The following is a 144,179-nucleotide window of genomic DNA, read 5'->3' on the forward strand; positions in this document are numbered from 1 at the left end:
GCGGCCAATTTTCTCCTTTATGGAAAAAAAAAATCCTCTTTTAGAATAGCAGGCGTTGTGACATAAATTTTGCCTTCTTTGACTGGTGTAAGTTGTACTTTCCTTGGAGAACAGCTCCTTTGAAATCGGTGGATGGGGCCACGAGCTCCAAGGAAGTGGAGGCAGCAATCACTCACCACAAACCAGGGGAGTTTCGCAGATGAAGAAGGTTTATTAATGAAATGTAGGTTATTGTTTTCATTGAAGCTTATATACAAATAACTTACAAAAAGTTATTAATGGGTGCTTGGGCGCTTAATAGATTGCGTTAGTGACAGCAATCAATTTTTAAGGAATCTAGAGGGCAATGAGTTTCCTCTAGCCATCAATTATTTCAGAGTTACTTGAAATCCACCGTGACACACATTAGGCATGAAACATTTAAAATCTTGGATTAACCTATAATAAACCTTTTCTAGCAGAATTTTCATGCAAGTTATGACTGGAGCAGTTCTGCAGTGCATGGTGCCCTTCCTGTCTGGATAGATATTTAAAGTGTCCTGCAGAACGGACCTACACCCCTAGGATGGCATAGGGTAAGATGACCTGTCTTTCCTATAATCTTCTCCAGGATAGCACCTCAGGTTTGGGAAACTGAAAAGTTATTTTGATAGGGCTGTGCTGATTTATAGGAATTGTGGTTGTAGCCTGTAGCAGTTTCTCATTAAAAGTAATGGGATTTATTACTGAACCTGCTAATGATTTCCTACAGTTTTAATTTCAAGGCATGTGTCTGTAAGGAGTGACTTGGTATGGGATCATTCTGATTTTTTCCATTCTTTAGAGTCACTTTGGGAACAATTTTTCATCTTTGCAAATGGTTGTACTACTGCAATGTGATAAAATTCCCATACTAGTTCTTCACTCAGAAAATTTATTTTTGACTAAAGAGCCTCTGTGAGCCAAAAATTCCTCCCAGTAAAGTTTTGTGGAAAGCAGTTGCCAGCTCAAAAAGTTTCAATTCATTAACCAGACTGCTGATAGCAAGTGGGCTGGGACTAGTCTTCAACAAATTGTACAAAGTAAACCCCAAACTTTCTGTATTATTTGAAGTGTCCCTGCGTGCACACAGACACCCTTCTTCTGCCTGGGACAGCAGGAGTGACTTGATGCCTGCAACAGGGACAAGCCGGGACTCCTCGCCCAGGTCACATTTACCTGCTCCTTCAGTCCCACTAAAACCAGTACCACCAGCTGCCACAGACAACCAGGTCAAATGTGTCAAACAAATGGGAAGATGTTTATATTACCATTTGCACAGCTATTTCTTCTTCCTTCTGCTGCTGCTTCTTTGTTAATGGCATACAGCTACAGAAGAGGAAACATTATGAAATAGAAAAGGGAGAAATTCTGATGTGCATGAACAAAATGAAAAGATCACTGTGAAAAAAAGGCGGGGGGTGGGGGGAATGGCCAGGAAATGCTCTTCCATCATATATCTTCTCAAACTCATGTTAACTGCTCTTAGAGTCCTGACTTTGTTTTTTTTTCCAGCAAGATTATTTCAAGTTGTGGAATTCAGAGAGCATCAGAAAACATCTTGCCTGATTCATATATTAACTGATCCAGTAGACAGTTTTATAATCGAATCAGTGTCCTTGGAGGAGTAACTGTGTATTAGTCCAAAAGTATTTTAAAGGGCTTAGGGACAGATTGAAACAGAACTTCATATGAGACACTCCACACCACCAAGTATGCAGCTTGTGAGTTTAGCACGCCATTTCTCTGACAGCAGATTTCTTCCCTTGCTTTAACATGCAAGGATAAGCAGACCTGAGCCTCCCAGATATTTCTTTCTGTAGGGCGAGCTCATTTAGAGAAAAAAAAAAAAATACATATAATCTTGCTATGATCATTACCCATATAACTCCAAACTCCAAACTTTTATTTCTTCCTGCTGGAGCAAATCCTCAAAATATATCCCTTGACCCTAACCCAACATGTCTAAATTTGCCGTAAAATTTTTGGTAGTGCCCAGGTGCTCTCTGTATAGTTAGGACTTTATGGTGCTAGGTGCTACAGAAGCATGCAGGAAAGTGGGTGTTTTGCCCCACATCTATGACAACATGCAACAGATGGGGGAAACAAGAGGGCAGGGAGAGGGAGGAGAGAGCAAGATAGCAAGATAAGCACATTTTCATGTAGACAAGTGCAGCTAACTTTTGAGAGCTGCCATCAGAAGTCAACCATCTGCAGATGTGTTTCTTCCTAGATTGTGCAAACTGCTTTTGCCCTTCTCCCAGCACTTTGACACAAAGAGATGCTGAGACTGGATGTTCCCAAGGAATTATGCTTGGGACATCCAGAGCTACAGTTGAGAGCTGAGCTACACTGAGAGGCGAGCTCAAAATGGACGGAGGTGTACCTTAAGTGGAAGTTCTGAAAGACAGGAATGTTTGATATTGTTTCATCTTCAGGTCCTGCTCTTGCAGATGGTGTGACCCAGAAATGGAAGAAATTTGCTAAAGGAAAGAAACCCTGAAAAGTATTAATCAAAGTAGGAAACAGGGAGCAGAACTGACTGGCAGAGCATCACTGAGTCAGGAAGCACTTGGGAGATGAGGAGCATTGTCAAAGAGAGATGAGGAGAAGGTGAGGTGGAGAGGGAAGGGCCCTGTTATGTGGCAACAGAGCTGAAGCAATCAGCATCTCCAGCTGGTGGAAAATGAGAATTCTTCTCTGCTTTTAAGGAGAACACTTTGCATCTGCAATGGTTGAGATACCTTTTAGCTGCCTTATGCTTTTTCCAGGCAGTTAGACTTTTCCAGATCACCTCTAGACTTTTATGGGAGAAAAGGTCACTTAATAACACCCCTTCTTGCAAGAATCCATCCCACAAGAATTTCCAATAATCCCTTGGCCGTCACATTACTGAAATATGGATTTTCCAGCTGCAGGAAGAGACTTGTTAAGGCGAGCAGCCCCAAATCCTGGGACAGCTTTTTACTGCACAGCTCACATGCTTGTGCTGCTTTGCAGTTTCCTCAGAAGCACATGTTTTGACTCACTTTAAGATAATTTAGAAGATAGACTGCTTGATTAATCTGCCTGTTCTGGACACAGAGCTAAGACATGCAGTGTTAATGCATTTCCAGATTCCCATTTCACCACAGGGAGTCAACAGCTGTGGATGATGAGATTCTCCCAAGGTCTGCAGTCATTACCATCCTGGGGGGCTGGCATCCAGGCACATGGTTTGTAAAGTGCTCTGGGCCCCTCTGGGGTGCAAGGACTTCTCAGTGGAAGACAGTGACATTTTCTCCTTGCTGCACTGATGTTTCTTTTTCTCTCTGAGGTGCTTCAGGACAGATGCCTGCCTGCCTCTCCCTCTCTTTGGTCTGCCGGTAGCTCAGGTTTCAGCTGGGATTACAAGCATGTCCTGACCACTGGTGTTTGGGTTGTGTCAGCATAGGAGTTAAAAGCTATTTCCATCCCATAGTAGCCAATGAATGGTACTTTCAAAAAAGAAAAAGAAGAAAAGAAGTCTTTGTACTGGTTTTGCTGTTTTCCTCTCCTGTAGTGGAAACTGGCATTGCTTCTAGGGGAACACGGCTGACACGCGGTTTCCATGCTTTTGCATGTCAGTCTGTGTGTTTATGGCTTGCAGAAAGGGGTGGACCTTTGGCCTGACACCCTTAAGCCCTCTTGTTCCTCCTGCATGACGCAGACCTGTAATGGCCACAGCCTCCTGGCAAGGCCTTGCCACAGACCCTGTCACAGCAGAGCTGGAGCAAGGCAAGAGTGGCCACTGTGCTCCCAAGGTCCCGTCCTTGGGCAGAGGGATCAGCCCCTGAGGACACAGCATCCAACCAACTGTACCGCATCTCCAGTGCTTCCATACATAGGGGCATCAGGAGACCCATGAACAGTGGCTCACATGCTGCCTCCAGTGACTCATACACACTGGTGTATGAGCTTCCAGCTCTCCAAGTGCTGCTGGTTTTAACTGACTTTTAGCCACTAAAAGCTCTTTTTTTTGAGCTAAATCTTGGAAGTGGCATTCTGAAAGGGATTGCTGTGCCATAAAACATTAAAAAATACAGTGAATGAGACAAAACTCCCAATTATTCATGAGAATTCAAACTGATGCTACAATCACTATTGGCTGCCTCTTTTTTTCTTCCTTTTATCAGCTTTTTTTTTCTTTTCTTTAGCCTTTGCAAAATAATGTGCTGCTTGGGTGATCTCCTCTAGGCAATGATCATAGAATCAAAGAATAGTTCTAGTTGGAAAGACCATTAAAGACCATCTAGTCCATCTAGTCCAATCCGCCTGAAAAAAAGCAGGGACATCTTCAACGAGATGAGGTTGCTCAGAGCCCCGTCCAGCCTGACCAGCAATAAGGCGTCTACCACCTCTCCAGGCAACCTGTTCTAATGTTCCAGCACCCTCACTGTGAAAAAGTTTCTTCCTTATGTCCAGTCTAAACCTACTCTTCCAGTTTAAAGCCATTACCCCTTGTCCTGTCACTACAGGCCCTTGTCAAAAGTCCCTCTCCAGTTTTCTCGTAGGCCCCCTTTAGGTACTGGAAGGTGCTATCAGGACTCCCTGGAGCCTTCTCTTCTCCAGGCTGAACAGCCCCAACTCTCTCAGCCTGTCCTCATAGTAGAGGTGTTCCAGCCCTCTGATCATCTATGTGGCCCTCCTCTGGACTCGCTCCAACAGATCCGTGTCCTTCTTATGTTGGGAACTCCAGAGCTGGACGCAGTACTCCAGGTGGGGTCTCCTGAGAGCAGAATCACCTCCTTCAACCTGCTGGCCACACTTCTTTTGATGCAGCCCAGGCTGCAGTTGGCTTTCTGGGCTGCAAGCACACATTGCTGGCTCATGTTGAGCTTCTTGTCCACCAACACCCCCAAGTCCTTCTCCTCAGGGCTTCTCACAGTCCATTCTCCACTCAGCCTGTATTTATGCTTAGGATTGCCCCAACTCATGTGCAGGAGCTTGCACTTGGCCTTGTTAAGCTTCATGAGGTTCTCATGGGTCCACTTCTCAAGCCTGCCAAGGTCCCTCTGGATGGCATCCTGTTCCTCGGGTGTGTTGACGCACTGCACAGCTTGGTGATGCTGACGAACTTGCTGAGAGTGCACTCTATCCCACTGTCCATGTTGCTGAGAAAGATGTTAAACAGCGCTGGTCCCAATAATGACCCCTGAGGAACACCACTCATCACCGGTCTCCAGGTAGACATTAAGCTGTTGACTACAACTCTTTGAGTGCAGCCATCTAGCAAATTCCTTATCCACTAAGTGGTCAATCTGTCAAATCCATGTCTCTCCAGTTTAGAGACAACAGCGCCAAATGCTTTGCACAAGTCTAGGCAGATTATGTCTGTTGCTCTTCCCTTGTCCACCAATGCTGTAAGGCTGTCATAGAAGGCCACCAAATTTATTAGGCACTATTTGCCCTTAGTGAAGCCGTGTTGGCTGTCACCAATCACCTCCTTATTTACCATGTGCCTTAGTATAGTTTCCAGGAGGATCTGCTCCACAACCTTGCCAGGCACAAAGGTGATACTGACTGGCCTGTAGTCTCCCGGGTTTTCCTTTTTTCTCTTTTTAAAAATGAAAGTTATGTTTCCCCATTTCCAGTAGGTGGGAACTTCACCAGACTGCCATGACTTCTCAAATATGATGTACAGTGGCTTGGCAATTTCATCTACCAGTTCCCTCAGGACCCAATGATGCATCTCATCAGGTCCCATGGACTTGTCCACCTTTATGTTCCTTAGATGGCCATGATCCCATAATACTTTTCAGATTGGCTAGGTGTAGGGGTTTATTAACAGTGTTACACACTGAAACATAATAACACTTTAAGGTGAGTTATCATATCAGTTGAGGTTACCAACAGGATGTTTGTCTCAACATTGTTTGAGCTCAAGGAGCTCTGTCAAAACTTTATACATTGCCAAAGGATCAGCACTGACAAACAGCTGGCAGCATAGGATTTGCTTAAAGATCACCAAGATATAGGAGTGATGAATACAACGTAGAATTGCACAAGAGACATGTGCATGAAGCAGGAAGACGAATTATGGTTTTTGGCAAACTGTGGAGTTATTAATCTTTGACACTGGTTGGTCCCCTGTCGTAGTTCAGCCCCGATCGGGACCAGACTACGCAGTCTCTCTCTCACTTCCCCCACCCTCCGAGAGAATAGGAGGAGATGATATAAGAAAAACGGCTCGAGGTTTGAGACACCCCTGTCGCTCCAGCCAGCAAGTCGGCTTTGTTGGGGGCCCAGCTGAAGTGTCTCTATACCAATGCACGCAGCATGGGGAATAAACAGGAAGAGCTGGAGATGCTTGCACACGAGCAGGGCTACGACCTCATTGGCATCACGGAGACATGGTGGGATGACACATATGACTGGAGCGTTAACATGGAGGGGTATAGGCTTTTTAGAAAAGACAGGAAGGGGAGACGAGGAGGGGGTGTCGCTCTCTAAGTCAGCAACCGGCTGGAGTGTGTGGAGCTCCACCTGGGGATGGAGGAGGAGCTGACAGAGAGCTTATGGGTCAAGATTAGAGGACGGGGACGGACAGGGGACGTTACGGTAGGGGTCTGTTACAGGCCGCCTGGCCAGGAGGACAGAGCAGATGAAGTGCTCTATAGGCAGATAGGAGCAGCCTCACGGTCACAGGCCCTGGTCCTCATGGGGGACTTCAACCACCCTGACATCTGTTGGAGAGACAACACGGCAGGGCACAGGCAGTCCAGGAGGTTCCTGGAATGCGTGGATGACAACTTCCTCCTGCAGGTGATAGAGGAGCCGACAAGGAGGGGTGCCATGCTCGACCTTGTGCTCACCAACAGGGAGGGACTGGTGGGGGATGTGAAACTAAAGGACAGCCTTGGCTGCAGCGACCATGACATGGTGGAGTTCAAGATCCACGGGGCAGCAAGGAAACTACATGGCAAGCTCTCTGCCCTAGACTTCAGGAAGGCGGACTTCGGCCTCTTCAGGGACCTGATGGGCCAAGTGCCATGGGAGGCGGCCCTGGAGGGAAGAGGGGCCCAGGAAAGTTGGTCCATATTCAAGGAGCACCTCCTCCAAGCTCAGCAGAGGTGCATCCTGATGAAAACCAAGTCGGGCAAAAAGGCCAGGAGGCCGGTGTGGATGAGCAAGGAGCTCCTGGACCAACTGAAAGTGAAAAAGGAAGCCTATAGAGGGTGGAAGTGGGGACAGGTAGCCTGGGAGGACTACAAAGAGGCTGCGCGAGTGGCCAGGGATAAGGTAAGGAAGGCCAAAGCCCTGGCAGAACTGAATCTGGCCAGGGATATAAAATGTAACAGGAAGAGCTTTTATAGGTACATAGGGGACAAAAGAAAGTCCAGGGAAAATGTAGGCCCCCTCCAGAAGGGAACTGGTGTCCTGGTTACCCAGGACATGGAGAAGGCTGAGGTTCTCAATGACTTTTTTGCCTCAGTCTTCACCGACAAGAGTTCCTGTCCCACCACCCAAGCTGTAGAAGGTGCAAGCAGGGACTGCGAGAATGAAGAACCGCCCATTGTACTCGAAGAGCAGGTTCGGGATCATCTGAGGAACCTGAAGGTGCACAAGTCCATGGGGGTCCTGATGAGATCCATCCACGGGTCCTGAGGGAACTAGCGGATGAAGTTGCCAAGCCACTGGCTATCGTATTTCATAAGTCGTGGCAGTCTGGTGAGGTCCCCGATGACTGGAAGAGAGGGAACATAACCCCAATTTTTAAAAAGGGGAATAAGGAAGACCCAGGTAACTACAGGCCGGTCAGCCTCACCTCTGTGCCTGGCAAGGTCATGGAGCAGATTCTCCTGGAAACCATGCTAAGGCACATGGAGAGCAAGGAGGTGGTTGGTGACAGCCAACATGGCTTCACCAAGGGCAGATCGTGCCTGACCAATTTGGTGGCCTTCTATGACGGGGTGACGGCATCGGTGGACAAGGGACGAGCAACTGACATCATCTACCTGGACTTGTGCAAAGCTTTTGACACTGTCCCGCACGACATCCTTCTCTCTAAACTAGAGAGACATGGGTTTGATGGACGGACCACTCGGTGGATAAGGAGTTGGCTGGATGGCCGCACTCAGAGAGTGGTGGTCAACGGCTCAATGTCCATGTGGAGACCGGTCACGAGTGGCGTCCCTCAGGGGTCTGTGCTGGGCCCAGCCCTGTTCAACATCTTTGTCGGCGACATGGACAGTGGGATAGAGTGCACCCTCAGCAAGTTCACCGACGACACCAAGTTGTGTGGTGCCGTCGACACGCTGGAAGGGAGGGATGCCATCCAGAGGGACCTTGACAGGCTGGAGAGGTGGGCCCGTGCCAACCTCATGAAGTTCAACCAGGCCAAGTGCAAGGTCCTGCACCTGGGTCATGGCAATCCCAGGCACAAATAGAGGCTGGGCGGGGAATGGATTGAGAGCAGCCCTGAGGAGAAGGACTTGGGAGTGCTGGTGGATGAGAAGCTTAACATGAGCAGGCAATGCGCCCTTGCGGCCCAGAAGGCCAACCGCATCCTGGGCTGCATCAAGAGAAGCGTGGCCAGCAGGTCGAGGGAGGTGATTCTCCCCCTCTACTCTGCCCTGGTGAGACCCCACCTGGAGTACTGTGTCCAGTTCTGGAGCCCCCAACACAAGAAGGACATGGACCAGTTGGAGAAGGTCCAGAGGAGGGCCACGAAGATGATAAAAGGGCTGGAGCACCTCTCTTATGAGGACAGGCTGAGAGAGTTGGGGCTGTTCAGCCTGGAGAAGTGGAGGCTCCGGGGAGACCTGATAGCGGTCTTCCAATACCTCAAGGGGGCCTACAAGAAAGATGGGGAAAGGCTGTTTAGTAGGGCCTGTTGCAATAGGACGAGAGGTAATGGTTTTAAAATAGAGGGGGGTAGATTTAGATTAGAAATTAGGAAAAAATTTTTTACGATGCGAGTTATAGAACACTGGAACAGGTTGCCCAGAAAGGTGGTGGAGGCCCCATCCCTGGAAACGTTCAAGGCCAGGCTGGATGAGGCTCTGAGCAACCTGATCTAGTTGGGGATGTCCCTGCTCCTTGCAGGGGGGTTGGACTAGATGACCTTTGAAGGTCCCTTCCAACCCTAACCATTCTATGATTCTATGATTCTATAAGGTCGGTGAGAAATCCTTAAAGTTACCGTTACGGGCAAAACAGACTCGACTTGGGGAAAACTATTCATTAATTTCTAAAATTAGCAGGAGAATGAGACAGGGAACAAGATAACCTCCCCCCACCCCTCCCTCTTCCCGGGCTTAACATTATCTCTACCACCTCCCCTCCCGAGCGGCAGGGGGGGGGGAAGGGAATGGGGATCGCGGTCAGTTCATCACGCGTTGTTTTACGCCGCTGTGTCATCATCGGGGGAAGAACTCCTCGCATTCCTCCTCTGCTCCAGCGTGGGGTCCCTCCCACGGGCCACAGTCCTTCGTGAAACTGCTCCGGCGTGGGTCATCTCTTCCACAGGGTGCAGTCCCTCTAGAACAGCTGTCCCAGCGGGCCCTCCGACGGGCCACAGCCTCCTTCAGGCCTCCACCTGCTCTGGCGTGGGGTCCTCCACGGGCTGCAGGTGGATCTCTGCCCCTCCGTGGACCTCCATGGGGCTGCAGGGGGACAACCCGCTCCACCATAGTCTTCACCACGAGTTGCAGAAGAATCTTGGCCAGGAGCCACTTTACTCCTCCCCCTCCTTCTGAACTGACCTTGGCGTCTGCAGCTGTTCCTTACAACAGGCTGGCAGACGCCTCTCAGGATCCTTTTTACATCTTATTCACTTCTCATCTCCTCTCCACTTCTTGCAGCCAGGCGGGGCCGAGTTGGGCCCAGTCGGCTGCCCGGCGGGAGGCCAGAGGGTGAGGCCTGCAAGGCCCACAAGGCTCGCGCCTCCCCCTCTCTGCCCCCCGCTTAGCTGCTTCACATCTCTCCCTCTCTTTTTTTTTTTTTTTTTCTGTTTTCCCCTACTTAAATATGTTATCGCAGAGGCGCTATCACGGGACATTCTGCTACCAATCGGCTCGGCCTTGGCCAGCAGCAGGTCTGCCCTAGGCCCGGCCGAGTCCTCTGAACAAAGGGGAGCAACTTCTAGCAGGTTCCTACAGAAGCTACCACCTTAGGCCCCCCCTCACTAACAAAACCAGAACATCCCCTCATGCTGAAGCTTCTTGTACTTATCTGCTCACCTTCCACTGAAAGACTGGCTCTAAGTAGGATTTTGAGGGGACTTCAGCTCCTCTTTGGCAAATCAAAAGGAAATAGACCAGCAACAGTATTTTTGCTGCTGTTTGGGATTACATTAGTGAAATCCTGGGTCTTGGGACTACCACTGAAGTCTACAGAGCCATAGCATCTCACTGGCTATAGCTAATCAGATCATGGAGGATGGGAGTCTGAGAACTGTCCCGCGTCGGGCTAACTCTTCTCTTTCTGAAGCTACCGTGAATTTTAGGAAAAAGACACCTCTGGAATCATGAGAAAGTTGTTTTAAACAACTGCATGAGAGAGACATTTACCTGGGTGCAAACAGTGTGTGCACTGGGTTGGAATATCCAAGGCAATAGTTCTCAAACCACTTTGCAGTGACACCACTCCCTGGATCAGACAGACAGAAAGCTTTCTGTCTATGCAGGCTCTGCTTTCAGTTTCCAGTTCCTCTTTCACCCCCCACACTTCCTTTTTCCAACAATTTCTCCCTTCCTTCTGTTAACATCTCTCCACACTGTGAATGTCGTCATACCATCCCTGGTTCACTGTTCAGCTCATTCCTAGTCTTCCCACACCAGCTAATAATGCTCATTCAGGCTCCTAATGCCGTTGTGCTAATGTGTCATGGATCATTTCTGGAAAGATCTCCAGCAGCCCATCTCCATTCAACTACATTATTTCTTTTCACTCTGTCGGAGTTTGCTGTTTCTTGCTTCAGAGTTTGCTAACGGCAAGCAGTCACGGAGCTGCTCTGGCTCCTCCACCCTCCTGCTGCAGCTGGAGATGGGAGAGGCACTTTCTGGGATTCATAAGGGCTGGTGATATATTGGGCCCTGCCTTGCAACTCCCAGAAATGGGAGGTCAAAAATGCTAGGTATTTTCTAAAGGATGGCCCCATCTTCATGCCTGAAGCTGTGAGCATTCCCTAGCTATTTATCATCCCGTTTGGCCAATAAAGCATATGCCAAAAGCATTCTTCAGCCTGTCTCCTATACATTCCCAAAGCTTTCCACTCTTTGCACCATCCCATGACCTCTGTTTATTATAAACATCACAACACAGTGAGGATTTTTGCACGAGGGAGCAAGTTGCCCCTCAGCAGATGTGCAAACTTTGCAATCCCCTCCTGAGAACAACCCATCACAGAGACAAATTGGAGGCTTTTTTTGAACAGGCGATGAAGGGAGTTGTGGGCCAAACACTGCACCTGTATTTCTGGTTGTCCTCCTTTTTACTTTTCTTTTGGATCTCAGCTTATTTGCTGAAAAAGAAATATCCTACAGAAAATCACTTTGTCTACCACTATAAAATTTATTGTAGCTGGATACCCAGCTAGGTAGCAGGTAAAACCAGTGACTATTGAACCAAATGGTAATTAGTTTTATCGTCAGGTCCTTTTATTTTTTGATTCCGAGAAGAACAATAGATACTGAAACACCTCTGAAAATTTGAAAGGTAAATGCTTTTCAGCAGTTAGCTTCCAGGAACATGAGTTTTCAAATGTCCACAATGTTTAAAAGGAGCTGCAAAAAAAGCATATTGCTGTGCTTACTCTGAAACTTACCTTTGACAATAATTCTAACAACTGGAAGATTTTCTTCCTTCTGACTCTGAAGTCTCCGAAACATATATGACACGAACGGCCCACAAATTGTAGTGGCAGATTTTTAGAAGATGATGAAGTTGGTTCTTCTGAAACCCACTTGCAGTGCCAGTTTAAGATTCTCACTGGTTGTGAATAAGATTTAATTTTACCCCATCATTAGCACTAATTCTACACAAGTTGTTACAAAATAATGTAGAAAGCTTTTCTTTGGAAAGCTCAGCCATTGCTTCAGTATGATTTCAAGGTACCAACTTCATTTTAACCTTAAAAAAAGCAAAAGCAGAAGTATTATGAGAATAATGATAAGGACAGTAAAAGATCCAGGTTCAAAGCCAGTCTTCACCCAAATACCAGTGTCCCACAGTCACACTTGTAGCTTTCCACGCCCTGAGCACTTGCTGTCATGGAGACAGCTCAGAGACTTCATTCCAGTCCTTGCCAAGGGAAGATTTGCCCCTGACCTGAATATTAATATGGCCTTTAGCCTTTGTTTCTATTTTTGTGAGTTTTCAGGGATTACATGTTGTCAAAGGCAGGTTTAGCCCCATTGGAAAAAAAGAGTAGAAGCAGTGCCCCGGTTTTGATCCTGGTTTCACAGACATACGTCTGATTGCAATAGGATCATCTGGCATTTAGAGAGAAATGAGACCAGATCATGATTGTATGGATGACAGTAACACCACTTTCTATATTTCCTCTCCTGTGGTTCTGAAAATAACTTAAAGGATCTATTTTATTGAGAACTTAAAACTGTTAACCTGCAACAACTGATTTTTCTGGGGTATGACACCTGCATATCTATGTAAACGAGTTAATGATCTTATTGCAGAAGTAGTTCCCACCAGTGTATTGAACACCGCCGCAAACCTGATGGAGACTTCATGAAAGAGGAATGCGTTTCCTTCCTAAGAATGGCCACCAGCCTGTCTGAAGAGAATTTGTTTGCTCTAACAGACAAATGCGTTTATGAAATGGACACAAATGGTTGGCATTGTGCACTCCAGCTAAACCCCCGGTGTGGCACCTTCTTTTCTGCCCCCAAGGAGATGTCCAAGGACTGAGCAGGTATTGGCATCCTGAGCATCCTGAACATGCAACCCTGTGGTATGCTGCTGGGCAGTGTGTGAAGCTCTGTGCTGGCTTCAGTCCCTGGCACTGTCAGTGAGACTCACGCTTCCCTCCATGGCAGGGATGTTCCCACCCAAACCTCTCTGAAGTCAGTAGGACTTCCTTTCCATCACCTTTAGCAGCCTGGGAGGAGGCAGCAGACCCCTGAACTCAAGGATTTTTCAAAACAACTTGCATGAGAAGGCTAGCATGTGTCCTGAGACCATTAGTACTCTGTAACTTCAGTTACTCTAGAGGCAAATCCCTTCCAGTGGCACCAACATTCTACTCTCAGATGTCATATTCCCATTCAGTTATGTTTGCACTTGCAGGGGAAAATCAATGCTGCCTTTTGCTCTGTTTCTACACACAGACATGAGCACTCTGCCTTGAGGCTGATTTCAAGCTACTGTACTACCATCCTTCAGCTTGGCTGAACTCAGTTGTTACCACAAAATTCAGCAAGAGTGTGTCAGGCTGACTCTTTCAGCAAAACATGGCTATGGCCATGGCCTTGGCTCTGGTGAGGGAAACCAGGAGCACAATTCCAGCTGTCACAAATGGGAGGAAAGAAATAAACCCAACTAAACTCAACACAACAGGAATCAGAGGGGCAGGCAGCTGGACGGCTTGGGCTCCATCCTGCGCAAAGTCCGGTAGAAACCAATCCCAGGAAGCAGGCAGCTGGCCTGCAGAGGGTCAGTTGAACATGGTCACCAGAGCCTTTCCCCTCCCTGGGTTAGACATTTCACCTCAGTATTTATGAATGAAATCTCTTAGTTGCCCCTAGGGAATTACTATGCATGAAAGGACCATAGACTCAGGAGAGAAAACCAGGGAAAATGGCCAGGGAAAAGCCAGGTCATGTTTTTTCATAGAGTGTTGTGGATTTGTGCTCCCATCCAACAACCATCTCACCCGCTAGTGAGTTTGATGCTGTAGGTTCCAGCCAAGATCCTCCATAATGGACCTCTTGTTGTGAAGTCAGCCTGCCCTAACAAATGCTGCTCTGTGCTGTAGCTGTATTTTGGAGCTCAATGGCTCTGCTCCTTGCTTTTCAGGCAGAGCCCATTCCCTCCCCTCTCCTCCCAAGCACCACAGGCTCACCTTTAACAACACTCGACAAGTCCACATGGTCCCACTGATTTTTCCATAACCCTCCTCAGTAGCTGTAAGGGTCTGGATTTGCTTAAATGATAAACCTGCTGACTAACTCAAGCCTTCCAGGCTTTCAGGAAATACAGCCATTTCCTGCTGGACACTACTTCAGCATCCTACTTTTCAGCAGGTCCTTTGATGGCTTCCTCGTCTCCAGTCCTGCAGAAAATCAAGCCTTGCAGTCCCACTAGTTCCTGGCTGTGCTCCAGCAAAGCTTAACCGCAATAAGTTTTTCAACCTTACATTTAATCCATTACATTTACCTTTTTTTTCTTCATTTCTCCTCTTAGTTTATCATTTCTGAACATATATTCTGCTTTCTTCCTTCATTACTAGTTTTTTTTTTGTGTCCAACTTCACTCTGATGTAATTCTCTCTTTCTGCTTTCCTGTCCAAACTTTTCTCCAAGAATGAGGTAAGTACATTACTAACCAGCTCACGCCTGAGTTGACAGTGAGTCAGCTGGATGACTGAGTTGGTCAACTGAGGGACTCTTGAGTCCTGCACCAGAAATGGCCTCATTTCCTAGTGGAAATGCTCTCCTATGGAGATGTTAATTTATTGCTCCAGGTTCTGCAAAAACACATTACAAAGAGGCATTCCCCGTACTGTAGAATTCATGGTGGAAAGGGAGCAGAGAGAATAAACCTATTGCCCTTTACTGAAATGGAAAACTAGATACTGAGGGGTAATTGCCTAGTCATATACAGCCTGTGGCAAAGCCAGGCATCATGTCTATCTCTGGAGTCTTGGCACAGTATTTTACTCATTTGGCTGTATTTCCTCTTTCTTTTGATTATTCCTTGCACTTGTTGACTGTGCCTTGAGTCTCTGGGTTAGAGGCAGGACCCGAAGGGAAGGCGTGGGATGCTACAGTGACTGGACCGCTGCATTGTATCATGCTATGGCCTCGTGCAACGGCACTGAGCCCCAGCAGAGGGGTACCCACTGGGACCACAGCCACAGCCCCTTTCAGCACAGCGCTCCGCTGCCAGCTGCAGGGGCAAATCCTACTGCAAATGGGCTGGGAATGGTTAGGGAAAAAGGAGGAGGTGGAATCCCACCCAGTCTGGTAGTGTGAGCACAAAGCCTCATGCAGCTTTATTGATGAACAATTCCTTGATGAATTATTCTATATATCTGCTTTGTTTTTCATTGTCTGCTGGACTTGTACACAGTGTTAACTTATGAAATCATGGCTTTCCTTATTAAAATCACACGTATGTCACTGTTAGTTCATAGCAAAAAAACATGGCTTCATAGTAAATTTATACACTGTATAATTTTTTTCCACTCTTAATAGAAAACACACTGTTTTGTCTGGATCACCTCCAGACTGTTCAGTTTTGGAGTTACTCACCGAAGGTGGAAGCATGTGGGAGGTTGCTTTGAGCAACATTACTAGCAAAGCCACTTACTCTGAATATTGGCTGCTCTTTTACTTTATTTGGATGAAGAGTAATATTTTCAAAAGTGTCTGAGCTACTTAGGAGTCCATAGCCTACACCAGAAAAATTTCACTGGTGCACGTTGGACTGGATATGATGTTTTTCCTTCAGTGGTTGCACCTTCACGCAGTAATACAAGACACTGGAACAAAGGTGCCTTTTACTAATGCAGTTTCTTTTGGTTCCTGAACCACAATAACCTGGACTGGCACAAGCAATGGTAGACTAGTACAGATATATTGATGCAAGTGGAGTTGTGTCTCCTCCGTTGTAGTCAGCAAAATGAATGCAGCCACATACGTGAGTGACTTAGGGCACTAGGGAAGGAAAGTCCTTTTGATTTTCAGCCAAAGTATTCTACCAAAATTTTATGCTTCTTCAGCTATGCAAATGCTTTTGGGAAATGCTAGGCTTGTAAGTAAAGGAACACAGCACTAACAAAAAAAAATAAATGTCTGTGCCACAAAGGCTTTCTTTTATACCACTGTGCACAGGAAAATGGGTAGAAAAAGCAGGAACTTTAATTTTGCATAGATGACTTACATGTTTTTTCTTACACCACTGCCTGCTGTCTGCTCACTAATAAAATGTCTGGCTTGGCTACAGCTGTGCTGCAGAAAACTTCCAAAATGCTATTCAAATACTGAAGAGGAAAAAAATCCCAAACCCTGAGGCAATGGCGGGGATGTATGCATCCTGCTAGCAGTATCTGCTGCAGGGCAGATTCTGCTGCCACAGCTCAACCTCCTGCCAGGCAATCCAAGCCAGAAGAAATGCCCACTGGCCAGAGCCACTGGAGAGGCAGAGGGACCATCAGGCTGTCAGTTTTTCCCTGCTCCTGGAGGACCCCTGTAGATCGACAAAGCCATATATGTTCTTTGACACGTCCTCCTTGGCTGAGTTACCGCCACGGAGCATCAGTTAAAGCCAGTGCTGAGGAGCCCATCCCCAGTTCACTGTGGATCACTGCAGTTAACATCTGACACAACCCTTAAAGCCTCAGCCCAGACAAAATTTATATCCTTGCTCTCTGGGCCAGGTCTGCAATCGTTATAATCCACATTATGGGTTCATTATAACCATATCATTCTTTCCATCCCTATCTAGTGGTGCTGTGCTATATCCCTGCTATATAGAGCAGTCTGGCTCCATTTCATATCACTACCTGCAAACATTTTTTGCCACGTCCCTCTTCCAACATGGCCATGTGTCTCACCTGCAGCTGCTGCTCCTGGCCAGGCTCCCCTGCCATGGGCTGATTCCTCCCTGCAGAGAGACATGAAGGTCCCCCCTCCCCTCCACAGCCCCTTTAATCCCTGCCTCCCTCTCCACCGCTGCAGCTGTGGCAGGACAGAAAATGAGGAGGGTTTTTAGGAAAAAAAAAAAGCAATACTGCCCGGTGTGTCTTAGAAAAAAAGTTAAAGTAACACTGCCCAGTGTCTGCCAGTTTTCTGCACTGAAAAATAAAATAAAAATAAAAAAAAATACACTCTTTTAAGTGAGAGTCTTCTAATCCTGCAAGTTTTCATTGAGTTTGTCTAAGCCAAATTGTTGCCTGTGTCGCAATTGTGTTTTATTCATGCACTTAGAATAAGTCGTTAAACATGCCTGATGTTCCCGGACCAAAATAGACATCACAGCACAGACAATAAGCATGCATCCAGCTGACGAGAAAAGCGGTCTGACAGTCAAGGGCCCCAGTTCCCGCTTCAATTTCCTGTGCGCTTGCTCTGGTAGATCAGACATGGACGGCTTGTGCTTTTAACCATGTGAAACCATTTTTTAATAGAAAATATACAGGTTTTTTTTTTCCTTTTTTTTTTTTTTCCTTTACTCCCGAGCTATGTTTTTGAGGAATGATAATCAGCAAGTAAGACTGGTGCTTCTGAACCGCCGACACTTGTCATTTCCAGTGCGCTGCCCTGCTGTCATGGGTCTGCATGAGCTTGATGTGGTCATGCCCAGATGCCCCAGCCTGGCCGCCCCTTCCCCAGCACAAGGCTGCTTTCCCTTGGAGGTGTGAGCTGAATAGCTGCCAGCCCACCTGCACTGCCCTCCCTGCCCTGAGCTCCTGCACCTGGGGTCTCAGAACAGCCTTTCCTACCCCAAAAGGTGGAAGTCATCTCTCTTTCCTGGTCCAGGAGGGAAAAGGGCACAGGGATGCCAAGTTGCTGTTTCCCAGACTGACATCATCACCATCCCTTCTTGTAAGCACATGACCCTTTGGCCAGCAACCCCAAAAATCTCAGTTTGCTGTTGGCCCCCTATGTGCTGGGTACTTTATACCCCCAAAGGGATCTCCCCACCTGGACATATGTGGTAAAATAAGTGACATGGGAAGGGGAAAAGAGCCACGAGTAAAAGTAATGCCGAGAACCAGACTTCTGCAGATGCCCACAGGAGCATGATTTCACCCTTCACTTCCTCACGCATGGGCTGGGAACCTTCCGCCTCCTCCTCATTCTCCTCATCTTCTTCTTCCTCCTCCTCCTCCTCCCCAATATGTTGGCCACCTCCAAAATGAGCGGTTGGCACTGCCAAGCTTGGGGTCCAGGAGCCCACAGAGCATCACTGACACCAGTGGGTCAGTGCAAGCCTGTGCTGGCCAGATCTGGACTGTTCCTGAGCCCTCTGACAGACCCTCTCCTCCTTCTGCCCCGTGCCTGTCCCAGGTCGAGCACTCCTTGTCCCACCGCTGTTCCCACTGGCGCTGCTGGGAGAGCAGGGCCATGGACAGGAGTGTGCGTATCTCTGAACAGATGATCTGAACACTAAACAACAGCTCACCTCTAAGCATGCTCATGTAAAGATGTAGGAATGCTGTTTCAAAAATAAAAGAAAGGTCATCTTTTTCAAACCCTTAACCCAGTCCGGCTTAGGAAAGCCTGTTTTCCTGATGTGCCTCTTCAAGAAATGCCATGGGGGCAGCCAGCTTGCACGCAGCATGTTGCATAGGGCATATGTATGATACTGGCATCTCCCCTGACACGAGAATTTCTAAACAAAATAATTGTCACTTGCTACCCTCTAGTTGTGGCTCAAAATCAGACCTCACTGTGAGCAAACAGAAGAGGGGTCTGGAAGGCAATGGCAGCTGGACTAGCTCAAACCAAGCACATAGCTGAGTAACTCCCTTGAACTAAGGAGTGTTTACATATTTTGAAAAAGCAGGATTGCAAAGAGACACTTGAGGACAAGAAGAATGTACAAACTTCAGAATCTGTGGCAGAATAAGCATTAAAATATCCAGATATCATAAACCTTGGAAAAACAGAAAAGTGAAAAAAAAATGACCTATGTCAGTCCTTGAAGAATCCTTCAATCTTTTAGTGGTAAAACACCATTTATATAAAAACTGTTTAATTTTGTGTTAAGTGTGGGTGGGAAATAGGAAGGCTTCTCGTTTCAGTTGGCCTTTTGAGCTCTTAATAAATGAAACACACCTAAAACAACAAAGTCTTCCATCAGACAAAAAAAAAAAAAAAAAAAGTAATGCCATGGAAAGGGGATTATTCTTTCCAAGAGGAAAAAAAAAAAAAAGCCAACCCACAATGCAAAAGCCTTTCCTGGACTTGCCAGAAAGTCTTGGAAGGGATCATAAACAAAATCCTGCACAGAAGGTAGACTCATGTTGTCCCTCTCTCTGCAGTTTTTCACTTCTCTGTTCTCTATATTGTATTTATCTCCCACTTCATGCCCCAGGGAACTACACGGAAATCGTATCTGTGGTAGAAAGTGCCCAGTGTTCACCTTGCGGCTTGATTCAGAGACCATTTAGGCTACCTGGAGGAGGTGCAAAGAAAAGCAACACAAAGGTGAAACTGGAAGGGCTCTTTGGAGGGGCAACAAGAAAGTCCAGCAAGAGGTGGAGCATGCAATGACTAGAGGAGGCAGCAGTAGATCCATCAGCACGTAAAGGCTAAGCAGTTAGGAAGATGAAAGCTTCAGACAAAAGTGGAAGAGGCTGATTCACATCAGCTCCTGCTGGAACCAGCTGATCCACAGCGGTCCTGTCCTCCCAGCCACACCTGGCCTTGAAGGGACAGACCCCAAAAGGCACAAAGCAGGATGGGGAGTGGAAGGCCCATGTGATGCTGGGGAGTCCATGGCAGGCTCTGGGCCTCGTCATCCCAAATGTGCTGGCTCTCTGAGCTCCTGCTCTGCCTGCTGCCTACTGGTGTCGCTGCACTGAGGCTGCCTCCTGCGTCGCTGCACGTGTTGTGTGTTTAATGTTAACAGATCGCCATATAAACACTCTGACTTTGCCAGCAAATGGTGATCCAGGGCTTAAAACAAAAAATCCCAGAGGCATTGCAATGAGTTTTCATGAGGCGTGATTTATTTAGCAATTGTGTATTTTGGCTTTCTGCTCGTTATGTCCAGCAATCAAGCTCCATGAGGCTGCTTTACATTACACGTGCCATGTCATGGAGAGCCCCGCATCAGGGCATTAGTCATGAAATACCAGGGTTTGCAGAGAGGAAAAAATCAAACTCTTCCCTTTTTATATTTTTGTACTTAATGCCCCAAGGGATTAGTACTGCATTTTTACCTTAGGAGCGCCAGCTTTATTTTTTGTTATTTTGCTGAAGCAGACACTAGGTTTCTCTCAGTAAATGAGTGATTAGCCTGTCTAACAAAAGGCAGGGGGTTCATCAACCCTTTACCCAAGACCTCTTTTCTTCAAAAAGGGAAATAGGAATTAGCATAAAAATAGAGTCTTAAACCAGCTATGCGTAAACAGCATTGAAATAATACTTTTTTTTTTTTTCCCAGTTCTTCCTGCTTTCTATGGCTTTGCAAATCTGTATGTGGATGCATTCATTTCTACACATACGCCAACTCGCTTTGGTGTAGTCAATGTATGACCTTCTTCTATGGTTAAATCAAAACTGGGGACACATTCTAGCACAAACATGACCATGCGCAGCTAAAAAGAAAAGGGGAAGGGAAAAGGGAAAAAGGAGAAGGGAAAGGGAGACAGGAAAGAAGACAGAGAGGCAAAAGAAGCAGCAGATTTGTTTTCTCTGTGCAGGAAAACTTTTCTATGTAGCAACAAGAGGAGGCCTGAGGTTAAAAGGTGCAAATGTGGACTTCAAAGGAAGGAAGGTGGGCAGGTATGAACCAGGAACAGAACTGATTATTAAGTGATTTACTTAAATAACTCGCCCTTTCATTGTCCCTGTTTTTCAGCCTGTGCTGGAACAGACCAGCCTGTGGCCTCACAGAGACATGCTTTTTGAGTAATTCCCCTCCACATCCCAAAATCCAGCTCTCCCGATGAAGGGTATTTCCTGCACACTATATTACACATGCTAAATACTTTATTGTACTAGATACAACCTCTAAACATTTACAGTAAGTGCACTTAATAGCAAAATTGTTTGCCAAACCTCATTGGCTGTCTCCATACTTGTGAGTTATAAACATGGTTTTATTTAAACAGGAAAACAAATGAACAGATTCCTGAGTCTCCCACATACACTTCTGGTTATCAGAATTTTATCACAGGCAAATGGGAACATTTAATGGAGGCTTTTGTTAAAAACCTGGCAGCTTATCAGTGGGTTAGATTTCCATATACCACAGAAGGCAGCAGCATACTTTAATATCCTTGTTTGTTTGTTTGTTTGTTTTTCTTTTTATATCAACCTCTTTTTTTTTTTCTCAGTGATATTCACCCACCGTGATTCCGGTGGGTGAATAACTTCTTGGAAAATCCTCTTAGAGAAGAAAATGGGAGGAGAGAAAAGGGCGCTTTTTCTTGAGGAGGCATGGCTGGACGGGTGTGAGATTTAACACTCTTTAAACTTTCTATTGGAAGTGACCTTTTGAATCAAACAGTAAAGCCTGGGCAACTGAACTGAACAAATGAGACTGCAGTTGCAAACCCCCTCCATACAGACATCAGCATATAGCACAGACTGATTGTTAATGGCAAGAACTGATTGGAAAGGACACGACAGGTAGACTTGCAATTGCAAAATGCTCAACAGGAAAGCCTTTAAGAGGACCAGAAAGGAAAACCCTGTATTTGGGTTATACTACTTCTGCAGCAGGTGAAAAAGCGCCAGTCCGCTAAGGCTGACCTCTGCCAGCTCCATCGCATCTCATGGTCAGAAGGGACCCAAAGGAACGACAGGTGCACCGGGGACGGGGTCATGCCTTGATGCGGGATGGGGATGATGCCCTAGAGAAATGACTGCCAGCTTTGCATTGCATCACCTTGATTCACAGTGATTGAAAGACAGACCATGGGTGTTTGCATCAAAACCTCTCCATGTGGTGGTGACCCCTTTAATCTCACCTGGGGAGAAGAATCTGCTGGGTAGGCTTTTATTTCCTTCGTGGAAAAAGCAGTGTCGTTTCAGTCAATGGACACCTACTGCAGTAAGAACAGACAGAGCTGGTGGTGGCCACATTGCAGAGGGGAACCCCAGCTGGCCTTACAGTACTTAAGCCTGGTATCTGGTAGTGTACTTCTTGGGCAACGCAGAGGTCAGAAGAAGCTACAAAACCTGCTTCAGAAGCAGAGCCCACTTGAGTCCCATGACACATTGTTCCTGGGACCCAGACTGGCCATGGTCAACCTCCAGTGACCACCACAGAGGTGCAGTCCAAAAGACATACAGCTTGGAGTGAACTGAAAAATTTCATCTCAGTGCAATGCCACACTGGGAGAAATTTGTGCTGATGCTGAAAAGTTACTTTGAAGGGGAAGCAGAACTAAGACACTGGACAGAAAAACATGTCCATTCCTCTTTGACACCCAAGTTACTCAGGCATGAACACAGCATGCCTGACCTTTCTTTTTCACCAAGTGACCTACGCCAAGCCTTTGCTGTGAGCTTGTTTAAGCAGTCTCACAGCTGTGACTAGTTGGGAAAGACAGGGTTAAAAAAACAACAGTGGGTCTTGGGGAAACTGTTTAAAAAACGCTGTTACTGGTACACTGTGGTCAGACAGGTGTGTTTTGTTTTAGGAATCACTGAAGAAGCTCTTAATTGGTCTGCTCTTTCTCCTTGTGTCAGCTATCTGCTCAGCTTCCAGCATCCCTGTTAGCAGCCAGCACGAAGCTACCAAGAGATTTCAGAGAACACAGAGGAAATTAGAGGTTGACAAGAAATGCAATGCATGTCAAACACAAAATATATTTTCAACTTGTTATGTAAATGCTGCGATTAACAGCTCTATGGACAAATGGATCACTCAGCTTCTCTAAATGTGATAGCAACAGGCAGTTATTTTACCTAATAATCCTTCACTGAAAGGCAACATTTTCAATTAATTTTCAGACTTGTGCTGCCACTGAAAAAATGGAGGGGGAAAAACACATTTTCTTTCACCTGCAAATGATTTCATCAGCCATGTTCCTTTTAATACACAACTCCCCACCACTACAATTGCTGAGACAAACATGCATTACATTTGAACTTCAAGAGGATTTACTTGGACCAGAGGCAGCCAGCAACAGAAGAATTTTAATGACTGTGGGAGGATCGCTGGTATTTTAAGAAGTCTTCTAAAACCTTTTGAGTGATTTGAGATAAGTAAAAATAAGTGGAGCAATTTTTTTTTCCCCTAAGTACTTTACACCATGTTTTCACATAGCAGACCTGAATTCTACAACTGCACAATGAAGCTGGAAAATCTGAACAGAGGAGCAAAAGTTAAAAAAAAATCTGAGATGAAACCAAGTGGCATGGGAAAGACTCTAAAGAAGAGAGCAAATGAATCCTTCTATTCCAAGCTCTGGTTTTTATTCTCTTTGCTCACAGCAGCTTTAATTTCATTAGCTTGCAAAGAAACATTCAATTCACAGATCAGATTTCTCAAGGATATAGGGAGATCATGTCAACAAAACAAGGCACTAATTAAACTTTTAAACAGAAGCCACATGCTTGGTGAGTTCCTCTAGTGGAATTGCACAAGCAATGTTTGCATCCTGTTGCCTTTGATCTAAAGCATTGCACTTCACCTTTTAGAAGAAAAAGCCACCTGCTGCCAGAAGTGCTCCTGGATTAATCTGCCCCACAACTGAAATTTAACTGCTGTTAAGAGTTCAAAAGGTCCAGCTTCTTGATTTGTCGAGTGCCTCCTTGGAGAAGGGCTGACTGATGTACCTGGGCAGCAACTGCCACCTACTGCAATTACAACAGGAGAAGAAAAGCCTTCTTGGGCATCTGTCTTCACAAGGGGCCTCTGGACCCATGTGCGTGTCATGAACGGTCACATCCCTGGTTTAAAATTATTCACTCACAGGTTTTCCAAAACCACCACACTTTCAGCACAGTAAACTATGGTGAACGATCTGCTGCTATTTCTGAATACCATCATCCCCCTCTATCCAGGAGAGATTCAATAAAGAGCATGCAAAGAGCAGTAAAAAGGACACATGGAAAGGGTAACTCCCTCCCAAAATAAAGTGTCTATCAGGCTCTTCTTTGTGGGGAAGATGGGGACACAAAAAAGTGCTCTCCCTGGATTCAAGGAAGAAAGCAACTCCGAGAACTCTTGAGAAAAGGAAATTGTTTTCCAGTTAGATGTCTTCAGACTTCGGAGGCACTCTTGCCCTCTCGTTTCTTCTGCTTACCTGCACTAGCTCAAATATCATGCAGCACTTAGAAAAATTTATGAGTGGCTTAGCAAGTATATGCTTTTAAATGAAGAAGTTCATACAGCCTGTTCTTCTCTGTCTCAGTACAGTTTCATGGATAAAAAACAATCAACCTTTACATTCACTTGCTCTCAAACACAGTCAGAAAAAAGAGCTGTTCTGTCCCAAGCAAGTGCGACGTTCAGTACCTTAGTCAACTGGCAGGTAATGCTGCGTTTATCACTGCTGCCCACTCCATCTTCCACAGTGTCCATACAAATTTGGCTTGACAGTACAGGTGAATTTCAGTTTTACTGAAAGCAGTGGCAAAACTCTCACTTTATTCAGTGGAGATGGGTTTTGTTCACTTGCTGCTCTTCCCTCCCTCAGTAAGGAACTGCCTTTTCCAAGCAATTTTATGCTTGGAAGCACAAAATGCAAGCGTATCTTCCAAGCAAGAGTGGCTAAAAACTCTGCTTTTGGCTGGGCTGACCCTCTCCCCTCCATTTCTTCCCTGCCCAAATGGAAGAATATTGTCCCTTATGTTACATTCCACAGTATTACACTGATAGGCACACCTCTGATTTTTTTTTGGGGGGTTGTTGGGTTTTTTTTTGTTTTTTGGTTTTTTTTGGGTTTTTTTTGTTATTCAGGCAAATTATAAAGAGGAAAATGGCCCCAGGAATTTACTGTTGATATATTTTACATTGTTAGGAGAACACATAGTTTTCCAGAGAAAGGTCCCAAGTTTTTTATCAGCAAGATCTCATCTTTGCACACATCTACCCCTGTCAAGGAGTTTTGATTAATGCCATTGATTCTCAGTAACTGAGATTCACATGAGTGGCATTTCTCTTCAAAACAGCCATATATTTTTTAAAAAATCAATCTATTAGCTTAACTATTTATAACACTGTGCATGTGTGGCTATGTAGCACAGTCCAGTCATTCGCAGTAGACTGCTACATATGTTGTCTTGACTTTACAAAATAAAATTGTACTTTGGCTTTTATTAGCCCATTGCTTTTGAAGTGAATGGTACATAATTTAAAAGAAACTCTACAAATACTTCTCAGTGCAAAAATGCAGAAGGTGTTTTGTTTTCAATTACAAGAAAGGTTCCATAAAAATGCATACTTTTTTCACATTAAAATCCCTTTGCTTTCTGCCATGAACAAGAAAAGCATTTCAACGCCATTTTTTTTTTTTTTTTTAAATCTACCAACCTGACTGTAGCCCTTTAAGAGCCTTAAGGATGTGTCCTACTTTAAGAACTTGTCCATGAAAAACTTGGGACCCCTCACATGTTACACATTTCATACCGCACTTCAAAGAAGAACATTAAATACCTTGTGACTAGAGTACTGTTTATTTCATAATCTAAACAAACACTGGAATACAGTCTATGCTCTTCTACTTTCCTGCAGACTTTACAACGAGCTTTTTATTTTTTTCCCCCATGATTAAAACAATCTGCATACACACAGAACATGCATGCTCTCTAACACCAGTAATGAAGGTAAGAAGAGTCAGTTTCCATCATCTTTCTCTTGCCTGTATTAGAAAAAAACACTTTTGTTTTTACTGTAGTTACGGCAGTGTGGCTAAGAATATGAAGACTAGAGCCCAGTTTTACTCCCTGCACAGAAAATGTTCATCAAAAGCATGCTGATGGTGATAAATATTACAGGTCTATTAAATGATAGGCATACTTTTATCCCCTTTACTCCCTTTTTAAAAAGACTAAGTGGCTACATGTAAATGCGGTGAAGCAGGTATAAGCTTAATTAATCAGAGTTGATTCAGACTGGCACCAAGACGTAGCAAAGTTCAACGAAGTCTCAGCGAGGCTTTCCGTGGGCTACCAACAGCCTTTGGCACAAGGCATCTGCCTTCTCCTTTTTGAAAGTAGAAACCAAAAGCCTTGCAGCACGGCCAGTCCTGTGGATGGGGCAGACTGTGCTAGTGTGTCTGGCTCCCTGGAAAAGAAGCACTTGTAGTCCATTAGTGTTTGAGAAAATCTTGTGAGAGGGTTACCTTCCCCGGGACCGCGCACCCACCCCGCGCCGCGTTGTAGCCTGCTGCTCTTCGTCGGCCACGTGGCTGTCTGCGGTTTTACACTACCGAGTGGTCGTTGCTGTGGACACCAGCCAAGATGGTGTGGTTCAGTGAGGACGCTGACCGGTCCGAGCCTTCAGTGGGGCCGTTGGTGCTCTCACTGCGCTGGCAGCAGAGGATCTGCTTGAAAGTCGCGCTCATCTCCTTGTCCCGGTAGGAGTAGATGATGGGGTTCATGGCGGAGTTGAACTCTGCCAGGAGCAGGAAGAATTTTTCATAGGCCAGGACGTTGCACTGGGGACAGCAAACATCGAGGAGCAGCAAGACTAATCCTGGGGTCCAGCAGATTATGAAAGCACCTAGGAAGAGAAAGAGGAGGCAAAACACAACAAAACCCACAAATATACTAATGCACTATTACTCGTCAAAACACTACAGAGCCATCCAACTGGAAGCAGCAATGGTTAATTTTCTCTTTCAAGAGTATCTTTCCCACACTATTTCTTTGCTGACCTGATGAGAGGGCTGCCTTTCAAAGATCTGTGAATGGTTATGGGCAGCACATCAAAAGAGCAAGGCATTCCCCCCCCCCCCCCCCCCCCGCCCCCCAACACTCACCATCTGAAATGTTCTCTGCTTGGCAAATACATTTGCATTTAAAGTTGATAATGAGCAACTTTTTTTCCCTTCAGCTAGAGACCTCTGACTAATCAATCTCTTGATCAGGAGAAACAATGCTGCAATTTACTTCTCAAACTAATAACAACAAAGAAAACCTTTCTGTGAGTGCTGTGACTGAAGCATCAGTAATAGAAAAAGGGTGGTGGAGGCAGTAATTCTCAAGAAAAAGAAAGCCTGGGTCTTGTTAATCCATTTCAGCCCCATTATGTAATGGAAAGTCCTAAAGATACATCCTTCTTGCACTGAAATGTCCTTCTTCAACAGATCTGCTTCTTTCTTAGAGCTCTATTCAACAGAAATTCAGAGGCTCCTCAGGCTTCAATAGTGTAAATGCCAAAGAGCCTTACCCTGATTAAAAATGCTTCCCCCTCCTTTCTCTGCTTTGCAAAGCTCAGAGAAGGATAAAGCCCAGAACAAAATTCAGAATTCAATGAAGAAATGAAATTAAATGCCTTGCACTTTATTGGGACTACAGAGTTAAACGAAGATGCTAACTCCTTGCACATTTAAAGACGTTTTAAATATAAGCACCGCTAGGAAAGCCCTTACACACCAATCATGTCAGAACGAAGATGGTGCTCCTGAGATTTTCCAGACTGACATGCTTGGCTGAGGTGGAAACCACGGTCTTATCATCAGCGGGCTGGGTTAGTGCAGACAGCAGCAATAAGGGCTTCCCAGCACTACTCAGTGAGCGTTGTTTTCAAACAGGTTCTCCTGTCATTGTGGAATTTATTTGTTAACATACTGCCTTGTGTCTTTTTCTGCAGTGATTCTCTCTGCAGGACTAGCAGGTCAGTCTCTGCAGCATGCAGACCTTTTGCCATGCCTGCCAGGAAGGTGTCAGCTATTTCCAGCTTGGACAGTGGCGGCTGTAAGCTGTGCAGACACCTTTCCGTTTGGATACCAAACCCACCTTGATCAAACAGAGGAACACCTTCTGAAAGGCTTTGCAAACACGCAGCATGTGCCAGGCTACAGACACTGGTTGCCAACCAGGCAACCACACAGAGGCTTTCTATGTACCAAAAAGCATCCCTAAACCAAGCTTGCTTGCAACTGATGGTGCCACAGTGCAACTCAATGCCTATCACTTTGCCAACCAACAAAGCTCACAAAAGGAAAGAAGCTGGGAGGCGAGCTGCCAGCTGCCAGTAAAAAGCACCGATGTCTTTGGCCAAATGACTTTGTTAGGGGCTGGCAGCAATTTTACAGCACAGGGATGAAACTCTCCCACGCTGAGGTAGCATCAAACACATGAATCCACTTCATAGCTTTTGTCTGCAGCTCTTTTGGATTCCAGCAGTCCTAGAAAAGAGTACTTGAAACCTATGCAAAGGACTATGGTCTTTTGTCCCTTCCTTGTGCCTGTTCCCACTAGAGAAGAAAACTGCATCTTTTTATTTGCAGGATTGTCTGGGTTGATAGAGAGGCTGCCCTCTGCATGGAGCACCTCTGCTGAGCCGGTTTCTGCGGAAACCAAGGCAATCTTTCAAATTCAACAACTCACTGCTGAAACTGTGCATATTGTGTTCAATGTCCTAGCTAGTGAGGCAGTGGTGGACTTTGTTCCAGCTTTGGCATGTATTTTCTTCATTACAGGCTGCCTCGGGAGAACAACATCAGAGACGGGAACTCTGCAAGTCATGGGATCTACAGTCAGGACAAAAGACGATGACAGCATTCTCATCAGGCTTGCAGCAGAAAAGTCCAACGTGGGAACAATTGAGTTGACAGGAAAGCTCTCCTAGCATTGTTCAAAGTTGCAACTGAAAGCTTCCAATTTTCCAACAATTTTTTTTTGTTGTTGCTGTTTTTTATTTCAAATCTGTTGTTGAGAAACTAAATAGGCCAAATAGAACATTCTGCTGCTATAATTTTTGGGTATGCTTGTAAAAGCAGCAACAAGAAGCAGTATGGCGAAGCAGGTAGGCATTTGCCCCTAGAAAGCTCTAAAGTCTTTGGCAAAAGTCCATGTGCAGCCTGCTGCACTGAACACTCATCTTAGGTGAGGCTTCTGAGCCTCTCTGGGCTCCCCAGTCCCTCAGATAGGTCCAATAACCCATATGCTGAGGCTTGATACAGTTACACTCAAGACAAAGTGGGCTGTGGTTGAGTAATCAACTGAATGTTCTGTGCAGCTCATGCAACACTGAAAAAAGATAAAAACAAAGAGTCACCTTCCCACCCAACTCTGGAGGAGAATGGAAGTAATTATTCTGCAAGTTGTCACCCTGCTGCTCATGCCAGGCCCAGAGCTGGGTCAATGGTGTGCTGGCAGCCAGGGTGTTGAGAGGAGAAACCGACGCGGCCCAGCTCCACACGCGTGTAGGTAAGATGGCTTTCCACTGCCCCGGCTGCAGACCAGGCTGACTTTCCAACCTGCTTCCTCCAAGCAGCAGCAGAGGAGCCGATGGCATCCAGGACCGCACCTTTGTGCAAACAGGGCAAGCTTCAAGCTGCTGAACAGACGGCACATTTGTTATTGGGAAGTAAAAGCCATGGAAGCCAGCCTCATTCAGTCCAGTGGGTTTTGTCTCACTTTAGCCTCTGGGATTTTCCTAGCAAAACTTCCCACCATGCTAATGGCTCCTGTGGCTTATTAAGTTAAGTGCTTGCAAATGGTGACACAAACAATGCCTCCGGTTTTCTCACTTGTTATTTAACTGTCAGTACTCTGGAAAATACTGGAAAGTATAACTGACAGTAAGGGCATGTTTGAGTTAGGTACAACGCAAGGAACATAAAAATGTCAGCCTCTTATTACTTTAGATTTAGGAAACATCATCTGTTAAACACAGAATTATTTCCCTGGAATGAATAAAAAGCTTGACATTTATTTTTTCTACTTCTTACTTGGAATATTTGCCAGAGCAAAGTGATATTAAGCTAAAAGTGAGGTTAAATTCTTGCCCTTCCAGAAATCTGTTCTGCATTGATTTAACTGCGAATGAAGATCTAAAAATATCACACCTAATAAAACAATGAGATCCAAAAGCTTCCTGCTGCCATACCCTGAAAAACCTTAAGCATACACCAAAATATTGATGTATTTTTCTGCTCAGGATCAGAACTGACAGCAACCCAAAGTACAATGTGAGTAATTTCCAGATGCATCTTAACATTTTACAAACACGGTCAAACCCATGTTACAATGACAAACAAAGCAGATGTATGGCATTCAGTGAATCAAATCTGCTCATCTTCATGGATGTGTCATTGTCATGCCATGGCAGGAGAAGGGCCCAACACGCATGAATAAACTTGCAGACGGTACGTCCTTGGGTGGCTGAAGAGCACTGTTGCCTGAACAGGTAGCACCTTCGGGTGCACCTCCAACCCTGGCAGTCCTTAGGGGAGCTGGCACTGCATGAAGCTGACCAAGCCATTCAATTGCAGCAGGAGGAACACCCCTATGGTGCACAGGCAAGGTCTGCCCTGTGAATCTCGCAAGAGAGGGCCGGGCAAGGAAGAAACACCTATCAGGTCGAGCGGCGAATGGCTAGCTGTGAGTCAGGAAAGCCTGAGGGAACCAGAGAAATGGCACTGCAGCTTTTCAAAAGATTCAGAGAAACAAGAGGAGAAGGGTCACTATAGACTGAGAAGCATGTTTTACAGCAGGAAATCTGAGTTACAACAACGCAGTCATGACGCTAATCTCATCTTCCGTTGTTGTCTGATACCTCTCACCCAGGGCTGAGACGCCAGCTCCTCATGCATCATCTGCCTTGCTGTGCCGTGGCAGAAGTCCACTGAGGGCTTTCCAATGACCATGACATGACTGTATCACAATTGTCAAACTCTCATCCGGTGCACCAGTGCAAACTATATTTCCACAGTAGTTGCATGCTTGGAAACTCTTCGGTAAGTGTGGCACGGCCTCACAGTCAGATTTGATTGCAAGAGAGAGAAAACTGTTCTGGGCAGCAGGCATATGAAACCAACCATGATAAATCACACAAAAATAAGCGACTAGAAAAACAAAAGAGAAAACAACTCCAAAATCAGCAGCAGTAAAGAAACAAGCTACAAGAGAATAAACACTGATGAACTAGTCACATTACTAGGCCCTTGGTAGTCTCAGGAATGTTTGCAAAATCAACACAACAAACTGCAGACAGTACAGCAAGATAATTAGGAAAAAAGGATACAATAAGAACAGCCTCTTAAAACACAGAAATATTAATTTAAGGCTGTACTTGAATGACAAATCACCTCTATGCTACTGCAGTTAAGCATGTCTGCTGGTTTAGTTCATCACTAAGCACTGACCATTCAGGATGATTTTTTTCCTTACCAGTGGAGACGTTCTTAAGTGCCTGTATTTACAAAAACTTAGTAAGAATCAAAGCAAGTAAGAGCTCTCCTTCTGAGAAGCAGACATACCTAGAGAATCTGACGTAGTGGAAAGGAGGGGGGAAAAACATTGTCAGTCTGCCTTTCAGAGCTTTCTTTTTTTTTCAAAAGCAGACACTGCACAGATCCAAATCCGGACTCAGAGAAGTGACTTCCAAGCAACTGTCCCTCCACATGCATGGGAAAAGCATTTGGTCCAGCTTTGTCCTAGGGCTGTAGATTAAACAGTTTTATTGCTGCTGCAGACAGAAAGAGTGTCTTGTTGTAGTGGGACACCAATCAACTGCAGTGTATTTTTGTGTCAGGCTTTGCTCTGGGGAGCAGGTAAGAGGTTCACAAACAACATACTGGAGGCACATTGGCACCCAGCCCCCGAGGACTGCTCAGGGCCAGCCTTGGCAGGGGGATGGCACGGAGCAGCACCCCAACTTGCCTGCCGTCCCCCTTCTGGCAGCTCCCCAGGGCCACCATGTCCCTGTGCCACTCCGGGGGCAGGCAGTGGGTCAAGGATGCAACTCAGCCTCAACACCCAGCCCGGACGCCAAGGAGCTGCACGTGGCCACCTCCCAGTGACCAGGCTGGACAGCTACTCATGAAACTTCTCAGGCTAGCAGGCGAAGCATTTCCCAAGCAGCAGTTTTCTGGTGTGGGTTTTTTGGGGTTTTTTTTTTTTTTTTTTTTTTTTCCTTTTGCCTTGGACAGCATAAGTCTGCTTGTATTCCATGAATTTTTATTTTCCTCTAGCTCATAACAGCCAAATAAATGAAGTGTTTCTGCTCCTGTCGAGCCACGCACCACTGTCCCTTGGGAGGTCTGGTGGGATGCGGCTCTTGTCAATGCACATCTATTCTGAAATACCCTTTTTCTCCCTTTTGTGTGCCCTCTTCCACCTATCTTGGGTGTTGACCCTGACTTTAGTGTTTTCTGGCATAGCCTCACACTCACCCTGCAAATTCCTCATACAGAGAAGTCTGTATGGAGAGGAAAAATACGGAAAGGGCCTCTTTTAGAGAGTGAAAGGAGAGAAGGGGGAAAAAAGATCTCGGTTGTGTTTGCAGTGTTGTTAAAATTACATGAACAGAATAAGGCACGACCATGTCAAAGACAGAAAAACCTGCTCCAGCTGAACTGCAGGGACACGGTTCTGCCACTGTTGCCCACCTCCCCTTGTTCACCCACTGTCCTCTCCAAGTCTCCTCTTGTTCTCAGAGCGGAACTTGTGATGGGTGGCTACACCACCTCCTTAATTAGGACAATGATGACCAAGAGAGGAAAGGACACTGAGCATCACTGCCAGTTACCAACAGGGAGAAGGGTCTCAGCTGCAATTTCTGCAGGCTGAAAGCAATGCTATGGGGAGACAATTCATTTCATTTTAAAAAATCAGAGCCAAAACCAGCTACAGAAATGCCTGGCATTTTCCACGTCCTGCTACAATCCCACCCTCAGCAGGGAAAGCTACTTTCTATGCTAGCAGAGGAGCAAGCTCATCAGCTGCAACACAACTGCACTTCTTCATGCCCAAGCCATCTCCAAGCTGCATCAATAACCTTCCTTATCACACTGCGTATTATCTTGTGCATAGCATGAATAGAGATAAGTACTGTATGAAATGGTGCTATGTAATACAGCTATGTATTGTTTTCCCTGGATACAAATATTAGAGAATGAGATCTAAAAAGAATGCTGAATTATTATATATGCAAAAGATCCATTAAGATCATTTATCAGGCTGTAAACATACAGAGTGTAGGAGTCATTCTTCTAATTGTAGTCTAACATAATTTTCCCCAAGTTTTCCACAACAGTAATACAATATAGCTTATAGTTCTTGGTGGATGAAAACACAGTTATTGCTGGTTTTTGTAGTTTCTCAGGGAAATAGTCAGCATTGGGGTAAGGTTTGATTCCACCCATGGAATTTTTATGTGAATAAATAAAATTTGACTACCACATATGGACCAGATTAACAAACGTAAAATAATCCTATGCTAAATTTGGCAAATTCTGCAGAACTTCAGATATGAAAGGCTTGCCTATCCATCCACAGACTCCAAAAGGCTCGAGGAGGATGACAGTGAAAGATAGTTCTTGAAAAATACCCCAGGCAGGGGAGAGCAGCATGCAGTGTGCCAGTAAGAACAGTCTTGTTGAAAAGGGTGCTATCAAAACCCCTTCCTTTATTTCAGGTGTATGAATTTTCAGTGAGTGAGAGATTCATAGCACACTCCTTCTACAGTTTTTGATTGAGTGCAAAACACTGCTTTTTCTGACATATGTCTGGGAGACTGATGCAATGACCCCTTTGGGTTTCAACCCAAAGATTTCTCTGGTGAGACTGTGTGTGAAAAGAAGGGGAGATATCTCCAGCAGTGTAAAATAGGAAATGAGAAACAAAGCAAAGCTAAATAAAATCTACCTTCATATTCATACAACAGTATCTTACATGTACTTTTCATAAAATGATTTGGAGCAAGAGGACCCAAGTAAATAAGAGAAAATACACAACTAGGAGGCACACAGGAGGAGCTTAGTGGTATGAGCTATCAGCTTCTCTTTCACAACACTATAGACACCCTGTCCCTGGGGACCCCCATTTTAGTCACCCATAAGCTGAACAGCTCTAAATGTACACGTTATAGATAAAATCCTGACCTCAGCTTTTCCAAGTATCTGAACTACACACAAAAAGTTGACAAGTTTGACAGATTTTTTTTTAGTCTGCTGCACCCATGGTTTGCAAAGGGATTTTAAAATAAACTGTTTCTGTTAGTGCTGCATCCATTCCCTGACTTCCTACCTTCTCCACAGCTATATGCATATGCACACTCCAACCTCTTCCTGAATCTTGTTCTGGCATTTTGAGCTGTTGAGTTTGGTCAGACCTTACATGAAGCAATGGCTGAATACAGAAATCATGTCTTGCTTCATCATGTATTTCCCCTTCCCAGCAGGAATACAGTATGTGTCTGCTTCAAACATCTGTCTTCACCTTTGAACTCCTGTGCACAGAATTTATTCAGTGTTTAATGCACGGCTATCTTTGTCAACAAATCACCCCCTCTCTGAGGAACCTGGCTGCTTCCCTCTTGAAGCATTTATCTGGTTTAAAAAATGCTAATGACGTAACATGAAAGCTTTCTTGGGGCTCTGCCTGGGCTCTAGCCAGGCTGGGAGGAGCAGCAAGCCTTGCCCACTGTCCTGGTTTTATTTAGTGAGGGGGAGCTACAGTGGCAGCTTCTGTAAGAAGCTGGTAGAAGTCGCTCCCCTTTGTCCAGTGGACTTGGCCAGGCCTAGGGCAGACCTGCTGCTGGCCAAGGCCGAGCCAATTCGTAGCAGAATGTTCCGTGATAACATCTCTGCCATAACATATTTAAGAAGGGGAAAAACAGGAAAAAAAATATAATAAGATGTGAAGAAGCTGGAGTGGGGACAGGGAAGGGGAGGCACGAGCCCTGTGGGCCTTGCAGGCCTCACCCTCTGGCCTCCCGCTGGGCGGCTGACTGGGCCCAACTCGGCCCGGCCCAGCTGCAAGAAGTGGAGAGGAGATGTGAAGAGATCCTGAGAGGCGTCTGTCTGAGCCGGTTGTGAAGAATTTCTTGTGAGAGGAATGGCTGCAGACACCAAGGTCGGTGAAGAAGGAGGGGGAGCAGTGATGCTGCTCCCGGCAGAGATTCCCCTGCAGCCCGTGGTGCAGCCCATGGAGGCCCACGGAGGAGCAGAGATCCACCTGCAGCCCGGGGAGGACCCCATGCCAGGGCAGGCGGATGCCTGAAGGAGGCTGTGGCCCGTGGAGGGCCCGTGCTGGGGCAGCTGTTCTGGAGGGACTGCACCCCATGGAAAAATGACCCACGCTGGAGCAGTTTGTGAAGGACTGCAACCCGTGGGAGGGACCCCACGCTGGAGCAGGGGAGGAATGTGAGGAGTTCTTCCCCCTAGGAGGACGCAGTGGTGTAAAATGACAAGTGATGAACTGACCATAACCTCCATTTCCTCTTCCCCCCTGTGCTGCTCGGAGCAGGGAAGGAAGTAGAGATAATGTTAAGGCTGGGAAAAGGGAGGGGTGGGGGGAAGTTACCTTGTTCTCTTTTTCATTATCCTGCTTTGGTTTTAATAATAAACTAATAGTGTTCCGCAAGTCGAGTCTGTTTTGCCTGTAACAGTAACTTTAAGGATCTCTCCCTGTCCTTGCCTCGAACCTCAGGCCTTTTTTTCTTATATTATCTCTCCCGGTTCCCTTGGAGGGTGGGGGAAGTGAGAGAGAGACTGCGTAGTCTGTTCTGCAGTGTGGCTAAACTACAACACCCACAGAGTGAAGTTCCAGTGCATGTTAGCATCACCTCATTCTGGGCCTTGATATTTAGTACTTCACCTGTGTCTGTTCATCTCTTTAATCCTCATCACCTTGATTTTTTTTCAGAAAATAGAAAGTAAAAAAACTCTTCCTCAACGGACATACAGTCTTGACCACAGCTGATGCACCTACTGGCATATACACTCCTTTGTTAAAGGCTGGCCTCTGCTCTCCCTGTTCTCTTCCCATGCTAACATCACCACATTGTTCCTGACAAGCTATCATGTGAACACTCACTCTTACAAATTCCTTGGTGAAATCTTTAGGTCAAGGCCCTCCTTTGAAACCAGACACACTTCTGCACCTACACATGCTGCACAAAGGGCCAACTGAAGACACACCTGACCCACTATGGCGTTTCACAAGGTGCTTACAACAACCGTTAGCCAACCAGCCCATCGACACCACAAGCCACACGACTGCTGTCTCGGAGAATGGAGGTGCTTGGCCAGAAAATGCCTGTCGTCAGCAGGGCTACATCTACAGCCATCACGCCTTCTTGTTTCTTGAAGTGGCCGACACCTTCGGTCTTCTCTTCCTGCTTCAGTTTGCAAGCCCAGGTAGTGAAGAGCAGGTTTCCCTCAGAAGGACTTGTAAATGGCAGCGGTGGGAGTCCTCATGAGCCCCCAAGTACTTGCTGCCAAGTGCTAGAGCCAGGGTATGCTGACACTTGGCTTTCCTGCTTTCCTTCTGGAAGTCCTATCTGCTGGGCATCTTCCCACCTGGACTACGGATGGCCCTTCCACAGAGCCCGGCACCAGATGCAGGTGTTTCAGATACCGCGTGGGTCTCCAAATCCCTTGCATATCTCTGTTGTATCTGAAGCTTTTGAAGTCTGAGACACGAACAGACAGAAAATCCGGGGGAGGACCAGTAACAAACCAAAACAAACTGAAAAGAAACTGAGATGCAAGCACAAGCAAGCTGTCAGAACTGATCTGTTTATTTTATGCATGCTTGTTAAACTCTAGCCCAGGTTAACTCTTGCTTGGTGCCATTCTCTGCCTGCTGCTCGCAGTCCTGCGAAATGAGTTCGCTTGGTCTCTGGCCCCCTGATCCAGTTGCCTTCAAGTATTCCTTGGCTGACCTCTGAAGGAGAAATCAAGTGCTAATGCAAATGGAGGAGATCAGGACTGTTTTTCAGCTGACACCTGCAGCCAAAGGTGTTTTAATACCTCCTCATTTCACACGCACGCTTGTTGTGGTTTTAAAAAAACGTTTTGCAAAGACGGCATGTGCAAACTGCTTTCCCAAATGAAAAGCAGAAGCTCAAGCCCATGGCAATTTATCTGCATCCATCTGAATCCCTCAAATTAAAAGGTTGTTAAGGCAAAAAGGAATTCGCCACTGATCTAGAGACTGCAAGAAAGAGACCGTGCTACCCCCACCGACCCCTGCAAAAGAAGAAAGTAAGCCTTTTATCTATAAAAAGCATTTTAGACAAAAACAGGAAGTCATTAAATGCCAATGGTCAGGACTCCAACTGATTTCTAAATTCATAAAGATACGTGAAGCTAATCTGTGAATAAAAGCCTGGCTGTTGCCAAAGCAGTCTGAGTATTTATCTCTGTGTAAAGACAAACAGTAGTCTCCGCGGAGTTTCGCTGTTGCCAAAAACCTGACACACAGAGGAAATTTTGGTGTCTTTTTCAACTTTCAGGCTTTCTAGATGAGTCTTTATGCTCTGTTATGGACACAAATGCTCCTACAGTCCCAAACCAGTGGCAGTAGCTTGGCTGGAAAAGGAGCACAAAAGCCCAGCTGATAAGAGCCTCCTGAAGCTCAGGGTACTGGTCTCCCTCGGTCACAGTGGCACAGGACAAAGAAAAGCAGGCAACAGATGTCTGGGGAAAATCAGAAGCAATAAACTGCCTTTCAGTCCATACCTGGCAACCTACTTGCATCGCCTCATCCAAACTCAGCCAGGATCCTTTTCACGGTCACCAATTGCTTGTGGGCATGACTTGGGGTGCCAGGTGGGGGACAGACCCATCCCCGAGTGGCAAGAGGACCCTGTCTTAGGGGTCTGGATGAGACTTTCAGGTCCAGATGTGGGGCAGCTGGAGGTGACCAGGTCTGGTGGCAACCTGGACGTGCCTACGCAAAGAGGATGGCTCACCACAAGAAGTCATCCAAGGCAGGACTGGGGTAGCTCGCATCCTGCATGCCGGGCTCGCAAACCAGACTCTGTCCTGCCTGCAACTGAACTCTGTCCTGTCTGCATGGCGCATTTAGCGTGCTTGGGTCTTGGGTGTTTCACCACTTACCCAACACCTGTAGTCTTCAATCACAGAAAAATAATTCATGGCCATGTTGAAAAAACCCTATTTTGCACACTTTTCCTTTGGAAATCTGTATACCCCCTGCAGTACTCTGGTACTTTCCCAGAGACGGTCACAATGCTACACTCAAACAATACCGTTTGTTTAGCAGATTTCAAACAACTTTGGTACAAGAGATTGTTTAATTGTATTTTCTTTTGTTGTTAAGGACACTAAGTGTTACTGGTATTATGTTTGGATAAACTCCAGTTGCAACACAAGTTTCCAAATGAAGGATGCAATTTAATATGTAAAGGACTGCTTTGATTCTTACACAAGATGAAACTAATAATATTAGAAGAAAAATACTAGCCTCTATCTGCTTCCTTAATAGGAATAAATTTGTTTCTCCAGTGCTAGTACCAGACTGTAAAAGGAGAAAGTGTTACAAAAAAGGTACAGATACTTAAAATGACTGTATTATCGTAGAATCATAGAATAGTTTGGGTTGGAAGGGACCTTTAAAGGTCATCTAGTCCAGCCCCCCTGCAAGGAGCAGGGACACCTTCAACCAGATCAGGTTGCTCAGAGCCTCATCTGACCTGGCCTTGAATGTTTCCAGGGATGGGGCATCCACCACCTCTCTGGGCAACCTGTGCCAGTGCTTCACTACTCTCACAGTAAAATTTTTTTTTCCCTATATCTAGTCTAAGTCTATCCTCTTTTAGTTTAAAACCATTACCTCTCATCCTATTGTTACAGGCCCTGTTAAAAAAGTCTGTCTCCATCTTTCTTACAGGCACCCTAAATATTTATAATGATATACCAGTTTGTCACAGTTTAACCTCAGCTGGTAGCTAAGGTTAGCAGCAGCCACTCTCTCACCCTCTCCTCCTCCCAGGTGGAATAGGGGAGAGAATCGGAAAGAAAGGAACTCAAGGGATGAGATAAAGACAATTTACTAGAACAGTAAAGGAAAATATAATAATATATATATAAATATAATAATAATAACAACAATAATAATAGGGATAATAACATATATGAAATAAATGATACACAATTTCTCATCACTTGACAACCCAATGACCAATACAGCCCATCCCAAGCAGCCATCACAGAACGGAATCAGGAGCAGTCTCTGAACAACTGCAAGAGAGAGGGGAAGAGACAGCTGCCCAGCGGCCAACCCCCACTTATACACTGAGCATGTCTATGGTACGGAATATTTCCTTTGGCCAGTTTGAATCAACCATACTGGCTATATCCCTCCCAGCTTCTTGCACCTGCACATTAGCAAAACCTGGGAAGCTGGAAAAGTCCTTGGTCTCTTAGCAACAACTCATAACATCGGTGTATTAACAACTTCTTCACATACCAAATCCCATACTAAGTCCAAAACACAGCAGCTACTGGGAAAAAAAAATAGCTCCATCCCAGCCAAAACCAGGACACAGTTCTACCTCAACAGCAAGAAAACTGTGTGCCCTTTTATTTTTATATAGCCGTAATTTTTCTGGTTATATCTAGCTGGTTAAGCTGTGGTAGACACTGCTCGAGGGAATTGCATTAAGATCAGTTACACAAAACAGTTTTAAGAGGCACAATCCATTGTGACAGCTTTGCTTCTCTGGGAAAATGAAGAGCACAAGCTCTGGAGTGAAGTGGACAACAGGGGAAAAGCCCTCTTGGTTAAGAGGATGTCACCCCAGAATAAATCTTCCTAGAAAATCAGTGTGTCTTTTGGATATGTCAGGATAGCCTCCTCCCCAAAAAGAACTTCTAATTCTTATCTGAATGTTAACATATAAAAATACTGCCTTAGTGCAGAAGCAGCCTTGGACAGACTGTACACGAACAATGGTGTAAGGAACAAAGGTGACAATAAGTCACCTGTAAACCTCACCACTCAAGCAGTGTCAAGGCCATATGGATGTTGCTCGGGCTATCAGACTACCAGTGAAGGGTCTACAAACAGCAGTGATAAAACAGAGGGATAACAGACAGACACTGCACTTCACAAGAAAAGCACTGAGTGAAGAACCACCCAAATCTTGCTTGTGCTAAGTATACACTGAGAGCTTATCAGAACGGTAAATTCCAAGTTTTAGAACTTAATTCTGCATGTACTCATTTAAACTTGCCTAGATGAGGCTGACAACTTGGGCAGAAAATACAGCTTTTGGTCTGTATCTCTATACTGAAGATGAGACATGGTTTAAAGGGATGCAGCTACCTCTTGGTTCTCACAGATGCCTCTGAATTGCCTTGGAATATCTAATTTTTCCCTGTCTGGACAAGATGCCAGTATACTGTAACTTATGTCTTAGGTGTCAAGAAGAATGAAAGATTAGTATTTTATCAACTTCTATGAACCTAGTCACCAGATTAATTAAAAATAATATAATGCAGAAAGCAGCACTGCACCAGTCTACAATAGGTATCTTTTTTCCTCTTCAGAAGGGTGTTTGCTGTCCTGCAGCATATAATTGTACTGTGGGAAAGACAGTATTTCCGGTACTTAAAATGGGAAATACAGTGAACAAGTCTGGAAATGTTTCATGGCTGATGGTAAACAACTGAATGCCAGCGGCAACTTCTCTGTGATTTCCTTCGTATTTACCATTACAGAATCTGTATTGATTTAAAACCTTCAGGTGCACACAGAAGAGAGCACTGATAAGATTTAGCCTTTATTTCAACTCATAGCTTCAAGAATCACATTGCCAAACCATGAATTACACTGGAGAAAAAAAAGGTGTGTCTTCCAGCAGCACTTTCTCTCACCAGTACACAGCTGTGGAAAACCCTGGAAATGCAGCAACTGGGGGAGAGATGCTTTGCACAGTTCTGTTTTCTGTCATTAGGTCATGACAAACAGGCAAAAACCAAAGCAAAGAAAAAATTCAGAATGCATTAGACACTCTCATCACTACAAATGAGGGAACCCTGGTCTCATCCACTTAAAGGGTGAGCTATTAAAACTGCTTCTGGCTTAGACGAATTATGCATCCTGTCACTATGACCGAGTTTCCCCACATTTAATGCATTTATCAGAGATGCGAGTTTGGTTTGGCATACTGAACTGATCCTGGTGTTTCAGTTGGTTTTTGGGAACAGCGCTCTACCTTTGGCAGTCTGCTCTCCTGTTCTAAATTTAACCCCTGCTAAGAAAAGTATGGCACCTTAAAGTGTCCAAGAATAGCGCTTGCCTTTCAGCTACTGTGTTAGCACCACATCCTGCGTCACTGTGGCTTAAAGATTTCTATATAAATAGCATCTGAAACCACAAAAAAGAGCACTATCATACTATTTTGAAGGTTGCTCAATCTGCATTTTTCTGAGGATTTGGCTCCTTTGACACCTGGCACACAGTTTGCTCCAATGTCCCCACAAAATATTGTACATTTTGGCTATGATAAAAAGGAACAATAATAATGACTGGGGGAAAAAAAAAAGCAACAAGTCTTCTCTTTCAGTTCACTTACTCCCACCTACTCATGAAAGAACAATTGTATTGCAACAGAGTACTGAAATACTTGCAACACCAGAACTGGGCTCATTCCCGGTCACCTTCATCTCTTCCAGGGGTGCTCATGAGAAGTGCCAGATAAAGGTCATTTAAATCTAGCCCCTATTTACAAAGCAAGGAAGGAAGAGGTGTTAACAGCGCTGCTTTCTCTGTAGGATGCCTTGACTGCAGCTCGGCTTTGTCCTGGGCCTTCTGCTGCTGGGCATGAAAGAACCGCCTCTGCCCCCACTGAACTCCTGGCCTCTCTAACGAGACTGCAGAGGATGACTGTCATTATTTTTGACTGTCACCTGTCTTCAGACTAAGGGCAAAGCTCACACATCTCTCAGAGAGGAGGAGGGAAGACGGAGCGAAGCCAAGCTGCTGCCAGGGCAGAGCTTGTGGCTTTGCTCATGTAATCACTCCCCACAAACCTGCCAGGGAGCATGTTACTTCTGTGGGGCAAGAACTTGAAAATTCTTCCCTTTTAGCACTCTCTGCTTGCCAGAGACTTCCGTCCTCAAGGGATAAGGGATTTACAGGCGATTCAATGTAAAAAATCTTTGGCAGTTGAAAATGAAACCATCTAAAAGTTTTTAAAACACAAAAGACATTTTAAACAATTCTCTGAGAGGTGGATGGAGCCAATCTGGCAATAATTTGGATCACCATTGTGGATGGCAGGGCAGTACTTTACTTTTTAAAATAACCACTAATAACAGTTCGATCAGATGTGGCCATCACCTATGTCCAGTACAGGCCACACCAATGGCTGCCAGAGGCAGAAGATACCGTGAAAGCATTTGCTTCGCACTTGGAAACCCTGAGTCTGCATGCAGAGAATGACAAAGCAGTGGCATCTGAAAAGCAAGCCTAATCTGTTCTGCATGCTCTGGATGGCCCTTACATCAGTCTAATCCTCTCCAGCTGATCCCGTGTGCTATGCCCATCAGCCACATCTGCACCACATGCTGCTTCAACCACTCCACGGGAACAGGTTCTAGATGGAGGGCTGAGCTGTCTGCTCAGAGAAAGGGAACAGCATATAAGCAGGGAGCTAGCATTCAAAGAAATTGTAATTCCACTGACTTCCAAAAGCAGTTGTAAAGCCAGTCACAAATGGTACAGCTGCACTGAAAGCAGGCCTCTGAAAGAAAAATAAAAGGCTCCTCCACACTCTGTCAGTGGAAAACCACAAGAGGTTTCTGCAAGGTTATCAGTCCGCAAAAGAAGGTCTTGGTATGTGGAGGCCTTCTACTGTACTGCATCCTTCCGCTTTAAACAACACAGGGCTGCAATCATGGATACAGGCTGCAAAACAGAAAACTTAACTAACATAACACCAGCTGTTTTTCCCTGATGAAAGAGGAACTGAAGGAGCAAGACTGCTACCAAACCATAAAGGCCATTTCCAGATGGATTTCCTCCAGCAGCTGCACAGGTCTGCAGCTCACCTTTGGGGCTGAGGAAGCAGCAAATCCATGGACTAGCAAAAGGGGTGAAACCAGGCCATGATGACTGAAAAAGACAGCTCCTCAAAGTCCTGCTGCCAGCTTCTGAATTGCTCCATGTTAGAAAAAAACCCTACAGCACCAAGCAGACAGGCTGTGCCCACCGGCATTGCTCTGTGTTACGAGCATGCGTCCAGGAGCTGGAACCTGGGGATGCAGGAAATACATTTTACTGAGTACCCCTCCTCCACCACACATCCAAACAGTGCCTGCAGGATCATTCAGATATTTTGATTCAGCACTGCTCACAGTTTAAGTCAGACTATTTTGGGACAGACAGAGTGATATATGAATTTGCAAGATTTCTGCAGTTGTTTTTTAGCAGATATTTGTGGGCTTGCACCTAAAGCAAACGGGAAGCTGTATGAGATAAATGGCAGAAGGCCCTCCAATAAGGAATTTCTGAGTTAAAAAAAAACCACAGAAAAAGCAATTAGTACATTGTAAGCAAATCACTTGCAAAATCCTACTACTCAGCAAAGTAATTGCTTCCAAGAAGTACTTCTGCTGCCCTAAATGAACTACACAGCTTTTTTTTTTTCTTCTTTAGAAAAGAATAAAAACCCCTAACTATTCAGAAACACAATGAAATAAGCAAATCAGAGCTAACCTCACCTTCTTTTAAAATGTTTTAACAATGAAAAGAATATTGAGGCAACATTGAGGTAAATTCTAACGCAGTGTGTAAGCGAGGTGCATAAAAGAGGAGCCCTGATGCAAACTCAGATCAGCCTTTGCAGGACTTCACTTAAAACTCCTGGTAATGTTTTCTGGCTTCTAACCATTTTTCTGCAGAGCTCAGGGCAGTGGCCACGACAAGGCCAGGCTAGCAAAATTAGGGATGAATGCAGCAAGGCAGACAGTGCTGTAGAAGAAGCTGATGTCTCTAGCTGCTTGTCTTTAGTAGGCAGGCTTTGTAGCCTGGGGATTGATCATAGCTGTGTCTCAAGTAATAAAAAGTCAAACTAACCAGCACAACAAGCTTCGTATCTTCTGGGTTCCTACTAGCAGTTCTGCAAAATATGAGGGGAGGAGAAGAGCACAGATTTTCTGTCTCTGGTACTTTCTCGGAGAAGGAAGCAGTAAGGGATCAGTCCACTTGTTCCTCCTCCAAAATTAGACAGTATTCAGCTTCATTAGTCCCCTGATGACACGACAAACATTTTTACTGCCACCAGTGCTCCCTCTGCCATCCTGCCACCTGAACTCTGACATTGTAACTGTGTTCACTGATGCTCTATCTATGTGCATGGGAGTACAGGCTGGGAACAGGGTAACGACCAGGCAGGTTTTCCAGACTGACCTACTGCAAGTTTGATAGTTTAATGGTATTTTCAAAATATAATTTTTCTGAAAACACTTCCTGTTTATATTTATCATTGACTACACTCCTGTCTTAAACAGCAGTTATCAGAGAAGGCACATGCAAGTTTCACCAGCTCTAATGCTTTTAAGGATGCAGCACTGGCGTACGCAACGAGGCTGAATATGGTGACCGGTGCAGGGCAGGTAACATGGTCTGGGTGGCACAGTCTTCACTCCCTGCTAATTTCATCACCCTTTGCTGATCTTATGTCTGAAGCCAGCTGGGTGCTTTGCAAAGCCCGCGGCACTGGGATCCCATCTGAGCCGCTTGGGTTGGCAGATTCCATGTTCTGGTGCACAAGACATTGTTCCTATTTGTGATTCAGCTGCTCTTCTCACTTGTGGACATGGCTTACGTGCGGAGTTTGCTCTCTTCCCACCTGACCCATAGCCAGAGAAGCCCATATCAGTGCCTGAATCATGAGGGTTTTGCAAAATCCGAGCTGTGCGTGCCTGGGGAAGGGAATGAGGGAGAACGGGAGGTGCAGGAGCTTCCCCTCTTACTCTCCCAAAACCAGGAGAGTTTTCTCCCAGCAGGTCATAAACAGCATCAGTGTCTCTCAGAAATTGCTAGCTCTTGGGTTTTTTTTTTCAAATTGGCCAGGGAAGCTCCCTTAAGATTAAAGCCTGCTACTGTTGCCCGTCATTGTGACTGTCCACTGGCGTCGATGCTCTGTACTTTACTGCAACCAGCTATACCTTATGTTCATAAAACAAAAAAAAAAAAAGAAGAAAAAAAAGGTGCCTGTAACTGATCCACAGCCTGGATGTTCCTCGTCTCCTCCTCCTTATTCCGCATCACAGAATAATACCTGTATTGATCAAAATCACTTTGGGCAGGAATTCAGGGTTGATGGGAGAGGGTTGAATGCAAAGATCTCCCAGGGTTCAGTTATGGCTGTAAAACACTGCTGATAGCAGCAGGTCTGAGCCTGAATGTTGCTGCAATGTAAGCACGCTGAGTGGAAAATTCAGTCATTCACAGTAGATGGTGCAGGGTGCAGGCAAGAGCAAACATATCAAAAAGCAAGGAAATGAGTTTGTCCACAAAATGTAGTACACACTGTCAGGAGGCTTTGAGATAAGCAGCGAGATGACCATGTACATTACAGTGAGCACAGGGAAAGGGAAAGACAGAGGAAAGTACACCAATGCCTGTAAGAGCTTTGTACATCACTGCAAGAGATGTATGTAAACATTTACAAATACAATTTAAAACTTAATCTTTTCCCTAGAAATGTTCTATCGAAACATGTGTAAAACAAATGAAAAGAAGCAACCCCAAAAGCTGTTTACAGCAGAGGAGGATCATACGTGACCGCCGCCTCTCCATCCTTCTCCCTAGCTGCAGTTTCTGAATTTCATGACACTATGTTAAGTTGTCCCATTAAGCCAGCATCATAAGAGCATGAGCTGTCTCCTTCCTGTGTGGAATAACCAGCAGCACAAACTTGCTGACAAAACCCTTCCTTGCCACAATTCTTAGGTAATTTTTCTGGGAACATTCATACTTACAGCAATCTGCAACACGCTAAGCAGGGAGAAGGAAAGGAGTGTGAATTAAGGAACAGTACTGCTGTCTCTCTCTGTCTCATTTAGCACTGTGTGGCTTTTCAAAAGCATATTGCTAACACAGGGCTAGAAATCATTTAATGCCACTGTGGCATTGTGTTCATGTTGTGTTGGCTTACAGGATTTCTAATGGCTTTGGGGTTTTCTTTGTTTTGAGGAGTCGTGAAAGTGAAAACAGCCACAAGCCTCCATGCCAAAGGAAGTGACGGCATTCTCTGGGAGTCCTTACTAGAAGATGCCCTGGAGTGACCAGGAGAACCAGCTAGAGCAGCCACCACTTGTGGCTTCCTCAGAGAAAAGGGCCAAACAGTTCACAGTGGTCCCCCAAGGAGAGTCATGGCCACCCTCTATTACTCTCCCTGGCATCATGGCATTGCCAGTGAGCCAAAAACCTTGCTCATTGGAGGCAGACCCAAGCCCCAACTCAAACTCTCTAACCCAGCCATCTGCTGGGGTTCAGAGGCAACTGCTATGACCAGAACTTGAGGACTTGTTTTCCCAGTGCAGACCCACCACCTACACCAGTGGAGTTTTTTTCTCACGCATTTGTAATACTCAAGGACAGGACACAACTTCCTGGCAATGCATCCATGACCAAAGGCACGTTTATCAGTGCTCATGAGCTCCACAGAAGTTCTGGAGCCAGAGCTGACACTGCCACGAAGAGGGCAGCTGTGGTCACAGCAATGAGAGATCCTCTGGAAAAATCCCACACCAAGGGCACAAATTGCAATACGCATACATGCCCTTTAATATAAAATGATGAAAATAACCTAATACAAGTCCTCTCCATTGAAATTAAAGAACAGTTCATGCATAAAGTGAGCTACCAAATAATTAAGTATTTCCAGATGTTTCTGTTACTGATATCTCTCATGCTGTTCAGGAAGTTTCAGAACCTACCACAAGCCCAGCAACTCTTCTCTCACAGCTCTTTAAAATGCTGGCAACGTGCCTGTCTTTCCCAAGCACTTTGCGTTTTATTTTCCTGAAGCATGAAAGATAGAGGTGTTTAAACAAAGAAAATACATTTCCAAGCTTCCAAACATGTGGACTTCTTTTTTTTTTTTTTTTGAAAGTGGTCAGTCCATGTCACATAAGTGGAGGAGATGGTTTCAAGATGTGGCAACATACATGTCTTATTATCACAGATTTCAGCACACACGGAACTCCACTATATTGCTCTATTGCAAAATGCTGCCTGCAAAATCACATACGTGCAGCTTTACAGGTAATTATATCAGGATACTAGTGCCTTTTCTATGCACTGTACTAAAACTACTTTCTTAACAATAAAAAAAATGTAACTCTTTAAAACAGTATCAGAAGCCTTCTGCTTGTGCTGACTTTTTTGTTTGTTGTGGTTTCTGCTTCCTTGCATACATCTGAAGAGATGCTCAGTGAAACTGCTGTGTCCAACATACATTTTTCTTTCCTCTTTGAAAGCAACAGCAGCAAAAAGAGGTAGGGAACTTAAACTTCAAATGAAAAGAAGGATGTCAAAGCTTCTCTGGTAAAACCTCTAGCAAGTATAATATTTTCTTTAGTAATTTTTGTTATTTTTTTGAAGATCTGCACTCAGCAGTGCAATATGCAGTGGAGACATCTTTGCAGATTCTCTCTGCTGTATGAGTTAAGGGTAACTCTTGATAGTCAGCCTGTTGATGCAGGCAACCACTGAAAACTTTTGGGAGAAAAGCCCATTGTTTCAAAGTGAAATGCATAAGGTAGAAAGCTTATGAATGGATCACGCTCACAGTTTTAATACATTTCATCACTGTTTGTTTAAGTTCAAGGCCAGGTTTTAAAATCTGGTTCATGTCGCTGCCAAGATTTCACCAACGTTCGCAATGAAATTCTGGTGTTAACACAGCCAAATGCAGAACTTGTACTTCAGCCAGCTCTGGATCCAGCTCTCTCCATTCATTTTAAATGGAGATGTTAGAAATTTGAGGCACTCTCAGATGCACTGTATCCTGGAAAATTGCTACGTTTGTGGCTGTACATCCCTCCTGAAGGGAAATACTCAAACAGGCATGATTTCTTTCTGGATCAAGCTCTGACCATTATCTCTGTGCAACCTACTTTTAAAATTATTGATGCTCAATCAGGTTCTGAGCTTAGGAACGGGAAGTATGTGGGGGAAAAAAATAAAAATTAACAAAAAATTTTACAAGTATGTTTAGTGTCAAGTTTCCCAGAGTACTGAGGAGGGGTTATAGTCTTCCTAGCAAAGTTTTGGGGAGCCTGGAAAAAAAATGTATCGTCTGCACCTCTAACCACTGATGTGCAGGAGGACCTGCCCCAGCCCTGCTGAGTGTCTGTAGGCTCCCCTGGACCCAGAGGGGGACTACTTGAGGCAAGAGACTCCCAGCCCCCTCCCCAAATCTCAACAGCAACAGTAAACCAACCTGTGCTGGCCAGTGACCAAGGGCAGAGGGCTCCGTCTCACTCCTCTGCCCTGCTCCCTTGGACCTGCCCAGCCAGGGAAGCAAATGGCTACTTGGCTCTGCAGGCGAGGTACCCAATACTCCTTCCATCGAGGGAGTTCTCCTCTTCAGCATGAGAGAAAAATCAACAAGAGGGCTCAATGGCGAATATTTAATTGTAGTATTTTCTAAACTTTCCAAGCGAAAGTTTAGAAAATTCCAAAGTTCCAGATCCAAAATTAAGGGTGGGTTTTTTTTTCTTTCTTTTTAATACTTAGCAACTCAAAGTTTCTAAGAAATACAGAATTTCTTCTGAATGTACACAACTAGAAGACAGGCTGCAGGTTATGAAACAGGCAATTTCAACAAAATAATAAAAAAACTCTAAAGCATTTAAAAATCTAGAAAAAAAAATCAAACAATTCAGCAAAAGCATAATGAATTAAGAGCTCCCTATTAGTCAAATCATGTTGGTTTGTAAAATCAACATCCGTATCCATAAAAGAAATGCAAGAGGTTAAATCCTCAATGCATTTTATAAACAGCAAACAGGTCGATTTGACCTAGTCTTACAGGTTAAATACATCTATTTTTAATGCACTCTGGAAAAAACATGGTATTGCCACTGGCAGGGTAAAAAGGCAACAAATGCTTCTTCCATTTTGCAGCCTGGTTCCAAAAACTCGGGAAAAAAAAAAAAAGATTGTACTTCTATACACTGGATATTTATGCCTCTGACAACGTTTTGCAGGAAGGTGGCTACACTTTGCTTTCTGGAAATAGCCCTGGAATCACTTTTCTCTGCCACGCCATGAGCCAGGAGAGCCTGGCATCCCAGTCTGGCTCAGAGACACCCGAAATGGGGCCACTGGCGCTGGGGGACAGGGTGGTCTGGGCTGCGATGGCCCCGCAACATCCTCCCACAGCTCACGCTCCCACGAACCATCGTGGCAGCTGGGCTGGCTCTCAGAGGTGCCGCTCCTGCCTGCCAGCTGAACAGAGGCAAGGCCATGGAGATAAAGTTATAAATAAAGAAAGGGAGCGGAGAGATGGGAACAGAGGGAGGGGAGAGGGAGAGCGAGTGAAGAATCAAAAAAAAAATTTAAATAAAAGGAAACTCTCACAGGAAACAGCATCAATCACTACTTTGTTCTCTGGAATGTGCTTAAAAGGTCACATTTCTTGAGTGCGTACGGCTTTATACACACCTCTCACACTTACTTGGTGGGGTAAGCAAGGCCAGCGCTGTGCTGTGAAAGCCTTCTGCTCTTTTAACACCACCACACAGCAGCACACGGTGAATGCAGCGCTCAGGTATTCAATGGACTAATAGACTGAAAGCTGAAGTGTTCATCCAAGTAATGCAATGTTAATTATTTACAGTTAATCAGTTTGCTTTGTTTGTTTATTTAAACTGACCCCTCCTCACTCCAGGCTGAACCAAGCCAAGCTTTTCTGCTGGAAAGACAGAAACCAGCACAACTCATTTGATGCAAAACACTGGCCAAACAGCCAAGGATTAGATGCCGATTATTGTGAAGGACCATTTTTAATCCTCGTGGTCCACAGAAGCCACATAGGCTATTAACCAATAGGCATTCCCTTTACTATTTATTTATTTATTTATTTATTTATAGTGTGATGACAATAGGAAGGACATTAAGCTATAACACACTCTGATATCACTCTGTCCTTGTTGAAGGAGAGTAAATCCAAAATGCAATTGGAAGGCAAAGCCTGTCCACAACGCTGAGCATCAGGCAACAAGCAAGCAGCAAGTGATGATCCCCCGGCCCCCAGCACTGCTACAGCTACGTCCCACAACTTTGCATCTACCTGAGGCGAGAGCTTTCTGGGAAATAGGCTGCAAAATGCAAAAATGCAGAACAGGGACACGCAGGGCAATGCTGAGGGGCCAGGCAGGAGAGGCATTTTTTGCAGGTGGCCATTTCATGCACCTCCTGTCCCTGTGGTGCAGAGGCGAGCACCCTCCAAAAAGCTGGGGAGGAAGGATGAGAGTCAGCTGCCAGATTAACAGCTCTCTCAGGGAGTCTGCATCGTCTCCCCTCACCTGAGGCTGACAGGCGTTTTCAACAGAGATTCCATTAAGCCCATAATGTGCCTGAGAAAGAAAAAGGAAGAAACTCCCATATCTTCATGTCTTCAGAGCTGAATCCTGCAGATCACCATTCTGGCACCAGAACAAAAGCAAAGCAATCAAAAAGCCAATTTGCTTCATTTCCCATTTCACTATGCTATATAACAAGCACGTATATTGAAATAGTAATAAAAAAATTCTTATCTCTTTAAGGAACAACGAATACATTCCACTGCTCTGTACTACAAAAGGCACTTCCAAAAGATGCATTGTTGAAATAAATTCATACATTTTCATGGAGCACTCACACAAGTGAGTGCCTGAGTGCTTAGCCAGAAACTATGCCAAACGTTATCAGAAATGCCAATTTCTTCTGTATTTCACAAAGTACGCAGTGTATCAGTTTCAGTGACCGATGTACTGCATCTCTTCCACTCCCACCTGACAGTGAGAGCTATCTTCTTTTCTCTAACATGAATTACTGACTCGTCAGCTTCAAAACAAGAATTTTAATTAGTACATTTTCTTGGGAAATTATGCTTCAGTTTCCTAAATGCTACTTGGTATGAACTGGCATATAGGGAAAAAAATAAAACACTTTTGCAACTGCATGCTTCAAACTAACCTTATGGGTAGTCAACCTCTGAAACAAAACACAACACAAATTAAAATTCAACCAATTGACCTATTTATCTTGCCTGAATATAAGTCTTTCTTTCCTGTTACTATCAACTTTATAGATTTATTTTCATATTTAGTTTTGGTTTTTTTTTTAGCCTTTGAAGCCTGTGCGCCACCCCACCACGTCCATCCTGCACATCAAGATGTGAAACCTTTTCAGTAACCCCCCAGTACCTCTGTGGCTTCTAGCAGCAGAACCTACATTTCAGGTGATTTCTGGCAAGTCAGATTGAAGACCTTCTTCAAAAAGCATCTTCCAAGGCCCTGAAAAGTACACCCATCTCAATGCAAACCTCTTTCTGTTTTCCACACTCACACTTGCAACTGAGGTAAGTTAACAGTTTCATTTGCAGCTAGTGCAGTTACCAGAGACTGTGCCTTTCATGTGGCACATGCTTGAGAGCCTACAGCAGAAGAGTAGCTGACCAAGCAAGACTTTTGCTATTCTGAAATTATATAAAACCCCTCTATATCCAGCTGTCAAGCCATATCTGCTAAAAGTGAAGCAACAGACACAAAAATGGAGCCTGAACTCTGAACTACCTAAGATGTGGACCATGACCTCTCCATCTCCTTCATGGGTAGAAAAGATGATATAAATTGCTCAATCTCACATGGAGGATGAGACTGTCAGCAGGACCACAAGATACTACGTTCACCTCTCGCTTTAAGGTAGAAGAATAGCGTGAGGTCTCCTCAGACACACTCCACCACTCCTCCAGGGAACAGGACGGGCAGTTTTAAAGTTGCAAACTTGTTAATATATGTTTGGATAGTTCAAAATGTGGTTCAAATGAGAACTCGAAGAAATATGTAGCAGTTGCTTTTGTGTGCAGCAGCATGTAGACAAGACAGCTGCTGGAGAGGGAAGACTGGCTAACGCCAGGAGGAAACCCAGGCAGAGCAGAGGCTTTTGGTTCAGAAATTAAAGAGCCAAATATATCTCTGCATTGACATTACTTCAGAAATCACCCATTGGAGACTAAAAATACTCTTCTTTTTATAGAGTGGAAGGGCAGTCTCAGCCTTCATAGAATCCTTACTCTTTTTTTTTTATCCATGGGCACACGGAAAAAGGCAAGGAATCTCCTGGAAAATGAACTGGTCAGTACTGAGCTCCATTTCACTGTTGATCTTCAGAGAAGGAACCAGAACATGATGGTGTGCCCTGCTGACACGACTTTGAACATCAAACACTAGAAAACACACTTTGCAGGTCTGTCAGCTCAAGGCAAACAATTTTTCTATCACAAATTTCTGCTTTGACTTGTGCAAGCAGGGGTTAGGAACATCCACACATCAGTTCCCACCCTGCTTTCTACAGCGTGGTACAAAACAGATGGGAGTTGTTAATGCTTTTTTTTTTTTTTTTGCAGAGAAGACATTACTTTACTCCTTCAGCCTTTCCCCATCCATAAGACTCTTCGCAACCTGAAGTTAAATGATTTTTTTTTTTAGACCCTTTGCCAATTAACCGATTGTAAGGGGCTGTTTTGCATGTCACTTAAAGTTGATAGTTTCTTATGAAGTACTGAAATAAATATATTTCCCCATTTGCAACCTGAAGGTGGATACCTCATTGCTGAGAGTATATACCCAAACTCATGGCTACGCCAGTAAATTTTTAATTGTAAACCTCCTATATCAAAAATAGAGCTTGTAGCACCAACTGCTGATTAATAGGCACAAGATGATGGACGTTTTAACAGTTATTCACCAGACTCTTCACTCCTTGCTCTGCATGCCAGCCAAAGAGATAAATAAAAAAAAGCCAGGCTGTTCCTTCAAACGTTCACATTTGGAAATGAAACTTTTCTGGTTTTTTTTGCAATTATGTAGAAGTTTTTCCTCCTGGTTCATGGGAGCTAACTGAAACGCACATGTAGTAGCATCAGCACTGAGGCAGGCAGGCTGTGAGAGGCAGGGTCTCACCTGGGAGACTGGCAGGCAACTCCGGGTCCCTGGCACGGTATCCTGGCCTGTTTTAGGGTCTTAGTACCACTGCTTCAAGATGGGAAGAGTAAGCACAGTTCAACTGTCACCTTTTCTCTTATATATGCAGGATGAAGCCATTAAATATGTTTATTTTGATAATTAATGAAGGTGACCAACTTAAAAAAAACCGCAACACATCATCAAGGAAATCCAGTTATGTATCTAAACACATTTAATATATTTTTAAAAATTTCCTTCAGTTTTCCTTTTATAAACTACAGTTTTTAATTTTAGTTTGTATAACAGAAGAAAGCGGCAACCATTCCACAAATATGCAATAGATTTGCACAGCTCTTTTTCTTTCTATCTATATATACAGCTTCTGCTTGGAACATTCATCTCTACATTGCTCCTCATACTTCTAGCAAAGTAAAAAGTGGGCACTTAAAAGCAACTTCAAACAAGGGGAGACGAGAATTATCAATGCCATATGTCAGAACAAGTTCCTTCTAAGGTTACATCAATATCAGAAGATGGGAAACAGCTCCCAAAACTGCTTTTAGGAGAATAAGGAACACACTGAGTCCAAGGTCAGAGGAAGCAATTTCCATGAAAAGAAGATAAATGCAGGCGCTTGGCAGCTTTTCTTGCTTGTAACAGCTAAAATCCCTCCCACTTCTTCAGGGGATGACGACTTCTTTCACGAAGAAAGATATTTCAAAAATCTTAACTGTTCTCGCATATCTATAGCAAATCCATGCTTGGATACCAAGTACTTTATTAAAGCAGAAAGACCCAGGGAGATAGCTCTTACTCCAACACAAAAAAATGCAACAAAATGCTCTCTCACTCCCCTCAAACTTATCTGAATCTTTTTTTTTTTTAAAAAAAAACCACCACCAACAAAAACCTTACAGGCTTTTAGTGCTAATCAGGGAATTACTCTTTCAATCTACTGCAACACACAGAGGCTGCTCTCCTAACACAGCCCACAGCGGCAGACAGGCAGCCCTGTGGCAGGTATGTCAGGGACAGGTTTACAGACTAAACTCACACTTCCCCAGATGCAGAACTTAAGGTCACCCTGTCCACAAACTTCAAAGCCCTCCTCTGTAGGCGTTCAAACACCTCCTGCTTGCCAGTGGGCCTGGAAACCAAGGATTTTCACTTCTCATAGCTCCCCCTTGCTCCAGTACTGCATTAAGCAGCACAGACTGACGGACAACACTTGAGCATGGAAAATAAATGCTGCAGACTTTACAAATGATGTAATAGATTCTGAAGTCTCAAGACCATCTTTACAAGCTCAGAGTCTTTTCATCTGCTCTTCAGGCACTGATGGGAAAGGACATCTGTCCACCAGTGGACCTGACACATACACAAGAAGCACACTTGAATGTAGAATCAGCGTTTCTCCATGTGGCAACAAGGAAAATGAACTTCAGAGACCTTTTTAGGCTGAGCGAAGTGGAAGGATGACATCAAGGTTTCTCAAATGAGACCTAGAGAAAGCATGGGGATCTGCCATTTGCGTTCAGCTTTAGAGAAGGGCATGAGAAACTTACTCATGGAAGGGCTGGGAAAAAAAAAAGTTTAAAAGAATAGAAAAAAAAAAAGAGAAAATACCTTTGTCTGAAAGAAAAAAGAAAAAAAAAACAGTCTACTTGTGAGCTCAGCAACAGCGTCCCCAGCTGTATGGAACAGGAAAATAGGAAGCTGTCCTGCTAATAAAGCCAGAACCAGAAGAGCTTAGAATTACATTTGTATTTCACATTCAGTTTCAAAATACATGTATTTTTAAAAAATGCACAAACGAAGCCTTTTCCCTGAACACACTTGTCCTGCTGAGACTGGGAGGAGGGAGGCAGAACGGCCGTTGCCTGAAGGCTGTCACTCACTGACGACCATTTCCCACCCCACTGACCAGCTGCTGCACTTCTGATGTCTCAGCAAGCTTTTCCACTGGCAATAACTTTGTGTTTTGGTGTTAAAAGCCATAGTTTCACTGAAAGGCAAAAATAATTTGGGGTTTAAAACGGTATTCTTCTGTTTTCACTAATTACCCCAGAAAAAGAGACAACTCCGAATACTTAGGCACGCTGCTCACGTGCAGTGAAGCAATGCACAAGAAGGAGCACCACTTCTCCTCTCCCACAAAACAGTCTCTTGTTCTCAGTGTTTTCCACTGGTGGAAACAAATGACTGTTCAATGCCTCATTGAAGGCAGTTTTGCAGTGCGACAAGTTAACAGCTGGCATTTTTGTTTAGTTTCTAAAGCTGAGGTCTAGCTGTAAGCTACGAAGGACGTATCAGTTTTAGCTGAGGAGGCAAGAAATTTAACATGGAGAGTCAGTGAAAAATTAAGCAAAATATTTAGAACCAAACTCCCCATGCAACTGTGTGCTTTCTAGAGGACAAAAATGTTATCTTGCAAGCAGTCATTTTGTAAAAGCATTATTGTTGCCTCTAGTACAGGATGGGTTCTCATTGACAATTCCAAAAAACTCAGCTCAAAAAAGCCCGAGATCAGTAGGCCTTGGTCATGTGCTGACATTTTACATGTAATTCTTCCCGCACATGCTGATTTTCAATTTTTTTTTCCTTGGTAACTGTTTGTACTCTGGGCCTTCAACTTTTCTCAAAGCTTACCAAAACCTCTGGGTTAGAGCGAATGTCCCACAACATGTCCACATCTCCACTATTTTGGAGAAGCTCAGATTGAGAGCAGCCCTAAGGAGAAGGACTTGGGAGTGCTGGTGGATGAGAAGCTTAACATGAGCAGGCAATGCGCCCTTGCGGCCCAGAAGGCCAACCGCATCCTGGGCTGCATCAAGAGAAGCGTGGCCAGCAGGTCGAGGGAGGTGATTCTCCCCCTCTACTCTGCCCTGGTGAGACCCCGCCTGGAGTACTGTGTCCAGTTCTGGAGCCCCCAACACAAGAAGGACATGGACCAGTTGGAGAAGGTCCAGAGGAGGGCCACGAAGATGATAAAAGGGCTGGAGCACCTCTCTTATGAGGACAGGCTGAGAGAGTTGGGGCTGTTCAGCCTGGAGAAGTGGAGGCTCCGGGGAGACCTGATAGCGGTCTTCCAGTACCTCAAGGGGGCCTACAGGAAAGATGGGGAAAGGCTGTTTAGTAGGGCCTGTTGTGATAGGACTAGGGGTAATGGTTTTAAAATAGAGGGATGTAGATTTAGATTAGAAATTAGGAAAAAATTTTTTATGATGCGAGTTATAGAACACTGGAACAGGTTGCCCAGAAAGGTGGTGGAGGCCCCATCCCTGGAAACGTTCAAGGCCAGGCTGGATGAGGCTCTGAGCAACCTGATCTAGTTGGGGATGTCCCTGCTCCTTGCAGGGGGGTTGGACTAGATGACCTTTGAAGGTCCCTTCCAACCCTAACCATTCTATGATTCTATGACGACCACTTGCTTGTGGATATAGCGGTGCTAAGCGGAGTCAGACAGCAGAGTTGTCTAGCCTAGAGAAGAGAAGGCTCTGGAAACAGTACAGAGTGCCTACAGAAAAGATGGGGAGGAACTCTTCATCAGGGACTGTAGCGATATCTTATCACTGTAGTGATAAGACAAAATGTAACAACTTTAAACTGAAAGAGGGTATATTTAGAATAGGTATCAGGAAAAAATTCTTTACCGTGAGGATGATGAGGCACTGGAACAGCTTGCCCAGAAAAGTTGTGGATGCCCCATCCCTGGAAGTGTCCAAGGCCAGGCTGCATGGGGTTTCGAGTGACATGATCTGGTGGAAGGTGTCCCTGCCCAGGACAAGGGGGCTGGACTAGGTGATCTTTAAGGTCCCTTCCAACCCAAACCAGTCTGTGATTTCATGATTTTGGTTTAGTGCAGCTTTTCACTAAGTGAATTTCACTGCTTAGCCAGAAGTTTGTTATTTCACCTCGCTCAGACAGAAAAGGTTGGATTCTATTGCTTGGTGGGAAGGGTGTGATTTCCAAATCATATCATTCATAAAGAAAAATAAAAATCAATCCCCTTGGCCTTGTTCAGAAGAATACTTACTTTTGCTATTGCAATTCATGTTTAGAAGCCTTTTGCAAACAAGAGGAAACATACACCAGTAATTATAATATAGAATCATAGAATCATAGAATGCTTGGTGTTGGAAGGGACCTTCAAAGGTCATCTAGTCCAGCCCCCCTGCAAGGAGCACGGACATCTCCAACCAGATCAGGTTGCTCAGAGCCTCATCCAACCTGGCCTTGAATGTTTCCAGGGATGGGGCATCCATCACCTCTCTGGGCAACCTGTGCCAGTGTTCTACCACCCTTGTTGTAAAAAAATTTTTCCTAATATCTAATCTAAATCTACCTCCCTCTATTTTAAAACCATTACCCCTAGTCCTGTCACAACAGGCCCTACTGAAGAGTCTCTCCCCATCTTTCCTGTAGGCCCCCTTGAGGTACTGGAAGACCGCTATCAGGTCTCCCCGGAGCCTCCTCTTCTCCAGGCTGAACAGCCCCAACTCTCTCAGCCTGTCCTCATAGGAGAGGTGCTCCAGTCATCTGATCATCTTCGTGGCTCTCCTCTGGACCTTCTCCAACTGGTCCATGTCCTTCTTATGTTGGGGGCAATTTAATCAAAAAAAGGATATTTAATCAAAAGCTGAATATGAGTACAAACCAAAAACTACTGAAGCTTTATCCTTCTCTGGCTGCTGTTGGAAGAACGCAAAGAGCTTTCCTTTACCCTTTAAATTTATTTCTTCCCTGAAAAGGTAATAAATTATACTGAAGTTCAGGGAGAGACTTTTATTAAACAAGGCCTCATTTCCATCATATGTAAAGGAATGGATTTACCAGAGGTATTTTCCCCTTTCAAAAAATAAAATAAAACCACATTCCTGCCTTGGGAAATGATGGAAGTTCCTCAAAGCACAGTTTCAAAGGATCTCAAATGAAAATAAACAATACTTATTTGTAACTGGAGAGGGAAAGAAGGGGGAAACTTCCAAATGGCATCCTCAGGGTGAAACAATGAATTACACAGGGATACCTGGAATACTTGAGAGAAAAGACTAGGGATGTATCAGCTTTAGCTGCAGGTGCAACAAATTTAATTGGGAGAGATAGTGAAGGAATTAAGCAAAACATTTAAAATGAGACTCCCAACACACTCAACCAGGCTCCGGGTTGGGAGAAAGAGCTGCCTGGATCCAAGGCACCAATAATTCTGCTTCAGCAAGTAGATCTTGTACAGGCTTGTTTTGAAAAATAAAGCTACTTAGGAAGTTAAACACATAAACAAACTGACCACAGTGTAACTTCCAGATACTGTGCTTCCTTATTCTTTTTCCTTTCAATATCCTCGCCAGCCAAGCAGTACTGGGAAGAGATTTAGTTTGCGGCTACTAGACAAAATTCAAAAAGGTCAACTGGAATTCATTTGCAGGAATATAAATGGCAATAAAAATGATCAGTGAGTGAGATTTGGAGACAGAGATTGCCAGAGAGCACACATAGTATTGCTTTTACTAGCAGCATGAAAAAAACAAACAAGAAACATCCCATGAAAGTCCAAAGGGTCTTAAATTTAAGACACACACCAATCACTGCATAACTATGTACAGATTACAGCTTAGATCCTTAGCAAGCTTTCATGCCTCCAGTATTTTAACTGAAAGCAGAAACCCATTTTGCTGATAAAATCTAACTAACTGATTTTTAATAGCTCTTCACAAAAAATTGTCTCCCTTTTATAAAAAATGCTGTCTAATATAGTAAACAATCTGTACTTATCAAGTAAATGCAAATATGAACATTTGCATATATGAACATAAAAATATTAGTCCACGTTATGGGTAACACACATCACGAAAATTCTATTTTTGTTATTAAATCTTAATTATTTCATACTGAAATCTTCTAAAAAAACAGAAGCACTGAAGACTTCCATTCTGCTTCACCTATTTGTAAGCTGAAAATACACTGTTTGTTTTTTTTTTAAGTCAATACCAAAATGTCATTAAGATGCATGGAAAAATAATAAATAAAGATAACACATTATAAGCACTGACACCAAGCCCTAGAAACCACATCCACCCCAAACTGCATGTGTTATTTTCCTCCAAAGAAATATCTGAGGAGCTATTACAAGCACTCTTACGGACTTCTGCCAAGAAAAGAGAAAGAAATCCAAGCCATCATCTGTAGGACAAGGTGTGCTATCAGAAAAGTCTTATAGAACAATTCTAATGAAGATTTCGCTTTTTCATGCAAATATTTGATAACACAGCTTGAAAGTATTGCCACGACACTGCAGCTCTGAAAGCACTTATTATAACTTTCCATCTCGATACAATGGTAATAAGGATTAATCTTATAAACTCTAAGAGGACTGCTGCATTTAGACTACAGTCACCAGCCACAATTTCCCAGTTTACTCGACTGTGGGTTAAATTCACAGTTTGTGTGCTTTTAAAATATACTTATCTAAAAACACTGGAATTGCACATAACTGCACCCTGTGTGCTGAAACAGAAAGTCATTGATGCTCAGACTTGTATTGCCAGCACCAGTTCCAGAGTTTATTGCCCTGTTTTTCCGTCAGGACTAAATCAATACACAAGCGACATTACTGTGACGTAGGGGTTAGGCAGGGTTGGTGACTCAGAAGGAGCCCCACGTTCAGACACAGGGTAACCCGGTATTTATTGCTTCACACTCCCTCACTTCCAGAGAAGAACCTGTGAAAGTTGCTACTCTCAGCTGAACACCAGCCTGATCTCACTGTGCAGCCCAGCTCTCTGAGAAAAACGTAGTAACATCAAGGAAAAAAACCCAACTGGGTGCTGCATTTCTCCAAACGAGGCCACCACTGCTACCTGGTGGAAGCACATCTCCAAGCTGATACGATACGACATCCTCATTTTCAGTCGTCTCAGAGAAAACATTGCTGGAGAGCTCAGCTCTTTTCATATCAGCAGGACTCCTCAGGGAGGAGGTGAACAGATAGAATTGTCATCTTCCAGCCATAGGGCTCAAAGTTAAACCCTGGCCTGTTCAAAAGTTCCTCTTATCAGCTGCATGTTTGCTTTGGCCTACCAGGATAATTTTCCATGGGCACGGAAGATCTGCCGAAGTTCAAGTGATGCCATAACCAAGCTCTGTCTAGACAAGATAATCTTCATCTTGACCCAGGACCACTTACTTGGTAACTGGTGAAATATAGTTAGGAAGGCCTAGGTAGGTCAAAGCCTTGATTTAGGAGCTGATGAAGATAGGCCATCCCAGTTAACCGCCCAACGCTGCATCAGGGGTACAGAAATAAAGACATGCCTCTGGCAAAACACAGGGTGCTGTCATTCAGTTTGTAGCACTCTATCACGGTCTTCTTAATTCCTACTGAAAATCAAGTGCTCCTACTGCATGAGAGGAGGAAGCAGGAGAAGATGCAGACTGCATGCCGGAAGAGACAGCATAGATATTTAAAACATCTTTTAAAAAATGTGCCTCCACAGAACCGCATGTTTTGATCTTGGAATGAAATGCTGCATATCAATAAATCACCCAGAAAGGTTAAAGTTATTGATAATGCACTTTATTTGCTTTAACTGTCTGACTGCAGCACATATTGACACCTACATGCATTACCATAGTTATTTGCTGCTTTCCAATCCCATTTGAAACCTAGTTGTGAAATAAAAGCTACAAAAGTACAAAAATAAGTCTCTCATGCAATTCATAACTATGGCAGAAAGAGAGGGCAGGAAAAAAAGCTGTTTCTGAGCAGTTCCATCCTTCCAGATGTTTATACTGAACTTCCAGATGTTTTTCCTTGCATTTATTGCTTCGTTATAAGTAAGACACTGTCTTCAAACACAGTGAGACTCCTTTAAATCTAAACAGTTTATACAAAAAGAACCTTCGCTTTTTTATCTGTGCCCACATTAGTTTCCACATCTTACAGAATAAACCACATTCCTCCGAACAAAGTGGATGGTCTTACAGGCAGGAAAGGCCTAGATGTCTCTTTAGTTCCTAGCAACATAAAGGGTAAGGAAACACAAACTCATTGTTTGCTCTTTCGCCATCCTGGGGGCTAGCTGCGGTTCTTGGCTCAATAGGCATGCCGAATTTTGGTCAAACACTGTTGAGAACTCACTCGACACAGAAAGCTAATTGGCAGGATCAGTAAAATACACATAAGGAGGGTTGTTCCTATTATTGTTGTTTAAAATTCAGTTATAAAACCTCAGTATCATGATCTCACTTCTAAATAGAGAAGAATGCCCAAAGATATGTATGGGGATATAGGGAAGAGTTATACACAATGTAAAAATAAGAGTTGACAAATTAAGGATGGGTGTTTAATCAGCAGTTAGGCAGGAAAATATACAAGGTAACTTTCCAACAGTAATGATCTAAGCCAATAGTTATCTACAAAGGCAGGTACATAAGAACCCCTAAAAGACCCTGGCCTTTCATGACTTATTCCAGGCCATGGAAATTCAGAGTAGAGTTAGTTTTTCCAGCCCTGAGTTCTGAAATCCTTTTCCAGTGCCTTCACTGCTTCTTAAAACAGTAGTTAGATGTTGCCATCCATTTTTGGGCCAAACCTGCATGTGACCCAGCCAAATGCATTCAGAGTCTAACTATGACCTTGACCAGAAAAATGTTAGCTTTGTTCTTAAATGTAAGATAAAAAATGTGGAGGATGGAATAGAGGATGCCAATTTTCAGCTACCGTATCTGCTAGGTTTCTGCCTGTTCCCTGGATTGCTCCTTTAAATGTAACACATGGTGATCGTGGAAGGCAAAGTCTCACTGAGCTGCGAGCCAAGCCAGACCCGGTTTTATGGCTGTGTACGGTACACAGATCAGTCCTGCCTTAGCACCAGCGCAAAGCAAAGGCATGCTCTGGAGAAAGAGCTTTATGTTCCTTGTTACTTTCGAAAGATTTCAAAAGCAGCCTTGTTAAAAGGAAAAAGGGCTCAACTATGAAATCACTTCCTTCTGTTTAAAATATTTTACTCAAGAAAAAAAAAAAAGGGCATTAAAAAAAAATCTCTGCTTTTGACTTGTTCCTAGGATTCAGCATCCCACCCGCTCTGTGGGATGACGCAGTGTGCCAGATCCCGACCGCTCCAGCCAGCGCATTGAGCGGCCGTAGCCCTCCCCACACAATCACCCTCTTGTCAGTGGTGGCTGGCGTCCGCCCCGCACATGCTGACAGCATCGCTGCCGGGACGACTGCACCCGCTTCGGGGCGGCTCCTCCACTTGGAGCAAGGCAGCAAGGCGCGAGGAGGGCAGGCAGTGTTAGGCAGCTAACAAACAAGAAGCTCTTGTGTTAATTCCCTCCCCCATCCTGTCCCCCAAAATCTTGTATGGATGAGGATGGGGAAAAGATGATCTTCTGCTCGCAGCAGCGAAGCTTTGCCTGGGAGTACAGCCGGCAGGACGACTTCAGGACTCGTTTATGGAAGTTTAAAAGCCAAAAGAACAGTTCATTGCTGCCCAAAACACAAGGGGGTTACTTACGGCTGAGCAGCATTTTAACAAAGATCCTAAGATGAGGACTGGTTTGCCTTCCTCTGCCAGTGCTCATAGGTTTACTCAGACTCCCAGGCCTGTTTTTCCTCAGTTCCCAAGGCACTCTCCTTCTCCTCCAAAAGAAATTGCCTCCTCCTGGGTAAGTGGGCTGACACAGACCAGCTCCCTGCCTCACTCACCTGTGGGGCAGGGGAGGAGGGAGAGCAAGCTTGAGAATAAACTGCAACACTTCCTTTCCCCTCTTCACCTCCAGCAAAAAGTTGGTTTTCTGCCTCAAACAGCAACGCATTACTCTGATCTGCACCATTAAGAAAGGCAGCAGGTCTTTTCTGCTGTGTTACCGAGGTTCACTGATGTAGAAGAAGCCAGGTAGTGTGAGATAAACTTTCAGCATGTTGCTGCAGGCAGCCTAGGACACCACCTTGTCTGCCTTTCCCAAAGCGGAAGCAGATAAACTCGCAGCCCTATGCACAGACTACCAGACATCGCTGTCTTGCAACTGTCTCTCACAGGCGGTTAGGAAGTGAAAGCCTTGCTGCTTCTGTACACCACAGCGCTATGACTGACCTCCTTCAACCAAAGAAACCACACTGCTTTGAAAAAAACAGCAATCAATCCTTTTCAAAATAATGCCGAAGTGAGAGATCTAAATACGGGATGAAGACTGTCACAGCCTGGGAGTGCCTTTGTTTTCTCCAAATAGATTTAATAAAATAATGTTACCTCTCTCTGTCAATGGTGTTTTATACAGATTAGAAAAGGTGCTACAGCTGGATGAATATAACTGCACCGGTGACAAGAGATAAGGTCCTATTTGAATTTTGGTGAAAACTTCAATCTGTGCTACAGCAGTCCTGAAAAATCTTACTGCAAAGAGCCCCCGTGAGGAATCAGAGACATCACTGAACTACATCAGGAGGTAAACTTGAGTCACCTTCAGTTTGGCTAATGCTACCTAACCTCTGGAGTTGTTCCACTGTTTCCAAAACAATACCTGGAAAAAATAAGGTACTTAATAGGGAAAAAAAAAAAGGGCTACTTTATGTTGCTTGTAGACCTCTACTGTTGTGGCCTCAGTGGGTGGCCCGTACATCTTCCCCGTGACCACTGCTCATAGGAGAACGGAGGAGAGCGCAGTCACTACCTGCCCTTCCAGCTGCATATATACATGCTTGGGATTAGCTGCCATGTGCTATTTATTCGATTACTATTTATTTATTACTACAACTTGCATTGTATAAACACTTAATATTTCCCACCTATTTTTTTTTTTTTAAACCCTGAGCCAGTCTTTCAGTCTTTCACCTCACAGGAAATATTTCACTGCTGTATGAACAGCAATTCCTAAAAACAAGACTGCGAAACCTCAATTTTCATTGTGTTCTTAACATGCCTGCAGCTTACTGTCATCTGCAGCAACAAAGAGCAGAAAAAACTGCAAAAAAACATCACCAGGGAATGGTACCCAGTATCCAGGCTGTACGTTTGCATAAGAAAACTGAGAGCCCCAGACAAAAAAACAAATAAAAGACAGGAACCTTCTGACTCCAGAGCGTGTTACGGTATTTCCCTCATGTTTCCCGGTTTTCCAAGCCCTGAAGCTTAGGCATCTCCTGAGCAGTGTGCTGAAGTGCATCAGTGCCTCACATGCTATTTATCTATATTAGCAGATTGGCAGATACTCTGATTGCTAAACATTATAGACCTGAGCAAACTGTACCTGCAGTCCTGCTTAACACACAAAATCTTTTCATCAGTAGCCTGAAGCCCCTCATTGTTCTCCAGACACAGGAGTACTGCCTGAATACACGCTACAACTTTTGGGTGGCAAAAAGGAGACAAAAAGTACTTCAGTGGAAGATTGAGCCTTCCCTCTACTATTTTAAGGTTGCAGCCTTGGCATCCTTAAAGGCAAAAGGGCAAACACTGCACAGGACAGGCTGCTACAACACATTTTAAACCTGCATTGCCACAAGAAACCACCACCTTACATCTGAAGGTCCTGGATTTTCATCAGTTTCATGTTACAGGACTGAGTGACCAAGTCTGTGGAACCCACTTCCATAACTAAGCTTGATAGTCCCAACACAGTTATGAATGATGTGGGGGTCCTATTGCGCCCCTGCCTCTTACAGTGTCTTCCAAATGCTACCAACCTCCAGAAGCTGGACATGCATTACTGAAATCACCTGATAGGAAGCAGAGAGGGGAAAAGAGGGGAGGCAAAGTAAGTACTTACCAAGCACAATGACCACAGTCTTCAGGAGGCTCATCATGGTGTCCCGATTCCTCCGGGGTCCAGAACTGTGTCTGGACATTCTCATAGTCCTTTGGCGGACATACCCAAAGATGTGAGCATATAGGACCACCATGACCACAAAAGTGACCAGGTTGAAAATAGCCCAGAAGACCAGGTAGGAGTCACTATAGAGCGGTGCCATGTTGGAGCAGTGAGTGATATCACAAATACAATTCCATCCAACACTTGGTATAGCGCCCATGACGATGGCCATAGTCCAGATAACAACAATTACGACCACCACGCGCCGGTTGCTCATCCGAGTATGTAGCTGCATTCGGAAAACTGTAATGTGCCGCTCAATAGCAATGGCCAACAAATTGGCTACAGAGGCTGTCAGGCTAGTGTCAATGAGCCCCTGACGGAGAAGCCAGGTGCTTACAGTCAATCTTCTAGTGTTGGGTCCTGTGTTGAACATTAAGTAAAAGTAAGCCAGCCCTGCAAAAAAGTCCGCAGCGGCTAAGTTGGCCATTAAGTAATAAATAGGGAAGTGGAATCGGCGGTTGACATAAATAGCCACCATAACCAAGAGGTTAGCCAGCATTATGAAGATGCAGACGGTAATCCCCAGTCCCATTACAAGCTTGCTGACAGTGTTCCATTCAGTGGCTAGATATTTTCCACTTCTATTATAAAAGAAGGCAATGGTTTCATTGTAGTAGCACTGTGGTTCGCTCATGGCTGTGGACTGAAAGAAGAGGGGAAAGAAAGAGAGAGAAAAAAAAAAATGACATCAGAACTGAAAACACGATTGCCTCCATGGATAAGACATGCACAGAGAGCAGGGAAGGGGACAGGAAGGGAACACACTTCAGAACAAAATCATTTTTTCAGACCAAATGGCATTCCATAGCTGTAAATTGTATACCAAACGAGCTTCTGGCCAAGGAGACCTGCTGAAAAATTGACTTTGAGAAAAGGGCATGCAATTCGTAATTAAGAAAAGTTAACTCTGTTACAGGACACCTTATTTACATTATCAGTGCATAAAACTATTGTTTGGCTGTAGTGGTGTTAAAAGAAGAGCTCCTCAAAGACAAGGAGAAGTGGATTAGATTTCCCAGCAGGTTTTGACTCATCCAGGTCTCCATCAGGGGCATTCCTTCTTGTCCTGTCTTAAAAACTGGGAGACAACCCTAAATTAAGGTCATCAATATGCTCTAAGACTCTAAATTGCCCGGGCCAGGGGCTGTGTCTGTCCATAAACCATGAAGTGCATTTATAAACAATAAAAGCAGCAAGTCACTATATTTCTATGAGCATTCTTCTTTTTTTTTTTCTGTCAGCCATGTTTCTAAACAGGGCTTGAAACAGACCATGCTTTAAGGTATAACTCATCTGAATTGTCTTATTCCAATTTGAAATAGGAGGAGTTAGGCAAGAAATCAGAAAAAACAATATTTTACTTAACTAGTGTTAAAATCATCAACCCTTATTTCTTGCATTCAGTATTATTGTGGCTATGTCAGGGAATATATGATTAATTTTCCTTGCACAGTACTCAGCTGAGCACAGTTACAGGTGCAACAAACAAGCCTCATACTCCACCAGACTGTAGAAGTTTTGCATAAAACTGGTGGCTAACAAGAAAATGCTTAATGAATTTCCTTCCTCAGTTATAATCAATTACTCAAGGTGCAATTACCAAAAGGTAAGGCCTAAAAAAAGAAACTCCTCTGAATAACATACTGGTTCCATGTTTAGCATGCCTTAACAATGAGGATATAAAAATAATAATTTTTAAAAAACCAAACAAACCAAAAACAAAACCCCCAAGAAAATCACGTCAAAAAAAGTATCTTTCTAAAGAGAGCCAGGAGATTCGTCTCTAACACTCTGTTTTTATCGCTGTGAAACTCTACTGACTGAACTTGAATTTTTACAAAAAGAGGAGCAGTTTTGGCAACAAACAAGGCAATAAGTCCAACTAAAGAACAGATCAACAACACTAAAAAATGATAATGTCTTCCTGTTAAAACATGCAAACGAAAGCCCATGTTTTGGACAGCTCCAGCCAAGCTGCAGGAAATGCTACCGCTGACCTTCAAGTTGAAGCGAAAAACGTACAGAACTGGGAAATCAAGTTAGTAACTGGACTTGAGTGAAAATAGTATCTGCTAAAGATTTTCTTGTAATCATCCAAAGCTATTCCTGTTTCCTTTAATTTCCTTCTGTTTGTCAACACAATTAAGCTAATTCCAATAAAGCAACATACAAAACTTTCCATCTATATCCCGAATGCATTGCATGACATCTAGATTTATGTTAAAGAAAAAGGTCGTCATAGAATGATTTTTACCTCCAATCTAAACATCGATTAGAAACATTTGCAGACTCAGGATAATAAAAAGCTAGAGTAAATAGTATTTCTCAGCACAGTTACTATAAAACTTTTATTGTTCCTCGAGGATACATCAACTCTTAGGTTAGAAACCTCTCAGCCTTAATTATTTAAGAATTTTTAAAAGTTCCCATGTAGGATCTCTCTGTTGCATAGAAAAAAACGATTTATAAGGGACACTTAACAAAAGGAGACCTAGCCACAAGACATCTGGCTTTCATTCTTTGGTTAAAGACCATGTGGTAATAACAGGTCAAGTATAAGAACCCTTGAGGGAGACAGGAAGTCATATGAATGAATTAGTGGCCCTTATAAAAGCTTGCCAGCATCTGCATTAATTACGTGAATGCCCTGTTTTTTTTTTCTCTCTGTAGGAATACCTGGATGCAGTCTTACAGTCTGAATTACAGAGGAGCTCAGGACTCCAGGATCTAGTGGACTTTTCGCAATCCTGAATAAATTCTCTCTTTGTCTATCTATTTCTCAATCTAAATTTTTCTTTCAGATGGCTGCTGCCCATATATGACGCTCTACTGTTGCTCCTGTGGAGAGAGGCCAGCTACACCTGACAGAACACACACTTTTAATTCAGAAATTTCAAATGTGGTAGATACCACTTTTTTTTTTTTAATGGCTTTGTTTCACACATGGTCTTAGAATGCAAATTATGCCCTGAGTCTCTAATATCATCCCCAGCCTTTTCAGATGAGATCTGAAGCAAGATAAGATAAAAAAAGCTCACTATAACATGGACTGATAACTGCTGGGCATTTGTCTTATTCACAGAATGCTCAGCCAGGGCTGAGTGTATGCGACGCACATAAGAGTACGTAAAAAGCTACAGAGTCAGACTTGTTAAATTTAAAAGCATGACAGCGCTTGAGTAATCCCAGAGGGAGAGCATGAGGCTCACTGGCGGCTTCTCTCGTTTTGAAGACACAGGAACAAAACGCTCGGTTTGCATAAGGGGTTTTGGAGTTTTGTTTTTAGGGCGTGCTAATCTAAAACCTGGGATCTCCTTTAAAAGCAATCTTTTCAGTCCCAAAGGAAAGAAGATCAGAAGAAGAGACAGTTTCCCAACAAAAGTTCAAACAGGGGACTTCCAGGCTATCAAGTTTCTCGGATGCTTCTTGGATGCCAGTGTATATCTTACAGGAAGATTTTGACCTCCCAGGTCACAAACATACAAATCTCAAGGCATCACATGTACCTGTGACACTGCTATCTGACTGGAAAGGCTCAAGCAGGAGGGAAATATAACATATCTCTGGGTTCCGAAAGTGTTAACACACCATAATGGCATATGCAAGCAGGCAGACCCATCCCCTCTCCTGCCCCTGCAGGAAAAGGGGCAGGGAAGTTTATATTTTAATTTCCTGAAGTTTCACTCAGTGTGTTTCATTGCCTGGGTAAGCCAGATGTGCAGTGCCCTGAGATTTACCTCATCCATTTAGTATACCTCAACTGAAGTTTAAAACAAACTGAGCTGCAAATTGCCCATGTTAACTAAACCTCCAGCATACATCTGTGTGGAAAAAGAAAACGTCTGAGTTATAAACCAACAGGACAGATAAAGCAAAACGGAGTAAAAGCAGGCTAAAAGCAAAGCCTCCTCTAACCATGTGAGGGGGATTTAATACTTAAGACACAGTTGTGCCAAATCAAAGGGAGTTAAATATCTTAAAATCATGAGATGTAGTTCTAACCATAACACAGTACACACAGACCAGGAAATTTGGCATCAGGACTTAATAAATAAAACTCACTCTGCTTCTACAGTCAACCCCTCGCCACCCTGTGGCCAGAAGGTCACCTTGGCATGGGCCTTTCCAGTCACTATATGCTACTCCTGTCCTCTCGTCTCCTCTTGTCTGCTGGTATAGGACCACACCACTGGGGTGGCAGTGGGGAGACTGGGAGAAGAGCCCACTTAAGCCACTTTCCAGTGTTTTGTGCCTGATTCATCTTGCTGCTGCCCCACCTCTCCATCGCAGCTTAAAGAGTGGAGGGAGGATTTGGATCCAAGGTGTGGAGCAGCTTGCCCATGGGATGTAGCTGGGGGAGCAGCCGATTACCCCTTCCTCTCTCAGGGAAGAGACCAGAGTGGAGAAGGCACTGGCTGTCTAGAGTGGGAAGGTGAGCAGGAAGCTCTGGATCCTGCCAGCTCGGTGGTGAGCAGCAGGCCACCTGGTGAGGGCTGTGCATGGAGAGATGCTCATGGTGGAAGAGACACACTACCAAGTTTTCAAACACTGCTGATTGAGACCATCTAAACTGATGGTTAGGTAGCACAAGGTGCCTGAGGGGCAAATGATCAGTTTACAAAACTCACTGCAATCTGACAGTTTGCAGAGTTCCTTTGTCCACCTAACAAAAAAAAAAAAAAATAAAAAAGAAAAAAAAAAAGGACTACCCCTTCAGCCAGCATGGGTGCATTTATTTCTTGCCGAGAGAAACAGAGCTGAACATTCTTAGAATACTAAGGTCTGACTTTTAAACAGCTTTCAAAACTTGGAGGCCACAAAAATGATTCCATATCCAAGAAAACTCTTTAAAATATTTTAACCCTTAGGTCTCCAAACACAGTCTACTCCTTTTTTTTTTTTCCTTTACTGAACTAACCTTGACATGCTGCTGTTTTCTTACCTAGAACACAGCGAGGAAAGGAAAAACAATTTAGTTGGCAAGGAAGTCTGAACATGATAACAATTCTGCATACAATGAAATGCCAAGTACCAGCCAGAGATCTCCGTTTTTCAGAAGTCATGCAACTTGCATGTTGTCTCCTTGAAGTCTGTGAGACTCAGAGGAGTCTTATTGTATACAGGATGAGCTTTTAATTCTATAGCTACCCTTGGATCCCAAACCCAGTATTTTTCATTCTCAATGCTGCCCAGAAATCCAGAAAATATTTCAGAGGAAATGCAGAATTAGGAATGGTAGACTATAGACTCCAAAACAGCAATAGCTGTCTTAAAGCTCTACATGTAATGCAGCAGTGACTAGAAAAGCAGTAGCACTGCTTTCAGTTTAGCTAAACACTCTGAAGTTTAACAACATACCAAGAAGCCCAGAGCTGAAAAACTTGGGGGAATCGCCCATGTCAGAATCCCCAAATAAGAGTGTAGGTTAAGAATATCTTCAAAACAAGCATAGGCGAGTAAGTGTAGGAATAATTGAATCAGTATGTAAATACTTTCTTAACCCACAACTGCAGAACCATGGGTTTTACGAAAGTAAAGCTGTAACAGATGAGAAAAAAACCTCCGATTTGCAACAAAATTTTCTCCATTACCTAATGAAAAGCACAAACTATTGTTCAAATTGCAGAACACAAAAGAAACAAGAGGTTTAAAAATAAAGGGGAAAAGAAGGTGTTTCCTTTAAAGATAGAAGTAGAAGTTGCGGAGGCATTTACCCAAAGTCTAACTCAAAAAATCAAAAAGTCTCAATACAGGGGGCCTGATTCATTATACTGACTATGCCTTATGTACAGGTGTAATTTTATCTGCACAATGAAAGTATGAAACCCCATCACCAAGGTACAACAGCTCCTCACACACCCTTTTCAGAACTGCATCTCCCAAAGTAATCTTTTGGCAGACTTAAAGAAGAACTTGTATGTTAAGATGTCGTGGTTCACTCAAAGCAGGCTACTTCTTCATTTGACTAGACTCATTTTGCCCTTCATGTAGCTGAAAAGATGCGAGGAAATTACTCTGTTTGCAAGGGGATCCTTTAAACTCTGCTATAACATGATAAAGCATAAAGTTACTTCTGGATTATGTGGCAACAGCTAGCATGCCTAATAATTTTTAGGATGCTTTTGTAGTAGACCGTATCACTATGGAGTCTCAGAGCTAACTAGTAGAAACTAAAATGAGAAGTTCTCTGCATCCTACAGTTTCCACCTGAAAATGGTAGCCCAACATATCTAGACACTCAGTGTACCAAAGAGACCCAGTCACCAGCAACACTAGAAAAAGAAGCAATTTTACTTCTACTGAGGAAGGTGTAATTCACAAGTGACACAGATCCTGTTGGGAACTATGATTATGACCTCCACAGATTGACTATAAAACCAGGGAGGGTGTTTGCCTTCCTTAGTGCTTATTCACTGTTGACTGCTACAAAAGCAAGTTAAAAAAATAGCTTCTGTGGGCCAAAAAAAAGGAATGGGTGAGAGCAGGATGTCCAGCTAACTCTAAAAATGCCTTTCTTCTGGAAGATGCCAAGGTTGCTAACTGTCAGGTCTGAAATACCTCGACTCAGCCCTATGGCTTTTCAGGACAGATGAATCAGGAGCCTGGCAATTCACTATTAAAACACAAGAGCATCAGTGAAAAGCAGCAATGGTCAGGAGCACACTGAGCTGGTCCAGCAGGCCCCCAGATCACCAGCTCTGTGGTTTCAACTTCTTGCACTTTCTACTGGTGCACACATACACAGAGTCTCTTTCACTGCAGAATTTTGCAAGTAAAAGGATATTTAGGAAATTAAAAAGCTAGAAGAATTGGAAAAAATATCCAAGGAAAGACAGAGAGTGGATGCATCCCTCCAGCAACCTACCCGAAAATTCAGACTCTGCTGTATTGTTGCTCCTTTTCCACAGATCCAGCTTTTTCAGATGAGCTGCATACCTTGCAAGCCACTACCTACATGTTCTGATCAATGCCATAGAATCATAGAATGTCTTCCAGTTGAGGAGGAAACAAAGACTGAATCGGGGCATAGTTTTACATCATCACATCCTCCCTTACACTGGCTAGAATAGCTGGAACACTGATTACTAAAGATTTCTTCCCAGACCACATAGCACTTCTTTGCCAGCCCGTCTCTACCTTCCAAGCTCCTCTGAAAGAATGGCCACCACTGCAACATGGAGGTATTGCAAAAATAAGCTAATTGGCTTGGGTACTAGGAGAGACGTGATTGCGCATGTTGAGCCCAAATGTCCAGTTGGGTAATTGAGCCCAAATGTCCCATACAGAGTACAGAGAGAGTTTCTGCAAAGCTCTTCAAGGTTTGTTTTCTTCTAGGGGAGCTTTCATGACAAGCTGAGCTTCACAAACATTAGCCAGACATGAGCATAGGCTCAATACCTCCTGGCTTTGTGTAAGACACAGGAATGCAATTACACTCCATCAGCTAATTTAGTGGCTGAAATACACCACCTCTTATGCCTTCAAAAAAAGTCTGTATCATGATGCACCTGGCTGCCGAACTGCCTCATCCTCAACCTGGTCATTGTAGCCAGACATCTGGCCTGCTGTGAGTCCCTGCAGGTTGCTCTGCAGGATCAGTGTACTGCGGGACAGAGCTTCCCCAAAGACCCCAGTCCCGCAAGGAGCTTTCTGGAGAGGAGTACAGCACACAGTCCCCTATCCGTGTCACTTTAGAAGCCATCAGGGTGGAAGAAATGAGAGAAGAAAAAAAAACCAAAAACCAAAAAACCCTGTACCTCTAACACACCAAGTGGAGTTTCCCTGCATAATGAATTGCAACATGCACCCTTTGGGTCTAGTTTGGTGTTCAGTGAGCCAAGTTGGGAATTAACTCTTGGCTCCAGCAGCTGCAAGACTGGCCTTTTATGCTGAAAAAATGCTGTAGGCTACTGGGGCTACTTGCCTGTCCAGGCACACCTTCCATCACTCCTCACCAAGCAAACCAGCAAAGTGAACACTTGGGAGAGTTTAGCCTACAAGCAAAATGCTTATTCAAAGTTATGTTAATGAGCACAGCAAATTTAATTTTGGGCTGGAAATTGAGATTTCCAAATGGAAATAAGAAGACTATTCTGTGTTTACCACGGCAAATACTTTTTTTTTTTCCTTGAAATATAGATGAGGCAGTTTGGGTTTATTTTGCTTTGATGCACTGCTTTGTGAAACTGCTTTCTCTCTCCAGGCTTTGGCAACAATGGGCTCTCTATCAGTAACTTGTTCATATGGTACTGAGCAGCTGCCTATAAGGCAGTACTGGTCTACTTTGAACAAAATGGAGATGTATTTCGGACCCTGGTAATCTCATCTAACACAAGAATAATACTTTAAAAAAAATCCAACATACTGGTATTAAGTTTCCCTTATGATGCCTGTAACTGGGTGGATATACCTCTAATCACAAATTGTTTCTTTCAGTCTCACCATTTCATTTTGTTCTTTTGTTTACCTTATTTACCACCCCTAGAGGTCTGTTTTGGTAAAGAGGTTAATTTGTTTACCCACCTAGAAGGGGAGAAGAAAATCAGCACATTTGTTGGCTGCAGAAATTTGGGCACCAAACCTAAATGCAAATTGTGTTGGGCTTTGTTGGGGAGAGGGGTGAGAACAGCTGTGCCACCACACAAGAGTCTGTTCTCGAGCATCATTATAAAGAGGAAAGAGCTACTGAGGATGACCTTTCTGTGACAAGGATAGTTTAAACCTATTCCACTCTAATACAAACAAAAAGAAAGGAAAATAGAGAAGCATTCAATGGCACAGAGTGGTAGAAGTGTTTTTTGGCTCTGGTAACCACACAGCCATGAAAGGCCACTATAATGGAAACTGCTCTGGATTTCTCTTTGGAACAGCTGCAAGGCAGTTATTTAAATATACTCATTTATTTCTAGCATTTGGCTGGTAGGATTCACTGCTGGCAAAAGCAAAGAGAGAATGATGAATTTTTGTTGTTTTCTTGTTTTAAGTATTTCTGAAGCACTGTTGGAAGTCTCTGGTTCATTAAGCAACTGCAGCTCAAATCATTTCTTCTTCAAAGCTTTTACTGCAAATTCATCTAATGCCATTCACAAAGAGAGAAGATACTAATCACTCCACAGAGTACATTAATCAGTTTAGATCACCACTTGTTATGTCTCCTTTTTGCAAAAAGCAAAGCCCTTTGGGATGCTAAATGCTTCTTACAGAGTTACTTAACTTTCCACTTACTGCATTATCAGACTAATCGGGTTTCTGTGATGTAATTTTGCTTATACATAGCTGAGGTATGAAGTCATCACATGTACCACAAAATATCCCCAACTTTAAAATAAAAAAGTTCAGTTATGTTTTATTTCTCTCTCTTTAGGAGCAAAATGGCTTATCTAATTAACAATCACTAGATTCTGTCTTGCAATAAAACCCTGTTGCCAAAAACTCAAAGCATATTCTGGAAATTTTTTGTTTCATTGACTTCTCTGACATAGTGCAAGTGGTGTCCCAGAACTATTTTCTACTCTATACTGCAGCTATGGATAGCTAAACTACCCTGAAACTTTACTTACCATTCTCATTTAAGCATGACCAAGACAACTATAATTTGTGCTCTTAATCACCACTCCTTATGTCTGGCAACAGGATGCTCCGGGCGGGAGCAGGGGGCGGGGCGGGGAAGATGGAAGGAGAGAGCTTTGGGCACGTCAGTGCACAGGGCGGCTATGAAGAGACAAGACTGGGGAAAATGTGTTGCTTCAGTAGGGGGTTGTAGAGAGCACCAAAAGCATTTTGTGTGTCGCCACACTAGCAGTAAGAATATTTAAAAATAGTAACAATAATGTCACACCTGGTATCAATAAATGACTTTTAAAAACTTTTCCAAAATGTGAGTCTTTTATTACCTGACTCAGAAGACAAATCTTCAGAAAGAGACCATTTGCAATTAAATTAGCAGGAACTTCCCTCACTTTGGTGATGCCACCACAAGCATCTGTAGGATTCAAGCCCAAGCAAAAACCTGTTAGAGTGGGCTTCAGATTGTAAAAGGTCCTGCTGAAGTCTCTGGGATTCTCCTCTGTGGAAAACAAGAGTCTATTCTTGTTTGCCCTGGGCAGTTAAAGGACTAGTTTTAGATAGAGGAATATTTATTTCTGAGATCATAGAATCATAGAATAGTCTGGGTTAGAAAGGACCTTTAAAGGTCATCTAGTCCACCTCTCCAGCCTGTCAAGTTCCCTCTGAATGTATACATATACATGCATGTATATACAGAATAGATAATATTTATTTCAGAGACTAAATTGACCAAATGTGAAGGAAACCAACTGTCCTGGCAATGCGAAAGGAAAGTTTAAAGATAAATAATAGAAAGAGATTAAAGATAAAGAAAGTTTAAAGTAAAGTAGCAAAACACTTCTTTTTGTAAATGAGATGCCATCTAGCTCATGCAGAAGGCATGCAAGGCTACTTCCAAGTTTAAAAAAAACCCCTTCCTTAAAACATTAGTCTCTAAATGCCTTCTGCGGCAGACTGTGGCATCTGCTCAGTTTTAAAAGTCAAAATAATGTCCTCCAGAAAAAAAAAAGTATTTTAATGAATAAAGTTTTCTAAACTTTATCCGAAATTAATTTGTATGTCAACACAAACATGAAAGGCAAGCCCATGCAGCCCCAGTCTGAAAATTGCTTTACTTCAGTACTTCCATCTAATGTTTTGTCTCTTTAGCTGTGTGTCTCACTACGTCCTTGCCTGTTAAAAAGTTCTTCCTTACCCTCAGAAACATACACATGGCTCCCAGCTGATTGTTTGGAGCTGTTACTTCTTTACACAGGACTGAAGCCTTATATTAACCATCAGATCCACAAGGATTTACTGAAATCCCTGGAAATACATGCACACATACAAGTCTGCTCACGTGGATATCAAATTTGTGTCCATTTTTACAACACGAAGTTGAGAGAATGGTATTTTTCTACCATAATCTCCCACACTGAGATACCAGTCTTTCCTTTGCTTCCTGTTGCCATTTCTTTTTTGCTCCCAAGTCAAACCTCATTGAAGCACAGTCTCTAAAACCCAGGTGTCAAGGGAAAGCTGTCTGGATTACTGGTCAATGACCAGAATCATCCGTTTATCTCTAGTCTTTGGTCTAGTGATGCAAGTTCAGGGCAGGATTTATTCAGCACAAAGTCCCTGCAGACACAGGACATGTGTGTTTATTCACCCCTAAGTACAGCCGAATGGTGACTATGCTGATCATCAAGTCCTTGACAGTTGAGAGCTTTTCTTCCATTCACACTTGCACTACATTATTTTCCCTTTGAGAAGGCATTTATCCTTAACAACAGCCCTTAGATACACAAATTTATCATATATAAAGAAGGCTCTGAAGAGAGAACCCATGAAGACAGGGGTGCAAGTGCCTTTCAGAGCACATGAGGAGATGGTCTGGGGGAGCCTGTCTCCAGAAAGGGCTAAGAGTCCAGCAGCAGCCAGGCGGCCTGGGACGCAAGCATACAGCATCCGTCTCCCACCAGGCATAGATCTGTTCTGCTGTGAAGACACAAAATCCTTCTCTGACCCTAACAGGGACAGGCAATTGAAAAGCAATAAAAATACTTTAAAAATACTAGTTCTCCATCTGAAACATGGGAGGAAGAGGAGAAAGTTTCCCCAAAGCAGATTCTGTATTCAGCCCTTTTCCATTAGTGGACATGTTTTCAGTAACTTCACAGGGTCCAGGGATCTCTGAACTACTGCACTTCTCAAGGCATACTGCTAAGAGCTGTAGTCTCCCCAGCCAAAGAATCTCCAGCAAACAACAGCAGCAAAATAAACATTAGATCTCCAGTTTTCTGACATATGTCTTAACCAATTGGGGTGCCCTCTTCAATAAAACATACATCCTTAAAAGTTCTAAGTTGCAACAGACACTTGGGTCTCTATGAAGTCAAAGGGATTTTCAAAATGCTTTTCTGAGACAAAATCTTGACTAACATCTCCTCTTCTGTTTGAAATATTTACTGCACCAGAAAAAAACAAGTACTTGGAGCTGAAGAATTCACTTGGGTATTTCTAAATATCAAGTCTAAATACACACGTTGATTCATGACAGAAAGATTAGTGTGTTAGTAACTGTAAGTATATTATTAATTTTATTGCAGCTTTTGGCTTAAAACTTCAGCTTTTTCTGATAAGAACACTGACTCTGAAATCTCCTGTGGTATTATTCCAACTGAACCTTCTTCTATGACCACCTTCTACCTTGTATTCAGTAGGCACAGTAAAAATCAAACCACCGTGCAGGGACCACCTACATGGAGTCAATAAAGATCATATTTTGCCATAAATTTTCTTCTATGAATAGTAGTACAATACAGCAATGTCATGTCTCAAAGTATAACAACAGTCTTAGCAAATGATGAGTGTCTTTAACACAGTATTTCAGGAAAAATTCCCTCGATGACTCAGAAGTGAGAAAGAGGACAAAGCTAGGATTCAATGAGGAAATAAGAAAGAAGTTCAGTCAATTCAGCTGCCAGAGCTTCATCATGGTCTGCTCACCTCAATCACCTCAGGTTGGGACATCATGGAGGACGGCACCAAATCGGTGGGGATATCCATGGTAGCTCAGAACGTCCCTGCTGTCCTGGCAGCCTTCCTCTGCACCTGCAAACCCTTGGTAGGAACGCAGAAGCACTTCCTCAGACCCTAGTCATGCTGGCATTTGCTCCTAGTAGGAAGGAAAAAAAAATGTTGAGAATAACAAGAGAACTGGGTATGCGGTCAACACCCAGGCCCCTTGGCTGCTGCAAAACAAGCCTGTGATTTTGCACAACCCAGCTTCCTTACATGACCATTCACAACAGATCTGCAGAAGTTTCAAAGCGCACACCGGAATTTGGTCCAGAACAGCTGAACAATTCACTCAACCACACAAACTAGATTTCACAGAAACTGAATACAGCAAGAAAGCTAATGCATAGACCACATGCACATTTGCGAGGAAAGATAGTCACCTACAGAGCACTGGAATCGTGTTAACTCCCCGCCCCTCCCCAACCCCAAAAGGAAAAAAAAAAGTCTCACAGATGACTACCCATAAAATTACTTGCTGGAATACAGGATATATGTATTTACTCAACAACTATTGTTTTACAGTTTAGTGATCACGTGAACATTTCTTGTGTGTTAAGAAAACCAAACAAAAAGGGAAAAAACTTTAAATGGCCAAGAAATTAAGCCCATTTAAAAATTCCAGATGAAGACTACGGCAATTTTTTTCCCCCATCAGGCCAGATGTATCCAACACTGCCCACAAATTAGCCACCACAGAAAGGATTTTGAAGAGACACCTATTGCTCTCCCGATCTACCACTTCCTATTCTGTAAGTCACAACAGAAAACCACTTGCGCGAAGTGTATTCAGCGTCCAAATATACCAAAAATGACCCCAAACCTAACTGTTATTTTTCAAACTGAGACCATGGTGTAGTCATACAGACAATGCTAGTAACTTTCCTGGCCTCCGGTTCATTTTTTCAAAGGCATTTCTTAGTTGCCAAGCCAAGGAAGAACAGATAAGTGCTGTAGGAAAGTTGCACTCCACATGCTTTTCTGAGTCAGTTATGTCTTTTTTTTTTTTTTTTAAGTTGTCCCTTTAAACTCAGCCTTTGCACGCCACTGTGGAAATTATTCCTCCTTCTTAAAAAGCATCCTCTTGAAATGCCTGCTTCACATTTCAACACATCCCTGCATGCCTTACGTCACACGTAGCTGTCTCATCTTCCAAGCTCTTGGATCACTTTTTCCATCTTTATATAGCTTTCCAGTGACCCCTATTCTTTCCTACGCATTTCTTGCTAGTAGTCTTTCATTCTTTCCACTACTTGCTCCAAATTTCTATTACTATACTCACGGAGAGAACAGAAAATGGAGATCTAGCATTTCTCCAAGGAAGCCTTCACTGGAAGTCAAAGAACTGAGTTATACATCCTTCAGGCTTCTTGTTTTCTTTTCAAAAACAGAGTTTTGCCTGATTTTTAAAATTCACTAATTTTTCCATTGTGCATGACAGATGAAAGAAACAGCATCAACTTGAAAGTACTGCTTTTCTGACTTAGAGAAGATTTGCTGCTTGACCAAGAAGAGAGTGATTTTCCGTAAACTCCATCAACAGCCTCAAGATCCTCAAGCAGCACATTTCATCACTGTCTTGTGAGCTGTCACAAATGTAATTTAAATAAGATCTCATAAGACTTTTGTTTCTGTTCTTCTCAAAACGTACTTAAGAGCAGCAGTTTCACTGCACCTACTTTGCAGGAGCTCATTTCAGTTTCTTTTAAACTTTATTCTTTTCTCTTAGTCCTGAACTGCTGCCATTTTTGGATAATGAAGATGGGGAAAATGTTACAGATGAAGCAGATTTGGGGAAGACTATTTAGACCAAAACCAGAGGTATGCTTAGAATCTTGTTTGCCACATACAAAAAGGAGAGAAAATGCTTTACTAGGCAGCATCACAGAGCAGAAGAGAAAACTAAGAAAAAAAAACCCCAAATTTAAGACTATTCAGCCTTTAGCTAGCTCTGTGTACTCCAGGTGGCACATAGATGTCGGAAAAAAACTTAACCCCATAAAATCCAACAAGCACTTTAACACAGATTAGAGGAGAAATACACCTGTAGTCATTTTTTGACATCTCTCCAAGAAATAGAAGACAGGACTAGTAAAAAATTCCTGAGCCTATGACCATTTCACATTTTCCCTTCTGTACCCGCCTGCATTTTTATTGCTTATGCTGCACTGACCCCTCAGTTTGGCCAGGAAAAGGAAGGGTCTTCTGCACACACCGTGCTTCTCAACCTCCTGAGCATGATGTACACAGCGATTAAGACTTTCTGCCAACTGGTTAGGCGCCTAAAAGCATTTCAGATGAAAACAGGTTGGACTGTACAAAAGGACTCTCCCCCCACTCCCAACCTTCCCCATCTCCTCCAGCAGTAACAAAGTGCAGAGGGGACTCTGCTTTCACAGCAGTGCAAGAGCAGGCGGACTCCATTCAAGCAAACAAAGGTGGCTCCTAACTTAATACCCGTGTGAGTTCAGGGTGCAGCCCCATCTTTTTCAAGAACTGCAAATAAAGGGAACAGGATCCTTAAATGAACTTCGCTAAAGGGCATTATGACAGAAAATGAAATCTCTATAAAAAAGAAAGTCTGAAACACAAAAGCACAGGAGTGGCGTCTTACTCATGAGATTTTGATGGCTTGCTGCACTGCAAAGTATCTAAAATTAGTAAAATGAAGATTATAGCATTTCTTGTCCTCTGTGAAGGTGACTCATTTCTAATAAATGATGTTTCACCATAAACTACAACATTTAGAAAGTCATTTATAGTAACACATTGAGTTTTTGGTTAATTGAGAAAAAAAATCAGCTGACGCACAGCACATATCTAACATGCAGAGCAGAAACACAGACTCACCAAACAAAACATACTGCTCTTTGACATGTTATGATTAAGCATCATGATTCCTGGATCAGCTGTTTGAGACCACAGAAAAGAGGAACCATGTAGTTTTGTCATTACTTGAAGTAGTTAGGAGAAATGCAAGCATACATACCACAACACATCATCCTGAACAAACTGCTTACAGAAAATTCATTACAATGATAAAAACTATTACCCTCTTCCCCCCTCAGTTTCTTGCACAGTACAAGCAATCTGCAATTTAGGAGTGATATAGCAATACCAACAACTTCTGCATCACTGCGTTATCTCTCCTGGGCCCATAAACATACAGTGCTTCTGCTAGAGTAAGGTGGTGGGACTGAAAGCCAAATTGGCTTTTTGCAATCTGTGGCTGTCTCCAGTGTCAGACAATTTCAAGTGTCCTGCATTGTTGCTGTATTTCAGCTTTCATTTCCTGCACCCCTGTCAGAGCATCTTTCGGTACCATAGCTTCACTTAAGAGACCTCAATTTTCTGGATTACACGACTCTGAAGATACTGATTTGATTTGACCTTGAAGCTCTTAAACGGGACTTAGCTAAACAAAGCTATCCTCCCTGCACACCGCTAGTGAATAAAAGTCTAACTTACAGTTTCTCAGGGGGCAATTTTAAGTCCTAATTGATCCCAGATGGACAGGACCCATAAACCTGTCAAGGAAAGTAAACCCCAACATTTGAAAGTAAGAAAAAAGATCTCACATAAGGGTCACACTTCCAGATGTCACTTCAGAGACATTCAAAATTTCATGTGGCATCTGAAGTCTTGCTGTCCAAAAGCAATGATTTGGCATTGCTCACCTCCAGCAGCCTCCTTCACCAAACAACTGCTGCTTCTAAGTACTGGTTTGTTCAGCACACAAATAAAAACATGACCACACCGCGGCAGCCTTACAAGGCAAAAAAGGCAAACAAATGCCATCCAGGGAAGAGCAACAGCAATGACTTGACCTGTCTACCACCTCATTTTACCACTTGTTACAGAGATGGCGATAACATGACTTTTTAGTTACCTACTAACACCTCATGGAGCTGTTTTTCTGCTCTCCAGTAACCGATTGGTTAATAAAAGAATAACTATGGATACACTTTCTAGTATATAAGAAAATGAATATAAAAGGCAGAAAAATTGCTTTCAGTTTCATCCTGCTAAGAAAAAAGAAGAGGCCTTTCTGTTACTCTTTCCTTTATTATAGTGACTGCTAGGAACTACTGCAAAAATTTGGATTTTCTTTTGCAAGTTACAGAGCGTTAAATCTTCTCCTAACAGAAAGATATTACCTCTCTTGAGTTCTTAGATTATTTTAGGTAAAGCCTTCGCCACCACTGACGGTGTCACTTTGAACAGTGGATGTACAGATTCACTTACACAAAGGCCATTCACTGGCTTAAAATTCTTCTGAAAAAGCTATTTAATCGCGACTCTTCAAACACTGAAACTGTCCTCCTTTCTCGCATGGCATGTCTGGAGGGGTGTTTCAGCAAACGTTTTGTTTTGCATCAGGGACCAGACTGCTGAATCTTGAAGTGAGTTTGGTACGTGGTGTACTGTGACAAATAAATTTGCAGAATGAGCTGCACAAGGCAAAGCATAAGGACACGCTGAACTAATTTAAGTTGTTATGACCTCTAGAATCCATATTTCCTCCCAGTTCTGGCCTCTCTCTCTGTTCAGGGTGTGTTGTGCCTGCAAATGAAGATAACCTCCTGCGCCCTGTGTTAACTTACTCAGCAATTAAAAGAGCTGCAACAGGTTAATAGCTGTGATTCAGTATTGGGCAAAAGGAGCAGAAAATAAATAAAAGAGGTGATTTCCAGACAGCTGGTGTGGCCCATTGCTGTACTCTTAACACAAAGTCCTTCTGAACAACAGCAGCAAGTCTTTTCTCCCCATTAAATTTCTGGTGTCTCAGAAAACAGACCTCCCCTTCTCTTCCCTCAGCAGATACATCAACACAGTTTGGAAGCTAGCACAAAATTAAGTGTCCCTGTCAAACTTTGTTGATAGTGTGTGCATTTGAATACACACATTTTCCTGTACAAATTCTGCAGCTTGGTTGGTGTCAGCCTGGCTCTTTCACCCATCACCTCTCTCCAGAAAGCAGGATAAAGGCTGTCATCACATCCACCCTCTACCACTATAGCAGTAAGTACCAGTATAGATCTTGTATATAGCACTGATTAAACAGGTTTAATAGCAGTGAATCTGAAATGACACTGCAAGAGTTGGAAATTATTTTGTCAATAATAGCATGGAGGACAATTACCTATTTCTGATGTGGCAGGGAGAGATGTGAGCACGGACTGGGTTGTACCACTGTTCATATACATCCTTGTAAAGGAAAGTGGTTGCAACTATTCATATTCAGCAAGCCTTCAGACCAACAACCAACAAACTGCACAAGTTACACCTGTTATTACAGTGCACGCAACGCTACCCTCTGCGGTCCCAGCGCAGACCAGTTATACAAACATGCCTCCTCCCAAAGCCTTCCTGCCTACTGCTTCTAGTCACTGGACAGACTGCTTTAAAGAGCTACAGAGCTATAGCATCTTCCCCGTTTGGAAGCTGTTCTAAGAATGAATAAATTCACTGTGAAAATGGATTTGTAGGTTTTACTGAGGGGTTGGGAAGTCTCAAAGAGGAGTGGGACAACTTGCGCTGGCTCTCTTTCTTGCGCTGGCTCTCTTTCTTGCGCTGGCTGTACCATCATCCCCCTGGAAACAGCCTCTGCCGGCAAAGCCAGAAACTTCTTGTGTCCAACTTCACTATCTAGAAAAACAGATTTTATTGGAATTTTCTGACATATGGAAGGGTTCAGACACAACAACGGGAAATCTCTACCTTGCAAATATTGCAAAAAACCTCACCCCAAGCCCAGAGGGAAACACAGTTGATAGTCTCTGCCTTTTCCCACTAGAAAGAATGAGTATCAGAAAAGTTAGAACCAGCCCTAAGAAAGTGGCTGGATTTCTCAGTCTGAGAAGATCAATGACAGGCTGGAGATGCAATGCTACAGAGCTACTTATTCACTTCTGCAGAAGAAACTGAGATCCTCACAGGAAATGAGGGGAATTTTCTGGGCTGCTGTTACCTTAGCACATCACACAGGGGCAAAAAATCAGGCAACAACTACACAAAGATGCTTATGTAAATAATACCTCATCCTTAAAAGACAGCACATACATTTGCCCCAACCATCAATCCATATCCAGAAATATTTTTTTCCATCAAATCCCCCTCTGGGGAAATGATTTAGTAATTTCTTTGCAGTAGTTAATGGTTAATTCACTTTGACATTAAATATCAGTTCTTTGCAGATCTTGTTTAAGAGATCAGACCTTCTCTTTTGCAGGCTGAGTGGGTTAATCAATTTCTATCCAAATAATTTCTGCTCACAGAACTTCTGTTATTGGTCAAGTAATGCACAAACATTTCCAGATCAATTATTTTTTAAAAAAAATAACATTTTTCCAACTTAACATAACAGATGAACAACAAAGAAACTGGGTAAACAAAATATCACTGAGCCATAAAAGGGAGGGAAGGGAAGGGACGGAAACATGCAACAAGAATAATGCAGTATTTTAAATGTTTCACTGTCATCAACAAATGACTCATTAATAATAAATAAACTGGCATCTACAATGGACAATTAAGCTGGTTGGCCTGAAAATCAGAATTGGTTGGTACTAACCCCTCTCTCCTGCCATCACTGCTTGGCTATATGGTAGCACAACGAGATTTTGTAATGTTCCATCCAGCGAGCTCAGGACCACATCCCAATGTGCAGAGCTGCAGGAGCGCTAGCAGAGCTGCATTTACAGGGCATCCCATGCGATCGCGGAGGCTTACAAATATCTGCAAAAGGGCTGACAGCGAAGTAGGCTAGGACAGCCTCCTCCCTAAATGCTGAGAGAGAGCTGGAGAAGAGTGTCCAGCAAGAACTCTGGACTGCAAGTGCCATCACTACCTGCCAGCTGATCCCTAGCATCCTGCCTGACTCACCTCAAAACTTCTGGGGACACCAGGGTAAAAGAACATGAATACCCCAACAGATGAGAGCACTGGAGTCGAGATCCCCTACTTCAGGCTTTTGAAAAACATCCTCCTTTTACCCTGTGCGCATCATCTGCTTTCTGGCTTTTCTCTCTCTCTTTTTTTTTTTCTTTTCTCCCCACAAACTGAGCTCCTGTGACTTCAACAACCAAAAAAGCAGAAGGACAAAAACTTTCCCAGGTTCAGATTTGACCCATCCACTGAATATGTCAAAGCAGGTACTGTCAACCACTACTGCTGCTCCAACTTTGGAGCGACAATGTCCTGAAGAATTGTCTTGGAAGTGATTCAGTGTCACAAAGACAGACCACAGAGCCAGGGATTTTATTATTGCCATGATCTCATGTAAGCAGTAGTTCTGCTTCTGTGTTTGTATGATGCCTGCTTTGATTCCACTTTGTCAGCCAAAGCATACATTCCACACAATACATAACACGACCACCTCTTAGCCGCTTATAAGCATCAAAAGCAGGACAGCAGCATGTTTAGCTCTGTATCACCTTGCTACTGAAAACAGCAACAGCTGGTCCTTTACTTAAGCCAAACCAAAACAATATAATAACAAACAACACCTTGGGAAATAGAAAGTCAACTTGCCCAGGCATCTGAAAAGCATCTTACAAAAAAAAATCAGGAATAAGAGACCTAAATTAATGAGATCAAACAAAAACGCAGAAGTCCAAAAGCATATTACTAAAGCAAAAAAAAAAAAAATTCCTACTTTCTCTTCTGTCTTCAGCTAGCTCACACCTGTACACCTCAAAGTTTTTAAAAGGTGCTCCAGGGAAGTTTGCAACTTCCTGCAGCTGAAAGAGACTTACAGTTTCCACTGCCTCAGTCTTCACTTTCAGGAGCGCAGTACAGCTGTTAGCCTTCCTTATGTAAGGGAAAAACATGAAGTTTTCAGTGGTAATCTGAGGCTAGAAAGAAAATTATTTCAATGGAAATCTTTTTAATTGCCCTTGCATTTAGTAGGACTCTTCCACAACACAATAATCAGAGGATCTTGGATCTACATGGTTTGCATGCACAGCTCAGCCTATGCTTCAAAAAAAAAAAAAAAAAAGATGACATCAGTCAAACCTTTTGAATAGGAGCTCTGTGGCTCATCAGGGAGAAGTAATTGTTCTAGCCTCAATAATTAATAATATGAGTACTACAAGACTGCTGCTAAATCTTCCTAAGACAGAACACAGTCTGCAAGGAGTTCAGCAAAGAGGTCTCAGGTGGAGCCTCCTCACCCAAGCTTCATGAACTCTGAAGAAGCAGTGTTGTGTGAAACTGCTCCTTATAGAATCATTACAGTTGGAAAAGACCTCTAAGATCATCAAGTCCAACCATCAGCCTAACACCACCATGCCTACTAAACCATGTCCCAGAGTGCCACGTCTACACATTTTTTTAACACCTCCAGGGATGGTGACTCCACCACTTCCTTGGGCAGCCTGACCCAGTGCCTGACCACTCTTCCAGCAAAGAAGTGTTCCCTAATATCCAAACTAAACCTCCCCTGCCACAACTTGAGACCATTTCCTCTTGTCCTATCAGAAGTTATTTGGGAGAAGAGACCAACACCTGCCTGCCTACAACCTCCTTTCAGGTAGTTGTAGAGAGCAATGAGCCTCCTCTTCTCCTGACTAAACAATCCCAGTTCCCTCAGCCATTCCTCATAAGACTTGCTCTCCAGACCCTTGTCCAGCTTTGTTGCCCTTCCGTGGATGCGCTTCAGCACCTCCATGACCTTCTTGTAGTGAGGGGCACAAAACTGCACACAGCATTCGAGGTGCGGCCTCACCAGTGCTGAGTACAGGGGCACAATCACTTCCCTACTCCTGCTGGCCACGCTGTTCCTAGATGCTGTTGGCCTTCTTGCTTTCTGCTTTCACATGGGTCAGGAGAGACAACTTCCCTGTCATCCCAATAGGGTAACATCAGAGGCCCTGCCCATCCTTCCCAAAAGGCAGAAGATCAATCTGAATATATATAAAACCCTCTATTCACAGATTTTCAATGCAAAAAAAAAATTCAGTAGACAGCACACTAGCCTGAAGCATTTATCTTGAAGGGAAATCTTTTCCATATGCCACTCTGTTTTGCCCGTCATCATGCCTCGTACCCCTTTAGAGGATGACAAAAGCAGACTGGCCACAGTTATGCACTGGGTTCCACCAAAGGGCAGGCAGTTCAAGCATCTGTAATTAACCTATGCATGTCTGCCTTTCTCCTTTACCTACTCAAATGTTTATCCCCAGAAGGACCTTCAGATGTTTTACTGTGGCCACCATGAAGGCTCTTCAGTGAGTGGATTATTTGCAAAACTACAAGCTGTTCATTCTTTCTGGAGTTGTTTTTGTCTTGGAGTTGTTTTTTGGTTTTTAAGGTTTTGTTGGGTTGTTTTTTTTTTCATTTCTTCTGGCAAACCAAGAGTCTGATCCTGTGCCCATGAAGTTCAATTGCATTTTGATGATGACCTCAATGGAAGGCAAGGAAGGCAGGAGGACTCCTGCTTCCCCAAGCATTTGCCACAGGTCCAACCCTGCTGAAGTCAGAAAGCCCCAACACCATTCTTTCTGCAACACATAGCCACACAATTTCCCGTTGTAGGTTACTCATGGCAAAAGCTATTTGAGGAGAGGATGTTACAGCGTTGATGGAAGCAGAATGGATTCTCATTTGGTCCACTGTGACACTTCTGTACAGACTAATGGAAATGACCAAGAACATTTTGAAGGGAAAATAACAAACATCTCTCCTCTGTGTCAGTGGTAGCAAGACACTCACTTAAAAGGTCTTTTCTAAGGCACATAAACATCCCATCATGAAGGCAGGAAACTAAACATTACTGTATCTGATTAAAAATAAAAGAGATTTTTCTTGGCCTTTCTAGTATTCTGTGTCCAAAACAATTAACTCCTTTCCCTCAGGATATTCTAGGGGATTTGTATCTTCACTATTCTGACTTCTGCTATCAAAGAAAATGACACATTTTACTAATAAACAGAAAACACATTTTGAAAAGACAAACCCATAGTGTATGGCATTGTAACGTGAAATTATGAACACACTTGCCCAAAGTACTGTCAATTACGGTACAAACTGGACTCACATCAGCAGCACGCTAATCCACAAGGCATGCAGCAGCACACCACATTTCTCTGCATACTGGTCAGACAAGATTTAAAAAAAAAAAGAAAAAAAAAACAAGAGGCACTCATAGTTTTCTATTAAAATTTCAGCATTTTTGCTAAAAGTGCCACTACTGTGCTCTCCACAACTAAATCATGCTCCTTTTCCCTACTAAACACGATACTTTTTCTCCCTTCTATAAATTGAGGGACTTGAAATCTTATTTACCATCAGACAAAACTGCCATTTAGTTTGTGTAGTTGTCCTTTTTAAGAATCCTTTCTGTACGTCCCTGACCTAGGTCAGTTTGCACCATTCAGTGCAATTCTCTCACTTGGTAAATCACCATTCCTAATTATTTCCATATTGTACCTATTCCATGCCCACCTCTTGGGCAGCATTTTCTTGCTGTTTTTGAAATCCAAAATGATACATAATGTTCTCTTGAAGCCTCCTACTTCTCTGAAAAGGTTCTTCTGAGCTTTGTCTGAAAAGTCAACAAAATTCTGCAGTTTTCTCATTTTCCTGTAGTTCCCCCTTTAAAGCCAACACATCAGGCTGCCTTCCCCTTAGCCTCCAGAACCTGCAGACTTATTGCAGCCATTATCTATTGGGAATGTAGCTTCTCCTAATGACCTCTATTAATGTTTGCTTGTTAAGGATTGCTTAGAGACAATCATGGCTTTGCCACTCAGCAAGGATGGAGAACCTCTTCCCACTCTCACTTTGGGGAACGAGCGAGTATCTGCCTTACTGCAAGGGATGCTGGCTGGTACATGCATATTTCTTCAGACATATTAGAAGCTTCTTCAACAGAATGATCAAGTTGGCATAAGATAAAATAACTGAAGCAAACACACACAGACACATAGAAATTACTTTAAGGCATCTGTACTAACCTGCAGCGCCAGCTTCAAGAAACAAGTCCAGCAGCAGCTCCACTGGGTTTTTTGAATTAGTGAGTGCTGGAACAGTAAGATATCCATGAAAGTGAATTTCTAATTTCTCTGTTTCAAGTAAAAGCAATGTGAACTAGGAAGACTCTGGAATAATAATTCATGTCATCACGTAATTTCAACATTATCTCACAACTCTAAACTTCAAGAAAGATCCACCAGAAAATAAAGAGGAAAAATAGAGCTAGACACTGACTGCTGGAAAATAACACAAATCTGCTCAGGCTTGTGTATACAACTCACTACAATATGGATGGTCTCTCATAGCAGAACAAGAAGGATACTGCTGTCATATGACAATGTTTTCATAATCTGCACTTTCATCGTAATGACTTCTAAAGTACCGAATACTTCTAAAATAAGCCATTTCAAAACAGTTTCTGAAACTCTTTTAAAATGGTTTACTTCTACTGACAGACGTTAAATTTGAAGAAGTTAACTAACAGGGAGAAAAGTCCAAAGTCACTATGGATAGCTCAACATTTAAGATGCATCTGTAGCTGTTGCCAGCATTGTGCATGCATGTGTGTGTGTAAAAGAAGACAGTATGGTGCTTGCTTTTGTCCTCCTCCATTATAAATAAAACAACAAGCAAGGAGCTGCTCATTAAAATTATTCTGATCTCTGGGGTTGCAAGAAGCAGTTTTCACAACACGTAGTCAAGTAGGAAGCACTGCCTCACACAGGTAGTTGAGAGAATTTAACTCCTAGTGCATTCTCATCACTATTTTGCTTACTAATCAGTATCATTAAAGAAGACAATAGTAGGCAAAGTAACTTGTATCAAGGTATATATCACCATATAAGATACCAGGATGCTTTCCTCCAGTGATCACTTTTCAGCGGGAAAAGCAGCAAGAACTTACCTTCTCAGCAACTTAGAAACAGACATGCAGTATTTATTTCCAAGAAAAAAAAAAAACAAAATTATACAATTCAACACTTCCATGGATCAGCAACAGAGACTTCATTTCCTAACGCTACCTGACAGGATCCACTTTTTGTTTAAAACTCAGAATAGTAGTAGTATGCTGGCATTCTTCTGAAGCAAGTTTCTATTTAAATGTTCAGGCAATATCCTTTTCACTGGATAAAAAACATCTGGATGATAACAGAATGCCACAATTCTCTAAACAACTTTGAGGGGGGCCACTACTAAAGCAAATACTTTTTTTTTTTCCCCCTGCATCCACACAACAGATGTTCAATCTTTAGGCAGAATGAACCACCACAGAATACAATAATCTGGAAATGCTGAAGCCAAGGAAGTCCACAATTAAGCATGCCAAACCCCAAACCCCAAATTACAGATGTACCATCCTAATATAGATCTACAGGGACCCCGATCAATGGTGCACAAACAGGAGTTTAATTAAGTTTATCTGAAATAGAAATTTGCCAACCACCCCCCACAAAAAAGTACATTAAAGACTGCAAGGCATCAGCCTGACATGGTTCAGGCCAGCACCAATGCAGACACAGTAACTGTTTATTAACCCTTTAAACTAGAAATAACAGTCATGCTGCTTCAGAAATATTTTTGTAACATCTGCATCAGTTCAACTGACTGTTCTCCAGGCAATTTCTGCAGTGCTGTATTTTGCATAGTTAAGCTGAATGAAGTTTGAAAGAATTTAGATTTGATAATAAGAAAGAATTATCTTAATGACAGGGTTTAAATTCCCTATTCTCACGTCACTGCTTTTTCCCAAGGCCACAAACAAACTTATCTGATGGACAGCAGTGACCCAGAAAAAAGAGCTTACCTTTGATCTTCCCATGATGGAGGGGGAGCAAACCCAGTAGCTCAAGACAACAAAAATCCTAATGTTGACAAATGAAAGGTAATTGCTTCTTGCCCACCAAGTGAGTCTGGTGTGCTTGGGACAACACATCCAGAATTTGTGAGTCTATGCTGTAAAATCAGGGGTGGCTACTAGTTTCTTGGCAGAGATTAAAATGGCTTCCTTATCCCCACAGTCTGGACCATATTCCCCACCCTCTACAGCATCACAGCTCAACCAGTTGGGGTTTTTGAGGAACAACTTTTAGGGGTGATTAGGAAGTAATACGCTCCTCAGAACGTCCTGGGAGCAGCAGCAGCTGTCCGGGATGCTTAGTATAGAGCTGCAGCAGAGGACTGGGTTTTGGCCTCAGGTAGCTCATGCTGATCATTCCATGAATTCAAGATCTATAAACACAAAGCAGTTCTGAAATACGCCCTGAAAGGAGACAGGTGAAGAAAACACCAAGATTTCGTCACCTTTTCCTCCGACCCTTCCCCTCTCAATTATCAAGTAAAGTTTAGCACAACTTAGGCTGCTGCCTATCTGAATAAGCAGGTAAACACAGATGATTAGCATGCAGCTTGACTAATTCACTTTAAGAATTTACATGGATTATCTCTGAGTTGTGCTCAGCAGACAAGCTTCTAGTGCATACAAGAGGTCACATGAATTAAGTAGGTTGTTGTAAATTCACACCATACTTCAGTGATTACTCAATTTCTCTGACTAGGTCCTCAGCACACATACTGCCCAAAAGAAACAGCAAATATTTCAATCAGAATATTTAGGAGATATGAAGAATGCAAGAGGAAAATGAAAAGCCAGGAGGCAGAATGGAGTCAGTGTAAATGCAGAGCAACAGGAAAAAAAAATCTCCTAACACATACAATGACAGAAAAGTTCATGTCCAAGCATCACCTAGTCTGTCTCACTACTTCTCAGATACACTCCTTTTGCACATCTTTTAAAGAGCAAGAAAGGAGAAAAAAACAATCCTATTGAAGAAAAGTGCAATTGAATAGCAATGGATTATTCTTAAAGAAAAAGAGAAAAATAAAACTAAATAGTAGTTTGCCTCAAACTCTCCCCTTGGAACTCAGTGCCCATTAGCATGGGTACAGACATTAAACACACACATGTACTTCAAAGCCTCCTTAAGAGAGTTTGTAACAAAAGCATAAGCCGTAATGCATTACTTGGGAACCACTAAGACTCTTTTTGTGCAACTATACAAATAAACTAAGAAGTCCAAGGGATCCAGGCCACAAAAGGAGAATGTACTGAAATCCACCCACAAACCAGAATTTTTCAGCATCCCACAATCACAACCAACCAGCTGTGTCCACGACACCAAAGCTAAAGGCCCATGCAGAGCTCTTGTGACCCCTGACAAAGCCCACTTAGGCATGCTGGGTCTGATTTTTGGTCTCTCCTGCTCCTGAGCAGCCTCTCCTAGGTTGGCCAACCTTATACAAGCACTGTCATGGCACACTGGCAGAACCGACGCTGTTTTGGAGAAACCCAATGCCTGCTGCATAAGGCCACGGCTGGGTCCTGTCCGCCTCCAGTCCCACAGCAGCCTCCTTCCAAGGATGCTCCACTTAACCCAACAGGCAGCACTGCCAGCCGGGAAGAGTAAAGCAGTGTCACTAATGGCATCCTCAAAGTTTCCCAGTATAGTTATACTGGCACCCCCCTCTAGTGGAGACGCAGCTTATACCAGCAAGAGTCCCTGCTGCGGGGTCTCGAGTGGGAAGTTAACCAAACCTCAGGTGCAGTGGGCAGGGGGAGATATGGTGCACGGAATGACTTCTGGCATCATTACAGGAGGCAGATGCACAGCAGCTTCACCTTCAGGTTTGCGACCAATCAAGAAGCATCACCTCACCTTGGTAGCTTCTAGTAAAGTCAGTATTTTCTCTCCCTCCTCTTCAACGTGCCTACCAAAGCTGAAGGACGAAGCAGCAGGGCGTGGCTTCCAAGCCAAAGCCTTTCCCGCAGTTTTGTTTCACTCTGCTGAAGGAAAAAGCAACTGCTTTCCCACAATAACCATACCGAGAGTCCCTTCACAGAATCTTCATGGCGTATTAAGAAAAATTTAGAGGGGAGAACTGAAAAAGCAGTAAACAAGTCTCTCAAACAGCACTTTGTCATTAAAATCTGGGCAACTGGCTTCTGTTTGTAAGAAACTTTGTGGAGGAGACTCCGAGGACAGAAATATGCAGGACCATGGCAGGAGCGTTTGTTCAGGCGTATTAGTTTTAAGGCATTTATGTGTTCTACAATCATGTAATTCCCCCTGTCATCGTATTGTCATCAGCTTGCACATCTCTCCCTGTAGTTTTTTTTTTTCCTAGGCTGAACCTCTTAGGATGCTTTTGCATGTGAAACTTAAGCAAGCTAGGACAGGGAACAGAAACCTCCTATACTTCTTGGAGAACCAGGCACTAAGCTATGCTATTCCTATCAACTATTTGCAAAATTGCACTAATTCTAGAGACCTGTTTTAAGTCTATTGACTAATCATCAGAATTGCTTTGATCACAGTAATACCCTGAACTCTCAGTCAGCTTCAAGTTTCACTTGCATGGGGCATTTGAAACAGGACACTGCAACTGCTATAAACAAGAAGCTGAAGGATGAGGGAAGCAAATAGACAAATTTGTAAAAATCTTCTCTAGTTTGCAAGGCTTCTGTACGAGGAAATGCCCCACTCTGTGGGAAAGTTTTTATCGGTTTCATCCAAAGATTTAGGAGGAGCAAAATGAACGTGATGCATTGCCAGCCGCATCAGGACAGCTCTCAAAGCCCCGCACAGAAACTGTGCTCCGGGCAGGTCAAAGGCACCCTGGCTCACCTGCACAGCATTGTCCTCCACATCTCCAGTATTTTGGGAGGGACAGCAAGTGAAAGGAAAGACCACTGAACTCGATAGGCATTTATAATGGTAACTTTCAAGTACAACATGTCATATTCAGGATGGTATTCCCTGAACATCAGATACCTATTCTGACATTAATCTGCCTGAAGTTGGTTACCCCACTGCAACATCTCAGGAAAACAATTGGTGAATCCCATTTCCTTGACAAGAGGAATGAGGGAGCAGTGACCCTGTTGGGGCACTGGCCTTGTGTCTGCAAGAGCGAAGTGGTACATGAGGGGACACGTGGATCGAAACAACCGAACGCCCCAAGAATCCTTCACCGAAAGCTGAGGCTTTGCTCCTCAACTGAATCTAACAATTATGCAGATGGTAAACACATGCTCAGATGTGACTCCCAGCACATCCTAGGTGTTACCGAGGCATATAGGACAGCATGCTGTTAGTACCTTGGCTGGTCCCTCCTGACAAGACTGGAGTGCCTGGGGGCATTCTCAGCACAAACCCATTTGCCAATCAGACACTTCAGCAGAGCTGTGTGCACATTTGCAAAGACATCTTCCAAGTGCGATAGTCCATGACATGCAACACACTATTAATACAGAATTTATTCTGCAGCACTCTCCTTTGGGATTACCAGGCTTATAGTCATCAGTCTGAATCTATTCTGGTCTATCGCACATTCCCCTAGCAATTTCCCAAACGGTTTTGTATTTCAATAATTAGTTTTATATGGTCAAAACTAGCAGGCAACTACCGAAATGTACTGCAAAGTTTAATCCCATAAGCACAACCTGAGGCAAAGTAGCCAAATTGCCCCTGTATATCCTTTGTTACAGCTTCATTACCACATCAAAGCAACACCTTTTCACTGCAGCTCATCTCAGGACTGCACACATCTTGTAAAACTACTGACCCAGTCTCTACAGGGAATCACAGAAGACATACCTGTCACAATAGACACAGAAACAGCAACTGTGCAAAAAGTGCATGATTTACTTGTACTTGTACTTGTACTTGGAGCATCAATGAAAGCGCTCGGAAATCTCTGCATAGAAAAGAAAACACAGCTCCCCCCAACCTTTGCTACTACTTTGTATTTGGTTACAAGTAACAGTGAAAATGCTTAGTAAAATAACAAGGAAATCTTAAACATGTTAGGACCCAAGAAGTTACATCACAGCTGCACAGTAAGAACAGGAAAGAACACAGTAACCATAAGAAAATGGATCCCACCAGGAAAGTCAGTGAGCACCTGCTGCAGGCACAGGAACAGAAGGAATACCATGTCTCGACCACAATAACTGCTGTCACAGTCCCTCCCAATGCGAAATTATCTCCTCCCGGCACAGCCGTTGGCTTGAGATGTCAACCTACAGGCCTCCACCGAGGTCTCCTGCCTTCAGCCAAGGGCCAGCAGCTGTAGTTGGCACCACTGCCAGACAATTTGCCTCTCCTTCCCCCAGAGCAGCAGGAGAGCAGAGGCGCTCACCACCCACTGGTCTACAGCCCTAAGAGCTGAAGATAAGAGTGACAGCTGCACTGGCAGTGTCCCCAAGGCCAGGGTCAGTCCTTCCATGTTACTTGCCACCAGCGAAGCTGATTCGGAAGTGAGCAGCAAATCTGGGCTTTTTTTTCCTCAACAGCACCCCAGTGAAACTGGCAGCCTGGCTGGGGATGGGAAGGGGAAGGTACGTTGCCCCTCACACACTGCAGCCACCTAACACCGCCCCAGTTCCTTCACTCCATCACCGGCAGCAGCTCAAAGCCTTCAGGGTACTGTCCCGCGAATTTGACGTCCACAATGGGTCAAAAGCAGATCGCACTATCCATGACTAAACACCTAGTGAAATCCGGTGGCTACAGAGCCTTTAGTGATGCCCCACTGCAACACACAAAACACCATTTACCGGGCTTGCAAGGTACACAGTTATTTCCTCCTGAGGGGTTAGCAGTCTTTCTCCTTTCCTGCAAACACCAACCAGAACCACCTAACAGATGTGATCTGTACAGCATCTCTGACTTCTCAGATGCCAGTAAGTCTTCGCTGGAGTTCATGTTCAGCTCAGTGCTCTTAAATAATCACCCACCCACCCAAAGAAGATACAAGTTTATCTGTGCAGTCAAAGTTCAGTACTCATCCAACACTTTTTTTTTTTTTTTAAAATTTGAGTTGCAGCTAACTTCTTCACAATAAAAGAAAGGACTGCTCTAGTTACACAGTCATTTTTTCACCCAGGCTGAAAGCAATCATTCTCAAATGGCCAAAGAACTTCTAAGAGAAGTCTCTGCAAACTGCTCTCATAAATAACGTTCTGGCACCATTTTGTATTTGACATACACACCCTAAAAAGAGGGGGAGGAGGGAAGGAAAGGGGCTTACAATGAAAAAACAGTATGCATTTTCTTTGCCAGATTCTTACCACTCTTAAAAATCTCCAGCATTTTGTACAGAAAGATCTTGCCTTTGATGTCATTCCAATGCTTTTTTGCTTGCTCCTGCAAGCACTGCAGTATGCAATACATTTTCTAGCTGGCAAAGAAACGGTTGTACTGTCTAGAGAGTGCCTGTGAAATTCACCCTGCTCAGAAGGTCACTGTGGCACGTAAATTCCTAAAGAAAAGGCTAAATGGTGTGTAAGCCTCATGCTGGTGTATTACGCAGAGCTGAAGTTCATCAGATACGACTAGCAAACCCTTCAGCACTTCCAGCAGTTTCAAAAATCCACTTCAGGAGATCTTTGCCTGCTATTCACAGTCAGAAGCAAAAGCAGAAAGATAATATTAGGCTTGCATACTTGGCACTTTGTATTTTTAAATAGAAGGTGAAAACACCTCCAAATCTTATCTAGAGTATGCTACAGGAAAGCAAAAAAAAAGGAAGCAGTTCCAATGTCTTTCAAGTTATTTAAAATAAAAATAATCCAGTTGGCACAAAGCTATAATGCAGTTCTCACTAATACAGTACCTGTATCCCCGAAACATGTTTCCTCCCAAAAGAAATGCAGCCTTCCCACTTTTGCAACTGGAAGCATTTCTCATGTCACTGACCCACACCATTTACCACCGCCTCAGCAGCAGGTCACGCTGTGACCCACGGGTGAGAAACGGCGAGGGGCTGCGCTTCCCTCCTATCTCCCCAGTGGGAAGAGCAGCCAGGTCATCATCCAGCTCCAGTCTGTGGCTGCCTTCCTCTGCCAGAAGCAGAGGAAGAAGGTCTGCTTTCTTTTTAAGAAGAAATGCTTCTTTACCCTGGGGTAAATGTGCCAGCACTCACCCGTTTACGTGCACTAACATAATTGTCTACATTATGTGGGTCGAGAAGGAGCCAGATCCAGTAGGAAGGAGATGCAGGACTGAGAAAAATCTGTTTAACAAACTACTCCAGGCTGTGCCTGTTAAGAATTTCTGGAGACTTTGCACTGATCCGAGCAAGGCTATTGTTCCTCTATACAGAAATGCAATGCCTAAACCACCTCAAAAGGTCTTTTTCAAGAACTCATTAGAGAAATGCAATCATCATGGAGTTGCCATGTGGGATAGGGACACACATTTACTACCCAAACTGGCACTAAGCAGGCTCTTTTCCTTACTGGTGCTAAAGGTTGCACAAATAGAAACTACATTTTCAAGAACAAGAGGCATCATTAAAAGATGAAAATTGATCCTAGGGTGCAACCTTCAGCCAAACAATGACCAAGACATTGCAAACCCCGTGTGCTGTTAATCAGCTTGGGTGTGTGGGAAGACTGTCAGGCAGTCAAGGAACAGCAACGCATAAGAGGAGGAGAGATCTGGATATGCAAAGGCAGGCACTTCTCAAAATTCCCCTCTAGCTTCACTAAAAATCAAAACAAGGCACCACACCTGCTCCAGATGTTCATTGTCATTTGCTTCAGTAAGGCAATGAAGATGCAAGAATGCAGAGGCAATGCTTCTGCCTTTTTTAAAGCAAATAAGCTCAAAAGAAAAATGCAGAAATCCAAAATTCCAGTCCCCTGAAATGCAAGAAGAGCAGCTTTTATTCCCTCGATAGAGCTTTCCTCTGCCCTGGGAATAATTGTGTATTTCTGTCAAAGCAACACATCAGCCTTGTGCCCAATCCATATCAATGCTGATACAGATTCTGCTATTGACATCTATGGGCCATGGATGAAGCCTTAAGCTTCTGAGTTAGCTATGAAAGAAACTCAGGGAAAATACGAAACATGTAAGTTCAGCCCTAATGCTGCACCTCTGAGGAGAGTCACATTTCTACAGCAGCACTTCGCAATGCATGGAAAAGCAAAGTCAAAACCACACACGGGATGCTACATAATCACGACCAGTTCAAGCCATTACCACCTCAAGGACCTCATGATCAGATCTTTCTGGAGAGCAGTGTGCACTAGTCTCCCTTCAAATTATCATTAAATTCTAAGACTTCAAATGGGGACATTACCTGAAGGAACAGCAACCTTAAAGTAAAGGACAGAGGAGAAGGGGAAAAAAAAGAAAAAAAAAGTGTGCAAACAGTTTTTTTTTCAGCTATTAGTGTGGCCTTTAGATAACTCCTGGGTTTTTTACTGTTTTTTTTTACAACCACACTGTTTACTGTTTTAAAAGTTTGTTTCCTTTTCTTTTCAAACTACTAAATGGTTAAAAAAAAGAATATAACCCAATGTGAAGGAAGAAGTAGTGAAATACACTACATATAAAGAACTAAAGATGCACAAATTAAAGATGCTGAAGGGATCAAAGATGGTTTGCTCTATCCTCCTTTCAGTAGAACAGTTGTATGCTTCTTTTCCTTAGTATTACTTGTAGCAGTTGCAGTTCAAATAATCCATTTAGATGGATTTAATCTGAATTTAAATGTCCCTTAAATTACAGGCGCTTTTCTTTAGCAAAGAGAGGAAATCTCACAAATGTAGCAAATTCCAATTTTGTGGGGGGAAATGGTAACAAAAAGGAGAACAGCCTCACAGTACAACCTGTTCCTGCTCTCAGATTCTTCGAGGTGTCCTTGGACCATCACCAAGACTACAAGTAGCGGCTGTGAGAACTCCCTGCGCCTGTACCATAAAGCAGCCACACGGACAGCTGGGTAAGAGCACCCAGCAAGTGCTGGTGGGTCACTCAGAGATGCTCAAAGCCACCTCCTCAGAGATCTGGGGGAGGCAGCTTACCTCCTAGAGCTGAGGGACAGAACTGCCAGGTAGCCAAAGGTAAGATGGTGGCAGTCTCCCAAAGACAAAGCCAGTCGGAAGAAATACCTGCCTATCTGTTTAAACCTCTGAATATTGGACAAAGCAACCTCAACACGGAGAGGCTCCTAAGAAAGAATTAACTGTTCATTAAGGTGTTATTAATGGCTCATCACAGCAATGTAAAAACCCACCCTACATAAGTCCTACCTAAGTTTCAGCTTTGGAGCAAAACACCTGGATTCCTCACATGGTTTCACTATGTGACACTACAAGACCAGGTTGAAGACAGATTTTTATTTCTTCCATTTCTTAGCAGAGAAGGAATTGTACTTCAGTTACAATCTTCTGGAGTTACTGATGAAAACCATGCAGCCACATGTATCTTTGCACACAATGATAAGATTGTCTGTTACTCACACGTTAAGTTCACATATTAAAGCTGGGTACACAGTGTAGCGTTACTTCAATTTTGAATTTCACATGTGTTTTGTCTCAAAAGCTGTTTAACCTTTCCACCCTCAATATTTGTTTTGAAGAGAGGAGGAAAAGAAAGAAGACACCAGTAAGTATTTTCCTCTCTCCAACCAGCAGTTACTACCGGTAATGTCTCAGAACAAGGTTTATAGCAGCCAAGGGTCTAATTTGTGCAACCTGTAATAGGGAATGACAAGGACAACACCATACTGAGCATGAAACAGTGTTTTCCAGTGTTTGGAGTTATTACATTTCCAGTATTTGTAGTTGTTTGCATCTGAAAAGCCAGAACCACAGTTCACGTACAACTGCACAGGATGAGACAGTGTCAATCTTTCCTGGAGAAAGACAGCATTTGATTTAGTGTAGTTAATATTTAGCAAAAACAACAGTAAACCACAGACCTATCAAGTTGCTTTGCAATTCCGAGCGCATATCAGTTCAGAAAGAAACTTACGGCACGCCTACAGCCAGCATTAGCGAGCTGCAGGACAGAACTTCACTTACGCCTGTGCACACAGAATACTGCTTCAGTCTGCCGCTGAAATTGCCAGAACATTATTTTAGTACTGCAATATACCCCATCCTCACACAAGAGTAAGAGGCTGCATGGCACGCAGTCCTGGCTGCCAAATTGAAACCTGACTCTTGGACCTGAGAGTGACTCATTTTAGACCAAACCTGACTTAGCTTGCAAGACACTTTCTTTGAAAAGATAGAGTTGCAGCAGTTTTTAGTAGTAAAAACTGCAGCCACCCCAATTCCCCAACGCTTTAGGAATACAGGTTGCCTACAGAGGCTCCTGACAAGTTATTCTGCCTTGAATCTTCAAAGAAATTGCAGCAAAGAAGGAAAAAAAATAAAGAGAAGAAAGGGGAGATTTGAGTGGCTTCTAATTTATTCACAGACAAATCAGAAAGGTGTGGGCTTGTTTCCACAGAGAAATCCATGAGAAAAAAAAAAAGTTGACATTCCAACGCTTTTCTGATAGAGCTACACAGAAAACTTTTAATACATTTCCATAGGAAGAAGCTTTTTTTTTTTGAGGGAGTTCCCGATTTAAAAAGAACACGCAGAAAACAGTCAGAGGAAGAAACTTGGTTCCTCTGGTTCCACCTCTCTTCTCACTTCAGTTCGCTAACGGCTTTTGTCCGAAAGCTTTCCCCCTGCTCCCCACCCTCCCGGTCTTTCCCTGACGCTCTGTGCCCCTGTCCTTGTCACGCATCCTCTGCCTGTCCTTTACCTTTGTGAACACCACGGATACAGGGACGCAGCTCCCATCCCACCATCCCACTTTAGCAGGCTCTTCGTTCGAAGGACTGAGGAAGTCAGTAGAGAGGTGGCAACCTTTTCTTTTTTTTTTTTTTTTTTGTCAGCTAGGACTTTTTCCACTGCCTTATTCTGGTATACATAAATCCAAAGAAACTTCACGGAAAAAGAAAAAAAAAAAAAAAGAAAGAACAAATCAGGACAGTAAGCGAACAATGGCAGTACTGTTAGTGTCCCTTAATCAAACAAGTGTCCATTACTTATTCCAGGCCAACCTCAGAGATGTTAGTCCAGCAGAAAGAGCAGCCAGGAGCCCATTACAGCCCATCCCTGACGGGTCCTCCCCGGACCCCGCCGCTGGAGAACCGCGCCTCCTCCTTACGCTACCAAAGGCAGCGCCAGCGGCCGAAAAACTGCAGAAAACACCCCAAAAGAGGAGGGAAAAAAAAGGCGGGGACCCTGGGAGAAAGAGAAGCGGGCACCTTCTGCCGGCCGGGGACGGCCGGACCTCCCCCACTCCCCTGCTCCGCTGTGCTCGGCTCCGCGGGGCGCTTACCTGAAGGGGCTGCGCGGGGCTCCGCGGGGCTGCGCGGGTGCGGAGGGCGGGAGGGAGCGCGGCGCCGCCGCCGCCGGCGCGCACGGAGGGAGGGGTGGGAGGGAGGGACGGCAGGGACGGGCGGGCTCCCTCCGCCCCCGCTCCGCCCGCCCCCGCCGGGCTGGGGCCCAGGTACGGACCGCGCCGCCCCGCCGGACCCCGCTCCCGCCCCCCGCTACCCCCGGCTGCGGAGCTCGGCAGTTCCCTCCTGCTCGTCACAGCAGAGCCTGGCCGGTGGTGAACGCTGCCCACGAATGAGAGCTGCGGGGTAGGAGTTTCGGGGCGATGGGTGCCTCGGCGGTGGTATGCAGATGTTTCTGGAGCAACCGGACTTCTCCTCGCACGAAAGTGTCCGGACCTCCTGCCGACGGCAGCCAGAACCCTTTGGGAGCCCCACTTACAGGAGGAATCAATCTGTAGGTTCACCAAACTCTTATAGTTGGAAAGGGGCAGGGTTGCACACTGGATACTTTTCCAGACTTAGAAGAGTTATTTCATTATACAAAACCAGGTTCAAATTACTTCTTCTCTCCCCCCGCCCCCCCATCAGTTTTTCCTGTGAAATAGCCTGATTTGGTTGGATTGCAGTAGCATCTAGAGGCCACTTTCGCATGTGCATGCATCAAGTGAAAAGACAGTGTATGGCACACAGCACTTAGTGTTCAGTGTCTGGAATGGGTAGGTATCTCTACACCTCTGTAGAGAGATTTCTAGAGTTATACATACATATATATATATACTTACAGCTATTCAAGCCATCAATACCTCCCGCAGTACAAAATCCCATCATGAAAGACCAAGCCCATTTGAAAGTACTCCTTGTCTTTCCCTAAGAACCAGAAAGCAGCAGAGATAGTTCTCCTCAAGTCAAATCTTTGCTTATGTACCATCAACAGTGATGCCAGTGATGGCACTGGCTTCCAGAGCTACTGACAATATCTGCTGTATCACAGGTATTGTTATTATTTCAGCATCAGTGTGAGCAGATCTCTTGCTGTCATGGCTGGTTAGGAGCTCTTTCCCTTTAGGAAGCAGTCAAATGCTTTTGTGTGTGTGTGTATCAGAAACGGTTATGTGTGTGTACATACACGTATTTCAAGAAGACAAATGTTTTGTCCCTGCACAACACTGGACCTTGTTTTTGTATTAGCACTGTGATTTAGCACAGAGATAAAGCTTCAATGCACTGAAAAGTGTTGTTAAGTACTCAGCAGGTCATGGACTTTGGCAAATGTTTGATTTAATCTTCCAGCTGTTTCCAAAGCAAGCTACCAAGTGTTTGCAAGGGGAGATCGAGAAGTATGTTCTGTTACAAGCTCTAACACCTGGTTTAGAACCCACACACAAAGTGCTGTGACAGGTCTTAAATAGTTTTGCATCTATACACAGGCTGCATCCACTCTGGACAACAACCGCAGGCTAGAAATAGTGTGCTCAGACTGCACACATGTCCTCCCCTGATGGCAGAAATGGGGTGACTTGCATGACCCACTGGTTGAAAAGCAGGTCTTCAGAGTGAAAAAGTGATTCCTCCAGTTCTATGGCTATATGTTTTTTACTTCGTTATAGACTGGATTTTACTCAGCTTTTTGTGGCAGGACCTGCCTGCACATGGCTACAATTCCTGTTCTGTGCGCAGCCACATGCCCAGATACCACTATAACAACCAAGATTAACTTAAAAATAGTCAGAGCTTCAAGCAAAGGATGAGCCGACAGGACTTATCTCCGTGGAGAGTCCTACCACCCCTAGCATGCAGGACTGTTTCAGTGGGACGGTGCAAGTACGAAGATTCTTGGTGTGAAGAGCTACTGTGTCTGCAAATCGGGAATTACCACTGCCTAGCATCCAAAAAAGCGTCTCACCTAGTATGGTTACTCAGATTTGCTGGTTAGATGCTTCTTCATAGTGACTCTAGCTACTGACGCTTGAAGGAAAATAGCAATCCTGTGCTCATGGGGAAAGGCTGATCAGAGCATGAGATGGAATTATATGACGGCAAAATGATGACACACATTAAAAAAAGAAGTATTTCTGAGTCCAACTTCAGTGAAGCGATGCAGTTGAAGCTGCAATATTTTTTCAGTTGCTTTGATTTCTGTTAGTGACTTCAGACATGCTTGCTCAGCATCATTTGTTCAAGGCTGATATAATTAATTCTCAGTTATCCGTTCTTGCTCTAACTAGAAAATATGTAGAATCTTCAGCAAATCTTAGAAACAGGCAAATATTGAAGGTCCATGGGAGATCACGTGGTCTAACAAAGTTTAATGAATGTAACTTCTATGAGACTTGGCTGTGCTGCTCCGCAGTCTGAAACGTGTTTGTATAATCACACACAGATGTACTGAATCGCATTAGATAGGGAAGCAGTTTTCACATCCTTCACTCTGGAATAATGTCTGTTTCCAGAACAAACCACGTAAGTTCCATGTGCTCAATTTTGTGAATTGATTCAAATCATAAGTATGCTTAACATGTACACACATTGATGTATTTATATTTAATTCTCAGCGTTCATACAGTTTCAACTGGGTGTCTGCAAGATTAGTCATACAGACCCAGAAAAGTTAGACAGATAATTCCTCTTCAGTCTGGGCCTGGAAAGTACCTCTGGTGGTTTTAATTAAAAAATAAAAATTCAGGGAATTTACAGTTAAGATGTCTCTTCACTCTGTCACTTCTCTATGCAGCAAACTATGGTATTCTTTTAACAATGGATAATTTCATTTTGTATTGGAAATATGCCGAATCTTTCAGTGCAGTGTATGCTGTGAAGGAAGTGTTAGATGAGACCATAATTAATAGTGTTTTAGTGGAGAAAAAAAAATCGCAAGCTTCAGCATTATCTGAGACAGGAATAACGAGAGAACTTGAAAAATATTTTCAGTGTACAATTTTTAATTGATCAATTTTTCAGTGTGTTTCAATTTGCTAAAACACCACTGTCCGTAGTGCATTACTAAAGCACGTGTTACATTATGAAGAACAGCTCCAGCAATGCAAGCAAAGTGAAGTGCTCTCTGGGGTTTGACTTTCGCTCATTTGTTATACACAGACTATCTGAAGCCCAGTGCTCTTGTGTAGGGGATCTGTTCAGAACAGTATGCAGAGGAATCTGGGCAAATAACATTACCCACAGTTGGAAAACACACTGTTCTCCAGAGCAGCTTCAGACACAGAACAGTCCCACAGAAAGAAAGCAGCCCTATCTGTAAAGCCACAACATCTTTGTTCCATTGCAGTGCTTCTGCCGTCGTTCAGTCTCCTCTGGCCTCCTGCTATGTATTTACAGCAGCAGCACATAAGATCCTACGAACCATGAACTCCTCTGAAACCTGGAAAGCTCTTGAGGCAGAAAGCAGCTTTTTCCATGCAGAGCCTTGCTCTCTCCCTGGCTCAACCTCATGCTGCTCTGACCTGAGCTCGTCCTAATCCTTCTGCAGCGTAGCCGGTTGCTGAAAACCTAACATGACCATACTGCTCCTGTAAGCCACACTTTGGCTTTTCATGGCTTTCTGCCCACATCCAGCCCCTAAAAGCAGGACTGCAAGACCATGATTGAAGGAAAAGTGAGTGTTCATGGGTGCCTGAGCATACTGAGGGTTAGGGATGTACCCACAAACGCAGAGGAGAGGCTTGTTCCCCTTAGTCTCTGTGGCAAGATCCGGATCAGGTCAGGGTGTTCAGAGCAATCTAATGCCAGAAATGAGAGCACTATCTGCACCAGTGTGTTGGCTCTTTGTGAAACGGGTTTGGGTTTATCCTGGCACTTGCATTGTCCATGTTGCCCTGAAATGGTTGCACCAGGGTTTGTAAGATGCTTCAGGCAAGTGATTGTTAGAGGTGCAAAGGAGTTCAATGCATTATGGGTAAATCCAGTAATAATTCATACAGCACCATAAGCCTCAGCTTTTCTGTTAATCTCATGAGCCATGTAGCATCAGATGCTGGACCACACAAGAGCTGGAGGCTGTGTGAAGTGTACGGTGCTTGTTTGGGTGGGGCATGGGGACAGGAGGCTGCGTTTTGGAAGGGGAGGCTGGGAAGCTGACTATCATGGCTTCATCACCACAGGGGAGGAAAGACGGTGAGGGGGAGCTGTGAGTTTTGGGGTAAGGACAGAAACAAGGTAGGTTCCATGCAAAGAAAGTGGCAGGGGGAAGCTGGGAATGTGTCTCTCCCTTGGGAGTGCTGAACAGTCCCACGTGGCATCTATCCTTTGGCTCCATGGTGGAACTGGGCTGGAGCCCGGGGCTGCGTCACTGCCACTCTTTCAGGGAAGATGTGCATTTACACAAGTTGCCTAAAAGCTCAGGTAGCAGCCAGGACACTGCTACTCAGTCACCATTTTGTTTTCCAGGTTCTCTAAGAATTTGTTCACAGTGTGTTGAGGGAAGACTGTGCTGTGTTGTTCTGATTCATCTCTTCATCAAGCAGAGGGCCTTAGTCTGCCAGGAAAGCAATGAAATCCCACTTCTGATGAGGATACAGGGAGGCAAGGGAGAGCTTTACTCCCAGCAAGCACAACCTGTCTGTACCCTTTCACCTGGAAATTAATGATGTTTTTCCACCAATATATTTAATGCCATACTCATTACAGGATTTTTTTTTTCTTTAAAAAGGGCAGAAAAAGTCTGATGGATGCCTCTATACTGTATATAAATTGCACATCAGTTTCATCTGATTAAATGTTGGATCTTTGGAGAGTTATTGGAGGTATCATTTGAAAAAAGTAAATAATGGCAAGTGAAAAACTCAGTCCTACATTGCATTTCATTTGAGTGACAGTATTTCTTATTAGTGTCTAAGTGTTGTTATTTTCACTGAAATATAATTTGTGCCTTCTCTCTCTTTGAGATCTTTGGCATCACAAACCATTAAGACTTTTCCAATAGTTGCTGTGTCCACAGTGAGATGGCAAACACGCATGTCCCCAGAGGAGAAGTGATGTGGAACTGAAGCTTTACCCAAACAAAATAGAAAAAAAGGTCCCCTTCCAAAACACAGGATAGGACCTGTAATATCAGCTGAACTGTAAAGAATTTTGATATATTTAGTTAATGAAAGCTCTTGTTTGAAAGTAAGATTGGGTCATTTATGTCTGCACAATAACAGCCCCAGTGCAGAACATATGAATGCCAGATGGCTGGAACTGTTCCATTAATGAACTGATGCTTTCATTGTTCTGAGTTTGATTTTGGTTATAATGATTTGATTGCACCATTAAAAACCTTCAATAACCTCCTGATAAATTATTCAGTCCTCAGAATGCAAAAGAGGAGATGCTTCTCAGCCTCCACTTTCCACTGGCCTTAAGTGGGACCTGCAGGTGTGCAACACCTCTGGCAGTCAGGCTGATGAATACATTTCATGCTGTTTTCTTAGTGCTGCCATTTAAATAATGTATGCAGGACCCACGCACAATATATTCTTCTAAGGCACAGGACAATTCATTCCAGGTGATGCTCCGTTAGAGTAAATGGGGTTATCACCCAGTGATAAATACACAGGACAAAAATGTGATAGGGCTGTGTGTATATAGGGAGAAATTCCTTCTAGATATGTGAAAATACAGGAACGATGGCAGGGACTGGGAGATACACTCTGCCCCTAGAGCACATGCCTCCTTCATTAAAGATAATTCCTATTACAATAATCTTCCCCGTCTCCAGGTTTAATTAATGAGCAGTCTAGGAATCCACTTCTTGTATATATTAACACAGGCACATTCATTTTTCTGGCTTACAGATCTCCTCTGTAAACTTGCTCTCAGCTGCAACACTGAACTCCAAACTGGCTGCATCTCCACTGTGGCTCTGCAGCCACCCTTTGTCACAGACAGACCTGGTGTCATTGGTCACAAACTTATTTCTGTCCTCTGTGACTCATCTCTGATCCATCCCCATGTCTGAAGAGAGCTTATGGACAGGGAGCCTGGAAAAAGAAAAAAAAAAGATTAAATCCTAAATTTTATGTTAGCAGCAAGCAAAGGCTTCCTACCAAAGCAAGGCTTCTGCTGTACACCTACCTTTAAGATGCTGAAGGGGCTCCAATCCCTAGTGTCAGCAGTGAAGCCAGGTCTCATTTCTTCTTTTACTTCCACTTCAGTTCTTTGAAGGTTGTACTTGTTAACTAAGCTAAAAATAAAGTAAAATAAAATAATGAAAACAGGAGTGAAAAGAAGGAAAGTAGAGGAGTGTGGATGCAGACTGCTCACAAGATCCTTGGAGACCCTCTCTGCTTTCTTCTCTTCCCCAGGCCCCCTGTTCCCCCTTTTTCAGCGAGTTCCCACAAACCTCCCCTGGTGTTGGTAGGGATTAGTTATCTCTGAAACAACTTTTTGCAGCAGGGCCACAATGAGAAAGAAGCAGAGGTCAGGTGGGAGAGGGAGGGTTTTGGTGTCCACCCTCCTTAGCATGAATGTAGGAGTATAAGACAAGCTGGGATGGGGACAGGCAGGGATACCAGGTAGCAGATCTGGCAGACCTTTTTTCTAGACACTCCTTTTCCCTCAGCAGAACATAGATTTTTTCATGGGGTGCTCTGTGTGGTTTGCTACTCCTGGACTTCAGCATTGTGTTTCAGGGATACTGAAGGCAGAGGCTGACCTGCAGCCTAGAAACCAGGCTGTAAGGATGGGATTCACCTCACCATCTTGTTCCACCTAGACACCGTGGGTATCTGAGACCTGTCCCACAAGCAGTGGGTGCACAAGGGAGCTGTGGGAAACCCTCCTGTGTCTTTCTGGAACAGGGGGACATGACACTGCTGCATCTCAGATGGAAACAGATAGGGCTCTGAGAAACCTGATCTAGTTGGAGATGTCCCTGCATCTTGCAGGGTTGGGGGAGCTAGGTGACTCTTAAAGGTCCTTTCCAACCCAAACTATTCTATGATTCTGTGTAGGTTTGGATCCAGTCACCTGCCAAGGGAGAATAAGGAGAGCCAGTGTGATGGAGACATCTCAAGGCTTTGCCCACCTCCAGGGGAGCAAAGCCCATGAAATCCAGAAACCCAGCTGCTGCACCCTTCCATGTGCTCTGCTGGCTCCCTGCCCCAACACCACTTCCCAATAGGGCTGATGCTGCACACTTAGTGCAATGGCCCCTCTCCACCTTACACAAGCTCAGAGGAAAGACTTGGGGTCAGCTCAGCTTCATTAGTTAATAATTGAAGGCTGATTGCCTGCTACTATCTTTTGCCTTTTAGGGTTGAATCACTGCTTGTGTTTACAGAACCACACGTAATATTTGCAGCATTTGTTTGCAAATGTTCTGGTAGTTCCTTTGTGCTGCCTTCACAGGGCAAGCAGAATGAGGGCTACAATGAAAAACAAGTAGAAAGCTGTTTGTTTAATGCCCATGGAGTGGGGGAACAGACCCCTTGACCTTACCAACGAAAGCTACTTCAAACCTGATGAAAGTCTAACCCCATGTTTTTGACAGCTGAGCACACCTTCCCTAATGTCACATCTGCTTTTTTTTTGAGCAGCTGCCAGAAGTTGTCTGGCTCACACTGCAGTTTTCAAAGATTTCTGGATGCCCATTTCTCATTTCTTTTAGTAGGAAGAGGGTGACCCAAGTGCAGAGGGAGGTCTGGTAATTTCCATGGTAACTCTTTGGAGACATGTTCGCCCTGAGGTTGACCTCCCTAGCACCAAGAGAAACCAGAAATTGCTCCAGTTCTGGCTTGTGGGCTGGGCCATAAAACAAATGTGAGGTCACATCAGATTTTGGGTTTTAATTTTTGCTTTCAGGAACAAGAAGCCTCCCAGGCAGGGCAGAGCAAAGAATCGCCCAAGCAGGGGCAGGGAGAAGGCTCAGGAGGGTGCACAGCTCTGAGGGGACAGTGGCCTGTGGAAGACCCCATGCTGAGGCAGTGGAATCAGAAACAAAAAGAGCAAAAGTAAAGGAATGCCCATGCATCAACCCAGTCCCTTGTGCCATCTGCTGAAGGGGCTGAGTGAGTTTGGCAAAGAGAGCAAAAAGGGAGGAGGAGAGATGTCAGGAGCAAAGCTGAGAGGTTTCTATAAGTGTTCGTTTACTTGTTTGTATTTCTCAATACCAGAATCAGTAACTAGAAGCTTTTTAATTGTCTATAAATTAAAATAGTTTAAATTCTCTGACACAAAATTGGGGTTTTTGGCCTGTAATAGAACAAAGCTGTCTGGCAGGCAGAAGAATCTGGGTTGCTGATTCCTATAGTTTTGTTGATGGAAGTAAAGGATGCCAGGTTGTTCAGGACTAGCAATACCTGAATTCAAGTCCTTGCTCTACCATGGCTTAAGATCTTCAAGCCAAGAGTATGCAGATGTTTTTATGGAAAACATTCTTTATCAGTCATCAGTTTTGCACACAAAGGACAAGTAGACAAAGCAACACCTGTGGCAAGTATTACACTTAAGGTAAGACTTAATTACTTTTCCCTGAGCCCTCAAATATACAAGCTGAATGAAAAGGGCCAGCCTGATTCTGCATCAGCCTGGGCAAGAAACATCCTGCCTTCCAGAAAGCACTGTGTTAACTGGAAGGGAAAAAAGTGTGCTGCATTACAGGAGCAAGGCATTGACCTTTCCAGAGGTTAACAGGCAATGCACAGAATGGAGATTTTTTGTTCATTAGGAGGAAACATGAGAGTGTAATTAGAAACAGGCTTTGCTGTATGGTTTTGCCTACTGCTACTATTCAACACAGCAGAATAAAGGAAGGTACACTCTGGCCCAGGGACTGAATTACAAATTGGAAATTTAACAGTGAGTGATTAAAATAGGCCCTAATTTTTTCGCCATAGGAGTTACAGGACTGACCTGCAATTGAATGCTTGAGCTTAAAATCAGTTGAATAATGGTAATATTTTTAAAAAATGTGGATTTTAAAATTATTTGATAGTGTAGGTAATGAAGAGGAACATACACCATTCAAATACATCATTAGGTGGATGCAAAAATAAGACACAATAGGAAAATGATAAGCCTACCACCCGAGACTGATCTATTCAAGTTGTCCTGGAACCTGTTCATAGAAGACCTTGAGCGAAAATTCAGTCTCCATCCCACCAGCTGTGCATGAAGGCTGGAAACAGAGACTTTTTCTTTCTTTGAGGTAGATCCATACACCCTGTGAAGGTTAACAGGAACTGCAGAAACATTTGCCCTACAGGAAGGTGGAGTTAGAAAAAAAACTTTATTAAAATGCTTGACCAGAGGTTTGGTCTTTAGCACCTACAGCCTACATGCATAAATTGAAACTATTTGGTTTTTCCTTCTCAGAAAAAACTCTCATGAAAGTCGTAAAATGTTGAGGTTGAGCAGGAAGAAGTAGGTCAGGGTGCAAGGCTGTTCAATTTTACGCACTGGGAGTCTTACCGCTGAACTGCATGTGCCTCCTGGCACATACTTAAGCTACTTAAAGTAAAAGCTTTAAAAATCTGGCCTGTTCAAACTGATTTCTGCCAAAGGCCATGGAATTGTCAGGAAGAACTTCTTAAGCCAGGGGTTTGACACAACCTCTGGGTCATAGAAATGACTCCTGACTCAGGTGGCGTAATGCTTGAATCACTGGAAACAGAAGTGTCATCGTGCCTCTTTCCATTCAGCTGGCATCTACAGGACAAGATTCATAGCCTGAAAAAGACCAGAAACCCACCTCCTTTTCACACAAAATCTTCAGGTACCATTTTGAGGCATTTGCTTTATGGTCATAGATCTGTCATCCCAGCAGTGTATCTTGCTTTCTGACATACAGTAAAAAAATATGTATGTTTGAAAATACCAGATTGCAAGGACAAGAGAGAAGGATTCCCTTTATGTGAATGCCAAGAAGCAATCTTACTTCTTCAAGGCACATTTGAGGGTTATGAACAGGTGGATGTCACAAGTGAAATCCATTCCTCATCCTGGGTTCTTCCCAGCCAAGGGCAAACACAGGGGCACGGCAGCAAATTTTCTTGCAGCTCAGATATGGTGCGTTTACATTGTCCTATAAGCCCTGACTGAGTGAAGTTACCTATTCTGTGAGAAACCTGAAAAATTGTGAGGCAAAATGCTTAAAAAATCTATTTATGAGTGGAGTGGTATCATGTATAGTCTCTATATTTTAAATAACAATCTGTATAATGTGCTAAGCAAGCTTTTCAAATACCATGATTTATTACACCTTCATGAACTTAGCTAGGATAGCTTTTACATTTCTTGCATTAAAGGATATATTCTCAGTCAAACAGTTCTGGACCCTACTGGTCTTTTTTGCTCTTTGAACTGCGACACTAGTGTGATTCAGCCAAGCTTTTATTTACTGCAGTAAGTGAAAGACTGCATTTTCTGGTGACCGAATACCTAACAAGAAGACCTCCAAGAAGTCATTCACACAGTCATACACATACCTTCCATGAACTCCAGAAATGTTACTATCCTAAAACACATAAGTCATGTAGGCAATCATGAGTTAACTGTTGAGGTCAAAATCAAGTTTTTGGTGTCAGGAAAGTGCTTAAGGTAAGTTAAGAAGCTTTACATGAAGTGGTCCACACCACTGTTTGCACATCTAGGTAGTTTGGCCTGTGACTCCCATTAGCACTTGAAAGAAGTGTGACACAGCAAAATCCCTCATCTTCAAAACAGGAGTATACTTCCGTATTTTAGCATGTTCCCAGGAAGCCTAGAGCAATGCATTCCTTGTTACTCTGCACAAGTGGTTTCCAGATGCTCTTTTGGTCAGTCAAGCAGGGATTGCGCACAGTGCTGCTCCTCACGCTGCTCATTCAGCAGAGCAAATGCTCATGCTCCCTGGGTGAAGTTAAAGAATAAAAGGCAGCAGGACTTCTCCATTCTGCTTCCTGCTAAGTCAGGAGCTTGGCTTTGTTACACCAAAGATTTATTTGCTTTATCTTGCTGGAAGTACCAGGAGACTCTGGGCGCAAGAAATAGCAGATCTTCTCTTGGAGTAAGGATGCTCCCTGTACAAAGCAGAAAGAACTCTTTTCAACATCCTTGGCATAATGAGAATATGCCTCTCTGTCTCCCATCCCATTCTAGTTTCCACTCTGCTTCCCAGAGTCTAGCAAGAACAATAAATCTGCTTCTTTTCTATGCACACATAGATTTTGTGTGGAGGAGGATTATCCTCAGGCGGACACTCAGAGGTTGCCTGTAAAAAAAAGGATCTGTTTTCTAAAAAATCACCATCCTTAGAAACTCACATCAACTAGAAGTGATGGAGATAAGGCTGGAGGGCAGAGAGGTGTGAGAGGTGGGTGGTATGTGCAGTTTTGTGGTCCATCTGTTAGCTGGGCACCTGCTGCAATCCAGAACAGCTCCCAGGATTTCTGGAGGAGCTCAGGCTCAGAGATTTCAAGAAGAGTGAAACTGAGAACAGATTCCCACAGGGTGTGGGGTGCAGAGGGGAGCTTTGAAAAACTCTGAAAGAAATCTATGCAGTAAAAAAAAAGATACAAAGCCTTTTATTCTCCTTTCAAATGCTCTATTTAACAGCATCAATGCAAAACCTGGTGAAAGCAACAGCAGGGACTGTAAACTCTTCGGGGCAGAGACCAGGTTTTGACAGTCTCTAGCAGAATGAAGCATCAGTTTTGAGTGGAACTTGTATGTTAAAAAAAATTATAAAAATGCAGTTGATACACTGCCACTCCATACATCTTGGGCTGTTGGAAGCATGTGACTCCTGGGTTTGAATTTCAAATTACATAAAAAGTACCTTGGCATTGAGGTACTACTTACCACATACCTCGCTACCCACTCTTATTGATGCAGACATTATCCTGGTTTCACTTAAGCTCTGGGTAAACTTGTATTTTACTGCCATAATGTCACAGACATGAATTAGAGCTCCTTGATGACATCACAGACAGGAGACTCACCTCACCTTGATAAGTGGCAGTGGAAATGTCACACCTGACTTTCAGCGATGCAGGAGATAGTACATGTGGTGCAGCGGAATGGAACAAGGGGGTGAAATAGAGGCTTCTGTGACAAAAGGAGGCCAATCTCCAACAAGAAAATGAAGCCCGTGCTAGGATTTTAAAACAATCATGCCACAGCTTGGAGCCGCTCTGTAAAAGCTCCACTTGCCGCTGTGCAATGGCAGACTTGATGGCTTGTGAGCGGCAGAACTGTAAAAAGCCAGGAAACCATCAAGTAAGCACAGCTGTAACCCATAAAGTCCCCCTTCTACCCTGCAGCAAATCTGAAAACAGCCTAACTTTAAACGTCCCTCCTCCTCGTGTTGACAAAGTATCTGAGATACAGATAGCTTGAGACTGAGGACTAGGAATACCAAAGATACAAATCCAGTTATTGAACTGTCTTCTAACTCCACCATTGTTCATTTGGCTGCCACCATTCAGAAAAAAAATTGTGCTAAAGAGATGCATTTGCTTGAATTACACAGAGCAAAAAGACTAGGCAAAGAGCAGAAATCTTGGAAGCCTGTATAATGTTCTGAGATTATAAAGCAGAAATTGATAAAAAGACAGGAAGAAAACTGAATTTTGCAAACCCAAATATCTAGCATAATAAAACAATAATGAAAAGCCTTTTGTCTGCAATATCATCCCATGGGTTTCATTGTTTCCTCTTGCAAACAGCATTATCTGGAGAACAGACAAGATTTCCATTTAGTCCAAGGGCTGTCTCCATCTTACAGTTATTTATATGCCACAGGAATAAGGGGGCAGTACAGATGAGTTGTATTTTTTTTTAAAGAAGTTTTCTCTGTACCCTAAAACCTCCCATAAGGCGAATGTTTTAAAAGAAAGCATTTTTCTCTTTCATTTTTATTAAGATTAGAGTCATCAGTGATGTCATAAATTTGGAAAAGAATCCCTCATCTCTCCTGCCAGCAGTAAAATACATGTTTTGTCCTATAGCCATAACTGACTTCAGATTTCATGTTAAGACTGGATCAATATATGATTAGTATATCATCTGAGCATTTAAATGAAAAAAGGCAGGCTGGCATTTAAAGGTTGAGGTGACTGCTTGAAGCAGAAATTTACACACACAAGGACACACATACCCCCTCCTCATTCGAGTCTCTTTCTTTCAAAGTACATACAGTCAGTGACCTCCTTTTGCTCTTCATCTATGTCTATTTAAAAATGCCAGTCAGTTTAGGCTGTGCAAAAGACTTCCAAGCTAAGTCTAATAAACATCTCTGTCATACATACATAAGTTCTTCAGGGTTGTTTACAGACAAGACCACCTTCTTGTGGCTTTGAGAAGTGTGCACAGGACAAAATTAATTAGTACTGACCTTCCCAGAATAGAGCATCATTATGGGTGGGAAAGCCTTTATTGCTTTACAACAAATAAATGCATAAATAAAAATAAGCCATAGTAGTGTTAAAGGGCTTGTGTCTAGGTTGAAAACAACACCAGGAAGTAATTACGCATCTCTGCTCTTTTGTTTGATCTTAAACAAGGCATTTGCCTTCTGATGAAGTGAGCAATAGGTTGCATGAAAGCTCTTGTGACTCATGGCTACTCAAGTGCTTGTCTCTTGCTCACCTGTTTGCCTTCTCTTCCCTGCATTCTAGTCCTTTACTGGTGGATTTGAATATTATTTCTACTGCATCAGCACCTCCTATTCTCTCTTCTGCCTCCCACGCTCCACTCATTGGGGATCAGGCCTGTATTGTGCCAGATATGTATAGGCCAGAACAGAAAGTCGTAGTCTCTAGAGCTTGCAATCTAAAGAAGCAACACCTGCAGAGAGCAGGAGGGAAGAAAGAGTTATATTCCTCATTAAGAAATGAGAGATTTAGTGATTTGCTCAAAGTTGTGCATGTAATTGCTGTCAGAGCTAAGAATTAAAAACAGAACTCTGGAGCTCCCAAGTGCCAGAATGAAGAAACTAGACTTGTACAAAATTTGCTCAGCTCTGATTAAAGGAAACAAAAAAAATACCTTGAAAAAGAAACCCAAAGGTTTTATGTTTGATACATATCAAAACATGCACAAGTAAAGTCCCTCCTTTCTCAATCCCAGATTCTGTGTACAGACACACATGAAGATGAATTCAGAGTTTAAGTGGGTGAAGTTTGGTTTATTCCTCTGGAGCTGTGCCTGTTTACATATAGCTGAACTAGAGGTATTATGTCTTTGACAATGTACTCCATTAATATTTTTATACACATGCATCTGCACCACAATCTCCAACTGTTGTCTATTACTCTGTTTTTCAGTTGTTTAAACTTTTCACCTTCCTGCTGAGTTCCTAATGGAACAGATTCCTAATGCTCTGGTTTCTGGTTTCTGCTGTAGCTGGTTTTGTTTTGTCTTTTTTTTTTTTTTTTTTTTTTAAGGTTTGCATGGATTGTCCAGCACTTCGAGTAAAAGCTTTAGGAATAAATATATAACAGTGGGACCAATCCTTTTGTCCTTCCTCATTCTGAGGTTCCTCTTTTGATTTCAAGAGCAGAATCTACCGAGCAAGACACTACTCAGCATAAATAAAGTTGGCAGGAGGAGCCATTAAGCAGAAACAGAACTCCTGTCCCTCAGCCAGAAGGCATTATAATTTCTGTGACAAAGAAGATCATGTTGCACTGTTGTTCCTACAGTCACAATAAGAGGAACAGTCCGTTCTCAGAAATATGTAATTTTATTTTAAGCAGTTTTGCATGGTAGAGAGAGCTGAGCTGACACTGCAGCTAGGCTCCTGCAAAGAAAAATCAGAGAAAAAAACCTTGAGGGTAAGATCTTCTTGCCCCTTTTGGTCTTTAAAAATACAGCTGGAGGGAACTGGGAGTAGTACACCAGCCAGCTGTGACTGCATGGGCATTGCACCCACACAGGTCAGTCTGAAATTAACCTCCAGAAACATCTCCACAGGACACAGCTGTGGAAAATTCTTGATCAGATACTTCAAATATCAACATTCAGATTTATGCTAAGTTACACCTATTGTTCCTACAATACAAAGACCACTAATTTAATCTGCTTGGCACACTTTCAAAGCAGATGCTAGCAGATCTGTGCTATACTAGCCAACTCCTTAGACTGAATGTATGGACATACCTTTATGACCCCAACTTTTCTTCTGAAACAGGATCCAAACCTTTAGATACCCAAGGAAAACACCATGGAAAATGCAGAGTAGATGCAGTAACATAAGGCAGAGCATGTACTGGAAAAGAAAGACAGTGCTGCAAGAAGCTCCAACTCACTGAGGAATGGATTTGAGAGGAAGGAGAAAAGGCACTCTGGAAGCATAATTAACATTATCCAGAGACAACACAATTCAAGCCGCATGCGGAACAACTGGATGTCAACCCAGTGAGCAAGAAGTGGAGAAGCTGAGAAATGTGGAAAACTTGTTAGGAAAGAAAAGAACCGCGATGAAAACTCTTGGAAAGCTCACTGAAAACTGGAGGTGGGGGGAAGTGCCCAAGGAAGCAGAGCAGGGAAAAACAATGCAAAAAAGGTAAGTGAAGACCTAATGATTGAAGCAGAAACTGCAGTAAAGTGGGGAAATGTAGAGCCCTCTGCCAAGTGACAATCTGCAAAAGAAGAAATGGGCCAATCAAAGCAAAGATGGAAAACACCCTCAGATTTGGTAGAATAACACAGAAAAGATTTTTAAAAAAGTAAAAACCACAGGACTTCCAAGCAGAGTTAGTTCCACCTTAAAACATCCAATGAAATATGGGAACTTAGCCAACATATCATTAATATCACTCCAATAGAAATGTCAGAAATACAAGCTGCAATTGAGAAGATGAAAAACAATAGAGCAGCAGTCAAAAAAGTCCTAGCAGTAATGCTAATGATATGTGGCATCCACCACTTAAAAGAAACCGTGGCAGAGCTCAGCAGCAATGCCCGAGAAAGAAAAGAGATCCCTCCAGCCCACTGGAAATACAAAATTGTTGTCAAAATGCCCCAAAATGGGATCACAGGAACAATGATGTCTGGAAATGAGTTATAAGCTGTATTTAATCTGAAAAGTTTTCTGCAAGTCCTGAACCCCATGGGGTAAAAGGAGCAGTGGATGGAAATTTTTGGGAACAATCTGAGTATAGACTGTTAACCCATTGTAGATGTATGAAAACCAAATCACTGGCTTTCAAAGCTCCCAAAATAACTTGAAGAAATCTTTGCTATGGAGTGTCTTTTTGACCTAGAGAAGCTTGGCTGCTGTCATTAACAAGGAAAACTGAATTGCTGTATCAGAGAAAGTGTAAATAATGACTTGGCGTGAACACTCCTACAAAATGTGGCTGCATTTCTCTTCCATAGATACTAGGACTTGCCATGGATGGACCACAAATGTGTGCACTGACAATACAAGTCCTAGTGAGTGTGGATTGGCAATAGCTGCTGAGATGACCAATACTTCATGCTAACCGTCATAGTTTACCCCTGCTCGGCACCAAGCTATGCAGTCTCTCACCCTCTCTCCTCACCCTCCAAGGGAATGGGGGAGAGATAACAAAAAGCTGAGAGTTTGAGATAAGGACAGGGAGACATCATTCAAGCTACCGTTACAGGCAAAAGAGACGCGACTTGGGGAAAACGAATTCAGTTTATTAACAATAAAACCAAAGTAGGATAATGAGAGAGAAAAAAACCCACCTTCCCCCCACCTCTCCCCTCTTCCCAGGCTTAACTTCATTTCATTTAGCTCTACCTCCTTCCCACCACGAGTGGCACAGGGGAGGAATAGGGAATGGGGGTTACGGTCAGTTCATCACACATTGTTTTCTGCCACTCCCTCCTCCTCTGGGGAAGAACTCCTTGCATTCCTCCCCTGCTCCAGCCTGGGGTCCCTCCCATGGGCTAGTCTTTCATGCACTGCTCCAGCATGGATCATTTTTCCACGGGGTGCAGTCCCTCCAGAACAGCTGCCCCAGTGCAGGCCCTCCACGGGCCACAGCCTCCTTCAGGCATCCGCCTGCCCCGGCGTGGGGTCCTCCCCGGGCTGCAGGGGGATCTCTGCTCCTGCGTGGGCCTCCATGGGCTGCAGGGGCACAGCCGGCCTCACCATGGGCTGCACCACGGGCTGCGGGGGAATCTCTGCTGGGAGCAGCATCACTGCTCCCCCTCCTTCTTCACTGACCTTGGTGTCTGTAGCCGTCCTCTCACAATAAATTCTTCACAACCGGCTCAGGCAGACGCCTCTCAGGTTCTCTTCACATCTCATCTCCTCTCCACTTCTTGCAGCCGGGCTCAGCCAAGTTGGGCCCAGTCGGCTGCCCAGCGGGAGGCCAGATGGTGAGGGCCGCAAGGGCCACAAGGCTCGCGCCTCTCTGCCTGCACTATTTTATTTTCCTCTTCTTAAATATATTATCACAGAGACGCTTCCACTGTAATCAGTTGGCTTGGCCCTGGCCAGCAGCAGGTCCACCCTGAAGCTGGCCAGATCCACTGGACAAAGGGGAAACTTCCAGCTGCTTCTTCTCGAAGCTGGCACTGTAGCCCCCACTGCTACACAAAGCGAGCACGCTGACGTGCTGCTGAACAACAGCTCCAAGGAGTGAAGAATAAAAGCGGAACACCTAAAAAAGAAAAAAAAAACAGGTAAAGCAAAGCTCAGATTCAATTATGCCAAAAATATTATCCTGGCTTCTCAGCAGGCAGCACCAAGAAGATAAAAATTTTACCTGAGTAGTACTGTAACAGCTAATAGAAATCACAAGAAAGAGGTGAAATTAAGAACAGGAAAGATACCTGCAGTATTCACTCAGCTTAACGTAGCAGTCTCCCAGAGGCACAAGGAAAGGAGGCTGTGCAGGAGAAACCTCTAAGAAGAATTTTTCCTGAGCAGGACAGATACTTGACCTCATCTTCAGAAGAGACAGAATCAGCAGTTAAGGAGAACACAAAGCTGAAGAGTTCCCACACTGAGCACCAGTGTCGTTTAGGAGGAGACACTGCCTCTCTGCTTTTGATAGCACAAATGTCCTAGGTACAGCTCATTGCCACAATGTGTCATGGGGTCCAAATTCTCAGGAGTTCTCAGAAAAAGGAAGACAGACTACATGTTTGCATGGCTGCTTAGAGTACATGCAACCTACACAGATTGTTCTTTGGAACATATAGATATAAGCATGCTAAACTTTCCAGCCTTTCTGGCCACGTGATGGGAGACAGTTGTTATGCCATGGCTGCGACCTGTGATCACACCTTTTTTATGTGCTCACCACATAGAGCAGTTCCCTGAAGGGTGTGAACACTGTGCAACCTCAAGCTGACTGCACTACACATGTGCACAACTGAATTCCTGAATGCTTTTAAAGGCCTCTGGGAAAAGCTGGCGGCAGACCACCACCTGAATAACACATGGAAGTTAATCATTGCTGTCCTCTTTTTCTGTATGCACCTGACAGCAGGCTGGATGTATTTATCTTGTGGCAGCAGCACACTCTGTATTGTTACCATTGTGGGGAGTCCTGTAACAACTCCTTATTCACATGGCTGACTCATTTTCTGGTTACAAAACGTTACTAGATCCAAATGAGACTTAAATTATAGCTGTTGTTAGTTGATTGTGTTGTCTGTGTTGCTCCATCAGAAACAATGGGAGTCTGCTACTTTTCCTGGAGGACACTCTCATAAACACACCTCCCTGATTTCTTCACCACAAGCAACTGACAGGTGAGCTGCCATACCTTCATGGTGGCTCTTCAGCCTCCCCTTCACTGCCTCTGAGCCAGCTCAGCTACAGAGCATTATCGGCATGGATGCACTCCTTTTGCATCCATCCCACTCCTTTTCCTATCCATTTTGCAAGGTGGCATTTCTGAGTGATTTTTTGGTAATTCCTTAGAGCTGATTGGGGATCTGATGCTCAGCTACTCATATTCATTTTGCAATCACTTCAGTGCGCCAGGATAATTAACTTCTTATCAACACACTAGCATTTGTAACAAAGTCCATAGTTACGGGAAAGGTTATCTCAACCCTTCTGCTGGTGCTGCTTAGCACTGGAGATCTAAGTCATTGGCAGGTTGAGATTCTTGTAGAGTTTGCAGAGTTTGACTCAAGGATGCGATACTCCACTGCCTCCTCCAGTATGGACAGGAAGTATTTACAGATGCTCCCAGTAGAGTCTTCAAAGGGTGAGGCAGGAAAACACATGGTGAACATGTGGTTTGGGGTGGGGGGGGAGGGGTGATTGTGCTGTGATGGGTATTCTTCCTCTGTCAGTTTGTTGTGATACAGACAGCAGACCATGAAGGAATAGTGGGGCCGTGCCTAGGAGTCCAAGCTCTGCTTGTGCTGAAGGAACAGGCAAAGCTGCCACTGCAAACATTTGCATTACTAACAGCTATAACCCACAGATCGGCTTTCATGGGACAAACATGATATTACAAAGAAAGGTGAGCAAGTTCTCCAATGAAGATTTCCTTGTCCTTGAGTTTTGTCACTTTGTGGAAGCTTATGCAGCAAAGGGAGAAAGACAGGGAACTAACTCTTTCTGCTTTGCTCCGCTGCTTTTTGCCAAGGGCTAATTATCACTTGTACGCTGGAGTTGTACAACTGATTATCCCAGAGTTAATTAAATCCTTGCAATCCTTAGAACCCCAAGCGGTTAGGTTGCTGTATTTAACCATTGTATTTAATCAGTCAGTAGCAGAAGGAAACTCTTGTTTAGAACAGAATATACTCTGAATCTCTCAGCCTCTCCTTGTATCTTCTAGTACTTAATTTCTTAAAGGAAAAACTTCCAGTCTGCAAGCAGAAGTCATGTAAAGATCCCTTCAGCTTGTCCGTCATGCAAGCAGCACCACACTCTGCCACTCATGACTCTGCACTGAACATAATGTGTACACAGAACTATTTTATGTCTCTGGCTCATCCCATGCTTGAAGAAGCATGCTGTTCCTTTCTTTCTTCCTTGATCTTCAGTTCAAAGAGCAAAACTTTGCCTGTTGCATGCATGCAGAACAATTTCCTATGTACTCACATGACCCCAGCTGCTTCTGCACAACACCGTTTCACAGGGAAACTTTGTGCCATGACTGAATTGAAACAGGATTCCAAGACACCAGGAAAAATGTGAAAACTACCCAAGTGCCTTAGCAATATCTTCTATGCTCAGTCAAAAACTGGGAAGGTTACGAAGAGGCTGCCAGTTGTTAGCATGAAGATGTGTTGCCCCCAGCAGAGTGTTGCACGTCCTTCTTTATGACATATGTCATTTTCCTGCAGCAAAGAAGCCATCCCTTTTTCTTCCTTTCATCAGCTAAGAAGGATAGTATTTCAAAGAGCATGTGTGTTAGCCAAAATTGTCTCCGTATTCTCAGAAGTGAGGAGAGGAAAACAAGCCAAATTTTTTTCATGCGCAAAAAACTTAGAAGTGTGTTTCGCTGGATATTGTTTGTCTCAATGATGCAGTCACTTTGGTATGAATATGATTGATTTCATGAGCAAAGTAACAAAATGTTGGCTAATGTACACTACTTCCATTGTGCAGCAAAGTAGAGAAAATAATTGAAGATGGCTCCTTCTCAGTTACCCTGGGTGGCTCTTGAGTGCCGGCCAGAATGAAAGGCAACAGAAAATAATATTTTTGTCACTAAAGCATCTAGACATGACTCTAAGTTCAGACCAGAAACAGAACAGGGAGGAATGGAGGTGACACATTTTTAATGTTCCAGAGTAAAACCACGCTCCAAGCAAATAAAGAATGGGATAATCTTCAAACTCTGATTCCTTGGTAGGGGATGGGATGTCTCACAGGGACTGTGACATTCTGATATTTTGCATCTGGTCAACAAGTACTGGGAAAATCAGAGATGCATGCAAGTAAAACACAGACCAGAGGAGACCTGTACCACACGGGAGGGTCAGAGTAGACTGAGCTGTATGCCTTCAGCACTGAATTACGAGCAGGTCAGAGGTAACGAGTGTAACAAATCACAGTTCCACAAGTGCTTTTCATGCCATTTAACGTCCTGCTGCTGCATAGTTTAGTGAGGACATGGAGCAATTGCGCAGCAGGTGAATGTAGCAGGTTTCCCTCTGACTTCAGCACAGATTTATGTATGGCCTGGACTAATGCACAGCCTCAACACATTTGAGTTGTGTTTGAAAAAGCACTAAAGCATCCAGATACTTAGTGGATCCTTTAAGTCTGTGGAATTGAGTTAGGGATGATGTATACAAATCCCTTGTTGTCGGAATCTTCTATAACACTAATTTGTCTGGAAGCACAAATTGCTCCTATCTAATGAAAACTTCTTTGTCTTCATATCCCCGTCTTGAAGTTAGTCAAAAGGTTCAGAAAACCCTTGGAGAATTCTAGATTTCCAGCAAGGGGGGTCTCTTCTTTGAGTACATTTAGTTTCTTCTTCCTATTAGAAGTCCAAATCCCTCTTTACTTTCCTGGGTCCTCTTACTCCAAAATTAAAGTCTTGCAGAGTCTGAGGTAAGCTAGGAGCATGTAGTTGCAGACTGTATCTAAGAAATTCTTCAGAGAGAGAGTGCTGCGGAAACTGTTAGTATGAAAATAACAGTCTCATCAATATACCCTCTCACAATCCACAACTGAGTAGCTTTATGACTAATATATTCTAGAATCTTTCTTTATTCCCCATTTAGCCCTAAAAGATTATAGCCAGAGTTTCAGTCACATCAGATGCTTTTGCAAAAAAACCTTGCAAAACAAATAAAAAAAAAAGTTTGTTTGTTTTTTTTTTTTAAGAACACAAGTATCTGTTTCATTCAAATTCTGTTGCCCTGTGTGTATGGCACAAACCTGTTCAACACCAACCCCTCTTTGGACTAGTCTGGACTCAAGTGGATACTAGGGGCAAACTGTCAGGGGAGCTCGCCCTTAGACTGGAAAGATGGCCCCTCCATCCTAATCTCTAGATGGAAGTTTTCCCTCAATACCAAGAAGAAATGACTCTGAAGATCCAACTCACATTCCCCATGCAGTCAAGAGGACAATAATTTTCAACAAAAAAAAAAAAAGAATTGTGCCAAATAAAGGCATTAGTTAAAGAGAAAGGGTCAGTTTCGTGATGCTGATGTTGATAAATGGTAAAAACTTCACCTTTTTTTTTTTTCTGGAGTGAAACAATAAGAGAAAACAAGGACTTCAGGAATTAAAAAATCGGGAGTTTTAACTTGCTGTGTCACATGGCAAAGGATATAATTGCTTGCAGAGTTACTGAGAGTATGTAATTCCAGTAGAAAGTTAAGGTCTTTGCATGTTTGATACCAGTGCTTTCAAGAAGGATCTCAGTAAGTTGTTGCAGTCACACTACAATGAATAGGAAGCAAGGAAGCAAGTACAGAAGAAATGCAAAGGCTACACCAAACCTTTGGAGTCAAAATAGAAGGCTGCAAGAAAGACGGCATGCTGGAATCTCTGGCCTGTCCAGGCTTCTATTTAGAGATGAGGATATTAGTAATCTCCACTCATACTAACCATGAAGGTAAATGATGAATCCCTAAGCATTCCCATCCTCTAGTATACCTATAGCTATACCAAATATTAGAGATATCTTGATTTTCTTTTAATTTCTTTTATAAAAATAAGAGGAAAGGTGGCTTTCAGAGATGTGCAACAGAGCTTACATGTCTTAGCTAAATGTAAGGGTAAGGTAATCTTTTGCAGTCACAGATTGGCAGGGAGGCAACTGAAAGCCTTTTGCTCTGCCAATTGCATGCAGACACATCATAACCATCTTAATCATGTTTGCTTTGGAGTGGGAAGCCAGCTTTAGGAAATGTAAAGCAAATACTAGAGCCAGGTCTTTTGGGAATTTTGCCTTTTTTTCCATTATGAAGCTGTGTAGCATTTTCCCGCTGTGGAGTATGTACTTCACTAAGGGCAGGTTTTGTCCTTGTGGAGAAACTCAAGTTCAAATCTACATTACCAAGAAACAACTTACTCTAAAGGTAGCTTGAGGACTAGACCACAAAATTATTTTGGCAGAGTAATTACTTCTCTATAGATCACTTTTATTTCTCATTCCAAACCCTTAACCTAAGGTGTTAAGTGTCTGCCTTCCCATGACGTCCTTACTGCCATTATTCTGCTTCTACTTTAAGGTACCTGGATTAAGTCTAGACTTAGAGTTAGCTCAGTGATACACAGGAGAATTTGTATTTCTGTTTCTTTGGAAGCTAAACCCTACTGTCCTGAATTCACTGCTTCATCCTCATTGTGCCATAGCTCTTTAGATCTGACTGTACTAGATTAAAAAAAAATAATCCCAAGCTCAGCATTGCACAGGTTGAAGTGGTACACTGCAGAGTGAAGTTTCTAATGGTCCTACCTGAAGGACCTTTAGGCCAGAGGTCCACATTTACTGTGGACTACACTTCCAAATGCCACTCTTAATTTATCTGTAGAGTTTAGACTTCTGTTTTATTGCACTCTCACTCCAACCCTATCCTTGGGTCAAGAGTGGATTTAGGAACCTTGTGGGGAAGGCTTTCCTAATTTCGTCATTGAGAAGTCCTGTGGCTATTGTCCCTGTCCTAAATTAATCCAGGTTTTTGGTCTTGATCAGTGGCATAACTGGGGAAAGCAGGCAAGCCTGGCTCCTCTTTGTGGTCCATTCCGCTTGTACTACTACCCCAGCATATCCGCTTGTGTCAGGGATGTTCGAGGGCGCTTCCCTCTACCTTATAGAGCACACTGACAGATCTGTTATCTGTGAATTTGCCCCAAACCATTTTTGAAATTTTCTTGTTGTTCTCATTTAAGGAACCTTTACATTTTTTAAATGCCTATGTTTTCCTTTTGAAAGCTTCTTATCTTCTACTGTGAACTATGAAGGGCTTGGTTTACTTTGTTTTCTTTTTGAGTTGTCGCACACAGTTTACTTTGGCTTCTAACAGTATTTTTAAAAAGCTCCCTGGCTGCTTGTAGGCTTCTTATTTTTTTTTCTGCCTTAGATGTTTTCATGTGCTTTACAGTTTGCTTCATTTTCTGTAGTTTCTTTATTGAAATCAAGCAGCTTTGTGCTACATTAATTTGGCACACTCTTTTCTGCTGTAACATTAAACTTAATACTGAACCTTTCAAGTGAAGTTCCTACTATAGTTCTAATTTTGTTATTGTAAGAGTTACATGCCTGGACTCGTTCTGTGCAGTCTCCTGACTGGCATGCTGATTGCTGTCTACTGAACTCTGTTCCTAAATTTATGCTTTTTTTTTTTCTAGATCCAGAGATACATTCTGGAACAAAATTTGTAATTTTTTCATTGCAAAAGCTAGAAGCGCTCCTAAACATCATGTGGATCAGCTTTGCAGTGGCACACTTACTGTTCCTCTACAGCACTGACCTGCACAAGCTGCAAACCAATCTTAATTCCAGCCATACCTTAAGTAATGACACCCTCATTATTTCCCTGAGAAGCCTAATGTCACTTGTCCCAAAAATACTCTGTGATTCACTTCTAAAGAACTGATTTTGAGAGAGCTTTGCTGCAAAGCAAGGTAATTGAGGAAAATAAGAGAATGAATACAGTAACTGTATACCGATATTTCCTGAAAAAAAAATAGCCAGGAAGTACGATTTTATATACAGAAGGAAAAGAATCTTAGTATTTAAATTCCTAGAAGCTTTTAAATATTCAGAAAGATCATCAGTCTTTTTACAGCTGTATCTTTGCCGTCTGCTGAAAGGGAACAGAGGTCTCTGTACCTGCTGGTGAGAAGCTCAGCATGCAGTGAGCCTGAGGACAGAAGAATATTTTTCTAGATGAGAGGAGATTTTTCATTGTCTAATAACTATTATTGATTTGTGTTACCACAGGTGGCTATACTTAATTTGTTACTCTGTTTTGTTTTTTTTTTTTAGGAAGGATGGATCTATATTTACTCCAGTTTTTGTGTTTTGTGCTTATCCTCACCAATGTAATTTTGTTCTGTAGTCAGTTGTACCTGCGCAGGGGCAGCTCTCCTCATTCCTCTGTCTCCAAGCCTCAGTCTCCTGGGTGCTATCTATGTACCCTGTGGAAAAATAATCCTCATTTTCTCCCTAAGAAACCTCATGGATACAGTCCTGAGGTCCGTTATCCAGTTGCAGTCTAATTCACACTGTATAGGTTCTGCTTTCCTAAGCTGTAAAGATATTGCTTTATCCATAAACACTGCTCTTCTGGAGATAATGCATGGAACAGGTTTTCTAAATTTTCTTTTTAACATCTTCAGGGATTACTATGCCTAAAACTACACTGGGATTTGCTTTCCAGCTGCCCCCTTACTTTGATCCAGACCTGCTGTACTTTAGTGACGTTGTTTTCATGGGTGATGGCCGTTCCTGTTGTGACTGTCACTTCTTTGCATTTCCACTGCTACAGCACCTGAGCATCTAGTGGATTTATTCTCCAACACTCTTAATGAGATCCTACACTGCTGTATTGAGACTTGAGTCGCTTTCCCATGGTTACAAAGGAAATTTGTGCCAGTGCTAGTAATTGTTCCCTGTCTTTTAGAACTAGATGCCTCCTGTCTCAAACAAATGAACTCTTTTGAGTGACTTTCAGGGACAGCCAGCAGAAGGGACCCTGGTAGTACTGTACCCTGAAGATTTGTGACCAAGCATGGAGGAGGGACCCTAAAGGAGCAAGTTCTCCATGTAATTTTGTTGCTCTTTACCTAGTGCTCTCCTTTGGCAATGCACCCATTAACTGCTGCAGGAGTCTGTTCTGCAGTCATGTCCAGATTGCTATGGCTAAAATCAACACTTTTGAGTGGTGAAAACTTAAAATGAATTTGTCTGTGGAGATTTTAGCAGTGGTTGGTGTTCAGTCAACACAGCAATTTAACTGCTGCGATAGAGCATTTTCTTGACTGAAGCATTACCAATATGTCAAACAGAAAACTGTATGCAGTCAGCCTCAGTTATCTTTTCCTGTTCGACATTCACTACTGCTGGGCTCAAGGAGGTGACTATCTGCTTAGTGCTGTGCTGTGCCAAATAATGCTTTGAAAGAACATAAGCTAACACAACCCCTGACACCTCTGTTGATTTTTTCAGTAGCACTTTGGGAAGGTAAATTTGCCTAAATGAGAAGTGAAAGTAACTCGGTACTGTCAGGAAGCAAATCCACTGGCATCACTGCTATACTTAAGTGCTGCCTGCTGAATGGGGTTACTGGGAGTGGGCCGGGACTCCCAAGCTCTGTTGGACAAGTCACAGTGTTCCTGAGAACACGAGTATGCCTGAATGGCAGGATACTCACAACTTCCACATTCAAACAAAACAAAAGCATAACCAGTACTCATACAGTGAGCCTCCCATTGAGTTACGACTCTGAGGTAAGAAGTGATGTTACAAGTCAAAGAGTATTTTGTTGCTTTGTCCCGCGCTTTTTAGGCAGGGATATGACTTTAGATACTGCACATATCTAAGTAAATTGCAGCCATTAATGTATTTATTCCTTTTAGTCTCTACAAGGGAAGATTTCCCTTAAAATTTTCAGCTCAACTGACCCATCTGAAGCACTGTGACCTCTCTCACCACAGGGGCTGAGTGATTTTATGCCTGTAATGTCAGTCATGTCACAGCCTCTCATGTACCAAAACCGTACCACCGGCCCTCTCGCACAGGCAAGAGTGGGAGTGCTAGGGGGTAGAAGCCCTGCCTGACAAGTCCATGATGTAGGTGAGCACCTTGCCCATGTACAGTCCATGTGTCATCTTCTCTAGGTACTACATGGAGACTCAAGACCACTACAGAAACATGTAATGACCAAGCATTCGTCACGTGAGGTTTTGCTGCAGTGGCCAAGCCTGGGATGGGACGGGCTGGTACTTTATTGAAAAAGTGTCAAAGGGTTGATAGATATTTCTTTTCCTCTCCTTTCCAGGTACATGCATGAGGTAAGAAAGAACTGTATGCTAGCAAGGCTGGCTTTGGGAATAGAAGAGGAGCTCTTTGCAATTAAAGACCAATAAAAATCTCTTATATCTGGTTGCTGTCTTTATTTACAAAACACTGGGCTACTGAAAGGATGCATGAATCAAGTTTCCTCCTGCTATGTTCTTTTTCCCCTATCACAGTTTCAAGACATTCTTCACAATAAAATGCTTAAAGACAATTAAATATCTTTCCAAACACAAGATAGCAGCCAAACGCAAAGTCCTGTATCATGCGACTCCAGTGTGAGCTTTCAGACTGAGCCTGCTCTTCTCCCTGAATCTCTGGGTTCCTCCAGTGTCAGGTTTGGGGCATCCAGAATTTATTTAGAAAACAAGAGAGTTTAGCCCCTAAAAAGCAAGCCATACCACATTTGCACAGTTAGATGCAACAGCCATTACTGAAAGGCTGGAGACTCCTACAGAGATGGACCTGACCAGTGCTTTCAACACATTATTTAAAAACAATCTTTGTTGGTTTTGTAGGTTTTGGCTACACAGACAAAACACAGCCAGTTAAAAAAAAAAAATAAATAAATAAAATCTGAAAAATGTTTAGTGGGGCTTAGGTTCTTTCCCTTCTGTGCCTTACTCCTGGCTAACAGGACTAACTCACAAAGCATTTGGTATCCTCACTGGTCTGGACAAGAGATATTCTAATACTAAACTGTCCTTTGGGGTTTCTCTAGGCCTCCTGACTCATCACCATAGTTGTTCTGCTAACGCAGTAAGCCTAATTTGTTCTAAACTGGGATCCTCCTCTAAATCCTAGTAATTTACTTTCTATTTCCCTTCTTGTCATTACCGTCATTCAGGTTTGCAATAGTAGGGCCACTTTCCTCAACATATCCTATCATTTCCTTGGCCACATGAAATGTGAATATTATTTCATCTGTCTCCTTCAGCATAACAAATGCTACTCAAATCCCATGGCAACCCTACAAGAACATTTGTTAAAACAGAAAAAGAAAGATAATAAATAAATAAATAAATAATCTATTATTGAATCCAACAAAATGATCAGAGGAAAAGTAGCTTATTTCTTTTTTAAATAAAGACTCATAGATGCCTAGTCCAGCAGTTACCTTCCACTGGTTCTTTGGTGGAGAGGCACAAATCCACTTACAGAGTCAGAAAAAAATACAGCAAAGCACAAGTATTAAGCATGAAACCATTCTGTGGGTGATTTTGTCTATTTCCTTAGGTGTTATCTTGTAGGTCCTCTGTTATGGCATTTTGGTTTTTTAATGCTGTGGGGTACTTCAATGAGCTCTTGTTCTGCAGACTTGTCCTGTCAGTTTATACTCCTCTAAATATCTCTCTGAAATGGTGGAGAGCTAGCTAAAATTAAAATAGGATGTCTTACCAGCTGTAGCCAGTAAATGAGGATAAAGGCATTCCTGAATCCCATTAGAGGATCCTTGTGGTATTTCAGACATCTTGAGGTTGCTGTCATCAAGCCTGTCCTTACAAGAGATCACTCCAGCACTGCAAGAAGCTTACCCTTACAATTGTCGTTACTGCAGTACTAATTGTGCTAGGAGGTGGGTGGTCACAACAAAAGCGTGTGCTCTCTTCCTCCTGCAACCCTGAAACAAGAGGCTGCTCTCCTGTAGATAATCTGGGCTGTCAGATTCCTAGGGCCAGGCAGGCAGCCCATGGGTGCAGGAGTGAACCCCAATGGACTCACTGCTCAGGTGGAGGCTGCCAGACCTGTGCAGAGGAGAAAGGCCAGAGGAGAGGTAAAATACAACAACAGCAGGAACAGAGAAGCAAGGGGAGCAGGCAACAGAATTCAAGTGTGGTTGGACAGAACAATTGGGCACATGGTGTGAACCAGGGAAGTAATTATGCATAGAAAATTAAGTACATATAACCTCATGTATCAGCCACCATAAGAGGAAGGAAGTAAGGCATTGAGTCCAGTAGACAGATGTACATAATGCCATGCAATTGCCTTTTTAGCCATATCCCATGAATTTCCTACATTTTTTCAGACTCTGTAAGCTATTTCAAGTTTCCAAATGTGCTAGTATCATCTAATAAATCACCTGCCATCTCCTTTGCTTACTAACACCAGAGAACAAAAGAGGCTTTCATTTTCAAAATGACCAAGCAATTGCTTGTGGTTATTGCAAGGCTGCTATGGACTTCCCACACACAGAGCTAGAGACTTTGCACCACACAAGGCAGCTTTGTGCATCTGATCCCTGAAGGGCTCAGGTCGTGTTAGTTATCGGTTTCTATGTCGGGTTGCTTCTATGGTCCCTCCTCTTAGGGCAGGCACACTTGCAGCTGCAACCTTAAATCCTTGTTCTCAACAGTGCAGGCCAGTAGAATAAAAAAGGTTAGTCAATCGGGTGAAGTGCTCCTTCCTGCTCACCTCTGACTGCTTGACTTGGTCTGAGGGGAAGCAGTTTTCCTGGTAAAACTGGAGGCTGCAGTTGCTGAGAGCTGTAAGCTGTGGGTAAGGATGAAGGGTGTGCAGTGTGAGGGAGAAGTGGCTTCACCACCTCTCTATGCAAGGCCCTTTCTAAAAGGCAGCTATCCCCAGGGCCACAGGTCTGCAAAACACTTCAGAATAGGCAATTCTAAGGCACACCCCACTGCTAATCAAGCTTGTCAGAAATAAGCTTTTGGTTGTAGAAACACAACTGAAGGACAACCTCTGTCCCAGTCTTCCTTCTGAGCTGTCTTGTTGAATTACAGTTTCCCTCTTTATACTCGGGAGTAATGGCTGCTGTTGATACTCAGCAAGTAGCTGTGCACATGCAAGTAACAAAAAGCTATTGTAAATATAAAGAAATAAGAATTTTTATTGAAGAGTGTGATGCTTCCTCCTTATTTTCCCCAACAAAAACAGTGTATGTTCTGGAACAGAAAAATCTTCCTTTCCTTCATTTTTTTTTTAGACTCTAAGCTGCATTTTAGGTTTTTTTTTTCTTCTTCCTATCTGAAGGTATTTTCTTGCCTCAGCTGTTAAATGTATTCAGCTAATGATTCTCTTATTAGCTACTATTACCAGAGCTGAATGGATGCAGTTAAGACTTTCACCAAATTAAAGTTGGTTAGTCTTTCATCCCGTATTTTGCCAAGCCTAAACAAAAGAGTGCTTTTGTGAAAGGGAAGCCTGCAAGGCTGAGGTCACAGGGAAGGTACAACCAAGAGCCACAGGGACTCTAGATTACACACAATATTAAGAACAACAACTGAACTTTTAGAAGATGATGGTAATCTTTAGGAACATAAATTACTTGTAGAATCATGCTTCTTGAAGTAAGACTTACAAGTTACATGTTCCCCTTTGGGCATATTTTACGACCAGATTATAGCAGAAATGTTCTTCAGGGAACAAGGGGAGAGAATTATCTACCTACCTTATGAGTATCTTGGGCCAATCTGCGGCCATCAGCTAGTCCTGGAGATAGGAATAGCATCTTCTGTGGGGCTTTTTGTCCTTCTGATGCAAGGCTTACAGGGTCAGCACCAGTAGGCAGGAGATGGTGGCAAAGATACATAGGAAAAAGATCCCATAGGAAAGGAGAGAAAGAAGACAGATTTCAAAATACAGCTCGTTCCTGAACTAGAGTTTCTCACATATGTATTGTAACTTCACTCTCTGGGAGGTGTTTTTTTGCATGAATAAAAAAAGTTTGTGCACCTTTAGCAGCTGCTTTGCACAGACACTATTTTCCAAAATACAACTCCTTCTTCATTTCTTGAGTCTTGCCATGATCTAGATGCTATCAGTACCATAGCCCCCAAAGGTGGCATTGAACAGCATGCTATGTAGACCATATAATGGCATTAAGTCTAAGAAATTGAAAGTATGTTAAGCATAATGAAAAGTGTGCTTTAAAAAAGAATGGCTTTTCACAAGAAACCGAACAGCAGAGAAAGGCTTGAATGGCAGGAGTCAAGTTCAAACTGAGATCCCAATATCCCCAAAGGCTGATGGTGCTTGGACACAGAATTTTCCATTAGAGCATTGCTACTGCAGTAAACTTGGAATTTAGCTTCATACACAGCTCTGAACTCTCTCAAATCTCCTTTGGATGCAAAATCTTGGTCTGGGTCCATCTCTGTTGAGCAGCTCTGGCAAAACCTAGAGTACATTAAATTTGTACTTGGTGAACCTCATGTCGATTTCTGCCCTCTACTGGAAATTAACTTGGTGGCACTCATTTAGCGATGGGAAACTAAAATGACAATTGCTGCCAGAAAAATATTTCCTTGCACACACACATGGGTTATGCCAATTATTTTCTCTTTTTGTGACTTCTCTTTTGTGACTGTTGAACAGTGTCATCTGTGAAACTATTATTTTGGGTGACAACACAGGAGCTGAAATAGTCTGTGCAATTATAAGTCTGAACCACTCTTGCAAATACAGAGTAATGGGGAAGGAATAAAAAAGCCCCATCCCATGGTGCCGTGTTTATATTCTGTGATGCAGTGTACATTTGTTTTTTTTCTGGCTCTAAATAAGAGCTGGGGCAGTAGCATATTGCTCACTGAAGCAAGTACCAATCTTTTCCTCCTGGGGTGACATTCAGGAGGCAGCTATCACAGGCTTGCTGGTGATTGCCAGGTTTCTTCTAAGTTATGATTATCATTATATGACTATACTGGCTTGTGGGTATGTCGGTCTGTTTGCAAATGGGAGACCGTGGTTTGTTAGAGAGCTCTGGGAAAGAGGGAAGTAAATCTATTTGGGAAAAAAATAACCATGGGAATGCAGATGAAATTATGAATGACACTATAAAGTTAGACAACATGAGTGAATGGGACTGTTACAAAGAGAAAAAATTTCTAGCAAAGTCCTTCAGGGGTTGCTACCCCAGGGTGAAGAGATCACCTATAGATGCAAAGGTGCAGGTGCTAGGAGCTGTCTGCAGCTCTCTCCCTTGCCTTGTACTACTTGTGAGAGTTTTCCCACTGCCACTCACATCGAGGTCCACAGGCAGAATTGGGCATAGGAATATTGAAGCAGGTGAGGCAAGGTACTAAAATGCTATGACAATGGTAGATGGCTCATTTTGAGGGTGTTAAAGGGCACAGTGAGATGGAGTGAGGCATCACCACAGGCCCTGCTGAAGAGTTTCTCCCCATCTTTCTCATAGGCCCTCTTTAGGTACTGGAAGGCTGCTATAAGGTCTCCCTGGAGCCTTTGCTTCTCCAGACTGAACAGCCCCAGCTCTCTCAGCCTGTCCTTATAGGATAGGTGCTCCAGCCCTCTGATCATCTTTGTGGCCTTCCTCTGGACTTGCTCCAACAGGTCCATGTCCTTCTTATGTTGGGGGCTCCAGAGCTGGATGCAGTACTGCAGGTGGGGTCTCACCTGAGCAGAGTAGAGGGGCAGAATCACCTCTCTTGACCTGCTGGCCACGCTTCTTTCGATACAGCCCAGGATGCAGTTGGCTTTCTGGTCTGCAGGCGTGCATTGCCAGATCATTTTGAGTTTCTTGTCCACCAGCACTCCCAAGTCCTTCTCCTCAGGGCTGCTCTCAATCCATTCTCCTCCCAGCCTGTATTTGTGCTTGGCATTGCCCCGATCCCTGTGTAGGACCTTGCACTTGGCCTGGTTGAACTTCATGATGTTCTCATGGGCCCACCTCTCTAGACTGTCAAGGTTATTCTGGATGAAAAATCACTTCTAGACTAAGCTTTTGTGTTTGACATTTGCTCATACTCTGTTCTTTTGCTTTAATTTTCTTGTTGTGCCATTCCTCCCCAACAGGATGAGGAAGCATCATACTTTTAGAGCAAGAGTGTTTGATCCAAGAGCAAGTATTCACTGCAAGGAAAACTGCCCCAATCTAAAGAACAGCTGTATGAGCGAGCAGCTGTAATACACTTTACTTTTTAGCTTCAAATCAACATTATGGCTGTTTACATATATGATACTCTTTGTCCTGATTAGAATTTAGTAGACTGCCAAACAGAAAAAAAATAGCATGTTTTTTTATCTAAAAGTCTGAGTTGGTATTTTTTTGGGGTCTCTAGAGCCTTAGGGTTTTCTTGTTAATTACTGTAACCTGCCTTGCACAAACTACAGAGTTTCCCAATTTTGTTGTTTAAAAAGAGACTCCACTCAGCTTGCCTTTCATTTTTTGTGGCTCCTAGCACGTCTTTGTATCAGCCCTTGCAGAGGTGAATTCTCTTGCAGGGAGAATGAAGAATTTCTAAGCAATTAAGAGGTGGGTGGTTAATCTTCATGAAGCTTCACAACTGATATCACTTTGTATTACTCTAAAGAGCTTCAGCATAATTTGACCGTGCTTCTGGCTTTCTGGTTTGGCTTCTACTGCTTGTAGGTTTAAAGTCTTTATGGGAAACTCTAGGTTTCCTGAGCTGGTAGCAGAATACGTGCTCAAGCTGATGTCTGCAATGAGCAGCCTGATGGAAGCAGGCAGCAGGAAGGCTGTTGAGATGACTTGTGGAAAAACTTCAAGCCCAACAGAAACCCACAGCATACTTTCCAAAAGCAAAACCCCAACAAAACCTCACTGGCTTCACAGTCTGACTTTTCTTCCTCTGGAAGCATCATGACATGCAGGGGAGATGGTGACTCTGTCTACTGCCGCCTGCAGAGCTGTCCTGCAGCCCCAGTGGTGGTGATGGGGAGGAGATGTGGGTCTGAGTCACAGTCTGAGTTGTTTGCAGTATCAAGCTGTGGTTCAGGGGGAGCCTTGTGCATCGCAGCTTCATTTCGAGTGGCATGCTCTTATCATTTGCAGTTGCCTCAAATGCCTTGTAAGGGCTGTAATCTTTTTTCCCTATTCCCAGGGAGGGGGGAAAGTGACTGCACTGCTACACCCAGAGACAGCTTCATCGCCTCTAATGAATGCAAATGAGAGGTCAGCCATTGTTTGCATGAAACACCAGGGCACTTTATCTCTTTTCCCCCGGCTTTAGGGCACTGAAAGCACCTGCGTTTTTCGCAAACTTGTGCCCCAGCCATTGGTCAGCAGTCACTCCCATTCTCCCCAACCTGCTGAGCTTTTCTAGCTAATGCTCCCCCCACTTTAGTTGCTGCTCCACCAGTTCAGTGTTGACGCAAGTGTCAGCTTATCCCTGAAGAGGTGTCACTGCCTTGTTTAACTTCAGTTTATTTCACTTTATTTAGAACAAGCATTTTCCTTGCCAGTTTTTTTTTCTCTCTCTCCACTCTTCACCCCATCCCAAAAAGGACTGGAGAGAGATTCATTTCCAGCTGTGCAGGAAAGGAAAGAGAGCAAAACAATTCACAGTGCAGCCAAATTTCAACTGAAAGATGACATTGTGTTTACTGAGCTGTAATGCTGCTATTTTATTAAGGAATGCAGAAAAAGAAAGCTTAACTCTGTCAATACAAGTAAAGACAGCTGCAATATCATGAATTTATCAGCATTTTGCATTATAGTATGGAGAATGTCTAGCCCAAGATCCAGAAGACAAAAAGGCTGAAGCAGGAGGAAATTGCCCCCACTCCTGGGCGAGAGCTTCTTGTTTGCATTGAGGTTAGAAGAAATCCAGTTTTACACAGATGGGATTCACATGACAACAAACTGGGAAACAGCAGTATCACAACAGAAGGGAGCTCGTGGAAAGGTGTATGCCGTTTATCAAGAAGACGTGAGGCAACACTGGGGAAAACAGACCTGCACTTACAGTTGCAATTTTGCCCTGAGCAAATGCAGAGCCTATTTAATTCTGATTTATACTGAGCTCTGCCTGACCTAAAATTATACTGAGCTCTGCCTGACCTAAAACTAGTCTCTTTTTCTCTTTTTCCAATTTTAAACCATGACAGCATCAGGAAAATTGGAGTACAGCCAGCCTTCATTTCAACAAGGTTTTTCTCCCTACTCCTTGATTAGGAACTACCCTAACAGAGAGGGTGCTTGGCTTAGGATTTATGTGCTGAGTGGGGATTTAACCACCACTTGCTCTGTGGTTCAAGGAAATCTGCAGGACTTCGGGAGATAAGTCAAAGCCTGTCCCTAAACTGGGCCTGCCATTCCTCACCTTCTTCCCTTTTGCTAGCCTCATCCTATTGCTACAGATGCTTTTCAGGGACCACCTTAGTCAGCTGTGTGAGACATTTCTGTAACCCCAATGCAAGAAATATTCATCATTTTTTTATGCAGAGATGCAGGTGAGTGCAGGCAGACCCACACAGCAGTGGCTTGGCTGAGTGCATGGGAGCCAGTGGATGACCGTGCCACACCAGCTCTAAAAGCCACCCCGCCTTTGGGCAGGAATCCCTCCTCCCTATGGGGACAGATCTACAGCTCTGCTTCCAGACTGACTTCCTTGTCTGTAAGACAGCATCAGTTCCCAGAAAATTGCACGTGGCTGTGGCTGGAATACCAAGACTGTGATTTTGTCTCAGGGATTTGCTGCCTTCATGCTGCGCTCCAGCTGTGCTTTCATGACAGATGACATCAGCAGCACTCCTCAAGCCCAGCATAAAATATTCTCAAAGCAATACAGAAACTAATTAATTCCAAGTGTGCCCCTAATTTCCTGACACAGTTTGTATCTGCCTTTACTTTTACACATACAGGAACCAAGCCTTCTTCTTTCTCCTCATCCTAAGTGGTCTTGAAGTAAGCAACATTAAATAAACATGCAAGGTTGTATATATTCCCTACAGACTGCATGGGGTTTTTGCAATGTGGATCTCATTAAGATCAAATGGTCTAAGGGAATAGCAAACCTGGCATTGACTAATAAAATAATCATGATAGTCCTTTTGTAAGCCAAAGCTTTCAGAGGAATTTACCGCCAAATTCAGCATTCCGAAAAGTGTCCTTTAATTTTGCACGTGCAACTAGAGCACCTCATCAATTTCACAGCCTGATTGTCTCACACTGAGTACAACCTAACAGGGACACCAAAAATCAGGAGACATCAATCTCGTGCCAGTCCTGCAACTATCTGTTCAAAACTCAACTGAGTCAATATAAGTCTTTTCAGAAAATTCTGCAGTTCCTAGATAGCATCCTAAAAAAGAATCCCAACCAGAACTGCATTCTTTTTAGGGCTTATTTTAGACCCAAATCCATTTGAACCACACTTAAGAGAAGTTAAATCTCTCACAAAGGTGTTATACCTGTTTTAATACAGTAAGAAATTTATTTGGTTAAATTGGTGTAATTTCACCATGGTATTATGACCCTGAGCTTACTGCCCATCATCATAAAAAATAAGTTTGCCCCCTTTCCTGGGGTACAACGCTCAGCTGTGAGCCCTTCTCTGCCAAGAAAGTTGTTTCCTGCACTCCACAGACAGCCGTAGCACGAGACCACATGTTACTGCTGCCATTGCAGCCTTCATAATGACATGCAGCAGTGGGAAAAAGTGTTTAATAAATTGGCTCCAAATTTCAGGTTGAAAATGGAAAGAGAGATATCAATATGACATTAATGTTGGGCGTTTTCCTGTATTTTCCCGTAATTTTTTTACATCAAATTGTTGTATTTATCTTGCTCATTCTATGTCTCATTCAGCTGTGTGCTTGAAGCTACACTGAATGAATGAACATGAGTGGAACTCCAGGAAATGCATTTTTCCAGAGTTTGTATTGTTCACAGTGGTGGAAAAAAAAGCTTAGAAATGCAAGTAAAGTGATTCCCACTGTGTTAGCAACTGTAAAATAAAGAGAAGGAAAGTCACTACATAGTACCAGAAGTTGTTCAGAGTGTTTTCTCCTAAGCTGAATCCAGCCATCCTGAGGCTCTCAGGATTTTGGGGTGTTCTGGAATGATGACTACTGCAGCAGGTCGGATAGGGTGACTTCGACACTTTGGGTAGACCAAGGGAACACATCAGCTGGTATCTGCTGGACATTATTACCCTGCATGTTGTTTCACCTGCCTTCTAGTGTCCTTGCCTGTAGTCACTCACAGTTAAGAGGGTCCGTTCCGTGAGGCTACAGCATGTTCCTATACACCTCAGGCTGCACAATATGCATTTTATGGGATCAGTCTGCAAAGACATCTGAAGCCTGTATTTCTTCCTGCAATTTTGAGGGGTTCCTGATGTCATTAAAGATTCCTTTATAGGTTTTGGGTTCAAACACAGATCTTCCAGCCTCACAATCACAATGCCTCTGGGCCAGCTGTGAATTAGGTGAATTACCTCAAGCTATTAGCTGCAGCATGTCTGCTTTCAAGTAATTAATGGGGAGGAGGGAAGAGATGTTTTCCAGACTCCTGGTGTGACGTAAGAGTTGGCTCCTCTCCGTTTCAGTGCAGAAATGGCCAGAGAGGTACCCGCCCACACGAGCCTTGGTTAAGTGATGTGAGGTGCAGGCTCCTGGCCAAGGGAGCAGCTGGTTGCACAATTTACCCCGTGCCACTTGAGCACTAGTAAAAGAAAAATGGGGCGGGGGCGGGGGGGGGGAAACGTGTCAGGCTGAGACCACACTGCCACTGGGAAAGGTAGTATGCCTTCTTGGCAGCCAGCGGCTTTTGCAGGAGAAAGGATGTGATTGACAACCTCATCATCCAGCACTGGGCTCCAGTTACGAGGCACCAGCTGCTAGAAAACTGTTGAAACTCCTAATTGCTTTTTTAAAAAGCCCATTCTCAAGGTTTTGCGTCATGATGGGCAACATAATTTGCCATGTGCTTGTTCCATGTTCACCTTGGGCTGTGGGTACTCCTGGGCTGTGATTTTCCTTTGGTCACAGTGCCAAAAATGCCTTTGCTTGAGTGGGAAATTACCATCAAGCACAGGGAGGTCTGATCCCACGACTATTCCTCACTAGAAAGATAAACTCTAACCCCAGACACACCAAAGGCTTCTATGTGAGCTGGAGAGGAAAGTCTCTATCTGTTCCACTGGATTTACCAATACTCTTGTAAAAAAACACTGGCAGATGTTTTAACTACACAAACACAGCCCAAAATCATGTCTCTCATACCCAGGTAGGTGGTATAACATCTGTTGGCTTCAGGAAGGTCCTGAGCCACTCCTGAGAAGGACCACCCCCGTTATCCATTTATGAAAGGATGCATCCAAAGGGGTGAGAGCAGGGTAAGTGGGAGCTGTCACCTGCAGATATGGAAGCGCAACCTCCTTGCCAGTCACAACGAAGTCAGCAGCAACAGTCTAAACATCTGAGGGACTCAAAAGCACAAGACATAAGCAGGAATTAAGCTGATAATAATGAAGAAAACACAACAAATATTTCTGGGAACTTGGGGTACAGTGAGGCTCAAATTTGAAAAAGAATTCATTGCATTAAGCAGTTCAAGCACATAGATACATGATCTCCAAGCTTTTATCGCACTTCTACACTTACATTATTTTTTAGTTCAAAACTACTACTTTATGAAACCCTCAAACATTAACTACACACATTACTTTATCTTATGTTCAGTCTTCCATGAATGCAATCAAGCCCTAGGCTATGCTGTATATTAAACTTCAGCTGGGCTTACTCCCTCCTCGCTATATTTTTCCATTTTTTTTGCTGATGCTATAAGTTTTGGTTTTCTTTCCCTGGAATCTTACTATTTTTAATTAAATAGCTTCAATGTATCCTTTCTCAAATAATGCAGACTATCTAAAGAATGCTGGAGTAGGTATTGTAATTCACTTCCTTCTAAAACTTCCATTGTGGTTGGAACATGCTTTGAACCACTTCTGAAATTCCTCTCTAGTGCTTTCCCCCTTGAATATTTTACTCTCTTTCCTTCATTGTTTCCTTCCTCAAGAGCCATCAGGCAGACTTTTTAAGTTTGAGGTTAGTGCTGATAAGATGTCTTGGTGTCTTTCAGGGGAGGACTGGGCCTTATCACAATTGTTCTGCCCTTGTACTGGAGCACACCTGCAACATCAAAAAGTTCTCAAGGGATCTCCTATGGTGGGACATGTCATAGAGGTGAGACCAGGCTGAAGACTTTTAGATCAACAAAGATAGTCTCTATATTTTCTTCAAAGGAAGAAATGTACTGGAAGGCACCACAGATAATATACGGATATAGCCTGCGTCAGTCAGCCTGGCAGATACTTTCAATGATTTCATTAGGCATTACTGCTGTCCAGTCTCCCATTTCTTGACAATATCATTAATTCAGTAGTAACATGTAAGTCTCATGTCAACATCTCCTGGCTCTTCGACCACTGTTTTCAACAACCTACTTCTGGCTGTAAGCACTTCGCAAATCCTTGTACTTCAGTTGTTATCATTATCTATGGTTTCATAATCTGTGTCAGGGAAACTATAGTCAGACCACAATGATATTGAAAAGATATTTGGGCCATCTATCAATGATAGTAATTGGTTTGACTCACTCCTTGCTTAGATTGCAGACAACATTTGCAGGCCTCTGCCATTCTATACCTAAATAATCTTGCAGTTTAAAAAAAATATGAAATTATTACATCAAAGACATGCACAGTTTTAATCTCTGCTAACCAGCCCTCATTCTACATGTGAAACACATAAAGGCAATAGAGAAGTTCTAGAATGTTACAGAGTTCTTTTACAGAGTGATATAAAACTGTGCAATCTAGGTAGGTAAGAAATGCTTAAGGGAAAGCCAGAGATGATACAAAAATATCCTGACTTTGGCCTGCCACAGAACCTAAAATTGATGAATGCTTTTGCTGATTTTCAGCAGCAGCGTCTGACTTGGGTCAAACATGGCCTTGTTGTTGGAGACATAGCTCACACTCTTTTCAAAGCATAAGCTCCTGCATGCATTGCTGAGATTAAAAAAAAAAAAAAGTAGGTGTCGCTTGGTGTTTACAAAGATTTCCCATGGGATTTTTCTTGTCTAAAACTGAATTTGAGATGAAACTTATAGGAACCTTGGCCAGGTAGAAGTCATAAGGCTGAAGTAATTGCTGATTGCAACTTGCTGAAGATGTCAAAGACAGAGGTTTTTTAAGCTATTAGCAATGTTCGATTCAGTTACCATTCCATGTCACTGAAAGTTTTGTCTGGGAGTTTCCTAAGATTTCTGAATAGATGCTGTAGCATTAAAGACTCCGATAATACAGTATAGTTTTAAAGAAATCTGCACACTAGTGATGTTTCTTTATTAGAACTTGCAATTGCTTGTAAGGACACAAGGTAAGAAGCTAAAAAAAACAAAAAGCCACCATGGTGAGCTGCTGATTGGAGCAACCAATCATCATCACAAAATGCCTGATGGGATGCAACCCAGCAACAGCCCAACTCTGGAAAATCTCACAGTTATACTGTGGGCAACTGCAAGCGTTTCATGATGCTAGCCACATCTTTGTGGCCTCAGAGGCAGAGAAGGATTCACTCTCGAGCTCTGAGACAGTCTACAGGTTCCTAGCTCAGTTCTGACTGACAGGGACCCAACCTATCAGGTGTTCGAGAGCTGCTTAGGGCTCACTGTGCTCTCCTCTGTACAGCCAAGGCAATGTTAACCACCTCTCTCTCCTGCTTTGCAGCTGCAGCTCCAGTTTCCTCCATGCCTAGGTGTTTCTCCCCATTCCCCTCAGACCCTAGGTCTCTCCCCACCTTTCCAGGATGTGGGTTTTCAGCCCAACCAACTGCATCTTCACTTGCTCTAAACCCCCTGGTCCTTTTTACCGCTCTTTGCAGGCCCCAAGAAGTCACTGCAGGAAAATAACACAGTGGCATCACAGTTCCTTTCCTGCGAAGTGGTGAAACCGCAGTTTCCTTCCTACTGCCTTCGAGAGACCCTCTGTCAGCTTTGCTAGGTCCCAAGTTCCACTTCCTGGGGTGGGCTTAATCTCCCGAGTTTTTGGATTAAAATTAAAATTATTTCCTCCTATCTCACTCCATACCACATGCATGAAACAACTATCATTGTACTATTTGTAATCTGTTTGAAAGTTTATGTGCTGTAGCACCTTCTCTTAACTAAGCACCTCTAGCTGTCTGCAGGAGAACACAGGTAATATCTTCTAATTCTCTTGTGGCTCATTTGGCTCCATCTTTCACAAAGTGAAGAGCTCAATGCATATTCCTGCCAAGGCCTCCTCGGCTCCCAGTAGGAAAATTGAGGGATATGTCCCTCAAATGAACCTGCTTATTTTGAAATGTCTTCTCTTACTAGTAACACCTCCTTCAAGCTCTCCTAAAAATGCTGGCGTAAAATCAGGCCTCTTACAATGCAGTTCAACTGGGTTGCTTTTCTGGAGGGAAAAAAAAAGCCATTGTTGTCTGCCAAAAATTTTTGAAATGCACTCACTCTCCACAGAAATAGGGCCACTACACCTTGTAGCTGTCCAGGAAAAAAAATAATGCAGTAGCCTTAATGAGCAATGAGAGGTAAATATCACTGGCAGAGCCATCCCTGTCTCCAAAGGGATGTCTTCTCTGGCTGCAGAAATCTAACTTTCATGACCTCTTCCTTCTGTCCTTTTTTTGTAGGCTCACAGCTGGTTCCAATTAGCCTGCAGGAATGCCACCCCTGGGCTGGTGCACAAGTGGACATGCCATATGAAACCTGCAGCCTGCGTCGAGAAGGGAAAGGAGTATCTTGCAAAGATCATCGAATAATGATGACTAATGATCCGTTTCCTACCTATGTGATCTATCCAGTGACATTATCTGATTGGGTTGTGTTTTTTTCAGCTTCCTTTTTAAAACAAATGTGGTTTAGTGCACAGAAGCCACTGGACTGACCCAGGGAGGGTATGTGTTACACTTTTTTTCTTCTTAAAGGTGTATTAAAATTGTCGACAAAATACACTCTTCCTCACTTCAGAAATGACTGCCTAGAAGCAAAAGCTAATTCTTTCTCTTTCTGTGTCCCCTCTCAGGTATTAAGAGTCCTGTAACCTTGTTGACATTGGCCTGTGCCACAGACACAAAATGTCTTTAATTATGGAAATCAGATGATTAAATTAATTTCCACACACATTTAGCTTCCAATCTTTTGTTCCTGTTTCAGAGATACAGAAAGGCTTGTGTGCCTATCACCTGATCTGATTTTTGGTCAGTACTGGATCATTTTTTCTAATAAAAGGTAACACCCACCCAGTATACCTTGCATTGTTAATCATCAGCAAAGCCACGCTGAAGTAACACATACTTAAGAGCAGCAAATTCAAACACACAGGATTTTGTGAAAGAGAGCTGACCAGTGGGTCATGCCACACATATGCTTAATATATATGGGAATGTACTGAACAGACAAAGGAAGAACGTTAATTTTCTTTTGTCTCACATGGAAAAAGTAAGATCTTTCAGACATAAGATACAGACTTTAGGGATGGCTAGCTTGAATTTGGCATTGGAGAGAGTGAGTCAGTAGAGGATGGGAAAATCCTTTTTCAAAACTGAACAAATTAAAAAATTTCCTTAAACATTGTTTTCAAAATGGAAAAATGTAATGGCTTTTTTGTGCCTACATGTTCATTTTTCATATCTTACTTCTCATGTTTGAAACAGGCAGTTTTCAGAACAGAAGTATACATACCCATTTTAATTGTCCATAGGCATAAAATCTGCCAGGTCTAAGAATGAAAAAGTAACACAGGAGAAAAAAATAATAGGAGAATTTGCAAGATAAGAAAAATATGAGAAAAGGAAGTTTTCTGTTCTTGCAGATGGTAAAAAAAAAAAAAGCTAAAGACGGTAAATAAGAACAGCTGAGAATAAAAATTCTTTCTTCTGTTTTCACAAAACTCTGATCTCTTTCCCCCTGGAAGCTACAGATGCCTTGGGAGGCTCCCGACAGCCTCTCCAGGGCACAGATCGGTCAGGCTTAAGTGTCTGAGCTCTGCAAACACACCCACATGCAGCTCTCTCTTGTAACAGATTTGAGCGGGAGATCAGAGATCACATACGAGCTTAATAATGGAAAGGCATACTTTATGCATCATCATTATTCTGCAGCTTCAGGAAACCTGGCTTCGAAAGTCATACTGAATTCCCCCAAAGACAGTTTTTTTTTTTTTTTCTGGTTTTGTAAGTAAGTAAACCATCTTACTTAGAGAAGTATAATCTAGACATGGGCCAGAGTCCTAAATGTAAACTGGCTCTAGTCTTTGAGTCCTGAATGCAAACTTGTGCAAAGCATTTGACTCTGTCCCACAAGACATTCTTGTCTCAAAACTGAAGAGACATGGATTTGATGGATGGACCACTCGGTCAACAAGGAATTGGCTAGATGGCCGCACTCCAAGAGTTGTGGTCAACGGCTCAATGTCTGAGTGGAGACTGGTGATGAGTGGAGCTCCTCAGGGTCGATATTGGGCCCAACCACATTTAACATCTTTGTTGGCAACATGGACAGAGGGAAAGAGTGCACCCTCAGCAAGTTCACCAGTGACACCAAGCTGTGTGGCATGGTCGACACACAGAAAGGAAGGGTGCCATCCAGAGACACCTTGACAGGCTGGAGAGGTGGGCTTGTGCAAACCTCCTGAAGCTCAACAAGGCCAAGTGCAAGGTCCTGCACACGGGTCAGGACAATGCCAAGCACAAATACAGGCTAGGTGGAGAATGGATTGAAAGCAGACCTGAGGAGAAGGACTTGGGAATGTTAGTGGACAAGAAGCTCAACATGAGCAAGCAATGCATGCTTGCAGCCCAGAAAGCCAACTGCATCCTGGGCTGCATCAAAAGAATCATGGCCAGCAGGTCAAGGGAGGTGATTGTGCCCCTCTACTCTGCTCTTGTGAGACCCCACCTACAGTACT

The 144,179-nt window shown here is 43.4% G+C and overlaps 1 protein-coding gene across 2 annotated transcripts; it reads right to left on the minus strand.

Annotated features, from left to right (window-relative positions):
- Positions 1-24,825: 24,825 nt before the first annotated feature.
- Positions 24,826-100,724, minus strand: LPAR1 (lysophosphatidic acid receptor 1). 2 transcript variants are annotated; one of them, XM_086770858.1, is made up of 4 exons: positions 100,642-100,724; positions 77,396-77,564; positions 64,736-65,483; positions 24,826-26,574 (listed from the first exon to the last, which is right to left on the minus strand). In XM_086770858.1, exons 2-4 carry the CDS (start codon positions 77,453-77,455, stop codon positions 26,273-26,275), a joined length of 1,110 nt encoding a protein of 369 aa, XP_086626984.1. In that variant the 5' UTR covers positions 77,456-77,564; positions 100,642-100,724; the 3' UTR covers positions 24,826-26,272. The 2 variants fall into 2 exon arrangements, with proteins under 2 accessions (XP_086626984.1, XP_086626985.1); XM_086770859.1 differs by lacking the exon at positions 100,642-100,724 and adding an exon at positions 87,510-87,529.
- Between the last annotated feature and the right edge of the window lie 43,455 nt (positions 100,725-144,179).

This window comes from Chlamydotis macqueenii, chromosome Z (genome assembly GCF_036417535.1).
Source record: "Chlamydotis macqueenii isolate bChlMac1 chromosome Z, bChlMac1.mat, whole genome shotgun sequence".
Lineage (NCBI taxonomy): Eukaryota > Metazoa > Chordata > Aves > Otidiformes > Otididae > Chlamydotis > Chlamydotis macqueenii.

What these genes read in the sequence shown, in the direction of transcription:
- LPAR1 (XM_086770858.1), bottom strand. Translation starts at nt 77,455, where the DNA reads ATGGATATCCCCACCGATTTGGTGCCGTCCTCCATGATGTCCCAACCT. An exon ending in CCCAACCTGAGGTGATTGAG is followed by an intron (nt 65,484 to 77,395) that starts GTGAGCAGACCA and finishes CTCTTCTTTCAG; the next exon opens with TCCACAGCCATGAGCGAACC. An exon ending in GACTGTGGTCATTGTGCTTG is followed by an intron (nt 26,575 to 64,735) that starts GTAAGTACTTAC and finishes TTCTCTTCCTAG; the next exon opens with GTGCTTTCATAATCTGCTGG.